The 138971-nt window shown below is 47.5% G+C and overlaps 3 protein-coding genes, 1 long non-coding RNA gene and 1 other non-coding gene across 11 annotated transcripts in view; 2 read left to right on the top strand and 3 right to left on the bottom strand.

Annotated features, from left to right (window-relative positions):
* Positions 1–18353: 18353 nt before the first annotated feature.
* On the bottom strand, positions 18354–89628 carry RPP40 (ribonuclease P/MRP subunit p40). Of its 3 annotated transcripts, XR_450301.2 has the most exons (11): positions 89569–89628; positions 78429–78509; positions 29413–31570; positions 27027–27171; positions 25664–25732; positions 24227–24322; positions 22821–22946; positions 20546–20744; positions 20284–20418; positions 19804–20005; positions 19065–19163 (listed from the first exon to the last, which is right to left on the bottom strand). XR_450301.2 is itself a non-coding variant. In XM_057554786.1 (10 exons), exons 3-10 carry the CDS (start codon positions 29593–29595, stop codon positions 18965–18967), a joined length of 1152 nt encoding a protein of 383 aa, XP_057410769.1. In that variant the 5' UTR covers positions 29596–29708; positions 31368–31570; positions 78429–78509; the 3' UTR covers positions 18354–18964. The 3 variants fall into 3 exon arrangements, 2 of the variants coding, with proteins under 2 accessions (XP_057410769.1, XP_028020281.2); XM_057554786.1 differs by lacking the exons at positions 19804–20005; positions 89569–89628 and having other exon boundaries at positions 18354–19163; positions 29413–29708; positions 31368–31570; XM_028164480.2 differs by lacking the exons at positions 19804–20005; positions 78429–78509; positions 89569–89628 and having other exon boundaries at positions 18354–19163; positions 29413–31271.
* On the bottom strand, positions 40590–40662 carry TRNAA-UGC (transfer RNA alanine (anticodon UGC)). Its single transcript has one exon. It is a non-coding gene; the product is annotated as a tRNA-Ala (tRNA).
* Positions 87464–94672, top strand: PPP1R3G (protein phosphatase 1 regulatory subunit 3G). Its single transcript, XM_057554787.1, has 2 exons — positions 87464–90690; positions 93387–94672. The coding sequence occupies exon 1, from the start codon at positions 88324–88326 to the stop codon at positions 89392–89394; it is 1071 nt and encodes a 356-aa protein (XP_057410770.1). The 5' UTR covers positions 87464–88323; the 3' UTR covers positions 89395–90690; positions 93387–94672.
* Positions 94673–108796: 14124 nt separating this feature from the next.
* The window catches only part of LYRM4 (LYR motif containing 4), a 120836-nt gene continuing 90661 nt past the window's right edge, over positions 108797–138971 (bottom strand). For both annotated transcript variants that reach the window (XM_057554789.1, XM_057554788.1), the window contains one exon: positions 108797–109257. Coding sequence is in view for 1 of the 2 variants with exons in the window: in XM_057554788.1 (XP_057410771.1) it covers positions 109189–109257 (69 nt within the window). In the remaining variant the exon portion in view is untranslated. The remainder of the gene's footprint in view (positions 109258–138971) is intronic.
* Positions 136103–138971, top strand: part of LOC103004206 (uncharacterized) — a 13291-nt gene continuing 10422 nt past the window's right edge. For all 4 annotated transcript variants that reach the window (XR_009009499.1, XR_003622586.2, XR_009009500.1 and 1 more), the window contains exon 1: positions 136103–136653. This is a non-coding gene — a long non-coding RNA (uncharacterized LOC103004206). The remainder of the gene's footprint in view (positions 136654–138971) is intronic.

The following is a 138971-nucleotide window of genomic DNA, read 5'->3' as shown; positions in this document are numbered from 1 at the left end:
CAAAAAAGACTAACACAAAAGGAAAAGATCAATAAAAATTTCTTTTTTCCCCCAGTTTGATTGAGATATGATTGAGATGTAACATTGTATAAGCTTACGGTACACAATGTAATGATTTGATATATGCATATGTTGCGAAATGATCACCACATTAAGTTTAGTTAACATTCGTCACCACACAGTTACATTTTTTTTTCTTGTGATGAGAATTTTAAAGATCTAGTCTCTTAGCAACTTTCAAATATGCAATTTAGTGTTTTTAACTATAGTCACCATGCTACACATTACATCCCCAGGAGTTATTTATTTTATACTGGAAACATGCACCTTTTGAATCCCCTTTACCCCTTTCTCCTCCCCCCACACTACCCACCTCCCTCACCTCTAGCAACCACCAATCTGTTCCTTGTAGCTATGAGCTTGGCTTTGATGTTTTGGTTTTTTTTTAGATTCCAAGTATAAGAGAGATCATACAGTATTTGTCTTTCTCTGTCTGACATATTTCACTTAGCATGCCCTCAGGGTCCATCCATGTTGTTACAAATGGCAGGGTTTCCTTCTTTTTTATGACTGAATGATATTCTGTTTTATGTGTGTTTGTTTATGATATCTTTACCCATTAATTCACTGATGGACACTTAGGTTGTTTCCATGTCTTGGCTATTGTAAATAATGCTGCAATGAACATGGGGGTGCAGATATCTTTTTCAGTTAGTGTTTTTATTTCCTTAAGATAAATACTGAGAAGTAGAATTGCTAGATGATATGGTAGTTCTATTTAAATTTTTTGAGGAACCTCCATACTGTTTTCCGTAGTGGCTGCATCAATTTACATTCCCACCAACAGTTTACAAGGTTTCTCTTTTCTCCACACACTCACCAGCACTTGTTATCTCTTGTCTTTTGATAATAGCCATTCTAACAGGTGTGAGGTGATAGTTCGTTGTGGTTTTAATTTGCATTTCCTGACAATGAGTGATGTTGAGCACCCTTTCCCCTGTACCTGTTGGAATCTGTATGTTTTCTTTGAAAAAAAAATGTCTATTCAGATTCTCTGCCCATTTATTTTTTATTTTTTTATAAATTTATTTATTTATTTATTTGTTTTTTGGCTGTGTTGGGTCTTTGTTGCTGCGCTCAGGGTCTCCCTAGTTGCGGCGAGTGGGGGCTACTCTTCGTTGCAGTGCGTGAGCTTCTCATTGCGGTGGCTTCTCTTGTTGCAGAGCACCAGCTCTAGGCACGCAGGCTTCAGTAGTTGTAGTACGCAGGCTCAGTAGTTGCGGCGCATGGGCTCATTGCTCCATGGCGTGTGGGATCTTCCTGGACCAGGGCTCAAACCCGTGTCCCCCGCATTGGCAGGCAGATTCTCAACCACTGCGCCACCAGGGAAGCCCTCTGCCCATTTTTTAATTGAATTATTTGTTCTTTTGCTGTTGAGTTGTTTGAGTTCCTTATATATATATTTTTAATTAATTTATTTATTTTTGGCTGCATTGGGTCTTCATTGCTGCCTGCAGGCTTTCTCTGGTTGCGGTGAGTGGGGGCTACTCTTTGTTGCGGTGCGTGGGCTTCTCTTTGTGGTGGCTTCTCTTGTTGCGGAGCACGGGCTCTAGGCACGCGGGCTTCAGTAGTTGTGGCACATGGGCTCAGTAGTTGTGGCTCACGGGCTCTAGAGCACAGGCTCAGTAGTTGTGGCGCACAGGCTTAGTTGCTCCACGGCATGTGGGTTCTAGTTCCCTGACCAGGGCTCGAACCCGTGTCCCCTGCATTGGCAGGCAGATTCTTAACCACTGTGCCACCAGGGAAGTCCTCCTTATATATTTTGGATATTAATCCCTTATCAGATGTGTGTTTTGCAAATATTTTCTCCCATTTCATTGGTTGATCATTTCTTTTGCTGTGCAGAAGCTTTCCAATTGTAAAATTAGGCATTCTTTTCATCCATAAGAGTGAAAAGGTAATTCAGAGGAAGAAGCATATTCATAATATATATAAAACAGACAAAGGACTGGTATCCAGGATATGTAAAGGATTCCTGCAAATTAATAAGAAAAAGGCTGATAACCCAATTGAAAAAAGGGCATAAGAGACAAACAGCTGGAAATGGATGGTGGTGATGGTTACACCGTAATATGAATATACTAATACCACTGAACTGTACACTTAACAATGACAAATTTGATGTTATATATATCTTACCACAATAAAGTAAAATAGTCAAGTTAATTAAAGAAAGAAAAGAGCAGGGACTTCACCAAAAAAGAAAGAAATACAAATGGCCAAGAAATATACAAAAAATGCTCAACCTCACAAGTCATCAGACAAATTTAAACCACAGCAAGAAATCAATGCACACTTACCAGAATGGCTAAAATTAAAAAGACCGTTAATGCCAAGTGTTGGGGAGAATCTGGAGTAACTGAAACACTCATCCACTGCTGGTGGGAATGTAAAATAGCACAACCACTTTGGAAAACTCTTGGGCAGTATCCACTAAAGCCGGGCATACCCTCCTACCTAGAAACCCACTTCTGGGCATAGACCCAAATGGAATGTGTACATACTGCCACCAGTGATGTGTACTAGGACATCTACAGCAGCGCTCTTTCCAATAGCCTCGCATGTCCATCAACAGGAGAATGGTGGATGCATACATCATAATATATCTATAAAAGGGATCCTTACAGTAATGAAAATGGATCAACAACAGCTCTGCATAGCTGATGAATGTCACCAACATAATGTTGAGCAAAAGAACCCAGATTCCAAAGAGTGCACACCGCATGGTTCCATTTACACGACGTTGCAACCAGGCAAAACGGGCTTCCCCGGTGGCGCAGTGGTTGAGAGTCTGCCTGCCAATGCAGGGGACACGGGTTCGAGCCCTGGTCTGGGAGGATCCCACATGCCGCGGAGCAACTGGGCCCGTGAGCCACAACTACTGAGCCTGCACGTCTGGAGCCTGTGCTCTGCAGCAAGAGAGGCCGCGACAGTGAGAGGCCCGCGCGCCGCGATGAAGAGTAGCCCCCGCTTGCCGCAACTACAGGAAGCCCTCGCACAGAAACGAAGACCCAACATAGTAATCAATCAATCAATAAATCTTTAAAAAAAAAAAAAAAAACCCAGGCAAAACGAACCTATGGTGCTAGGAGTCAGTATAGCGGTTACCTTAGCGCTCGGAGGTGGGTGCCTGCGGGGAGGGGCTGTGGTAATACTCCGTCTCTTGACCTGGGGGCCAGTGATCCAGATGTGCTCACTTCGTGACAAGACATCAGGCTGTACTCTGCATATCTGTGGCTTTTCTGTATTGTACATTACACTTCCACTTTTTTTTAAGATTATTGTAAAAATCTACTCCTGTCGTGCTTCTCACTGATTATATTTAAAACAAACCCTCCTAATTATCATCCTCACTTGCTCTGCAGGCACCATATAAAACAATAAAATGGGGCTTCCCTGGTGGCGCAGTGGTTGAGAATCTGCCTGCCAATGCAGGGGACACGGGTTCAAGCCCTGGTCTGGGAAGATCCCACATGCCGCGGAGCAGCTGGGCCCGTGAGCCACAATTACTGAGCCTGCGCGTCTGGAGCCTGTGCTCCGCAACAAGAGAGGCCACGATAGTGAGAGGCCCGTGCACCGCGATGAAGAGTGGCCCCCACTTGCCGCAGCTACAGAAAGCCCTCGCACAGAAACGAAGACCCAACACAGCCATAAATAAATTTAAAAAAAAAAACAAAAAAAAACAATAAAATGCTCTCAGTAGACTGGTTTCCAGGTAATATTTATACACACACCTTTCAAAGATATATGCTTTCTTCGTGGCTTTAAAACAAACCAAGAGCGCTATGGATTCTGGAATAAATGGATAGAGGGGAAGGGTTAGTCTCCAAATCAACAAATTGAACAGTGGGTAAAATTGGGAAATACCAAGCAGAGAAAGGGGGGAAATGGTTATATTTTCTTTTAAATCTTTACTTTAACTCATGGAATGAAGGTCTTCATCCAGTTAAAGAGATAGCTGTGAAGCTTGCTAGAGATGATAGGAAAGACCCTTTTTATTGTGGGAGGGTTCCTTTGGTAGAGCCAGAACTGACCCCATACGGACCCCAGTTCTGAGTTTACCCCTAAGGCCAGCCCTGGGCAGGACAAGGGCAGAATTCAGGCCAGGAGGCGGAGACGTCTGCCTTCGCTGGGCCAGTTGGCCTGGTGAGATGCTCTGTTCTATTCTGCTCTGTTCTATGTGGCAACTACTTCTTATCAGGGTCTATGCTAAGCCTTGGGGATCCGCAAATAAATTAGATACGGCTCCTATTCTCAAGGGCAGGAAGCTACAGCAACAGATTAGGATACAAGGTGATGATATGAACGACCGCTATGGACAGTGCTTCAAATAGCCCTCCATTTCCTCATCTGTGACCTGGGGGCAAAGACGGTACCCACCTCACAGGGCTGTAAGGATGAAATGAGACCAGCCAGTCAGCCAGGTGCCCAGCACTCAGGAACTGCTCAGTACACGACTCTGCTGCCTGACTGTAACCACGATGGCTGGACCATGGTTCCGATGGTGACCAGAGCGCCCAGGATGCGATGGAGGCATCAAGACCCAGTCTGGGAATTCACGGATGCTCTCCTGGAGGAGATCTTAAAGGATGAATAGCTTAAAAGGATATGACAGAAAAGGAGAAGAGCAGTCGCGACAGACAAGAGAGTCCCAGGACTGAGACAGCGCAGCGGGAGCGGGCAGCCCCTAGGGTCCCAGGAAGGGCCGGAGTGTGGAGCTTGGAGCTGAGGAGAAGGGACCTGCGGTGGGGTCTTGGAGGGCCTTGGTACCAAGTTAATGAGCTAGAGTTTCATCCTGTAAGTGACAGGGAAACACGGATGGGATTTTTAAAAATACCTTTGGGGACTTGCCTGGCGGTCCAGTGGTTAAGACTCCGCACTTCCACTGCAGGGGGCCTGGGTTCGATCCTTGGTCGGGGAACTAAGATCCCACCAGCCATGCTGTGCAGCCAAAAAAAAAATTCATTAAAAAAAGATACCTTTGAAGTGAAGTCAGCAGGACTCGGTGTTCGGCTGGGGTTGAAGGAAGGAGGAGTCAGTGATGGCTGCTGAGCCGCTAGCTCGCAGGAGGGGAGTGCAGGGCTCGTGAGGAAACCAGGTGCGGTGGGAGGGGGCACCTGGGAAGGGTTGAGTCTGAGGTGCCTGTGGAATAATCTAGCAGATGTCCAGCCAGCAGTTAGACGCGCCATTGGAGGCTCAGGGAGACTGCAGGGATGTGAGCGTGCGGGTCAGCCAGCAGGTGAGAGAGGCGCTCAGGGAACAAAGGTGGAGGGGGCAGTGACGGTCACCTGGAGCCCAGGCCCGGGGGCCGCAGAGGAAGAGGAGCCACGACGGGGCCTCAGAAGAGCGATGGGTCCATCCGGGAGCCGCAGAGCGCAGTGCCCAGGGCCGGACAGGTAAGGACCATAAAGGGCCTTGTGTTGGTCTGCGGGGGCCACCACGGCAGGTCCACAGACTGGGCGACACAAACAACAGAGTCGTTTTCTCTCAGTGTCCTGGAGGCTGAGGCCCAAGGTCAGGGTTTTGCAGGGCTGTTTTCCGCTGAGGCCTCTCTCCTGGGCTGCAGACGGCCATCTCCTCCCTGCGTCCTCACGTGGTCGTCCTCTGTGTGTGTCTGTGTCCTCATCTCTCCTTACAAGGACTCCACTCATATACGACTGGGGCCCAGCCCCATGACTTCATTTTATCTTAATCACCTCCTTAAAGGCTGTGTCTTCAAATACACGCGTGTTGTGAGGTGCGAGCGTTAGGACTTCAACATAGGAATTTATTTGGGGGTGCGGGGTGCAGTTCAGCCCGTAACAGGCTACTGGACTGGCAATTAGGAAGTAGCTCAGGGGCTCAACACGCACCCGGGAGGGGTTGGGGAGGAGCCCGGCTGCAGAGACGGGAGGTAAGTGGGCAGCCTGGGGGATGGAGCACCAGGGTCAAGGCTGTGGGGAGATGGCGCACAGTAAAGCCCGAAGGGAAACGTGGCCGGAGGGAGGGAGGGAGGGAGGGAGCGAAAGGTCAGGGCCACAGGGTCACCGTGGGTGCAGCAGGTGGGCTGGGTGGGAGCGCTCCAGCGGATAGACTCAGGCTCCGAGACAAGGGCCCAGAGGCCCCCAGAAACGCAGACCCTGGTCACCCTCACTCCCGCCTCTCATGTGACCAAGAGAAAGGCTGGTGCTGGGAGGAGCGCCACAGGACTCCGTCACTGATTTAACAGAACAGAAATTTTGATTTTGTGCCTGAAAAGATTATCCTCTCCTTAGCCTCAAGATCTTTCCTAAATTAAAAAAAAAGTTTTCTTTCCGCGTATATGACATTGCCAGAGTCATTAGATTCACTGAGAAGAAAGTAGAAGGGTGGCGGCCGGGGGCTGGGGGAGGAGGGTGTGTGTGGTTTAATGGGGACAGAATTCCAGTTCCAGAAGAACTTTCCAGAAGAATTTTCTTCTGGAATTTCCAGAAGAAAAAAGTTCTGGACATGGATGGTGGTGACATGTGCACAGCAGTGTGAATGTACCTACTGCCACTGAACTGTGCACCTGAAATTGGTTAAGATGGAAAGTTTTATGTTGCATATTTTACCACAGTGTAAATAAATAAATATTTTAAAAAGACTTCTATAGAGTTTGTTTTCCTCCTTGACACGCATGTTTGAATATCGGGGACAAAATGTCTCCAGCACTCTTGATTAGCAAAATGTTTCTTAAAATGCACGTGGCCGGGACTTGGTGGAGCTCAGCCTAGGAGGCGAGAGTAACCTGGCCGTCCTGAAGCCTGCAGGGAGGGTGGAGGAGTTTGCAGTCAGGGAAGCAGTTCTTTCCAACAAAAAATTCAATTCAGCTGCCGTTTATTGGGCACCTGTTATTGCCAGGCGTGGAAGGAGGGAGGAGGCTTGTTTGTATTATTTGCACTTCTCGTGCTTTGCTTTTTCACAAATGGTACCTTGGCCCCTGGGGGACAGCTGAGTGTCTGGGAGGCTCCACTTTGGGGTGCTGCCCTGATCTCTGATACAGTCAGGCCCTTCTCCCCCATATCCTCACCTCAGAGGTCCCAGTGCCCTTCAAGCCTGAAGACAAAAGACACGAACCTACTGGCGGCAGCCGCTGGAATTCCAGAAAGCTCTGAATGAAAACAGCAGTTGCAAAATGGAATGGCTTTGCACACTGCAGCTGATTCTTCACCGGTGGTCTTGGGTTTGGGCAGGAAAACTCAGAAATCTGCTGCTCAAGGATCCAAAGGGAGCATCAGGAAACTACGGGGAAGCTCTGCCCCACCCCCTGAAGCCTCGGGCCCTACTTGGCTGTGACCGAGGAGGCTCAGGCCCCAGCGCAGCGAAAGCAGTGGCTCGGGCAGCTCTGGCTTCAGCTGAGCTTGGCTGACCGGCATCCTGGGCCGGACGGGTGCTCTTGGCTCTGGGGTCCCGGGGAGTCGAGGCTTCCTCTCAGGCACACCAGAAACGTCTGCGTTATTTCTCAGGCAGGTCAGCAGACTGCTGTGAGTGCCAGGTCTCCGATGGAGTGGATTTTGGATGCAAATCAAATATTTAAATGGATGTTTTCCCTCTCTGGCTGGGCCCTCACAGCTGGTCCTGTGCCTTGTTTTTACATAAAATTCAGCCTCCTTTAAATATGCATTTCTTTCCTCCCGAAAGTGCCTGAGGCAGGAAGGTAGCTGCTTTGAAAGGCCCCGGAGAAAGTGGGGAGCAGCCCCCGACCCCGAGGCTGAAAGCGAGCTCCTGCGGGAACAATTCTTGTCCCACCGGCTTCGCTTGGGTCTACGCTGTTGGTCACACAGGCCGTGGGTTCAGGCCAAGTGGCAACTTGCTGTCTGCCGTCTTCTAGGGAAGAAGGAGGCGGACAAATCAATCCCCTTCCGCCCCTTCGTTAGTTTCCTAGGCTAAAGGACAGCAAGGAGGTGACCACGACCTTCCCCAAGTGCTGGGAAGTCTCCATCGTGGTGAAAATAGACACTCTGCTTCCTCTTGAAACACAGCATCTTGTGAAAGAAATTTCTACCCATAAACCTACCTCAGATATTTTAGGTATTTCAAGTGGCTCCTCTTCCGCCCTCTGCTTTACCTACAGGGGGTCGAGAAACGTGAAGCTGCTCTCTCCACAACCTGTCCTGGCATCTGGGCCTGCACCGTGCGTGTCTGTTCCGGCCAGTTGCTGCCAACACCATGGACAAGTGGCCGATGGCAGTGTATCCCCGGCAGGTGTGGATTCGCCCACTTCCCTCCCACGAACCCCAGGAGCCCGATGGCCAAAGCCCGGCTCGGAAAGAGCAGGTGGGACTCTCGCCTTCTGGGATGGTGTCCAAGAAGGGCCAGTGGTCCCCTCGCTCCCGCCATCCCGGCTGCTCCCCTATTGCCCTGCTGAGGACTGGAGACCCCTCCCACGATGGGCCTGGCCAGACGACCCTTCGAGGGGCTTGGATCCAGGAGCTCTGACCCCCAACATGCTCCCTTCTCCCCCATCCTCCTGCCCATTGTGCTTCCCTCGGCAGTGGCGCTGTCCTGTGGCCACTGGGTCTCTGCTTCATTTATTGCCAGGGAAGCGTCCCCCCCGTTTTTTTTTTCTTACACCATCACACAGGAGTATCGACTACCCGGCGTGCAGGATGTTCACTATCAGCTAAGGACGGAGCCCTGTGTTCGGCCGCTGTCAGGGTTCTGTCTCCCTGACCCTGAGGCAGGCTCCTGGGAGTCAGGAAGGCAGCACCATATGCCTCCCGTCCCGGTGAGGGAAAGGGCCTGGGGCCTGCGGCCTGGGGATGACAGGCAACGAGAAGCTCTGTCAATGCACAGACTTGCTGAACAGGGACCCCATTCCTGTCCCTACGCATGGGGTCGCTGGGAACCAAGTGAGCGATGCCCGCAGGTAAACCACTGTGATTTTAATCTCCCTCACTGCAGGCATGGGTCAGAATTTGGTCCTTAGATATCACACGTGGACCCGCACGACGTACAGAAGAAAAGTCCAGGACACGCAGCAGCCCCAAAGCCAAGCCTCTCCAGGCTGGGAGAATTCCAGGCTCAGCGGGTTCGCCCTTTAAAACCTGAGGGGCTGTGGGAGGAAGGACAGCTGTTGTTCAGGGGGTACAGAGTTTCCGTTTTGCAAGATGAAGACCTCCTGGAGCTGTGCTGCCCAGCAATGTGAACGTAGCTAACGTAACTGAACTGTACACTTAACCACGGTTAAGAAGGTAGATTTTATGCTGTGTTTTTTTGCCACAATTTTAAATTATTTTTTAAAAAATCCCAGGGGCTGCAGCCCAACGTGTAGACTCGGGGCTGACAGTCACTGCTGCATCTTTCTGTCCTTGTCGGGGGACCACAGTTCAGAGTTGGCCCCTCTTAGAAATCCATGGCCTGCCGGCTCTGCATCCGGGTTTTGGAATCACATCCCGGTCTTCTGACCGAGAGCAAGTGAACCACGCAGGAGGAGCATTTAAGAATGACCTCTACCTCTCTCCCTGAAACCACTGCTCACCAAGTGACCACCAGGTGCCTCCCCCTCGGCCCCTCTTAGGACTGACGCCCACAGCTTTGCCGGCCCCCAAGCCTCAGGGTCCTTCCCCACTACGGTAGTCTGCGTGGCCCAAACCAAGCACCACCAGACGGAGTGGCTTCATCCACAGAATTTACGTGCTCACGGTTCTGGAGGCTGGACGTCCAAGATCAAGATGTCACAGGGCTGGTTTCTGCGAGGTCTCCCTCCTTGGCTTGTAGACGGCCGTCTCCTGTGTCCTCACAGGGTCCTCCCTCTGTGTATGTCAGTCCTAATTTTCCTTTTTAACGAGGACACCAGTTACACTGGCTTTAGGTCCCACCCACGTGACATCATTTTACCTTAATCACCTCTTTAAAGGCCTAATCTCCAAGCATATTCACCTTCTGAGGTGCGGGGTGGTGGTAGTGGAGTTGGCGAGTTAGGACTTAAGCATGTGAATTTTGGGAGACACCATTCAGCCCCTAACGACCACCTCCCTCCAGCGACCTCCTGACACCCCCGACCGTGGCTTCCTTTTCATTGACCTGAACCCCACGGGGCACCTCTGAACTTTAGGAAGATTCCAGAGGCAACCTGATGGGATTTTGGGGTGTCCAGTCCTGACCAACCCAGGGCGCCCAGATGAAGGGCACTTACGCAGCACTTCCCTTCCAAATAAAGTTTCAAAAGGCACCGATAATTCTTCTGTTCAGAAGTCTTAGAGGGCCAGGAGTTTCCATCTGGGATGATGAAAGAGTTCGCGGATCAGTGCTGGTGGTCACACAACAGTGCCCGTGTACGTAATGCCACTGAGCTGGACGCCTATCGCTAGTTAAGCTGGTACATTTTATGCTGCGTGTATTTTATATGTAGTTGTTCTTTTTTCAAAATTTTTTGGCCGCACTGCACGGCATGTGGGATCTTAGTTCCCTGACCAGGGATCGAACCCTTGCCCCCTGCAGTGGAGTGCAGAGTCTTAACCACTGGACCGCCAGAGAAGTCCCCTTTTATATGTAGTTTTTAAAAACAGTGTTAGAGATGCAGAAGGGTTAAGACCAGGCCCACTAGTCTAACACATCAGCAAGAAATTAGCTAGAGGCTACAGACTTTTGCTGCCGTGAACTTCCTCAACTTAATTGCAATTCACTTTTAAAAAATCTTTCCTCCTCCCTGCAAGCCTTCAAGCACCCTGTGTTGTCGATTCCTCAGCTCCCCAGTGTGTGTTCAGCACCAGAGGGGGGATGGGGAGGAGCAAGGAGCACGGCTTTGGGGTCCAGCAGACGCTCTAACCAGATCTGCTGAGAACCAGGTGTGTGACCTGGGCCAGGTGACGGCACCTCCTCACCTGTAAAGCAGAGACAGTAACACCTATTGCTAGGGTTTTGTGATTATTACACAAGCTATCAAGTGTGCTAATAAGTTAATTCTCACTAGACTACAGCACCTTGAAAGCAGGGAATATTAAATTAATAACTGAATTAGCCAACTACTGATCAGTTTAACAGCCTAAACATCACTGCTCAAAATTTCAAAACTTGTATGCGAAGGGCTGTAAACGCAACATGAAATGCTAATTGGTGAGCTTTGCTAGTAGCCTGAGGGGGAAAGAAGGATGCTTTTCAGGCAACAACAACAACAACAACAAAATAGTATCCCATCATGCCTGTAGTCTGTTACTGATGACCCCCACCCCAGTGAACCCCAGCTCTCAAGATCCGTGTCCTTGTGAAGTTTCCCACATTGACTCAGGGCTTGGCCATGAGACCAGCTTTGGCCCATGGGCCCGTTAGCAAGTGAAGTTTTCGTAAGCACTTTCACAATGGGGCTTGTCTTCTTGGAATGTTCCTTCTAAAAGCCCAGTCACCTTGCTGTGAGGAAACCCAAGCAGCCACACGAGAGGTCCATGTAGGAGAGAACTGAGGTGTCCAGCTAACAGCACCAGTTGGCCTCCAGCACTGACGGCCGGCCATGGGAGTGAGCCCATGTTGGACCTTCCAGCCAACTCACCTTCAGGGGAGACAAGACCTCCTGGTCAACTGGCAGTGTCATGAGAAATAATAAATTACTGTTGTTATAAGCCACTAGGTTTGGGGGAGATTTGTGACCTCACAATGGATAACTGAAGCAGTTCCTTTGTGTCCTCCCAATCACAAACAAACATGAATAAGGGAATTTGTTTAAAATCTCCAGCTACACAAACGTAATTTGCAATTTTGATTTCACTGCTTACTTAGCTATGTGGCCTAGGGAAGATTTCTCTAGCCTTATCAGCAAAATGTGAGTAACACCTGCCGTAAGAGTCTTTAGTGGGCCAGACATAGAAAACAAACTATGGTTACCAAAGGGGAAAGGGGGGAGGGATAAATTAGGAGTTTGGGATTAACATATACACACTACTATATATAAAATAGGTAACCAGCAAGGACCTACTGTACAGCAAAGGGAACTATATTCAATTTTTTGTAATAACCGACAAGGGGAAAGAATCTGAAAAATAAGATATATATGTATAACTGAATCACTGTGCTGTACACCTGAAACTAACACAACATTGTAAATCCACTATACTTCACTTAAAAAAAAAAAAGTCTTTAGCAGGCATTTGCTGATGGAACGCATACAGAATGCTTAGCCTGCCTGAACACACAATCAGTGCTTAGTGAATGTCAGCTATTATTATGAAATCAAATATACTGGCTGGTATTTTTATTCTGAGAACTTCAGAATGGATTCAAAATGAAACAGGGGCAAAGTTTACCAGCTGAGACACAGAGGCAAGTTGGGGAAGCTCAGTAGGTGTTATATGCCCACAACTTTCCCTCAGGAACAAAGACATTGAGCCCTGTTAGAGGCTAAAAGAAACATCAAGAAAAATTCTGGCTGCTTGTGAAGCCGAAAGACTGCCCTACATTCTCAAGCCTCCCAGTCTTATCTGGGTCCCTCACCCGGAAGACTGTCAGACAGTTTGGCCTAAAAGCCCAGAGACTCACTAAGATTTACAGAACGTGATACCTGGAGGCTGGCAATTGTTATCTGAAATAAGACCCAGATGTGAGCACTTCACCAGTAAAAGGAAAGGGGTCCAACTTACCTCATTAGTTGAGGGAAACAAAGAAAGTCTCCAGGAATAGTACCTTTTTCTGTGCCTGTTGTTTTCTCAGAAAGAGCTCACAGCTGCTAAGAGTGATAGCTCTGATTTCCAGACCCCGAATTTCTGACCATTTATACCTTCTCACTGAGGCCGTACCTGCTAACGGCGCTCGGGTGATGGTGACGGATTTCGACAGCTTCTCGCACTCAGCCGGCTGATACAGATACTTAAAGAGAAAGAAGGAAATCCAGTCCCACCCCAAGTCCAACCACTTTTCCCCATGAGTCTTCCCCGTCCTAAACTAAGGAGAGTCACTCCATTGCAGTAATGCACGAACCGCTGTTCACAAATGGGGCACGGGCTATATTTACGAAAACGGTTGTTTCTATAAAGCAGTGCATTCTCCTGAGAAAAGTTTTCCTTTCATCATCGGAGGAAAATGGCTCGTAGCAAGATCTTTCCAAAGACAGCTGGTGTCCTGCCGGGCAGTGGCTTCACGAACTGGTCAGTTGGGGCCCAGCAGGTGAGGGGGTGAAGGAGAGTAGCCCCAAGCCCAGGAAGTCCCCTGCAGGCTTTCCTCCCCGGAAGGTCCCGGCTGACCTTCAGGATGCTCATCCAGCTGCATCAGCTGTCAGAGTTACCATGTCAGCTTGAGTCAAGAGCTGGGCCAGGCAGAGACAGCTGTCCTCCTGAAGTGTCTCTTCCTCAAAAGGAGAAATCCTGTCATCAATCCGTTCTGCTCTCACAGCCCCCATTGTTGCCGAGTCCAAGATACGGAGAGACGACCTGCTGAGGCGAGAAAGAGCGACTTCATCTGGAAAGCCAGCAGACTGAGAAGGTGGTGGTCATGTGCCCCAAAGATCCACCTTGCCTGAGTTAGAACGCAGGCTCCTTTTATACTAAAAGGGGACGGAGCAAAGCCAAGCATTTCCTGGCTCCCATCAGCCTCCAGAGGGGAGGTGTTCACTTCTTCCTCCCTGCAGTCCTTCACAGGTGGGCCTGGTCAGGATGTTTCCTGGGAGCTAAACAAAGGTATGTTAGCTTAATGCTCACGACCTGGGAGGCAGGGTTCCCAGAGATGGGCCACTATGCATAGTCTAAGCTTATAGGCAGCAACCCCTTTGGTGATTAACTTGTAGCAAAAGCAACAGAATACAAAGGTTAAAGAAACAGACCCAATATGGAGTCAGATTTGTTCTTCCCTGTTCAGCACCAGGAACCACTGAGTGGAAACCAGGGGCTCGACAAACATGACAACAGACCAAAGTCGCTCGCGACGGAGCGTGACATGCCAACTTGACTGCCTCGTGGGGTAACCAGACGTTATGGCTACACGTTATTCCTGGGCGTGTGTGGGAAGGGGTTTCTGGACGAGATTGGCATTTGAATCAGCAGACTCGGTAAGGCAGATTCACCTCCTCAGTGTGGGTGGGCCTCATCCAATCCTTGAGGGCCTGAACAGAACAAAAAGGTCGAGAAAGGAACAATTCTACTCTCTCTGCCTGACTGCTGACCTAGGACATGGGTATTCTGCCCTTGGATGCGACTCACACCACTGGCTCTCCTGGTCCCCAGGGCTTCCGACTTGGACGGAACTACACCAGCGGTTCTCCTGGGTCTACGGCTCACAGACGGCAGCTGTTGCAGGACTTCTTCTCCTCCGCCATTGCATGAGCCAATTCATCATGATAAATGCAGATGGTCCCCCCGGGGTTCGACTTAGGATTTTTCAACTTTACGATGGTGTGAAAGTGACACACATTCAGTAGAAACCTTGATCTTTGAATGTTGACCTTTCCCAGGGCTAGCGATGTGCACACGGTAAGATACTCTCCTGTGATGCTGGGCTGCTCCCGGGCAGCCATGCCACCACCAGGATGAACAACTGATACCCTGACAACCATTCTCTACCCAGACACTCCGTTTCACTTTCAGTGCAGTATTTAATAATTTACATGAGCTATTCAACACTGTATTATACAATAGGCTTTGTGTTAGATAATTTTGCCTGACTGTAGGCTAATGTCAGTGTCCTGAGCATGTTTAAGGTAGGCTAGGCTAAGCTATGATGTTTGGCAGGTTAGGTGTATTAAATGCATTTTCGACTTAAAATAATTTCAAATTGTAATGGGTTTATCAGGATGTAACACTATCATAAGTCAAGGAAGATCTGTATTTACAATATATATTAATATATATATACACAATATATTTAATATACAACATAATTATCTTCATTATATATAATATGCAAATATTTATATAATAAATACTATATATGACTGTGTATTCATATATTTCGTATTGCTATAAATACTATGTGTGTGTGTGTATATATATATATCCCATTAGTTCTGTCTCTGGAGAATCCAGGGAGCTTTGTGGTGAAAATGGCACATGGGTTTAGAGGCAACATACCAGAAGGAGGAAAAAAACTCCAATCTTGGGCAACAGGAAAACAAGACAAATATTTCTTCAATCATAAGAGATGAAAATAATCATCTTCGATCTCTGGTCATTTCTTTAGAAATGTGTGGGTCACAGTTGGCTTCCTGCCAAATAATTTAGTCTGATTTATTAAGATGAATATAGCAGTAACTTTGCACCCAAGGAATAAAATTTTCCCCTAATCTGGATTCTGAAGAATATGCTTGCAGTGGTCTTTCTGGTCCCCAAGTCCTGGTAAATTACACAAAAAGAATTTGAGCACGATCTTAGCTCCTTAAAAGGGAGGGTTCTGGCATAGCTTTTTTGGTCGGTTGCTGTGTTACCGTTTCCCCTGATTCAAACTTAAGAAAACTGCCTTGGTAATTTGTAGGTCTTTCTTTTTTTCCAGAAACCTCTTGACACTTGTTCCCTAAAGATCTACAAGTCTGTTTTCCTATTCACATAAATTCCTCAACTCAGTCTTCTACAACCCCTTTGTATACCAGATTTTTATTTTTTAATTTTATATAGAAAATTGTTGAACATGGTATTAACCGGCAGATATAGTTTGAAAAAAAACTAGTCAACCCCGGATTACTCCAAAGGATTAACAGCAATAAATCTTATTTCCAACGTCAATTGGCACCTCCTCAATTAAGTCCCTTATTACGAAACTTCCTCGCAGTTGGCAGGCACCCTTACAGATCACAAGGGGGACACACTGAAAAACACCTCCTGACTTCCTACTTGGGCTGGGTTTACATCATGTTGAGGGAGAAAGAATGGGGCAGCTGGAGGCTTTTGGTGCTGTGTTGTCAAGTTCCAAGACAGCCCTGGAGGCTACTCTAGGTCCTTTGCAGTTCTACAAAAATTTTAGAATCAGCTTGTCAATTTATGTACACACACAGAAAGTAGCCTGCTGGGACTATATTGAATCTACATTGAATCTGTATTTTGGAATGACATTTTTTTTTTAATTTTATTTTATCGTCCTTTTATTTTTGGCTGTGTTGGGTCTTTGTTGCTGCGTGTAGGCTTTCTCTAGTTGTGGCGAGCGAGGGCTACTCTTCTTTGTGGTGTGCAGGCTTCTCACCGCAGTGGCTTCTCTTGTTGCAGAGCACGGGCTCTAGGTGCATGGGCTTCAGTAGTTGTGGCACACGGGCTCATTAGTTGTGGCTCGTGAGCTCTAGAGCACAGGCTCATTAGTTGTGGCTCGCGAGCTCTAGAGCACAGGCTCATTAGTTGTGGCTCGCGGGCTCTAGAGCTCAGGCTCAGTAGTTGTGGTGCAATGGGCTTAGTTGCTGTGTGGCATGTGGGATCTTCCTGGACCAGGGCTCGAACCTGTGTCCCCTGCATTGGCAGGCAGATTCTTAACCCCTGCGCCACCAGGGAAGTCCTGGAATGACATCTTAACAACACTGAGTCTTCTGACCCATGAACAAAGTATATACCCCAAGTTATTTAGGTCTTAATCGATCATAGCAATATTTGTTTTCAGTGTCTTTCACATTTTTTGTCATTTATTCCTAACTACCTAGTATTTTTATGCTATTGTAAATGATTTTTAATTTCACTAATTGTTCATATATAGAAATATAATTGATTTTTGTACATTGCTTTGTATCCTGCAACCTTGATAAACTCACTTATTAGTTCTAATATCTTGTTTACAGATTCCACTGAATTTTCTACATAGATGATCATGTCATCTGTGAAAAAAGGACCATTTTATTTTTTTCTTTCCAGTCTGGATGTTCTGTTTCTTGCCTGACTGCAGTCTAGAATCTCCAGTACAATGATCAGAGACATCCCCGATTTCTTCCTGATGTTAGGGGAAAAGGATTCAGCCCTTCAGAATTAAGTCTGATGTTAGCTGTAGGGCTTTTGCAGATGTCTTTTAATCAGATTGGGGAAGTCCCCTTTATTCCCAGTTTGCCAGAGTTCTTAACAGGACTAGATCGTGGATTTTGTCAAATACTTTCCTAGTATTGATTGAAATAATTATGTGAATGTTAAATCAACCCTGCATTCCCAGGATAAATCCCATGGCCATATTACCTTTTTATTATATCATAGGTTTCAATTTACTAAAACTTTTGCTTAGTTTTTGCACCTACGTTCATGAGCAATGTTTGTTTTGTAGTGTTTTCTTTCCTTGCAATGTGTTTGCCCAGCCAGGATACCTCCGTAATTTTGCTACCAGGGTAATGCTGACCCCATAGAATGAGGGGCAGTATTTGTGAAGAATTGCTATTATTTCTTCAAATGTTTGGTAAAACTCACCACTGAAGCCATCCCATTGGGGTTATAGAAAGGTTTTACCTGTTTCTTCTTGAGTGAGCTCTGGCAATTTGTGTCTTTCAAGGAATTTGTCAATTTCACCTGTTCTTGAATTTATTGGTATAAAGGTGTTCCTATTATTTTAACATCTGTGGGATCTTCAGTGATGTTACCTCTCCCATTCCTTATATTGGTAATTGGTCTCTTTTTTCCCTCACCAGTCTGGCTGGAGATTTATCAATTTTATTGATTTTCCCAAAGAACAAGCTTTTGGATTAATTTTTCTCTATTTTATTTCACTGGTTACCACTTTGATCTTTATTATTCCTTTTCTTCTGCTGACTTTGGATTTAATTTGCTCTTCTTTTACTGTTTCTTAAAGTGGAAACTGAGGTCACTGATTTGAGACCTGTTTTCCTTTCTAATACAGGCATTTAAAGCTACAAGTTTCCCTCTAAGTACTGCTTTAGCAAGAACCCACAAACTCTAGTTTTTTAAAAAAATTCATTTCAAATTACTTTCTAATTTCTCTTTAGATTTGTTCTTTGACTTGTGAGTTATTTTGTTTCCAAATACTTGGGGATTTTCAAGGATCTTTCTGTTACTTATTTCTAATTTAATTCCATGTGGCCAAATAAATTATTTAGCTTTTGAGAATTCTTATTCTGCAGCTCATTGAAACATTAAAAAAAATGGTTCTTGATAGGTATTCCAGAAATTTAAGTAGTTTTCAGTTGGTCCTTATCAGCCATATTGCTGGGGGAAAAAAAATTCTTTCAACTTTTTTTTTTACTTTTATTTTTTGGCCATGCTGTGTGGCATGTGGGATCTTAGTTCCCCGACTAGGGATAGAACCCACGCCCCGCTGCGGTGGAAGCACGAGTCCTAACCACTATACTGCCAGGGAAGTCACTTTTTTTTTTTAATTGAAGTATAGTTGATTTATGATGTCATGTCAGTTTCAGGTGTACAGCAGAGTGATTCAGTTTTACATATATATATACACACACACACATGTTTTTCAGATTCTTTTCGCTTATAGGTTACTGCAAAATTCAACTTGTTCTTTATGAATGTACAGTCTCCAAATATCCCTCCTGACCCAGAAGCAGGAGAGTGAGCACACACCCAGGAACCAGCTGATCTGAGATCAAGTCGTGAATCCACAAGCAGGTGACTTCAGTAGCTTATGTACACTCTGTTCCCTCACAGGACTGATGTGAGAGTTAAATGAGGTAATAGATGAACAGCACTAATGCAGGAACTGGCTCTGGTAAGTATGATGTTAAGGATTTCTTGTTATTATGATGTGAAAAACTCACAATCACAGCACACATCTTACCCAGTGGTCCCACAACCCCCGGTCCCTGGCCATCGTGGCCCAGGTTACCACGCAGCAGCCCACACCCTGGGCTCACAGTGACAGGGAGAAATCAACTATGAGCTTCCACCGGACGGCAAGCCTGTCACAGGACGGGCCCGAGTCCAGAGCAGATGCTAACGGATGCTGATCTGAGAAATGTCATCATCACCCAAGTCTGAGTGAACACACAGTCCTTATACTGCGGAGAAATACGGAAAACGAGCATAAACATAAACAAACGTGACTTTAAACTCTGTGCTCGTTACGGTGGACAGTCATCATTTGCCCCAACAGCCAACTGAAGCCAATAGTCCCGATTGCTAAAAACCACAAAGTTGTACAGGTGTTCTCCTCCTTTTCGGAAACCGTGTTCATTTTCTCTCCAGGAAACAGGGCTGTCTGCAAAGCCTTGAACGGACAACGTCACCCACGGGGCCAACTTTGGTTCATCAAAGTAGCGACTGAAAAAGACAGACACTTCTTAACAAACAGGAAGAGTTAGGAACGGTCCCATTTATTTTTTTTACTTATTCAGGATAAGTGGTATTTCTGATGCTCCCATGAAGCTTTGACCTTAGCTTTCATTTATAAAAATTAGGAGACAGAAATTAAACTCCTGGTGCTATACTGTGAATTCAGTAAAGGTTCACCAACATGCAGCGCACAGAACAAACTTCAGCCGTTCCTACCCTTATTGTGGAAGAGCATATAAGATTTAAAGAACAAAAAAATCCCCAAGAAGTGGGTAAGAATCGTTTCCCTCCCTGGAACAGTGCTGCTTTCGGAGGCTCTGTAAACTGAAACACTGCAGAATAATTTATCGAATTTCTGTTTTAAAATCCATCAAATTTTTTAAACTTCAACCTTCTTACTGAGGAAAATAAAAGTACGAAGCTAATAAATGTGAAAGAGGATGTTGGATTTAAAAAGGAAAACCCTCAACACTTAAATCTTAGACATTTTTCAAGTGAAGACTCAGAAGGCATGATGCTCACTTTATATTCTTTTCAATACGGGATTTGAGCTTCCTCACATTGTATTTACATAACACCTCCCAGAATGAAAATCCAATGCTACTTTATAGAACCCGTGGCATGTTACCGGTGCCCAGTGATTCATGGATATTAGAGCCAGGGCAGATCTTGGATATGATTTGGATTCAGAGGTGGTCAGCTCCTCTTCCCACCCATTTCAAAGTGAAGCATTTTGCAGAAATCCAGTATTTAAAACAGATCATAATGTGTTCCATAGCGTACTGCCGTTTTCTTAAGTGATACTGTAACTTCAACTGCACCGAAATGGTCTGGGGAAGCAGAACAAGAAAAATGAGCAGTTTGTTCTCAAGAAGCACGTAAAGCTCTGCTCTCTTCTTTCCAAAAGGACAAGGACGTGGCAATACCACCAGGGATAATTACATCACGTAAGATGATAACGTTACCGCACGTGAGCCCAAGCAAGGGAAAAGGGGGACACGTTGTGAGAGGACCCCGGAATCTGGGTCATTAGCGCTGCCCCTGAAACGCTACAGAGGCGGAGACAAGCAAAACATAAATGGCAAAAAAGGCTGTTCTTTTTTCTCACCACAGCTGTTCCAACAGGAGACGTATCTTCTCTGGAAGGATGAAACCAGTGATTGTACACAAGTAAGCTTTCGCCACCACTGTGCTTGGCTGAGGACAGCAGTAGGTTGATATGAAATTATCAGGCTCATTATTTCTGTAACCAAAAAAGAGAAAGAAAACGCATTTATATCCACTACACGATCACTTTCAAAGTACTGAACCCCTGTTGAAAACGAGAAGCCAGCCCGAGCCCTCCGGGACCCGGGAGCCCTCATACGCACAGCGCGGCGTTGCTGAAGACGGCACCCAGCCACTCGAAGAGCTCCTGGGCGCTGCAGGCCGCCTCCGGCTGGCCCCTGAGCTCGCCGCTCTGCAGCACTGGGCACTGCACGTCTGTCATCGTGCTCAGCACTATTTTTGGCTGATGCTCCTGAATCCGGTAACTGGAAAAGTATGACATCATCGCTGATCCTTCTGCACCTTCAAACACACCAAATAAGGCCACTTGAATAGTGTAAACAAGTGCAGTGCATCCCTGAATCCACCCCATTCCCACTTGAGGATTTCAGGAAGCAGGCAGGATGAAGTAAGGCCAGAGGAGGTTGTACAAAGCTTTATTCAAATTAAAATCATTTAAGTTGCCTTCGCCTCCTTGTGCCAAAGTTCTGTCAACATTCATCTTCTGTCACACTTTTTCTGGAAAATCATAAGGCTTTCAGATTCAAGCCATACTAGTCTCAACATCTGCTCTACTAAGAAACTTTTGACTTAATAAAACCCAAAGCATTACTTATGTTTAAATAAAATTAGTGAACTCTACAGAGAAAGGAGCACATTTGCACACTCTCGAAGAAGGAAACAGAAGAGGAGCTGAAGACAGAATCTCAGTCCAGCTTGTCTTTAAAACCCAGTAAGATCCAGTGTATCCTGAAGGATTTTCCAATAGCCCTGGAAGACCGAAATAGTGGCCCTCTTGGAGCAGAGGGCAGGATTGCTTACTGCCCAGTGTATTAGAAATAATGTCTCCCTCCACCTCCTCCCTCCCTCCAAGGCAAAGGTCAGCAGGCTCACTGCCCAACATAAAGGATGTGAATTCCTTAGGCTCCAGGTTCCCCTCCTGTACTGCAACCCCCTGCTTGCACCAGCATCACCTGCCCACCATGCATCACCCTGCAGGAACCAGGCCTTGGTGAACTGGTGCAAAGGCCGATGCTCTGGCCACTGCTACTGCTGGGAATCATTAGGTTCTCTGTCTCTGACCAGGGGTCTCGTGTCTCCTGCCAGAGCCCACGAGAACGTGCTGGCTAACTTCTTAGCTTGCTAAGAGGGTAAAATCTCAGGCGTTTCACAGGTCTTGACAAGCCCTTAAAATACTTCGGAGTCTTAGGAACACAGTGGTCTCCAGAACCCACTGCATAGGAGGCCCTCAGTAAAGACTTCATACGACTGAGATGTCAGCCTCTCTGCCCTCTGTGTCTGCACCACACACAGAAGAAGCACCCAAGTATTACAGGCTTAGGCCTCACACAGGCAACCCCGTAGCACCCAGTGACCACGAACTTCCCAGGAGGAGTAGACAGATGGACCTATTTCCAAAATGGACCTATGGGCTTCCCTCCTCTCCAAGAGAGAACTACACCATTGTAATTGTGATTTGATTCATTATAATCTTGTTTTGGGCCAAAGATACACTTCTAAAAGGAGCAAGATACATGGCAGTTGTAAGCCGATTAAAATGTTTGGTGAACATGAAACTCTGAACTAAATGTATTGTTCTAATCAATTAAAAGATACAACAAATTTAATCTGACATTTAATGATATGCCTGATTACTACCCAGCAACAACGAATAAGCAGTTTGTGTCTATCAGTATAACTGGTGTTATTTTAAAACATTCCAGCCAAGGCTGTTGGAGGGAAGCTGGAGGAGGGAAAGGGAGAAATGGACAAAGGTTAGTTGCCCTGAGACCACCCTCAGGAGCTCTTGATTGACACACAACCCAAGGAGATGGAGATGGACAGCTGCATGCCTAGATGATCCCGGACCATGGCTCTCAGGGATGCCAGAGGGGCCAAAGCAGTTTCCTTAACAATGTTTACAGGTTTCCCCCGATCCCAAAGTACAGTGTTCCTACAAAACCTTGCATTAAGTGGAAATGGCATAAAGCGAAGAAGTAATTACCTTAAGACACATCTTGCTAACATGCATGAAATAAACACCCAAAGACACAGTTCAAAGCTCTGCCGGCTAGAGGCTAAGACGCTGAGTGCAATTCTGGGGGAGGGAGCTGGGGTGCCACTCTCGCTGCTGGGGTGCACACTGCCTCTATAGCAGCTCACTGCAAAGCACACGCTCAACACTATTTTCACTTTCTGCTTTTGTAAAAGTAAAGGAGCATAACGTGAACTTTCGAAAAGTGGGGGACACCTGTATCCATCTACGTACACAACATCCCTGACCACTGGGATGAATCACCATTCCATCCCCACTACTCCCCTTTAATTAACCATTAGATTTCAAAACCACTCCATCGTTACACATTATATTTTTCATACCTGTTTGATGCCACGCCAAAAGAAAATCAAATTTCAATGGTTTCTTTTCTTTGAAAGCCCAAGATATTCTTTCATACTTCTTAGAGTCCAGTTTAGAGGATAAATCCATTAAATCAATGGAAACAACTTAAAAAAATGGAGAGGAATAAACAGTTCATTCATATACACACAACTTGCACCGTGTAAAACATGCTAGATTAAAAACATCAGGAGTTTAAGAAATTTTATGGACAAAAAAAGTTATTTTGTATTTCTTGCCCTCCCTTTGGGTTACCAAACCAAAACTCTGCCTCTGATGGGCATTTCTGGCATTGAGAGATAATTACAACAGGCGTTTTATTTTTTATTTATTTTTAAAATTTATTTATTTTTATTTTTATTTATTTCTGCCTGTGTTGGGTCTTCGTTGCTGCGCATGGGCTTTCTCTAGTTGCAGTGAGTGGGGGCTACTCTTCGTTGTGGTGCACGGGCTTCACATTGCGGTGGCTTCTCTTGTCGCGGAGCACGGGCTCTAGGCGCGCGGGCTCAGTAGTTGTGGCTCACGGGCTCTAGAGCACAGGCTCAGTAGTCGTGGCGCACGGGCTTAGTTGCTCCGCGGCATGTGGGATCTTCCCAGACCAGGGCTCGAACCTGTGTCACCTGCATTGGCAGGCGGACTCTTAACCACTGCACCACCAGGGAAGTCCCACAACAGGTGTTTTAAATTCATATTTTTCCTAGTCAAAGACCAAGGGCAGAGATCAACTCTAACCTAGCTGTGGAGGTGGCAGCCATAACTACTGATGTTCAAGCCAGACCATCAGCAGAACTACACCTCTTCACTCATGGGTGAATTTCTACTAGTCATCACAAAACTTGGGAAAATTAAAGGAAATTCTTTATTAAGAACAAGTTGGAACAGATGCAAACTGGTATATACAGACTGGATAAACAACAAGGTCCTACTGTATAGCACAAAGAACTATATTCAATATCCTGTGATAAACCATAATAGAAAAGAATATGAAAAAGAATGTATATATATGTATAACTAAGTCACTTTGCTGTACAGCAGTAATTAACACATTGTAAATCAACTCTACTTCAATTTAAAAAAAAAAGAACAAGCGGGTTCACCACTTTGAATTTGTGACCCAAAACATATGTATCTAATGGACCATGTCCAAGTCTGTGATCTTTTCAAGATGCAGCCGACAGCTGAAGACAAACAGATGCACAGCAGTATCTATCTCATCCTATCTGATGCCCACCCGAGAGCCCCCGGTGTAAGGAGTTTTAAAGACAGAAAAAGCCACACTTTTTCTGAACAAAGAGAATAGAGGCAATTCAAACATTTAATTTCAAGTTGCTACAGGAAGACTACTCCCTTGTTAGAAACTGATGGAGTGAGCATACATAATACTTACTAAACTTCATGGTTTTCCTGCCACAATACTGAGATGGACGACCTTGAAGTCCAGTTTCTTCATAAGTGTCTTTATCCAGTGATAAAATTAGTTTCCCTGTAAGTCAAATAATTCCCATAAAAGAGATGTTAAAAATACAATGTGTTCTCTAAGAGAAAGCAAGACAAATTGAGCAGTTAAATACCAGTGCACACAAGGATCTTATTTATAATACAAGGATATTGTTTATTCATACATGTATCTTATTTATAATACAAGGGTATTATTTATAATTATACGTACAAAGACATCATTTATTATAATGAAACTAGAAACTATCTAAATTTTTATTAAAAGAAGAGTAAACAAATTATGGTACATTTCTTCTTTGGAATATTTTCAAGACATTAAAAATAGTAAATTAAAACTGTATGTACTAGGCTTCCCTGGTGGTGCAGTGGTTAAGAATCCACCTGCCAAAGCAGGAGACACAGGTTTGAGCCCTGGTCCAAGAAGATCTCACATGCCGTGGAGCAACTAAGCCTGTGCGCCACAACTACTGATCCTGCGCTCTAGAGCCCGCGAGCCACAACTACTGAAGCCTGCGCACCTAGAGCCTGTGCTCTGCAGCAAGAGAAGTCACCGCCATGAGAAGCCCGCGCACTGCAACGAAGAGTAGCCCCCGCTCGCCACAACTAGAGAAAGCCCGCACACAACAATGAAGACCCAACACAGCCAAAAATAAATAAAATAAAAAACCAACAAAAAACCCCAAAAACCTGTATGTACTAATAGGGAAAGATGTCTAAGATATACAGCCTGGGAAAAAAGCAAACTGAGAAACAATGGAGTATGACATAATATATGTTTTTTTAAAAAAAAGAACCTGTATGTGTGTTTATAAACTCATAGAAAATGCCTAGAAGAATGAACACCTACCTGCTAACAAGAGTGCCTGCTGAGGGACTTCCCTGGCGGCGTAGTGGTTAAGAATCCGCCTGCCAATGCAGGGGACACGGGTTTGAGCCCTGGTCCAGGAAGATCCCACATGCCGCGGAGCAACTCAGCCCGTGCGCTACAACTACTGAGCCTGCGCTCTAGAGCCCGCGAGCCACAACTACTGAAGCCCATGCGCCTAGAGCCCATGCTCCGCAACAAGAGAAGCCACCGCGATGAGAAGCCCACACACCGTAATGAAGAGTAGCCCCCACTCGCCGCAACTAGAGAAAGCCCGCGCGCAGCAACGAAGACCCAACGGCAGCCAAAAATAAATAACTAAATAAAATTGATTCTTTAAAAAAAAAAAAGAATGCCTGCTGAGAACGGTAGTGAGTTTGGAGGGACGGGGATGAAAGGGGGGACTTTCACTTTACACACATCCAAATGACTTGACTCTTTCTTTTTTACTGTTTGTGTTTCCTCCAAAATTAAAAAAGAAGAAAAAATGAGTGTGGTTACCGTTTGGTAGCAGGGCCACAGTGTTATCCTCGTCAATATTTGTGTTGTACGTTAGTGCGTAGCACGCACCTGTAAGAGAAAACCCAGAGGAGAAATTAAGACAAGAAAAAAAAATCACACCTGCAAAGAGTTAGTGGATTATTTTCACAGGATAACAATCTTCCGGGTCACTGCTCCAGCTCACTCAGCTCACTCAGCCAAGCTGGAGGACACGCAAAGCCAAGCACAGCTAGTTCACGCCCCTGCCTAGGGCCTGTCTGTGCAAGCTGGCTACCAACGAGCAGAAAATGGACTCAGGATGGAGCGCATACCTCTGGGGACGCTGGCAGAGGGGCACAAAGTGGAAGAGCAGGTGAGCATACACACCTGAGAGGCAGAGTTCCAGGTGAAGGCTCAAAATGTGGCACAAACTTGTGTGAAGTCAAGAAAGCAACTCAATCTCTCTGAGCCTCAATTTGCTCACCTGTAAAATGGGGGTTGCAGGCCTATTTCACAGTGTTGTTGCCAGGGATAAGTCGGGTCAGTTATGTAAAAGTCCATGGCCAGTGTCCACACTGTTAACAAAATAGCCTCAGACTTTTTTTTTTTTTTTTTTTGACCACACCACACAGCTTGTGGGATCCTAGCTGCCCGAGCAGGGATCAAACCTGGGTCCTCAGCAGTGAAAGCGAGGAATCCTAACCATCGGACTGCCAGGGAATCCCCCAGCATCAAGCTTCAGCACTGAAGAAAGGAATCACGTCCATGAGACCAAAGACAAGATGTCAGTGGCCCTTGTGCAGTGATGTATATAGTGAGGGTGGATCCCTAAAGACACGCTGAAATAGTTTCAAACAAGTGGCTCCTAGGAAATAACTGGAACGAGCCAACCCACCCAGCAGACACAGATGGGAGTGAGGCGCGCAGGCGAGGCTGAGAGCCACCAAGTCTAAGGAGAAGACGCTGCACCCCAACCGGCACCTGACTGTGGGCGCAGCAGCTGTGCTTGCATCAGGAGACCGCCCTCTCCAGAGAGCTGCCACGGGGACTGCGGGGAGAACAGCGGTCTGTCTCTGCAGCCACACGCCCAATGGCAGCGCATCTGAACACAGCGGTCGAAAGACTTTCCTCTCCATTAACCCTCATATGCCACACCCCACACAACACCTGTGGACCAGGGCAATCAGAAACCACCGCCTAATGAGGGCACACAGAGTCGGCTGAGCTACTGAGGGACGACGGAGGGAGGGATGCACACACCTGACCACACAGACGACCTCCAGCAGTCCTATTCAGAACAAGAGAAGGACCCGGGTATTGCTATGTGATCTCCCTGGACTTCCTCATCTCACCGCGTTCATACACACTACACGGCTTTTCTTACCTTTCTTGACAAAAGTATTGATGAATTCGTGTGCGATTAACTCATGAAGAGGTAAATCCTTCACAAAGTAATAGGGTCCAGAGTCCATGACCAGGTCTTTCAGTTCTTTTGATAGTATCCCACATTCAGGAATCAGAAATGAAACCTATTGGAATGTGTAATATAAACAAGTCTTATTTTCATGTAGATCAACACCCAGGTTTTTAGGGACAATACAACATCATGAAGGCTACTAACCATTCCTCCACAGCTTTCAAAAAAACTCCGAAATTCATTCACCAATCTCAGATTCGGCGATGGGGAGCAACATATATACACTATTGATACTATGTATAAAATAGATGACTAAAGAGAACCTACTGTATAGCACAGGGAACTCTACTCAATGCTCTGTGGTGACCTAAATGGGAAGGAAATGCAAAAAAGAGGGGATATATGTAAACGTATAGCTGATTCACTTTGCTGTACAGTAGAAACTAACACGATATTGTAAAGCAACTATGCTCCAATAAAATTTTTTAAAATAAAAATAAAAATAGAAAAAAACAAAACAAAAAGAACTTATTAATCTCAGGAAAAGAGAAATTTGACAATTCAAGTTTTCCATTTCTGTATTCAAGCTTACAGTACAGGAAAGTTGAATGAGCAAAACCATTTTCATGGGAAGCTCTTGCTTGCGGGTTTTTCTTAAAATAATTTTTTTAGTTTATTTTATTTATTTATTTATTTATTTTTGGCTGCGTTGGGTCTTCCTTGCTGCGTGCGGGCTTTCTCTAGTTGCGGTGAGCAGGGGCTACTCTTTGTTGCCGTGCGTCGCTTCTCATTGCAGTGGCTTCTCATTGCAGTGGCTTCTCTTGTTGCGGAGCACGGGCTCTAGGCACGCGGGCTCAGTAGTCGTGGCTCACAGGCTCCAGAGTGCAGGCTCAGCAGTTGCGGCTCACGGGCTTAGTTGCTTTGTGGCATGTGGGACCTTGCCGGACCAGGGCTTGAACCCGTGTCCCCTGCATTGGCAGGTGGATTCTTAACCACTGTACCACCAGGGAAGCCCTTGCTTGTGTTTTATCTTTTGGAAATGAGCAATATATTTTATGGCCCGCTCCTATAACTACATTAATTTTTAGGGAAATATAGTACAATTGAATATCCCTAGATCTGTGTATCCTAGTACCAGGCTGGAATCAAAGGAACTGTCCCTTAGGGCATAAGGAATTTAGGGACATCAATTATTAAGAGGTTACATGGAAGCAGAAGTCTGCTGGATGTTTACACTTTCCAGATAGAAAAACTCTACAGATGGGACGGGAGAGATAAGGTACACATCCCCAACTGCTGTCTGTGATGAGCTTTCCATCCAAAGCAGAGAGAATCAACCTGACAGGTTTCAAACGTCGGCCAGGTGCTCCGCACCTTGAAAAACCACTCTCCTAAAGCTGGGACACCAGTTTGTCCCTGAAGGACCAGGGTCACCAGTTGTGTCTGAGAAACTAGCCAGTCAGGCCTGAGTTGAGATTAGGCTGGTCGATTTAAAGTGTAAAAAGCTTAAAGCATTTTCATTTTAAGGTTTATTCTGAAGCCCTCTCCACTTAAATGGGTTGGTGAAGCCCGCTCAGCAGACACTACCTGGGAATTAGGGATGTTCTCTTCTACTCTCAGCAGATCCTGGATAAACTGATAATTAACCTCACCGATGCTTCAACCACCACATTCGCGAAAAAGGCACCCGTGAGGGTGACATTTTCACGAAGCAACAGCGAAAATCGCTCTGAAGTTGTGCATGCGAACAGGGAAGCCTCGGCGAATTTCTGCAAAAGCTGCCGAAATGGGGCACTCTGGCTGTACAACGCAGAAGGCAGCAGGCAAAGGGGGAGGTTTCTCAGGTATCAAACTAGCGCCCATAAGCGGTTCAGAAGGGCAAGCTGCTTCCCGGACAGACTCGGCACGAGGCTCTGCAAAGACCCGCGGGCGCGCGGCGGGGGAAGGAAGCCGGGGTGGGGAAGGGGCGGGTCCGTCCCGGGCAGCGCGGCACACCCGCCAGTTCCTCGTCCCGGCCCCGCCCCTCCCGGGACGCAACCCACCCGCGGCGGGGCTGGGCCGGAGTAAGTGGCCAGCTGCTCGGCGAACTCTGTCAGGCGCACGCCACCCTACACCTCCCTCCGACGGCGGAACACCGCCCCGCGCCGGTGCATCCTGGGACTTGTAGTCCTGAGGCGGGGCAAACCACAGGCCTGGAGAGGCTAGAGACTACAATTCCCAGCATGCCTGGCGAGGCCCCCCCCCGCCCCTCCGCGAGCCGAGGGCGGGCCCCCTGGAGCAGAGCGCGGCTCTCCCCAAGCCTCCACCGCCCGCGGAATGGTGCGCGGTCCGCGGGCCCGGGGTGTGGACTCACCCTGTAGTTGTGATAGTGCGTCTCCACGAGGTGCCGGTGGCGCGACTTGTCGTGGCCGAAGTTGGACTTTTCGCAGACCAGCAAGTGCCGGGGCACCTCTCGCAGCCGACACAGCATGGCCATGGTCCTCTCCACGCAGGCCCTGCCGGGGTTCGACTCGCCCCGCCCCTTCCCCGCGGGCATGCGCAGTGCAGGCAGGCCGCACGTGTTGAGGCGGTCCCGGGTAGGGGCGGGGCTCGTGCTGGGGGCGGGCCTAGGCTTCTGGGGAGCCCACCCAGAAGCTCGCTGATGGGTACCTGAAAGGTACCCTACCTGAAATTAGTTCTCTTGCCAGAATCCTTCCTCTAGGCCCCAGGTTGCTCCTTCCCAAATTGTTAAGGAAGTTTGTGTCTAAAGGTAATACATAATACCTTTAATAGGACTCCTTAAGACTCTTTCAGAACCACTTTTAAGATGCTTTTAAAAATATCCTTTTGGAACCGATTTTAATAATTTCTTGCTATTGGAGGTTATAGTGATAATGCATTTTTCCATCTAAGTTTTCTGATCAACTCCAAGTGCTGTACTACTACATGCTTCTCAAACTGGAGTATGCACAGCCCCAGTTCTATGCAGAGAGGACGCAAAACAGCAGAATATTTGTAGTACAACCTCATGGAGCATCAGTTTTACTATAAGATTTGGAAGAATAGAAGTTAAGTAATTTGGAAGGTATTTACAAATCTAAAACTAAGACAGACTGGAAAGTCCTCTGCCATTAATGTCAGTATCCTGTGCCTTAGATGTCAGATTATCTCTGTGAATACTCCAAGGAAAACCTATTTTCCATTATTTTAAATAAGAAAAATGATAAGGACTAGCAAGTGAATCGAAAAACTACCAATTTCCTAAATCACAATACGGCACCTAGATATAACGTACAAATATTGTATTAGAATGTAAAATGCTTAAAGCATTGCTTCTTGGTCACCACACAATTCAACAGCAGTGGCCTCTCTTAGACCAGCAACATCAAATATGTACATATCCTTGGTTGGTACTCCAAAGCTTTGCAAAGTGACTAGCGTGATTCTGACCGTCTACCAATTATGTGTGAGAGCAACATGAAGCTTTTCTAGCATGCCGTTTAGGTTAAAATATTGTATTAAGTTTTGAAGGCTCAGTGTAAATTCTATACGTATGAACTTCAGCTGGAAAATGTATGGCGAGATAAGTAGCTGCTGTGCATTTTGGGTGTTGAGAACTCAGGGGTGTTCTTCCAGGGGAGCATGACGAGGATATGATCTGCGGGGTGTCCTGTGTTATGAAATAGAAGGCCAAAATCCTATTTATTTCAAAGATGAAAGCTGCAACTTCAAGTCAGTTTGGGGCTGAGGAGTCCTTTCTGCCCTACCAACATCTCTCCTCAGACCCAAGGTGGGGAGATACGGTGTCAAGTCCAAGGAGGAAGCAGAGGGGTGCAAGCAGGAAGCTTCCAAAGCTCAACCACTGTGTCCCAGCTGCTTCTCGGTGTGGGTCCATTCCCCCTTTCCAGAGATAAGACAGCAAAGGAAGGAAGATGGGGCCCCCAGAGGGTGGAGCCCAATGTCTTCAAATCTGTCCACAACATTGACCCCCAGAGTTTAGATTTGGAGGGAACAGATTAAAGACAAACTTCTTATTTGCAATCTGGCCTTGGGCCCTAGTGGTCAGACTCTGGTTGCCTCTTTCCTCCTGTCGGGTGGGGCACTGAGTGCATTTAAGCACCAATCACAGGCATACATGACGACAAGAATTTCTGTATAACTCAAGAGATCCAACTTTAAACAAGGGGAAAAGGAAACCAGCACCTATTGGGTGCCTACTGTTTGCCAAGTCACTTGTGATGAACATATCACTGAATCCTGGCATCCTGTCTGCAGTGGGCATATGTATTGGTTAGCTACTGCTGCATAACAAAGCACCCCAATACTCACCTAGCTCAGGCCGGGCTCAGCTAGACAATTCTTCTGGTCTCATCTGGGCTCCTTCATGCATGTGTGGTCAGCTGCAGGTTGATTAGGGGGCTCTGCTTCTGGGGAGGAGCTGGCTGTCGACTGGGCACCTTGGTTCTACTCCCTGAAGTATCTCATCCTCCAGCAGGCTAACATGGGCTTGTTGTCATGGAGACGGCAGGGTTCTGAAAGAAAAAGCAGAAGTGTCTAAGACCTTTTAAGCCGAGGTCCCAAGCTGGCCCGCTGGCATGCCCACTGCATTCTAGTGGCCAGCCCTGATGCAAGGTTTGGAGGAACAGATTCCACCTCTCAGTGGGAGCAGCTGTAAAGTCACATTTCAAAGGGCTTGGATACAGGGAGGGATGAAGAATCACTGCCATTTGTGCACTCAGTATAAAGATGCCTTTTCTCGAAAATGAGGTTTATATAGCTGTTCCAAGTCCAGTAACTTGTCCAAAGCCCCACAGCTACTGAGTGGCTGGGCTGAGACTGGGAATCAAGTCCACCTGTCTTCAGAGCCCACCCACTGCCACTTCAGGACCCACTACTGATGCAGCCTCCCTAGTCATTTGAGGTTCTGGAGGAGGACACTTATGCAGTAGGAACAGACTGTGCAGAGATTTCAGTGTCTAGTACTCTTCACCTTTGGGAATAATCCCCTTGAGAGAGTGCTGAAGTGTCTTGGAAAGACTTGGAATAACTTGGGGAAATGGCCAAGGGCTGAGTTGAGGAAATCAGGTCCCAGCAATATCATTTTCATTACTAATCACAGGAGAAATTTGAAAAATACATAATGCACTCCACATGTTGGCAAATTCTTCTCATCTTTTTTTGGTACTTGTAGGCTATTTATGATTTTCAGCGCAGACTAAATCAAACTACCATGTCTGAAACCACCTCTGACTCTGAAAGCAAGTGACACAAAAATAGATCTGCTAAGAAGACATTTCCTCCTGCTGCTGAGTAAGAAGTAGTTCTTTGCTTTTAACAGGGCAAAGCTGTTTTCGGAGACCCCGTAGCACACACGGAAGTCACTTGCAGCTAATGCATCGATAGCCCTGAGTCAGTGGTTCTCACCCCTGGCTGCACAGGACCATCACCTGGGGGGCTTTTAAAATTCCTTAAATCCGAGTGCCACAGACCAATTAAATCAGAATCCCTAGAGTGAGACCCGGGCATCAGTATTTTTTATGGCTCTCCAGGTGATTACAGGGCCTGGTCAAGGCTGAAGACCATCACTTTAAACTCACATCTTTGGGTGAACTTGTTCCAAATAGTTTATCAAGTAAAAGCGTGTGCTGCTGGGTCGTGGCCTTTCAGCCTCACCTGCACTGCCTACTTACCATCCGTGGCATCCCTTCCACTAGTTTTACTCCTGATTCAACCCAGTTCTGCAGGTTCTGAGTGCACGCTGTGCACGGGGCACTGTGCTAAGAGTCGTGGTCCTGGTGAGCTTCTCTGGAAAAAGTATTGCATCATAAAAAATAAAAATCACGCCACCTACCAAATGGAGGCAAAAACTGGAAGACTCTAAGGGGTCACCTGAGGGTTAGGACGTGAATACTTTGGAATATTAAAATCCATCTGATGAGACCATCGGTGAATGTGTCCCGCTTCAAAACAAGACAAAACCCTGCTGTTATTCTGAGATACTGAGTTAGGATTTTTGTGTAAATATGTAGCATTTAAATTTCTATTGGCGTGTAACATGCATACAGAGATATATGCAGGAATCATGCACGGGCACCTCGATGGGTCACTACAGAGTGAACACACGTGTAGCCAGGAGCAAAACCAGCTTCGCTCCGGCCTCCCCGACACACCCCACCATCGCTTCTCCCTCCCGCCTCCACGAAGAAACCAACACCTCACCGGCTAACACTGTAGACCAATTTCCGTTTTTCATAAAAGCATTTTGTTACAGAAAATTCTAAGCATTTACAGAATAGCAAAATGCTATAAGAGACCTGTCGGGGCTTCCCTGGTGGCGCAGTGGTTGAGAATCTGCCTGCCAATGCAGGGGACACGGGTTCGAGCCCTGGTCTGGGAATATCCCACACGCCGCAGAGCAAGTAGGCCCGTGAGCCACAACTACTGAGCCTGCGCGTCTGGAGCCTGTGCTCCGCAACAAGAGAGGCCACAATAGTGAGAGGCCCGCGCACCGCAATGAAGAGTGGCCCCCACTTGCTGCAACTAGAGAAAGCCCTCGCACAGAAACGAAGACCCAACACAGCCATAAAATAAAAATAAATAAATAAATAAATAAGCAAATATTGTTAAGAAAAATATATTAAAAAAAAAAGAGACCTGTCACCCAGCTTCAGTGACTACTAATTATCTGCCATTTCTGTTTCATCAATACCTCAAGCTACTACCCACTCTTCACTTTTTTTTCAATTGTTTTTCATGAGATAAGAGGTACATACATTGAAAGGCACAGACATTAACTGTGAGCAATAAATGCACCCATGTATACGTCACCCCTTTCAAGAACAGAATATTTTCATCACCTCCAGAAAATTCCCTCAAGTTCCTTCCCAGGCAATTTTTTTCTTCCCTGCAAGCAAACGCTCTTGTGATTTTTTTCACCACAGGCTCATTTTGCCTGTCATCCTACAATAATGTGTCACGGCCAGCTTGTCTCACTCAGCAGTGTGTTTATGAGATTCATCCACAATGTGTGCCCCTGTAGTTTGCTCCTTTATATTCTGAGTTGTATTCTCCTGTATAAACATATCACAGTTTGTTGATACATTTTTCTACGTGTGGATATTTGGGTTATTTGCTGGTTTTGGATACTATGGCTCGAGGGTCTATGAGCATGCTTGTACAAATACTTTTTGTATTCCATTTAATTCCTTTACTAGCATTTAAGCAACACCTCTTTGCATTGTTTTAGTGGTCGTTCCAGGGGTTACAGTATGCATCTTTCACCTATTACAATCCACTTAGAACTAATAGTGTACTATTTTCATACGTGGACAGTATAAAAACCTCTCCACAGAGCAGTTCCATTTACCTCTCTGTATCCTTTGTGCTACTATTGACATACATCTTACATCTACACGTTATAAACCCCACAATACAATGCTATAATTTTTGCTTTGAATACTCATAGGTCTTTTAAAGAAAATAAGAGCAAAAAGTTACTAATAAATATTTGGAGGAAATATTTGAGGCAAATACACTGTGTCTCCTTTAAGTTTCCCTCAGAAAGTTTGCATTCAGGACCACATCTTGCCTACAGTAATTATTACTGGGGTATCCTGGTGATGACTGGATCCTCTGGGTAATAATCCAATGCTATCATTATTTATTTTGTTGCTCACATTGTTCCAGCTTGAGCCATTGGGCGCTCTTCCAGGTCAGCTTTTTTTGACATTTCCATCCTTTTTTTTAAAAAGCACTTTCTTAGTTGCTGGCATTATTAAGATGCTCCAGGCTCATCTTGTATCTTCCACCTCAGCGCCAGAATTAGCCTTTTCTCCAAGAAAACCTGACTCTTTTTATTGGAAAATGGTACAGTAGTCCCCCACTTAGCTGTGGTTTCGCTTTCAGCAGTTTCAGTTACCCATGGCCAACCACGGTCCAAAAATATTAAGTGAAAAATTCCAGGAATAAAAAATTCATGTTTTAAACTGGGCACCATTCTGGGTAATGTGATGAAATCTCTCCTGTCCCGCTCTGTTCCGCCTGGGTTCCCCCGCCATGGACATCGGCTGCTCCTGACATCCAACCATCCACATCATCACGGCTGAGAATCCAGGATGACAGGAAGCAGACGATCCTTCTTCTGACATGTGGTCAGAAGGTCAGTAGTAGCCTAACGCTATGTCACAATGCCTACGTCATTCACCTCACTTCATCTCATCACACAGACACAAGGAGAAGGGTGAGTACAGTACGATAAGATATATTGAGAGAGAGACCACATCCACCTAACTTTTTTACAGTATATTGTTATAATTGTTCTATTTTATTATTGGTTATTGCTGTTAATCTCTTACCATGCCTAACTTATACATTAAACTTTATCATAGGTGTGTAGGTATAGGAAAAAAATCGTAATATATATATAGGGTTCAGGACTCTCTGTGGTTTCAGGTCAGCGAAGGGCTGCCGTGCAGTGGTGCAGATTGCGCAGTGCAAGCCCTACAGGCAGGCTTCACAATCCACGTGATCTTTCCTGTGTGTTCTCTTCTCCAACCAACTACACAAACTATGCAGATTTCACATTAAATAATAGAAAAAAATGGGAAATAACTGCACTAGCACAGTGCCTACTAGATGAAAGACAGTAAAGAAACGGTAGTTTCTTTTCCTTCTTTGTTTTTCTGCGGTGGGTTAGAAAGGCACAGTTTCCCTAGAGAATGTTGACTGAGACATCGCTCCAGCACAAGGAACCAGGGCTAAGGAGCAGCTACTGGCAGCTATATTCGTGAGGTGCCTGAGCTGATTTATATATATTTTTTAAGTTATTTATTTATTTATTTATTTATTTTTGGCTGTGTTGGGTCTTCATTGCGGTCTGCAGGCTTCTCATTGCAGTGGCTTCTCGTTGCAGAGCACGGGCTCTAGGCACGTGGGCTTCAGTAGTTGTGGCACTCGGGCTCAGTAGTTGTGGCTCACGGGCTCTAGAGCGCAGGCTCAGTAGCTGTGGCGCACGGGCTTAGTTGCTCCACGGCATGTGGGGTCTTCCTGGACCAGGGCTCGAACCCGTGTCCCCTGAGGCGGATTCTTAACCACAGCACCACCAGGGAAGCCCTGATTTATTATTATCACGATTACGTTTTGACAGATCTACTCAGTACTTCGTGTGTGTGAAGCCCTTAGTAGCAGATCTGGCTACAACAGTGGTGGGCTGCACCATGTAGCTGAATTCGTAGACAAGTGTTTGGAGTGACTTGTCAGGGGCTGGTATGTAAATCAGTGCCAAGCGTATGTAAGTAGGTCTCCAGTCCCAGATTCTGCCTCGTGAGAACACAGTCCACACCACAATAATCATGTGCTTCCCACACTCACCACTCTGAGCATGTGAGGGCACTTGCCTGTCGAGACGTTCACATCAGCAGAGCAAACACCGTTCTTGGGGGGCGGGGCACACTCGGGGTCTCCACGTGGCCCAGGTTCCGAAACGGAGTGCGGTGACAAGGCTGCTGTCCCCGGAACTCAGAGCGTTAACACAGGTGGTAAAGAAGTGAGAAACGGAGGAACCTGCTGTTTCCTCACAGCCTCAGGCCCGGCGATCTCCAGTCCGGACAGGGTGGAGAAACGGGATTCGCCCTAGATGAGGATCTGCAGGAAGATTTCAAAGCAGCCGTTCGAGCCCTAGAGAGGGGGCCACGTGGGCGAGGCTTCATCTGCAGCGTTGCCAGGACAGCCCTGTGCAGACGTTAGTGATCTGACGGAAGGAAGTGAGAAGTGTTCCTTCTGACACCATGTCAGGGCCCCTGCTCTAGAATCTGTGATCGTTCTGTCCAGAATAAATGTCCTTTCGGCCACCAGCACAGCAGCTTGGGCTTCCCCTGGGGCTAAGTGTAAGCCCTGAATCCAGTGAGTTACAGCTCAGAGGGACCAGGCCCAATGAGCTCCCCACTGATGGTCACGTGACATAAATAATGCCGTACTTAGCAATCCTGGAGGAAGGTAACCATCATGTCAAAAAAGCATGTGCATCTTCTAAGTTGTCATGATATTTTGGCAAGCAGCCTTACAGAAATGTGTCTGTGAATATTCCCCCTGATAGTAAGAAGTCACATTTCCAGGTCCTTCCTGATGCTGAGTGTTGTGAGTTTTTTCATCTCTGCCAATCTGATCCTTTAATATGTATGCTTTTATATTTATTTCTTATTAGTGATGTTTAAAATCTTTTCATATTTTAATTAGAGTTTTAAATTTCTTTTTTAAAACTGCCTATTCTTGATATTTTTGTATTAGAGTATTGATTGTTCCATTACTAATTTGTCCATCACATACATTGTGTATATCGGAAATATTTGGTCATGGTGCTTGACAATTAATAATCATTAAACAATTTTTATCACAAAGCATAAATCGTGGCATTTTCTTAAACAAGTGGACATTTTTTTTTTCATGGTTAGCCTGAAAATGTGTGCAAAATAGTTCTACCTGATACTTGTTTTTTAGAACCTGTTCCTTAAGCTGTAGGAAGATCACTGCACCTTACAGTAAACCACCAGAAATGCTTGTGGTTCCTATTTTTCAGCAACAGAGTGAGGCTTGGGCTCCTGAAGCTTGGAGGGAGGACACAGCTGAACGCAGCCCCTTCCCAGGGAGGCAGGCAGAGCAGCTGGGGTCGCGCGAGTCCCCGTGAGTCCCCGCCTGCCGCTGGATGGCAAAGGGGCAGCACTCAGCAGACCTGTCACGTGCACTTAGCATCAAGGAGCAAAATTAAGAATGCATCACTCTGGTAATTTCATTAGCCATAATATTCAAGCTGGAAATATATTTGCTTTAAGTACTCTAGAAAGCAGTATGTCAACAATTCCTGTCCCCTCTGATGGAGGGAAAATAAACTCCCAGATTCTGAGACACCCACCAGAGAGGGTGGCCCAGGTGGCTGAGTAGGAAGACCTTGAGCTCACCTCCTCCCACAGACACATCAAAATTACAACTACTTACAGAGCAACCATCTATGAGAATGAGCTGAAGACCAGTAGAAAAGATTTCCCACGACTAAAGACATAAAGAAAGAACCATGGTGAGATGGATAGGAAGAGATGCAATATAGTCAGACACATGCCCCAGTTTGGTGACCCACAAATGGGAAAATAATCAGAATTGCAGAGGTTGTCCCCAAGGAGAAAGGGGTCCAAGCTCCATATCAGGCTTCCCAGCCTGGGGTTCCTGCTCGGGGAAGATGAGCCCCCAGAGCATCTGATTTTGATAACCAGTGGGGCTTATGTTCAGGAGAGCCAAAAAGGGCTGTAGCAAACAGAGACTCCCCTCTTAAAGGGCCTGTGCAAAATCGCACACACTCCAAGTCCCAGTGCAGAGGCAGCAATCTGAAAGGAGCCTGGGTCAGACCCACTTGCTGATCTTGGAGAGCCTCCCCGAGAGGCAGGGGTCAACGGGGACTCCCCTGGGGAGTGAAATGTAGGGTGGTTAGAATGTGTTTGAACTGCAAAAAACACAAATGTGTGGAGTCTAAACATGCTACTAAACAACCAGTGGGTCATTAAAGAAATCAAAAAATACCTGGAGACAAATAAAAATGGAAATACAATGATCCAAAATGTATGTGATGCAGCAAAAGCAGTTCTAAGAAGGGAGTTTATATCATTACAAGCCTACCTCTAGAAACAAGAAAAATGTGCTATGACCAACTTTCCCGTGCAGAGGCAATCATGCATCTGTTTTTGTAAAATAGAGATTACACTCTATGCTTTTATACACCCCTTTTTAAATAACCAGTGTTACTGCAATCACTTCAGAATTCTTTGAAACAATTTCAATGGCTATATAATATTAAATCAAGAGAACATGTCATATCATAGGAAACAAACTTATGGTTACCAAAGGGGAGAAGGAGAAGGGAGGGACAAATTAGGAGTATGGGATTAACAGTTACAAACTACTATGCATAAAATAAACAACAAGGATTTACTGTAGAGCACAGGGAACTATACCCAATATCTTGTAATAACCTATAATGGAATATAATCTGCAAAAAAAAAATCACTCTGCTGTACACCTGAAACTAACACAATATTGTAAATCAACTGTATTTCAAGAAAAAAATATAAAAACATGTTACACTTTATTTCCCCCTATTCACTGGACATTTAGGTCACTTTCCAATTAAATTTATATTTATTTACACAATTATTTGATGAACATTTGTTTGACTCACCAGACTGCAAACTCTTGTGTTTGTTTCTGTCACTATTATATTCTTATCCTGTAGCAGTACCTGAACTATACCAGGGAGACTACAGAATCTGGTGAACGAATGTGCCTATGCTTTGACTCTTGGTTCAAATCACCCTCAACCACAAAACATTCCTGATCTACCTCAATTGTACATCATGGTCTCTCTTCTGAAATTTCCTTGTGGTTCTTTTTCTGGAACTCCCTTGCAGGAAAAAGAGGGAAATGCTGTTTCATGAGCACTGTTATGTGCTGGGCACCGTGCTGGTCATATTCAAGGAGAAAGTCCATGCCCCCAAAGGGTAGCACCTCAGCCTAGAGGGCATGCTGAAAAACCCACCACGAGGGGCTTCCCTGGTGGCGCAGTGGTTAAGAATCCTCCTGCCAATGCAGGAGACATGGGTTTGAGCCCTGGTCCTGGAAGATCCCACATGCTGCGGAGTAACTAAGCCCGTGCGCCACAACTACTGAGCCTGCGCTCTAGGGCCCACAAGCCACAACTACTGGGCCCTCACACCACAACTACTGAGCCCGTGTGCCACAACTACTGAAGCCCGTGTGCCTAGAGCCCGTGCTCTGCAACACTAGAAGCCACGACGATGAGAAGCCCGCGCACCGCAATGAAGAGTGGCCCCCGCTCGCTGCAACTAGAGAAAGCCCGTGCACAGCAACGAAGACCCAACACAGCCAAAAATAAAAACAAATAAATTAATTTAAAAAAACAAACAAAACCCACCATGAAATCTTCAATCAAGGAACCTTCCAGAAATCTCTGGTGGCCTCACCAAGCAGTCTGACTCTGGACAAAGCTCAGGTTCACCTCGCCTGAGATCTGTGCCTGGGGATGGTCTGAGAGGACAGAGGCCAAGCACACGGGGCTCAGGGGATTGGCTGTGGTGGCTGATCCCTGGGCAGGGAGATGTGAGCTGGCATCTCAGTAGTGGATGCACTAAAGCGAGCGCCAACAGTCTGACTTTATCGAAGGGGCGGTTAGAAGAACTTTGTGACAGCATCTGCAAAGAGAGGGAAAATGTGAAGGAGGAATGCACGAATGTTAAGTCATTAGCCCATTTGGAGAAAGGGAGAAGAAAGCGGGATTCTGGGACTTTCTTGCCTTGTTAACACACTGTGCTTATTCTCAGAGAGACCTGCCCAGAATAAAAGCATCACTCCCCAGCCCTCAAACTGCAAGCCAGAGAGAGAGGTGTGAATCATCACACACTCAGATCAACACAGGCCTTCATTTCCTTCCCCCTTAAATGACATACATTTCTTTTTTTTTTTGGCCGTGCCATGTGGCTCGTGGGATCTTAGTTCCCCGGCCAGGGATCCAACCTGGGCCCACGGCAGTGCAAGCACCGAGTCCTAACCACTGGACTGCCAGGGAATTCCCAAATGGCACTTTTAAAACTAGTGAATTTCCCAGATATTTAACCTCACACATGGGAGACACAAGGTTTCAACACTAAGAGTTAATCGAAAATAATGCAAGATTTTACTTCCCTTCACATCGTAAATTTTGAGTAGCTCTATTTTTTTGGTGCAATAATGCACACCTTTAAGCAGCTGAGCAAGTATTTAATTACATTTTACTAATTATTTTAGGAAAATGATAAAGAACTTCCTAAGGATGAGTGTGTGAAAGACTTAGGCGGGAGAGGAAAGGTGGTGGCTGGAGGTTGCAACGTCCACCAGATTTGATTTTAGAGATAGGGTAACTTTCAAAATTTAAGCAATTTACACGACAGACTTCTATATGGATGAAGAATGATTCTGGAGTATACACGAAACGCAGAAGACATCTACCTAATGGAGATGAAGTAGATACAACAAAGGTTAGTACAAAATTTGCTCTCTATACATTTCCCTTTCTGAATGCTGTCACCCACCACCCCTGCACTGTCCTAACCTTGGCTCCTTCAAGGCACCGAGGCCGGGATCAATTATGATAAGAGGGACCGATAAATAAACACAAGAACTCCACCCCAAACACACCCCACACTCCCACCTCCATTTGCTCACACTGTTACCTCCCTTCTGTTCAAGTCCAAGTCCTCCCCATCCTGCTAGACGTCCCTTAAAGGCGACGTCTACAAACTCTGCAAGAACACATGAAGCCTAAAGCACAATCCTATGTGATCTGTAAGAACCTTTTTTCATACAGATCTTAAAAACACATGAGCATCATGAAAACTGCAAATCACATGACATTGAAATTAATACGGATGTCAGAAGAGTAATTGGGACAATGGTGATTTTGTACGGGTGACCCAAGAACAGATGCTCTATGAAATCAGGAGAAATCTGTTCCTTTTCCTCCCTTTGAAGCCCAAGAGTGGGTCAGATCCTCCAGGAAAGACCTACACTTGCTGATAACCCCGACATTTACAATATGGATGAGAGATGACTCTTATGTAGCTTTCACTAAAAAATTTAGCTAGTTTTCCTCTGAAAACCACCATTCTTAGAAAGCACAAATTTCTCAAGTGTCGAGGGACCAAAAGATGTACAATTACTTGCCAATCAATGTTTCCTATTCCAATCAAGAAGTCCTTTCTCCCAACCAATGTTCCACCTATAAAAATAGTTGTTGACTTTAATAGCCATGCCAGCCTCTGCACTGCCTTAAGAGGTCAGAAGAATGCAAAGAAATGAGAGAAGAAAGGGCAGATGCTTTCTAGCCATCAGGTAGGGCTGGCACTTTGAGAGCTGAAGGGTTTTCAATACCCAGCACACAACAGAGGAGCTGTGGGTAAAACTGAAGTTGTCAACTGGTCACCTTCTTTCACTCTCCATTTGTGGGTCTTCTCATCATTAGTGCTTTGCAGCTACCTCCCTCCAGCCTGCCTCTAGCTGTGTTGATCTTGGAGAGCAGTGCATCTTCAGGGGGGATCAGAACTATGAGACCTGCCAGGCAGTATCCCTGCCACTTGGGTGCTGACATGGCCATCCCCAGCGTGTACGCTGAGCACTCGTTTCTCAAGGTGCTCAGGTGAAAATCTCTCCAGACCATCAGGAAAATTGAAGACTTTACCCTCTCTAAAGATTCACAGTGGATATTTGCATTTTCTGAACCAGTTTGACCCTGGGATCTATTTATCATGTGGCATTTATTAGTAACCAAGCACCTTCTGTCCTGCAGGGCATCTGAAATCTTCTCAGTTAATGTCTATGTTCCGGGCAACCCAGGAAGGCAGGTGGAGAGTGCTGTGTGCCTCTGCTGGACCCCAGCAGCCCAGAACTTACCTCGTCCACCCTACCTTTCCAGGTGAACGGTGTACTGTTTTCACCATGCACACAGCTCACTGCTAAATGCACTCCTGACATGTACATTCTGCTCTGTCAGGGCCAGGTCTCTGAAGGTCCCTGCTACCCCGTCCTTCCTCAGCCAGCTCACTTCCACCCACCCATCCACTCAATCCTCACTTCCTTTAGGAAGCCTCACCTTCCCTCCACTCCCAGCAACCTCCCAAATGCCCAGGCTGGGTTCAGGGCCCAGCCTCTACACTTATCTGCACCATTCACCAACTAAAAGTAAAGAGACGCTTCTTTATTACTTGCTGGGTGCTGGGCACGTAATAAATACTTGCGAATGAATCTCCAACTAATTACTGCTCCTGGAGTACAAGCAGTATATTTTATCAGCTTTCTAGCTCTAGCACCATCCAAGCACATAGTAGCTGCCCAATAAATACATTTGTTTATCAAATATTTATTATCCAAATTTACATACCCAGCTCCTAATATTCCCTCAGGAGTCAAAATATTAACGACTTGGATAAATTAATTTGTACAAAATAGAAAAGGATTGGCCAGGGCAAAGGGGCTCTTCCAATTTAACAAGTGACTTTTGAATAGACAGCTCCGGCCGAAGGCATCACTCCACGTCCGCTCTCCAGCTCGTAAGGAGAGGAGAGGAGCGGGGAGGCTGCCCTGAGCCGCCGCCCTCCTGTGAGGTCTGGATCGGGCTCCTCCTTGCGCTGTGACTCCTGGGGTGCTAGTGCACCCCAGGCCTGCAGGGCACTGTCCCCCGAGCTCAACAGGGCTCCACCACGCTCAGCTATTCCAGCACTCTGGACAGCTCCATTTTTCTTTCAGGTTTTCAGGTGGAATTTGTGCTCGGGACCCCGCCCTGCTTGTGCAGAGAAGGACTCAGGGGACTGCAGACAAGGTAATTCACAAGGGACTCTGCAAAGTGCTGCCCACCATGGCTGGTTGTCTCATCTCTGCCACGACCGAACTGTCCACTCGAGAGACACGGTGTCACCAGCCAGAGGCCACAGCCCTGAGCCCAGGAGGCTGTGGAGCCCGAGGTTTAGGGCACAAGCTCACAGGCCGGGGAAGGACTGCAGCTGTGGGGGGGTCGGCTGAGGGCGGGGCGTCATGGGGATGGGGCAGCCCTCCAGCTGGGGTGTCCTGTAGCCCAGGAGCGGACGAGTGGTCATCACTTCACTACGCTCAAGCCCATCAGTGCGTCCTGGACCGAGTCCCACGTGTAGCCCAGGAGCGGACAGGTGGTCATCACTTCACTACGCTCAAGCCCATCAGTGCGTCCCGGACCGAGTCCCACGTGTAGCCCAGGAGCGGACAGGTGGTCATCGCTTCACTACACTCAAGCCCATCAGTGCGTCCTGGACCGAGTCCCACGTGTAGCCCAGGAGCGGACAGGTGGTCATCGCTTCACTACGCTCAAGCCCATCAGTGCATCCTGGAACGAGTCCCACGTGTAGCCCAGGAGCGGACAGGTGGTCATCACTTCACTACGCTCAAGCCCATCAGTGTGTCCTGGACCAAGTCCCATGTGTAGCCCAGGCACAGCACTGACTCAGTCTGCCGGGTACTTGTAGTCGGGGGGTGTCTCCCTCAATGTTGTTTGTCTGAGAATGTCTATCTTCCCTTTACTTTTGAAGGACAATTTCACTGGATACAGAATTCTAAGTTGGTGAGTTTTTTCTATTTTGTTTGCATGATTCGTGAGACAGATGGAATTTTACCTTGTCCCACTAGAGGTAAGGTCTTTATTTCCTCTGCTTTCTTCAAGATTTTCTTTGTCCTTGCTTTTTCTGCAGTTAGAATATGTCCTAGTGTAGATATTTTTGGTATTTGCCCGCATAGTGTTCTCTGAGTTTCCTGGATCTGTGGTTTGGTGTTTATCATTAATTTGGGGAAATTCTCAGCCATTATTACTTCAAATATTTCCTCTGTTCCTTTCTCTCTTCTCCTTCTGGTATTCCCATTATGTGTATGTTACACCTTTTGTAATTCTCCCACAGTTCATGGATATTCTGTTCTGTCTCTTTCATGCTTTTTGTAATAGGGAAGGACAAATCTGACTCCATATTAGACCTGTTTCTTTTACTTTATCCTTTGTGGTTCTATTGCTTTTGCTACAAGTTAATCACTAAAGGGATGTAGCCTATAACTTAAAGTATACAGAATGGCCCATTTCCTGGAACCTGGCCTCCCATGCCTGACCGTTAAGCTAAAATACCTTTGTTTAGCTCACAGGAAACATCCTGACCAGGCCCACCTGTGAATGCCTGCAAGAAAGAAGAAAGTCCCCATCCGCTGGCTTTCCAAATAAAGCCACTATTCCTTGTCCCAACACCTCGTCTCTTGATTGATTGGCCTTTCGTGTGGTGAGTAGTGCAAGCTTGGACTTGGTAACATTTTTTCCTCTTTGATTTTCAGTTTGGGACTTTTCTGTTGATGTATCTTCAGGCTCACTGATTCTTTCCTCTGCCACGTCTATGTTATAATGAACCCATCAAAGGCATTCTTCATTTCTGTTACATTGTTCTTGATTTCTAGCATTTCCTTTTGATTCTTAGAGTTTCCATCTCTCTGCTTACATTACCCACCTGTTCTCACAAGTGTCCACTATCTCCATTAGAACCCTTAGCTTATTAATCATAGTTATTTTAATTCCTGGTCCAATAATGCCAAAATTTCCACCATATCTGAGTCTGGTTCTGATGCTTCTCTGTCTCTTCAAGCTGCGTTTTTTGCTGTATAGTACACTTTGCAACTTTTTGTTGAAAGATAGACATGATGTCCTGGGTAAAAGTAAATACACTTTTAGTGAGAGGCTTTGTTTGTATGGCTAGAAGTTAAGCTGTGTTTGCTCTTTGCTGTAGTAGTAGGTGTTAGGGGCTAAAGTTTCCTCTGTGTCCTTGTTTTTGTCTCCCCTATCATCTCTGGGGTTTCCTAGAGTCTTTTTCTTAAATATGGTTTGCAGTTCTTTCCACTGTAATCTCCTGTGATTCTACAGGAGCCCTTGGATGGGGTGGTGAGGTGTCTATTAGACCTCACCATTCAGTGAGCCTGTGCCTAGGGCTGTGACCTGCATGAGTGCTTCTCAGCCTACCATTCCACTCCTGTGTCCCCACTCAGGGGACACAGGAGGGTAGAGGAGGCTGCAGTTGGGCATTTCCAGTCCCCAGGACTCTGAGGCTCTGGTAATTCCCAAGGTGGTTGGGCTCTGGTGAAAGTTTCCTTGAGGAAGGGCTTATGATATGGCTTATATTAAAAAAAAGAGGTACAAATGAACCTATTTACAAAACATGAGTCACAGATGTAGAAAACAAACTTATGGTTACTGGGGGAGAAGTGGGGGTGGAGGAGGGATAAATTGGGAGACTAGGATTGACACATACACACCACTGTATATAAAATAGATAACTAGGGGCTTCCCTGGTGGCGCAGTGGTTAAGAATCCGCCTGCCAATGCAGGGGACACAGTTTCGAGCCCTGGTCCGGGAAGATCCCACATGCCGCAGAGCAACTAAGCCCGTGCGCCACAAATACTGAGCCTGCACTCTAGAGCCCGTGAGCCACAACTACTGAAGCCCGTGAGCCACAACTACTGAAGCCCGCGAGCCACAACTACTGAAGCCCATGAGCCACAACTACTGAGCCTGCACTCTAGAGCCCGCGAGCCTCAACTACTGAAGCCTGCACGCCTAGAGCTCATGCTCCGCAACAAGAGAAGCCACCGCAATGAGAAGCCCACGCACCGCAACGAAAAGTAGCCCCCGCTTGCCGCAACTAGAGAAAGCCCGCGCGCAGCAACGAAGACACAGTGCAGCCAAAAATAAATAAATAAATAAATAAATAAAATAAAATAAAATAAAATAGATAACTAATAAGGACCTACTGTATAGCACAGGGAAGTCTTCTCAATATTCTGTGATGATTTATATGAGAAAAGAATCTAATAAAGAGTGGATAGGGACTTGCCTGGCGGTCCAGTGGTTAAGACTCCTCACTTCCACTGCAGGGGGCACAGGTTTGATCCCTGGTCGGGGAACTAAGATCCTGCATGCCACGTGGCACGGCCAAAAAAATGAATGAATGAATTAATTAATTAAAAAAAGAGTGGATATATGTATAACTGATACACTTGGCGGTAGAGCAGAAACTAACGCAACATTGTAAATCAACTATACTCCAATAAAAATTTTTAAAAAAAAGAACAGAATTCTCTGGGCTTATTTCCAAAGGGCTACCCCTCCCCTCCCCTGTGGAAATGTGGAAAGCAGGAGAGAGTTTTTCTTTAATGCTCAGCCTGAACAGCCAGAGGGGCTCCTGGAGGTGGGCTCACAAACGTGTGGGGTGCCTTAGGTAAGACTGGCCTCTCTTAATTTTTAATTTTCAAGTTTGTGCGCACTGAGCCTCCAGCAACTTGCCAATTAACATTTTCCTTCTCCAGTACTGGCTCTGGTGCTAGCTTCTGCGCTGAGCTATGATTCCTGGCAGTCCCCTGTCCCCAGTTTTGGAGGTAGCGGTTTGCCTTGGACTTCAGTTCTCTGAGGAATCCAAGAAAAGTTATTGATTTTCAGTTTGTTCCACTTTTTTCCTGTTGTGAGACAAGAGGGACAGGTCAGGCTGGAAACCAGGTCTCATTTAGTTTTTTCCCAAGTTTTTTTTTTTTTCTATGACAAATGCTGCTGCATCCTTACATATGTCTTTTTTTTTTTTAAAGGGAACGCTATTTATTTATTTATTTTTGGCTGTGTTGGGTCTTCGTTTCCGTGCAAGGGCTTTCTCTAGTTGCGGCGAGCGGGGGCCACTCTTCATCGCGGTGCGTGGGCCTCTCACTGTCGCGGCCTCTCCTGCTGCGGAGCACAAGCTCCAGACGCGCAGGCTCAGTAGTTGTGGCCCACAGTCCCAGTTGCTCCACGGCATGTGGGATCTTCCCAGACCAGGGCTCGAACCCGTGTCCCTCGCACCAGCAGGCAGACTCTCAACCACTGCGCCACCAGGGAAGCCCCTTTACGTATGTCTTTTGAGGCACGTGGGCCTGCAGTTCTATTACACCAGGAGTGAAATACCTGGTCCTAGGATATGCTGATTTTCAGATCTACCACACAGTGCCAAGCACAGTAGACTCCCCCAGCTGTCACTGAGAGCCCCCTGCTCCCCATCCTCACCAACACTTGCTGCGGCCAATCTTTCTAATCTCAGCTGTTCTAGAGGGTGTGTATAAAATCTCACTGTGATTTTAGTTTGAATTTACATGATTTTTAAGGAAGTTGAAGACCATTTGGATAGCTTCTTTTGTAAATTACATGGTCAGGTCTTCTACACATTTTTCTATTAAATTGTGCCTTCTACTTATTGATTTATAGGAGTTCATTACATATTGTGGACGTGAGCCCTTTGTCAGTTTTGTGTTGCCTCTATCTACTCCCACTTGGTGATTGCCTCTTCACTCTCTTGATATCTTTTAATAAACAAATTCTTAATTTGAGCATAGTCCAAATTATCAGTCTAGGGGACTTCCCTGGTGGTCTAGTGGTTAAGACTCCGCACTCCCAATGCAGGGAGCCCAGGTTCCAACCTTGGTTGGGGAACTAGATCCTGCATGCATGCCACAGTTAAGAGTCCGCACGCTGCAACGAAGATCCTGCGTGCCGCAACGAAGACCCAGTGCAGCCAAAATAAATAAATAAATATTAAAAAACCAAAACAAACAAACAAAAAAACAAATTATCAATCTCTTCCCATATAGCTGCTGGGTTTGTTTTTTTTTTTTGTGATCTGTTTAAGAATTCTTTCCCTACCTCTAGATCATAAAAAAAATTGATCTTAAGAAAGTTTATTTTTTAACATTCACATTTAAAGCTACATTCTTTCCAGGGACTTCCCTGGCGGTCCAGTGGTTAAGATGCCATACTTCCAATGCAGGGGGCGCAGGTTTGATCCCTGGTTGGGGAACTAAGATCCCACAAGCTGCATGTCGTGGCCAAACAAAACAAAACAAAACAGCTACATTCTTTCTGGAATTAATTTTTTTTTTTTTGGAATTAATTTTTGTGGATGATATAAGATCGATTTCAAGACTTGCCTTTCTACGTGTGGCTATCCAAATGACCCAGCACCTTTATTTTGTTTTAATGTATTTTTATCACTAATCTACAGTACTTCCTTTGTCATATATCATATAGCCACATGTGTGGGTTGGTTTGGGGGCTCTGGTCTTTTCCACAGGTCTATTTTTTATTCTTGTTTCATTATTACTGCCCTAATTCCTGTAGTTTTGTATTGCATTTTGCATCTATGGAGTAGTTTCTCTTATTTAGTTGTTCTTCTTTAACAATGTCTTGGCTTTTTTTGGCCCTTTGCAGCTCATAGAGATTTTAGAATCAGACTGTCAACTTCTGTTTTTAAAACATTGCTGGGATTTTCATTTATTTAGTATTAATTTTTAACTGAATTTTATTTTCACAATGGTCCTTTCCTCTGTTTCTGATTTTTACTATTATAATTATGACATTTAGTAGGTGATGACAGCAGGATTACAAACTATCAGAAAGCAGGGACAGTATTTTGTATAATCTTTTAAGTGTTAAACATGTCCTACAAAAAGAAAGTCCTTTCAGATAACATTTATAACTGGTCATTACAATAGATTTGTTAGGCTAACCATCCAATCAAGATTGGTGGGTCAATCTGGCATTTTACAGGAATCTCCAAATCCTGGGAGGGACAGATGGAGCTCTTGATTTTTTCCACTGAAACAATGATAGCAGGGTTCTCAAACTCCCAGAAGCCTATGGACATGTTCTCAATGGGCCCAGGTTCCTCAAAAATATTTTTAAATGTCTTATTTTAGATGATAATCTAAGAAAATTGAGATATGTATATTCTGGATCTTTTAGGTGACCTTTATTTTTATAACCAAGTCGTGTAATTTCTATGCCCAAAATTATAACAAGGAAATCCAGAAATCCATATGTAAATTTTTTGATGTGTCCATATCAAGAGCCACAGATTCACCAAAATCCTGTAAACCTCACTTCACCTGGCTGACCTGAGATAACTACTGGATGGGGGCTTCAAGTCTCGCAGTGTTTTCTGTATCAGTGAGCTGCCGAATCACCTACCAGACTTTAATAGTGATTGATATTATCATTATTTTAAATACGAGGATAGATTACCGCAATATAAGAGTAAAATATGGCTTCCGGTCTCACAAATGTACAAATATGACAAATATTTTAGTTTCTTCATAATAAATGTGTTTCCTGAGACCACCACAACTGTTCTACCAGAGCAGGCGTGAAGCAGCCCACACACTGCACTCGGCCTGTGAGCCCATCAGGGTTCAAGGTTGAGCTGGACATAGGAGTGGCCTCCAGGAGACTCTGCCTGCTGGTTCACTTCCGGGGGGACAGGGGGTGAGACGCCTCTTCTCCCCATGAAGCTGCCCTGTGGCCCAATAGCCCGGGTGCCCACCCTCACTGTGGGGATCACGACCCGTCTACACTGGGAGCAGTTGGGGTGGGAGTGGGGAGGGGCTGTATCTACTCATTACACGGAGAAGCGTCAGGGGCCAAGGATGGGGGAGACTGGATGAGGAAGCAGAGCAAGCAAACTGGGTCACACACAGAAGCAGAGTTGGCGACAGCTCAGAGGTGTGAATCTGCCCACTTTAAACGAAGCGATGCCGGTGAGTGCAATGTCCGGGCACAGGCCGAGGTTTGACTTTGGGCTCAGAACCCTTTGGTTTGGGGAGTGACCAGGCCGTCACCTGATGGCCCCAGTCCAGGGTCGATGCTCCGGGTAACAGGGTCTCCCCAGGAATCTAGGCCTTTCCCAGTTCTAGGGGATGAGAGGGCTGAGAGCAATGGCAGGAAAGAGCCCCATTCAAGGGCTGTGCTTTGGGGGTTTTCATGGAGCTGTTTTAAAGGAGCTGTTTTAAAGGAACTGCTTTGTGAGCAGTGATGCAGCTGGGACAGAAGTACTGATAAATCAGAGCTGGAAATAGGGCAGGGCCTTCCATGCTGGCCTGGAGCTGAGTAACTCAGGGGATGCTGGCTGAGGCAACGAGTCTTTTGTGATGGAAACTGGTGGCTCCTCTGGCTGTAGGGCCTGAGGTCTCATCATAATCACTGGGCTTACGAAAGCTTCATATCAATCCAATGGTTAAAATAACTTCTGCTAATTATTTGTTGAGAAGGAAAAGGAAGAAGCCTCAATGGGCAAGACCATTAATTATTAATACTATTATTGTGGCATTATTCTGACTCATTTGTTTAAAGTTGGAGTTAAATTGCTGTTTTCAGTGTTTGAATTGCTGATTTGGTTGCCTAAGGTCTTTCATTCATTCTTTTTTTTTTTTTTTTTTTTTGCTTCTCTCTAGTTGTGGCTTGCGGGCTTAGTTACCCCATGGCATGTGGGTTCCTAGTTCCCTGACCAGGGATCGAACCCTCGTCCCCTGCATTGGAAGGCAGATTCTTAACCACTGCGCCACCAGGGAAGTCCCTCACATATATATATTTAAAGCAACAACTCATTTATTTAGATTAAGGAAAACAAATGAAAATAAGCAGAATGTTGTATACCCACTTATTCAGTGTTCAGTGATATCAGACGTCCTTAACGTTCAACCATAAGTAATTCTGATAAAGGACCCACTGGCGGTGCATTTAGATGTTGCATAAATGAGATCCGTCTGTTAATCCCTGAACGCTTCACCCAAACATTTAGAGCAGCTCAAAATAAACAAGCCAAGTAGGCAAGTCTTCTCAAAACTGGGGAGGTGATGTGCTCCAGAGACCTGGATCGCAGAGGGCTTTGAAAGGACCCTCCTTGGAATCCTCCACCTAACCTTCCAGGTGTCAGCGCTGCCTCTGTGGACTCAGAGAGGAGCATCGCGTGCCCACAGGCCTTCTGAGGAAGCAGCCGTGCCTTCCCGCCACTCCGGCTCACGGGGCAGGTGCTGGGCCCAAGGGCAGCTAACTTATAGGACGACCTCCGTCTTAGGAGGTGGACTGGGGCGAGGTCTCTGCCCGGCAGGAAGGAGAGTAACTCTCTGAAGCAATCGCATCCTTTCTCTGTGGGGACCTGAATGTGAGACCTAACGGGACCCTCAGCACTTGCCAGTCTGCAGGAGCATAAAGGAGGCGAGGAGAAGAGGGGCAGCAGGGACAGGTCAGGACAGCCCATGACCAAGCAGAGGCTGCAGGAGCCACGTGCCCACAACAGCAGCTCCTGAAGCAGCAGATGCCCCCTCCCCGGGAGACAGCCAGTCGCCGAGCCCCGGAGCGGCTGTCCGAGGCCAGACCCGGCTGTGCACAGACAGCCTTCCTTCCTGGCCCCAACTGCCTCTTCCCCTTCCTGCTTCCTCAGCTCACCTGGAAAAGCCTAATTAACACAGGTGTGTGTTGAGCCCTCTCTGGCTTCAATATTCCAGAATTATACTGAGCACAGTAAAAACTCGCTAACTCAGACTGATTGCTCCAAACTTCTACTTATTCCATTTGGATTAAGCTGAAGTTTATTTTGCTCAGCAGAATTTTATTACAGAGAACTGAAATTGAAAAGAGAGGGCAGAGCAATTATTTTAAATATTTCAGAGAACAAGCCATTAATTTAATATGTTAATTTCAAACTATTTTATCTGTTTATTAAAAATGTATGACCTGGGAACTTCAATTAGGTAGAATGAATAGATATTGTTAACCTTTATGCTTTTCTTTTCAGTGAATATGTACTGATCCTCCCTATGGGCCAGGCTCTGTGCTAAGAACCAGAGCACAGAAGCATGGAATCAATCAAGTACGGCATGGTAGTGTGTGTTACTTTTAAAAATAAAGTGAAAGTACAGCTCAATATCAAAGAAACAAACACCCCAATCCAAAAATGGGCAGAAGACCTAAATAGACATTTCTCCAAAGAAGACATACAGACGGCCACGAAGCACATGAAAAGATGCTCAACATTACTAATTATTAGAGAAATGCAAATCAAAACTACGATGAGGTATCACCTCACTCCTGTTAGAATGGGCACCATCAGAAAATCTACAAACAACAAATGCTGGAGAGGGTGTGGAGAAAAGGGAACCCTCTTGCACTGTTGGTGGGAATGTAAATTGATACAGCCACTATGGAGAACAATATGGAGGTTCCTTAAAAAACTAAAAATAGAATTACCATATGACCCAGCAATCCCACTACTGGGCATATACCCAGAGAAAACCGTAATTCAAAAAGACACATGCACCCGAATGTTCATTGCAGCACTATTTACAATAGCCAGGTCATGGAAGCAACCTAAATGCCCATCAACAGACGAATGGATAAAGAAGTTGTGGTACATATATACAATGGAATATTACTCAGCCATAAAAAGGAACGAAACTGAGTCATTTGTTGAGACGTGGATGGATCTAGAGACTGTCATACAGAGTGAAGTAAGTCAGAAAGAGAAAAACAAATATCGTATATTAATGCATGTATGTGGAACCTAGAAAAATGGTACAGATGAGCCAGTTTGCAGGGCAGAAGTTGAGACACAGATGTAGAGAATGGACATATGGACACCAAAGGGGGAAAACTGCGGTGAGGTGGGGATGGTGGTGTGCTGAATTGGGTGATTGGGATTGACATGTATACACTGATGTGTATAAAATTGATGCCTAATAAGAACCTGCAGTAAAAAAAACAAAACAACTAATACTAAACTTCCATTGGGTTATTTGTATGGAAATATGTTAATATAAATGTTTCAGACATTACATGAAATTTCTAAAAATCTTATATTTTTATTTGTATGGAAATATGTATGGAAATATGTTAATATAAATGTTTCAGACATTACATGAAATTTCTAAAAATCTTATATGTTCTGGTATAATGTTATAAGTAATAATCCTAGTTATTACTTTAAAATGTATATCTCAGAAATAACTAATTTTCTTGTCAACTGCATTATTATGAACTTTCATCAAATCTTTAACCGTGGTCATTTTTAAGTCTTTTGTCATTTACAGACAGTTCTGGGTGTACTCTGATGATTTTGCAAATATGTTCCTATAAAAGGGTTTCATCTTCAAGAAATTCATGGAAAAGACTCTGACAAGTACAGGTTTCTGGTAACTGACTGTACTGCTGAACTGAATGAATAAGCATTTTCAGAACTCTAATGAAAAACTGATGAACTCATAAAAGTGCTAACAAAAGATCAAGATGAAAAAAAAAATTAATTACATGGGACTGAGTGAACTGATGAGGATGAGTATAATTTTTGTGACTTTCTGTCTGAATTAAAAAAAAAAAAATCCCACAAGGACTCAGAGGCAAAGAATATACAAATCAATTTTCACTGCAAAGTAAAGGAGCTGTTACAGTGGAGGATTACTGGACTGAATGTCAATATTATGACATAGTATGAGTGTGTTTCATGTTTGGTAATTGCAATCATTGTTGCTTTTGTTGTGGTCATCCATGTACAATGCTTGGTGTCAGTCTATTTATCTCTTGTAAAAATAAAATACAGTGTGTGTGTGTGAAAAAAAAAAAAAGAAAATAAAAGAAAAAATATCTTTGATTGTTGGTTTTGGCCGCCCATCTCTCTCACACACACAAACACACACACACACACACACAGAGGTATATAAAGGGCCTTGCCCCGCAGCAGCTTAGACACTGGTGGGGGAGACAGTCAAACACCCACGTGACCACCCTGCTGAGATGATGCTGAGACAGAGGGGGACGTGGTGTGTTAACAAGCCCGGAGGAGGAGCGTCTCCAGGGTGGGATCCAGAGAGAGCCCCTGGGGATGACTGGAGCTGAGCCTCCAGGGTGAGCCTAGGTGGCCTCGTGGAGAGGAGGAGAGGGCACCAGGCCATCACAAAGAGTTCAGTGGGCCTGGAGCCCATGTGGCAGGAACAGTGAGAAGCACGGTCGGCTCTCAGTACCGCAGTCGCGTTCCGGGAACTTGCTGCCAACCCTGGAGGGTGAAGGCTGAACTGCTGCTCCTGGGAAGTGTGGGGTCTGGTTCCTGGGAGCCTCTGGTCACATTCTGTCAACCAAAACCTGGTTTGTGTTCTCCAGGCTAGTGTGCCAGGTCTTCAAACAACAAGCCTGGGTGGCATGGACCGCCTGCTCTTCCACAGGCCCTTCGCCTGGACGACAGCAGGTATTTCCATCCGCAGGTGTAACGTTTCTGCCAGCTCACCTGGAAACAAGAGTCAGCCACCGCAGCTCAGAACGGTGTGGTACCCAGATGCCCACAGCCATGGCCCCGTGGCCATGAATGTCTTCCACGACGCTTCCCTGGCCATGAATGTCTTCCACGACGCTTCCCTGGCCATGAATGTCTTCCACGACGCTTCCCTGGCCATGAATGTCTTCCACGACGCTTCCCTGGCCATGAATGTCTTCCACGACGCTTCCCTGGCCATGAATGTCTTCGGCTTTCCTCACGATGATGCTCACGATGATTTTTTTTAATCAGTTGTCACCTCATGAATCCACAGACTTAGCCGCCTTTCCATCTTTTCCATCACTTCATCATGCACTGCCTTTAGTGCTTTCTGGAGGAGCGTCATTACAGGAATTCTCTCTTCCTCTTTGTGGGTGTGCTGTTGACTCATCAGCCCTGACCTCACAGCCAACAGCACTGCAGCTCACGCCTGAACGAAGCTCATCTCACACACGCATTTTCCCCACAAGGCAGGTCACAGCCTTCCTGCTCTTAGGGACACTGGACAGGACTTCAGCACTAGGCCTGGGGGCTATTTAAACAGCAAAATCACCCACAAAAAGCACAAAAATACAAAACACATGGCACTGGCTAGACAGTAGAAAGGACAGTTGTTTACAGTATGAGCTGTAAGGTCTGAGGAGCTGACCCGAGGGCCATTCTGGTCTGCAGGTCCTGGCGTGGGGCTGGGCGGGGGGGGGTGAGGGAGGGATTGAGGGTTGAGGACCACCCCCCAGGCTCCTGGGATGGGCAAGAGAGCACGCAGGGCAGGGGGCGGGAGCTCTGGCCTTGGAGCAGAGACGTTTAACGCAAATCCAATGCACCACTCACTGCCGTGTTGCCTTACATCTCTCCCTAACTTCTCTGTGTGTCACTTTTTTCACCTCTCGTGTATAGCTTCTATGTAATGGGAAAATAACACCGCTCAGAGTTGCTTTGAGGTTGAAATGAGTGCTGGTGCTTTTCACTTAAATAAGGAAAATAGGCGAAGTGGCAGCATTTGGGGTGGGAGGAGGAGGAATCCCGCTGGACACGGTAGGTGGACGTGCCTGTGGGCACCCGTGTACCACATCCAGTTGGCAGGTGACATGACCCTGAAGGCAGAGATGTCAGCTGGCAGTTATTAGCAGGTAGGCGGCTGCTACAGCCATGAAGACTGGGTAGCTCCAGCATCAGAGGTCCAACCAACACTTAAGAAGAGGGCCCGGGGCTTCCCTGGTGGCGCAGTGGTTGAGAATCTGCCTGCCAATGCAGGGGACATGGGTTCAAGCCCTGGTCTGGGAAGTTCCCACATGCCGCGGAGCAACTAGGCCCGTGAGCCACAACTACTGAGCCTGCGCGTCTGGAGCTTGTGCTCCGCAACAAGAGAGGCCGCGACAGTGAGAGGCCTGCGCACTGCGATGAAGAGTGGCCCCCGCTTGCCGCAACTAGAGAAAGCCCTTGCACAGAAGGAAGACCCAACACAGCCATAAATAAATAAACAAATAAATAAATAATTAAAAAAAAAAAAAAAGAAGAGGGCCCGACGGAGACGGGGAAAGAGCAGCAGAAGGAGAAGGAGAACCAGGGGAGGCGGGACAGTGGGAGGCGGGACAGCGGGAGGAGGGACAGTGGGAGGAGGGACAGTGGGAGTCGGGTCGGTGGGAGGAGGGACGGCGGGAGAAGGGACGGCGGGACAGTGGGGGGCTGGACGGTGGGGGGCGGGACGGTGGGGGGCGGGACAGTGGGAGGAGGGACAGTGGGAGGAGGGACAGTGGGAGGCGGGACAGTGGGAGGCTGGACAGCGGGAGGCAGGAGAGATGAGCTCAAGCAGAAAGGGGGCTGAGTCAGGGTTCTGAGCAGCACAGAGCTTTCGAGCTGGAAGGGACCCGTGAGGTCTTTTAGTTGAATCCCCTAACCTATCCTGATGAAGAAATCGAGATCCAGAGAGGTGAAGTGAGTTGCTTGAGGCCACACTGTGATTTTGTAGCAGGAGACCCTAATTCCTAAGGAATAATAAAATACTTTTCTTTAACAAATATTCTGAATTCAAAATTGTTCCTGTCGGGCTTCCTTGATGGCGCAGTGGTTAAGCATCCGCCTGCCAATGCAGAGGACACGGGTTCGAGCCCTGGTCCAGGAAGATCCCACATGCCGCGGAGCAACCAAGCCCGTGCACCACAAATACTGTGCCTGCGCTCTAGAGCCCGCGAGCCACAACTACTGAGCCCGCACACCACAACTACTGAAGCCCACGCTCCTAGAGCCCGTGCTCCGCAACAAGAGAAGCCACCGCAATGAGAGGCCCGTGCACCACAATGAAGAGTAACCCCCGCTCACTGCAACTAGAGAAAGCCCGCGTGCAGCAATGAAGACCCAACACAGCCAAAAAAAAAAAAAAAATTGTTCCTGTTAAGTCACACTGTACTTTTTCCCAATTTGACAAAATTAGTGAGATGTTATTGACATGAGAACAGCCATTAACCTCTCCACGTACTAAGGGGCTGTATAGTCAACCACACTGTGCCTCTTACATCTATTTCCAGTGTACATTTAACAAGTCATGCTCTAAAAAGTTTTTAAAAAATTAGGAGTCATAACTCGTGTTAAAAATCAGACAACAGATCCAAAATGGAGTTACTTATGCTAAGCCCCATGTCATCAAACAGAGACTTAATCACAGTTTCCCCCTCTTCCAGAAATGGAATTTCGACCAATCAGGAATCGCCTGGCCAGCACCACTTAGGTCATCTGCCTGATGGACCCCTGTCATCCCCTAAAGGAGAGTAAGCTTACAATAACCAATCCTGCTTTTGGCCTGGTATAACTTCCTTGTTCCTGCTCCCTTCTGCCTTTAAAATCTCATCGTGTGCAGCTCCTCAGAGCTCCTTTCTACCTGCTGGATTGGATGATGCCCAATCCATGAATCATGGAAAGAAGCCAATAAAATCTTTAAGATTTACTCAGTTGAGTTGTTTTTTAACACTCGAACTGTGTATTTTAATATACGTAAATGATACCTCAATAAAACATAGGTTTAAGACAGAGCAAATGAAAAGTTTAGCTGTTTAGGGGGCTTCCCTGGTGGCGCAGTGGTTGAGAATCTGCCTGCCAATGCAGGGGACACGGGTTCGAGCCCTGGTCTGGGAAGATCCCACATGCCGCGGAGCAACTGGGCCCGTGAGCCACAATTACTGAGCCTGCGCGTCTGGAGCCTGTGCTCCGTAACAAGAGAGGCCGCAACAGTGAGAGGCCCGCGCACCGCGATGAAGAGTGGCCCCCGCTCGCCACAACTAGAAAAAGCCCTCGCACAGAAACGAAGACCCAACACAGCCAAAAATTAAAAAAAAAAAAAAAAAGTTTAGCTGTTTAAACAAAAAAGTAATGATTTTCTAAGTTATTTTGTATACAGAGACCCAAGGGATAGAAATACTGAATATTGGGAACTTGATCCTTCTTGCAGCTTTGAGGAAACCACTTATGCCTCATTCTGGCTTGCTTTCCCTCACCATGAAGCAGGAATCTCATCTTGCTCATAGTTTATAACACACATGAAATTCCTGAATAAAAGTATTAAATACTTGATTACTACTGTCTGGTGAATATTATCTAACCACATTTATAAATAACAGTATTTTTACAGTCAAGTTGGAATAACAAATTATAGCCCATTTGAAAGTATATACAGGACTTCCCTGGTAGCACAGTGGTTGAGAATCTGCCTGCCAATGCAGGGGACACGGGTTCGAGCCCTGGTCTGGGAAGATCCCACATGCCGCGGAGCAGCTGGGCCCGTGAGCCACAATTACTGAGCCTGCGCGTCTGGAGCCTGTGCTCCGCAACAAGAGAGGCCGCGACAGTGAGAGGCCCGCGCACCGCGATGAAGAGTGGCCCCCACTTGCCACAACTAGAGAAAGCCCTCGCACAGAAATGAAGACCCCACAGAGCCATAAAAAATAAAAATAAAATGTATATACAAATTTATGCATATATCACTATATACCAGCAGGGAGAAAAAGCCACAATTATCAATGAACAAAGAGAGAAAATCTCTTTCATAGAACATTATTTTGATCGATCAAAATAATAAAAAAATTTTGCAACTGATCTTTTTTCACTTAATTGTTTAATGTCATTTGGGCTCTGCCTAACTCATATAAAATTGAACGTGATGTAAATAGTAGGAAACTATAACAACTGCTGGCTTTTGTCTACAGAATAAAGAGAACCAAATGATGAAATTGTCCTGAAGATAAGCCATGTCATTTATTCAAAAGTCACTTGGCTTCAGGAATCCAGGAGTTGCCGTGACAGAGCTTTGCATTTCTAGAGTCCACAACGCTACGAGTCAGGGCTCCTCAGTCTCAGCACTACTGAGACTTGGGGCATCTGGATCATTCTTTGCTGTGGGGCTGTCCTGTGCATTGTATGATGTTCGCAGCACCCCTGGCCTCTACTCACTAGAAGCCAGTGGCACTCCCTACCCCAACTGGTGACAACCAAAAGCATCTCCAGACATTGCCAAATGGTCCCTAGTGAGGACCACTCCCACGACAGCATTTCTGGGCTAGGGTGGGCCCACTTTTACACGTACTGGGGACACAGGTCCATAGACAGCAGTGAGTCTGTGCACAAACTGGCATTTCCCAGCAGGTGGGCAGATGCAGCAGCCCCTCAGCGCTTGGACCGCGCTCCCCTTCCCCAGGCAGAAGCAGGGGCACAGGTGGGGCTGCTTGCTTGGCACCTGGCAGGAGCTGCGGTCATGGGCAAGTCTTGTCTGTTCAAGGCACTGTCCCTCCTCCCAGGACCCTTGACTCGCCTCCCCATGCCCTGCAGCTGGAACAGCTTTTTGTTTGTCCCCCAGTTCCTCAAACTAATTATATAAAAAGTTTTCTCTATGATTAGTTAATATTATAAACATGTTGACATTTTGCTAAACAAACAAAAACCTGATAAAAGATAGCCTATCTTTGAGTTTTCTATTTTCATATGTACGGAACTTGAAAATTAGACTGAATGCATAGAGAAACAAAGAAAGTGACATCACCGAGCTGGAAGGGGTCTTAGGGCTGAGCTTCCAACACAATCGCACACATCTCGAAGTCTCGGTAGCTGCACTTGGCGATTGGTGCCGTACTGGAAGCGCAGACGTGCAGAATCTCTGTCACCACGGCAAGCTGCCAGATGCACTGTCTCAGAGAATACCTAGGCCACGGGCCTTATTTCGTAGCTGAGCCACTGGGTCCTAGAGGATGTAGAAAATAATCTACTTAAACAGAAGCTGTGAGCTCGGGGCAGAACCAGCACTGGAGACCAGACCAGTGAAATTCACTCCTGTGCCCTTTCCCGTGTGCCGCCTCACGGTAGGTCCAGACCTGGAATGCCTCATGAGGTTTTGGTCTTGTGGCTTAAAAACTGGGGTCAGTGGGGAAAACAATCGCAAATAGTTAAGAGGATGGACCAACGCTGAAGTTTTACTCCAGTTCAATAACCACAGGCCTGTCTGCCTGCCATGTACTAGGAACCCTGTCCCAGTGGGGGACACAGACTGAAAACCACTCAGCATCAGTACCAAGTAGTCAGAACATAGGTATAGGTAAGCCCAGGGCCCTGCCTGGGATGGGAGGGGCGGGGAAGAGTGGTTAGGATGGAGGTGGCATCAGAGCAGAGAAGGCGGGAAGGTGCTCAGGATGGAGGGAGCTGCGTGCCTAAGACACGGAGGACCAGACAGGATGGTGGTCTGGGCTGTTTCCGTGACAGTGCCCAAATCTACATCTCAGGACAGACTGCTGCTTCTGCCCGCTGGCCACACACCCCACCCCTCCACGGAAGTCCCACCTCAAGGCAGCCCTCCCTGCACAGACGCCCCCTCTCATCCCACGGCTCCCACTCAATCTGCTTCTCATCTTCTGTACCCGCCTTGCTCAGTGGCACTCCCGTCCACACAGGCTAACACTTCTGGAGCCTAAGAACCAGACTGACTCCTCTCTCTCTCATGCTGAAGATCCGACCTGTCACTAAATTCTATTCCTTTTCTTTGAAAGCTCTAGAATCAAAAGGGTAGTGGCAGTAATGCCCCTCAGGCAACGGAGGGTATCCCCCACCCCCACCCCGCACAGGGAAGTTGCTGGCTATAATGCCCTGTGGGTCAATGGTGGCCTCTGTGTTTTGGGATAAACACCCCAAGGGCATTCCCTTCCTTTTCATATACAAAAAGGAAAGAGGGAATCTGATAAATGTGATGCCCAAGGGCAGGTGGGTTCATCAAACTCTCCTTTAAGGCCTTAGAGCCTATGTAGTCCTATTCTTCCCATAAAATTAGGTCAGGGTCGTTATTCTTTAGTAAAACATACAGAGGTTTGGCCATAAAGAGAAATTTGGAATCCAATTAGAGCAATAACCAACTAGCCCAAGAAAACCTCACAGTTGGCACTTAGTTTTGGGTTTTGGGAAACTTAGGACATTATGAAGTCTATCTGGACCTTGGTTTAGCTCTTGCTCTGATATCAGATGCCCTAAATATGGAATCTGGTTTTGGGCAAACTGCAGTTTTCCTTGTCGATGTTATGTCCCTTTAAGGCTAAAAGCTTTAGCAAGTGGATGTAGTCACCCTTTGAGGAGGCTTGAGGAGAGCAAAGAAGCAAATCATTCCACATACTGCAACAAAGCAGAACCTCTGGGGAACTCTGTATCATCCAGATCAGCCTTTAGGATTTGCAAAAAATAAGAAGGGCTCTCAGTAAGATCCTGAGGGAGGGCTTCCCTGGTGGCGCAGCGGTTGAGAATCCACCTGCCAATGCAGGGCACACGGGTTCGAGCCCTGGTCTGGGAAGATCCCACATGCCACGGAGCGGCTGGGCCCGTGAACCACAATTACTGAGCCTGCGCGTCTGGAGCCTGTGCTCCGCAACAAGAGAGGCCGCGACAGTGAGAGGCCCGCGCACCGCGATGAAGAGTGGCCCCCGCTTGCCACAACTAGAGGAAGCCCTCGCACAGAAACAAAGACCCAACACACCCAAAAATAAATAATTAATTAAAAAAAAAAAAAAAAAAAAGATCCTGAGGGATTACTGTCCAGGTGAGTTGTTTTTCTTCCCAAGTGAAGGCAAAAAAGTGTTGGCTAGCTTCATCAACTGGGATACTAAAGAAGGCACTGCATAAACCAATTACAGTAAAGAATGGCTTCCGGTGGGAATGGATGTTAGTCATGTGTGAGGGTTAGGGACCTCAGGGTGTCAATAACAATGTTGTTTATTGTCCTGAGGGCCTTGACAAGCCTCCACCCTCGGCCCTTAGGTTTTCTCACCAGTCAAATGAGAAAGTTACAGGGACTAGTAGAGGGGACACAGAGGCCTTGAGCCTTGTAGTCTTCCATTATGGGCTTTATGACTTGACGGGCTTCTTTACTTACAGGTATTGAGTAATTCCAGGAAGAAGTTTTGAGGGATCTATTTGAATCTTGATGGGAGGTGCGCTGTGAATTTTGTCAATATCAGTTTGAGATTTTGCCCACAAGGAGGGTGGTAGCTGATTCAAAGGGGACGAACGATCAGTGTTTCCAGAATCAGCTCTAGCACCAACAGAGATGGAGCAAATAAAAGATGTCAAAGGGTCATTTAATTTACCTGGTTGGCTGCTTTGATGACTGCCGTCAAGTTCTAGAGTCATTTCCCCCTTTTGGAGAAAGAAATTCTGCCATGATACTTCTCTAAGAAATCTCAGGCTCATAAATGGGTAGGGGCAGAGGAACTAAGTAGAAGGCGTGTCTACCTCTCAAAGGGCCTAAACAAAAGGGAATAGGTTCAGAGACAGGAACCTTGTGAGGGGCATTACAGATCCCCACTATTGGAATGGTTTTCGCACTCTGAGGCAGGGGCTGTTTTGTAGCAGTGGGGTTGAGCACTCTGGCTCCAGTGTCAGTTAGGACTGGAAGAGATTCAACCCCAACCTGGAGAACTGTTTCTCCAAGCCAATTAAGAAGGAGGATTGGGAAGAGCCCCTGTAGTTCCTTGGGTCATTCAGAATCAGGAGGACGTTGGAAAGGCACGTTAGAAGGCTGAAGGCGCCTGAAGCACTTAAATTTGTAACAATCTCTTTCCCAATGTCCTGGCTCTTTGCAATAACAGCAGAAACTAGGAGGGTTTTAGTTTTGTTTAGGGGCCTTCGTTTGCTTCAGGTGAAGATTAAGACTTTTGGCGGCCTTCCTTTGAGGTGACTCATCCAGTGTGAGAGAGCTGGTTTGCCAGATTTACTAAAGCTGCAGTGGAGAGTTTCCCACTCCATCCTGGTGCTTTTTACTAGAAGGGAAAGGTCCTGTTTCAGCCCTTTAAGAAACAGAGTTAAAAGCTACCCAGGTGGAATCAACATCTAAAGAAGACCAGAATTTTCTTTTACAATAATCTGAAGTTGATTGTAATAGTCATGAACAGGTTCATCAGATTTTTGTGTGCAAGCCTGAATTTTGTTCCAATCAACAGTCTTTGGAAAAGTCCTAGGAATGGCCTGATAAAGTCACCGAGTGATTGCCTGAGTCTGATTATATAAGTAAATGGCCAGGTCTCCCAGCTGTAATTCTAGAGACATTTCAGGACTCTACCAATTAGTGGCAAACTGAATGCTTCACTGACAAGCATATGAACTAGTTGAGATAAGCCAGAGAATCCAGGTTGATAGGTTTGAATGACTGTATGAAATCCCTCAGCAAATGTGTGAGGATCTTTGGTTACTTTAGGAATATCTTTGACTGTGGCTCACAGCTCAGCTTTAGTCCAGGGAGTATAAGAAATTAAGGGTTTCAGGGCTTCCCTGGTGGCGCAGCGGTTGAGAATCTGCCTGCCAATGCAGGGGACACGGGTTCAAGCCCTGGTCTGGGAAGATCCCACATGCCGCGGAGCAACTAGGCCCGTGAGCCACAATTACTGAGCCTGCGTATCTGGAGCCTGTGCTCCGCAACAAAGAGAGACCGCGATAGTGAGAGGCCCGCGCACCGCGATGAAGAGTGGCCCCCGCTCGCCGCAACTGGAGGACGCCCTCGCACAGAAACGAAGACCCAACACAGCCAAAAATAAATTAAATAAATAAATTTAAAAAAAAAAGAAATTAAGGGTTTCAAAGAAATAAACACTTGTTGCTCCAGGCAGCGACTCCCATTGAGTATCTCTCAAGATAGGAGACAACTACAGAAACACCACCTACATTCAATAAAGATTCAACCTATACCATTTGTTGGGAATGCCCAGACATGGTAACTCTCTCTGTAATTCATTACAGTTTAGTGTACACGCATTCACACTCATGCAGTAACTCTTAAGAGTTCCTGTTATTTGAGTATGGGCAAAAAAACCTTTAATATTCTCTGTGCCTAAGTTTCTTCAACAGTAAAATGAGTATTAAAAATCCTGCTTTATTGAGAAAAAAAAAAAAAGAAATTAAGGGTTTAGCCTCGGAATTCTCAAAAGGCTGAATTTTTTTTTTTTAATTAATTAATTAATTTATTTATTTATGGCTGTGTTGGGTCTTCGTTTCTGTGTGAGGGCTTTCTCCAGTTGTGGCAAGTGGGGGCCATTCTTCATCGCAGTGTGCGGGCCTCTCACTATCGTGGCCTCTCTTGTTGCGGAGCACAGGCTCCAGACACGCAGGCTCAGTAATTGTGGCTTGCGGGCCCAGCTGCTCCGCGGCATGTGGGATCTTCCGGGACCAGGGCTCGAACCCGTGTCCCCTGCATTGGCAGGCGGATTCTCAACCACTGCGCCACCAGGGAAGCCCCCAAGGCTGAATTTTAAAGGGACAGGGACAGAAGCAAGAAAAACTACAATCCTGCAGCCTGTGGACCAAAAACCACAGTTACAGAAAGACAGAGAAGATGAAAAGGCAGAGGGCTATGTACCAGATGAAGGAACAAGAAAAAACCCCAGAAAAACAACTAAATGAAGTGGAGATAGGCAACCTTCCAGAAAAAGAATTCAGAATAATGATAGTGAAGATGATCCAGGACCTCGGAATAAGAATGGAGGCAAAGATTGAGAAGATGCAAGAAATGATTAACAAAGACCTAGAAGAATTAAAGAACAAACAAACAGAGATGACCAATACAATAACTGAAATGAAAACTACACTAGAAGGAATCAATAGCAGAATAACTGAGGCAGAAGAACGGATAAGTGACCTGGAAGACAGAATGGTGGAATTCACTGCTGCGGAACAGACTAAAGAAAAAAGAATGAAAAGAAATGAAGACAGCCTAAGAGACCTCTGGGACAACATTAAACGCAACAACATTCGCATTATAGGGGTCCCAGAAGGAGAAGAGAGAGAGAAAGGACCAGAGAAAATATTTGAAGAGATTATAGTCGAAAACTTCCCTAATATGGGAAAGGAAATAGCCACCCAAGTCCAGGAAGCGCAGAGAGTCCCATACAGAATAAACCCAAGGAGAAACACGCCGAGACACATAGTAATCAAAGTGGCAAAAATTAAAGACAAAGAAAAATTACTGAAAGCAGCAAGGGAAAAACGACAAATAACATACAAGGGAACTCCCATAAGGTTAACAGCTGATTTCTCAGCAGAAACTCTGCAAGCCAGAAGGGAGTGGCATGATATACTTAAAGTGATGAAAGGGAAGAACCTACAACCAAGATTACTCTACCCAGCAAGGATCTCATTTAGATTTGATGGAGAAATCAAAAGCTTTACAGACAAGCAAAAGCTAAGAGAATTCAGCACCACCAAACCAGCTTTACAACAAATGCTAAAGGAACTTCTCTAAGTGGGAAACACAAGAGAAGAAAAGGACCTACAAAAACAAACCCAAAACAATTAAGAAAATGGTCATAGGAACATACATATCGATAATTACCTTAAACGTGAATGGATTAAATGCCCCAACCAAAAGACATAGACTGGCTGAATGGATACAAAAACAAGACCCATATATATGCTGTCTACAAGAGACCCACTTCAGACCCAGGGACACATACAGACTGAAAGTGAGGGGATGGAAAAAGATATTCCATGCAAATGGAATTCAAAAGAAAGCTGGAGTAGCTATACTCATATCAGATAAAATAGACTTTAAAATAAAGAATGTTACAAGAGACAAGGAAGGACACTACATAATGATCCAGGGATCAATCCAAGAAGAAGATATAACAATTATAAATATATATGCACCCAACATAGGAGCACCTCAATACATAAGGCAACTGCTAACAGCTATAAAAGAGGAAATCGACAGTAACACAATAATAGTGGGGGACTTTAACACCTCACTTACACCAATGGACAGATCATCCAAAATGAAAATAAATAAGGAAACAGAAGCTTTAAATGACACAATAGACCAGATAGATTTAATTGATATATATAGGACATTCCATCCAAAAACAGCAGATTACACGTTCTTCTCAAGTGCGCACGGAACATTCTCCAGGATAGATCACATCTTGGGTCACAAATCAAGCCTCAGTAAATTTAAAAAAATTGAAATCATATCAAGCATCTTTTCTGACCACAATGCTATGAGATTAGAAATGAATTACAGGGAAAAAAACGTAAAAAACACAAACACATGGAGGCTAAACAATACGTTACTAAATAACCAAGAGATCACTGAAGAAATCAAACAGGAAATCAAAAAATACCTAGAGACAAATGACAATGAAAACACGACGACCCAAAACCTATGGGATGCAGCAAAAGCAGTTCTAAGAGGGAAGTTTATAGCTATACAAGCCTACCTAAAGAAACAAGAAAAATCTCAAGTAAACAATCTAACCTTACACCTAAAGAAACTAGAGAAAGAAGAACAAACAAAACCCAAAGTTAGCAGAAGGAAAGAAATCATAAAGATCAGAGCAGAAATAAATGAAATAGAAACAAAGAAAACAATAGCAAAGATCAATAAAACTAAAAGTTGGTTCTTTGAGAAGATAAACAAAATTGATAAGCCATTAGCCAGACTCATCAAGAAAAAGAGGGACAGGACTCAAATCAATAAAATCAGAAATGAAAAAGGAGAAGTTACAACAGACACCGCAGAAATACAAAACATCCTAAGAGACTACTACAAGCAACTTTATGCCAATAAAATGGACAACCTGGAAGAAATGGACAAATTCTTAGAAAGGTATAACCTTCCAAGACTGAATCAGGAAGAAACAGCAAATATGAACAGACCAATCACAAGTAATGAAATTGAAACTGTGATTAAAAATCTTCCAACAAACAAAAGTCCAGGACCAGATGGCTTCACAGGTGAATTCTATCAAACATTTAGAGAAGAGCTAACACCCATCCTTCTCAAACTCTTCCAAAAAATTGCAGAGGAAGGAACACTCCCAAACTCATTCTATGAGGCCACCATCACCCTGATACCAAAACCAGACAAAGACACTACAAAAAAAGAAAATTACAGACCAATATCACTGATGAATATAGATGCAAAAATCCTCAACAAAATACTAGCAAACAGAATCCAACAACACATTAAAAGGATCATACACCACGATCAAGTGGGATTTATCCCAGGGATGCAAGGATTCTTCAATATACGCAAATCAATCAATGTGATACACCATATTAACAAATTGAAGAATAAAAGCCATATGATCATCTCAATAGATGCAGAAAAAGCTTTTGACAAAATTCAACACCCATTTATGATAAAAACTCTCCAGAAAGTGGGCATAGAGGGAACCTACCTCAACATAATAAAGGCCATATATGACAAACCCACAGCAAACATCATTCTCAATGGTGAAAAACTGAAAGCATTTCCTCTAAGATCAGGAACGAGACAAGGATGTCCACTCTCACCACTATTATTCAACATAGTTCTGGAAGTCCTAGCCACGGCAATCAGAGAAGACAAAGAAATAAAAGGAATACAAATTGGAAAAGAAGAAGTAAAACTGTCACTGTTTGCGGATGACATGATACTATACATAGAGAATCCTAAAACTGCCACCAGAAAACTGCTAGAGCTAATTAATGAATATGGTAAAGTTGCAGGTTACAAAATTAATGCACAGAAATCTCTTGCATTCCTATACACTAATGATGAAAAATCTGAAAGAGAAATTATGGAAACACTCCCATTTACCATTGCAACAAAAAGAATAAAATACCTAGGAATAAACCTACCTAGGGATACAAAAGACCTGTATGCAGAAAACTATAAGACACTGATGAAAGAAATTAAAGATGATACCAACAGATGGAGAGATATACCATGTTCTTGGATTGGAAGAATCAACATTGTGAAAATGAGTATACTACCCAAAGCAATCTACAGATTCAATGCAATCCCTATCAAATTACCAATGGCATTTTTTACAGAGCTAGAACAAATCATCTTAAAATTTGTATGGAGACACAAAAGACCCCGAATAGCCAAAGCAGTCTTGAGGCAAAAAAATGGAGCTGGAGGAATCAGACTCCCTGACTTCAGACTATACTACAAAGCTACAGTAATCAAGACAATATGGTACTGGCACAAAAACAGAAACATAGATCAATGGAACAAGATAGAAAGCCCAGAGATTAACCCACGCACCTATGGTCAACTAATCTATGACAAAGGAGGCAAAGATATACAATGGAGAAAAGACAGTCTCTTCAATAAGTGGTGCTGGGAAAACTGGACAGCTACATGTAAAAGAATGAAATTAGAATACTCCCTAACACCATACACAAAAATAAACTCAAAATGGATTAGAGACCTAAATATAAGACTGGACACTATAAAACTCTTAGAGGAAAACCTAGGAAGAACACTCTTTGACATAAATCACAGCAAGATCTTTTTTGATCCACCTCCTAGAGTAATGGAAATAAAAACAAAAATAAACAAGTGGGACCTAATGAAACTTCAAAGCTTTTGCACAGCAAAGGAAACCATAAACAAGACAAAAAGACAACCCTCAGAATGGGAGAAAATATTTGCAAATGAATCAACGGACAAAGGATTAATCTCCAAAATATATAAACAGCTCATTCAGCTCAATATCAAAGAAACAAACACCCCAATCCAAAAATGGGCAGAAGACCTAAATAGACATTTCTCCAAAGAAGACATACAGACGGCCACGAAGCACATGAAAAGATGCTCAACATCACTAATTATTAGAGAAATGCAAATCAAAACTACAATGAGGTATCACCTCACTCCTGTTAGAATGGGCATCATCAGAAAATCTACAAACAACAAGTGCTGGAGAGGGTGTGGAGAAAAGGGAACCCTCTTGCACTGTTGGTGGGAATGTAAATTGATACAGCCACTATGGAGAACAGTATGGAGGTTCCTTAAAAAACTAAAAATAGAATTACCATATGACCCAGCAATCCCACTACTGGGCATATACCCAGAGAAAACCGTAATTCAAAAAGACACATGCACCCGAATGTTCATTGCAGCACTATTTACAATAGCCAGGTCATGGAAGCAACCTAAATGCCCATCAACAGATGAATGGATAAAGAAGTTGTGGTACATATATACAATGGAATATTCCTCAGCCTTAAAAAGGAACGAAATTGAGTCATTTGTTGAGACGTGGATGGATCTAGAGACTGTCATACAGAGTGAAGTAAGTCAGAAAGAGAAAAACAAATATCGTATATTAATGCATGTATGTGGAACCTAGAAAAATGGTACAGATGAGCCGCTTTGCAGGGCAGAAGTTGAGACACAGATGTAGAGAATGGACATATGGACACCAAGGGGGGAAAACTGCGGTGAGGTGGGGATGGTTGTGTGCTGAATTGGGCGATTGGGATCAACATGTATACACTGATGTGTATAAAACTGATGCCTAATAAGAACCTGCAGTATAAAAAAACAAACAAAACAACTAATACTAAACTTTCATTGGGTTATTTGTATGGAAATATGTTAATATAAATGTTTCAGACATTACATGAAATTTCTAAAAATGTTATATTTGTATTTGTATGGAAATATGTATGGAAATATGTTAATATAAATGTTTCAGACATTACATGAAATTTCTAAAAATCTTATATTTGTATTTGTATGGAAATATGTATGGAAATATGTTAATATAAATGTTTCAGACATTACAGGAAACTTCTAAAAATCTTATATGTTCTGGTATAATGTTATAAGTAATAATCCTAGTTATTACTTTAAAATGTATATCTCAGAAATAACTAATTTTCTTGTCAACTGCATTATTATGAACTTTCATCAAATCTTTAACCATGGTCATTTTTAAGTCTTTTGTCATTTACAGACAGTTCTGGGTGTACTCTGATGATTTTGCAAATATGTTCCTATAAAAGGGTTTCATCTTCAAGAAATTCATGGAAAAGACTCTGACAAGTACAGGTTTCTGGTAACTGTACTGCTGAACTGAATGAATAAGCATTTTCAGAACTCTAATGAAAAACTGATGAACTCATAAAAGTGCTAACAAAAGATCAAGATGAAAAAAAAAATTAATTACATGGGACTGAGTGAACTGATGAGGATCAGTATAATTTTTGTGACTTTCTGTCTGAATTAAAAAAAAAAAATCCCACAAGGACTCAGAGGCAAAGAATATACAAATCAATTTTCACTGCAAAGTAAAGGAGCTGTTACAGTGGAGGATTACTGGACTGAATATCAATATTATGACATAGTATGAGTGTGTTTCATGTTTGGTAATTGCAATCATTGTTGCTTTTGTTGTGGTCATCCATGTACAATGCTTGGTGTCAAAAAAAAAAAAAAAAAAAAAAAAAAAAAAAAAAAAAAGGGACAGGTTCTGACCAGTTTAGAGGAAAAGGGAGTGGAAAGAATTTCAGAGAAAAAGGGAAGTTGGGCAAGAGAATGAGTCTGGGGGGAGCTGAGGGTGTAGAGGAGGGGCAGGCGGCAGAGAAGGGCAGAAGGAAGACGGTGCTGGGGGCCAAGGCTGAGACAAAGAAGCCGAGAAAGAGCCTGAGCTCCAGGAGCCACTTTAATTGTCTGTTTGCCTCAGTCAATCTTAACAGCTTATTTTGCGGAGAGGCAATTTTAGGCTCCTAACAACATTTGGAAGCCTCAAAATACCAATAAAAGTAGGTGTTCCCTTCAGTTCTGGAAATTTTAAAACTGTGGTTGTCCAATTCAGTTTTAAGAAAAGAAAGTTTGGGGATTTCAAAAGTTCCGCATAATGGCTGCTGATATTCTAAATTGCCTTTGGTCAGGTAAGTCCATTTAGTTAGAAAAGTGAATGAGGAAGGACCACGATTTTAAAACATAATATCAGACAGATATTAGGAGGCTGTTAGTAGCAGGGAGGAGCATCCCGAAAATATTTAAATAACTGGGATCCCGTTCCTCAGAGGTGATTTTTGGTTTGTTTGGCGGGAGGAGTAAGTGACTTTTTTTTTTTGGCCGTGTGGCTTGCGGGATCTCAGTTCCCCGACCAGGGGTTGAACCCAGGCTCTCAGCAGTGAAAGCGCCAAATCCTAACCACTAGACCACCAGGGAACTCCCAAGACTAATTTTCAAACAGCCAGAACAGCTCAGACAGCCCACAGGCCTAATACCAGCCGGTTCTAAGGGGCCAGTCTGGTCCCAGAGGAGCCTGGGCAAAGGCACCTCAGCCTGGTTCCCTAGAACAGACCACGTTCCATGGATCCACCCAAAAGGCAAGCCTATGCCAGTTGGAACAGTAAGTGCCAAATGAGTACTTGCACACAGAACAAGGCCTTGACCAGAAAGGACCAGACTTTAACATACATCCTGAATAAAACCTGGAGAGCTTCAAAACACAAAGCAGCTGGGACCCAGGAGAAAGATGTACCTTCAAAATCCAGGGTCGGTGAGAAAAGCAGTGACAATGAGCTCAAGGTGGGCACCGCACCTGTTTGCTCAGCAGCCCAGGAGCTGTCAGGGGTCTTCTCTGGTTCCCGGATGGGTCAACAAAATGTTGACCTAAAGTGAAAAGACCGCCAGCTATTCCCCAGCAAAGACGGGTTTATTCGGGATCAGCAGAGAATTGCAACTCCAGGTTTCAACCGTGGCTGCCACGTGCAAACCCCTGTGAGGTGAGGGAAGGAGCCGCTTTTATAGAGGGTAGAGGATGGTGGGCGGGCTTAGTAAACAGATCCCCTGTTTCTTATTGGCTGAGTCTTGGCCAGAAAGAAGGGGAATCTTTCTTCTTTCCCCCTTGGGCTCTGCTGTCCACGCAGGGGTGAGACCTCCCCCTGATGGTCTCCCGACTCTATTTAACTGAGGTTTCCATTCATTAATTTTTACCGTATGGATACCCCATATTTTGTTTATCCATTGGGCAGCTGGTGGCCATTAGGGTTGTTTCCACTTTTTGGCTACTATGAATAATGCTGCTTGAACATTGCTGTGCAGGTTTTTGTGTAGACACGAGGTTCCCTTCTCCTGGGTATCCTGTCATCTCTCAATAAGACTAATGAATAAACTAATACATTTACAGTTTTTCCTGCTATCAGGCTTATCCTCGCAATCCACTTTCCATCCTAATACTAGAGTTTTTAAGCATGTAAATCTTTTAAGTGTGTAAATCAGATCTTGCTGAACCTGTATTTAAAACCTTTCAACAACTTTCCACTGCACTGAAAAAAAAGTTCAAACACCTCCACGTGGCCTACCTCTCAGCCGCCCAGGGTGGGCCAGGGTGGTGGCAAATGCCCATCCGTTTCCCCAACTCGATTTTAGGTAAAGTGAGGCTAGAGGCTGCGGGGCCACTAGCACGAGCAGTTGTCATCGGGGCTTTCTTGTCCCCGAGCGCTTAGATGGGAGGGCCCAGGGTGCCCCACTTGCAGACCCCTCTCCTCTCCTGGGGTCCTGCCTGAAAACTCCAGCCCCAAGATCCCAGCCTGTTAGAGCTGAAAGGAGCCTTGGGGAGAGTCCAGTCTGGTGATCTCCCAGCTGTGCTCTGCGGAGGCCCATGGGAGAGGGGTCAGCTGGGGACAGAGGGCGCGAAGCTGAGCGGACAGGGCTCTGCAGGATGTGTTTCCTGCTAGTTTTTGTTTGAATAAAACCACTGAAAGAAAAAAGGAATTTGAGAACAAACTGATTGAACCCAACCCTCTTCATTGACAGATGAGGAAACCAAGGCAAAAGCAAGCCCAGCTCTTCTCCCAGCCAGAGTGGGCAAGCTGCTCCCACCCGTGGGGGGCCGGTGTGTCCCAGTGTCCCCGCTTCCTGAGAAGGACGCCTGGAGCCCTGCCAGACAGTCGGCACACTTCGGAACTCAGAGGCAGGAAAGGGAGCAGTTAAAGACAGACGGACAAATGCTCGAGAGAAAGTAAGACGCAAGTTTTCCATCCGAGGTGCGAGCAGACGAGGGCTGCCTGGGGGCAGAGGGACAGAAGAGGAATCTCTCACTAAGGACTTGCCCGCCGGGCAGCACAGGCAGGAAGCGCTGCCTCCAGAGACGTCAGCGCAGAGGATGAGCAGAGGCCTGGTCACGTGGCCAGGCTCGGAAAGGGCGTTGGGGGAGGGGCCGCAGAAATGAACATCGCGGAGCAGGAACAGAAAGGCGGTGCGTGGGGGTCAGCCGAGGCGGGGCTCTGCAGCCTGCGGCGGGGCGGGCGTCCTCCTCCCTCCCCCGCCCCAGCCCGAGAGCAGCAGCTGTTGCGATCCAGCTGCCGTTTTTCAAACCAATTAAGGAGCCCTGTTTCTGCCCCCCGGGAGGGAGTGTGTCTGTCTCTCCTGAGTCAGCAGCTCGGACCGGGACCTCTGGGGACAAGCTCTCAAGGCCCTAATCGTGCCCTCAGAGTTAAAAATAAAAAGTACCAAGCCACTACTCTTGACTTTGCACTGCTGCAGGGGGCGGAGGTCGGGGGTGTCTCTTGCCACAGAGGTTTTCCATCCGAGGCGCCAGAGAGCGGTAGCCCGCCAGCAGCACGTTTTTCTTCCCGTTCGCGCTGGCTCCTGCTCCAGGTCCCCGTCCTGAAGTCATCCATCAGCTGTCCCACTTGCCAGAAGTAAGTGACACTGGGCGTGACATTATTGCTTTCCAAAACAAAGAAGCCCAGATCTCTCTGGCTGAGAAAAGTTGCAGAGCCCTGGTTCCCCTTCTTAAACCTGAAACAGTCACTCGGATAAGACAGTTGAGGGGAGGGAAAGCTGTGGAATAAAGCAGAGACCGTGAGCCAAACCACCCCTTCTGACTGGTCTGCAATGCGGAGACCAAACCGCTGTCTGTTAACTGTTTACTTTTCCTCCAGTTTGTGTGGCATTGTGTAGACGCTCCCTCAGAAAACAGACCCACTTTACCTCCGAGCCTGAGATCAGAGCAGGGCGGTTGGGAAGGGAGATGAAATCAGAGCATCTGCTCGCTCGCGTTGGGGGCCACACCCAGACTTCTCTCTCTCCCAAAACATGGAAGCCAGGGATGCTTTCTCTGCTTTTCTATAAAAATCGGACAGCAGCAAAATCGTCCCTGGATGTAGCTTATGAAAACACACATCGCAATTCAAGGTAACCCATATAAACGTGGGACCTCAACATGGCCCAGGCCCGGCATGGTGTCACCTTCCAGGAAATAACAGCCTGACATAAAAGTAGGATTGAAAGCAGTGCAAATCTGGAGAGAAATTTAAAGAGGAAACATTTTTTTCCCTTAAAACCCAGGAAGACATCTATAAAAGATTATATTTCTTCTTTTTTTTTTTGGTCGTGCCTGCACGGGGGATCTTAGTTCCCGGACCAGGGATGGAGCCCGTGCCCCGTGCCGTGGGAGCACAGAGTCCTAACCACTGGACCGCCGGGAAGTCCCAGGAAGTTACATTTCTTCATCTCCCTCTTGCCCCTCAACCCCACAGCCTTCATCACAGCCCCCAGAGACCTGACCTCTGCCTTGCTCAACCACCCGATAGCCAGCCCACAGGGTCCATCCCCCCCGCCCCACCTCCTCTCCTCTCTGTCTGTTTACTCCATCAACACAGCCTTTCTGGATTCTGTAAGTTTCTAACGTTCTTTTCTTAGAACCTGGATTCTGCGCAAAGTTGACCCTAGGGACCAGGAAGTGATCTAACCAGGAGGTGGGACGTGGCAGGAGCGGGAGGAAAGGTCCAGAGGTGAACACAGACGACTGTGCTTTTCCCTAGCCCCATCTTTGTGGGCCTCTGCTGGGAAGGCAAGTGTATTACTGTGCTTCCCAGAGGTGCTGCCTCAGCCCTAAGCCCCCCTCCGTCCCTCCCCCTCCCGTGGATCAGGATACACTCCTCCCCAACCAGCCTGCTGCAGACACTCCCTGGGGATTCCCAGCATCTCTCTTTGCAAACCAGGAGCAATGACACTGGTTTAAGGACTTAATTCCTCCCTCCTCTGGGTCACTGTGTCCAGCAAGAGGAAGGAAAGGTCACTCATTTTGTTATTTCTTTCACAGGGGCCTTTGGCCACTAAACAACCCAGGTGGCTACAACCAGAGCCAACGTGGCGGCAGCTCCAAACCCTGAAGGTCTGAGAAGGCGGGAAGTGTCCCTGGCTTGTTGTCATGGAAACCACAATAGAGGCGCTTGCCTCCTGACCAACCCAGGTGCTTCCCCGTGTGCCCCACCTCCCATGGTATGGCATGCCCCCTCCTCTCAAGAGCTGTGATAATAAAACATCTTTTCAATTGTCATTGTCTCTTGATCTGTTGGCCTTAGTATAACCCAAATTTTCTATTAATACACTATTTTTAAAAACAGTTGGGGAGGGCTTCCCTGGTGGCGCAGTGGTTGAGAATCTGCCTGCCAATACAGGGGACACGGGTTCGAGCCCTGGTCTGGGAGGATCCCACATGCCGCGGAGCAACTAGGCCCGTGAGCCACAGCTACTGAGCCTGCGCGTCTGGAGCCTGTGCTCCGCAACAAGAGAGGCCGCGATAGTGAGAGGCCCGCGCACCGCGATGAAGAGTGGCCCCCGCTTGCCGCAACTAGAGAAAGCCCTCGCACAGAAACGAAGACCCAGGGCTTCCCTGGTGGCGCAGTGGTTGAGAATCTGCCTGCTAATGCAGGGGACACGGGTTCGAGCCCTGGTCTGGGAAGATCCCACATGCCACGGAGCAGCTGGGCCCGTGAGCCACAATTGCTGAGCCTGCGCGTCTGGAGCCTGTGCCCCGCGACGGGAGGGGCCGCGATAGAGAAAGGCCCGCGCACCGCGATGAAGAGCGGTCCCCGCACCGCGATGAAGAGTGGCCCCCACTTGCCGCAACTGGAGAAAGCCCTCGCACGAACCGAAGACCCAACACAGCCAAAAATAAATAAATAAATAAATAAATAAATAAATAAGAAAATCCTTTAAAAAAAAAAAAAAAAAAAAAAGAAACGAAGACCCAACACAGCCATAAATAAATAAATAAATAAATAAACAAATAAATTAAAAAAAACAAACAGTTGGGGAGCCTCTCATTCCCCACTACCAACCCCAAGAGGGTGAGGCTCAGCTCCTCAGAGCAGGAGCCCCATGTGCACCCTGGTGCCTGGATCCGACCTCCACTGGACTTGCTCCAGGAAGGTGGAAGTGGTTTCTTCCTTTCCTTCCTCAGCCTTGCTGAACTTCGACAGTGACAGTTCATCCCATCAGGTCTGTGATGAAATCCAAGGTTGGGGGAGTTCCCTGGTGGCCTAGTGGTTAGGATTGCGGGCTTTCACCGCCGTGGCCCAAGTTCAATCCTTGGTCTGGGAACTGAGATCCTGCAAGCAGTGCGGCGCAGCCCCTTGCCCCCTTGCCCCCCTGCCCCCCTGCCCACCCCACACACACAAAGAAGAGAGAAATCCAAGGTTGATTTAATTCTTGGTTCTCAACTCTCCAGCACTGACCTGACCAAATCACTTCTGATTTTCCAGACTTGGCTCTAGTATCGTCCTGGTGGAGGGGACATGTTAGCAACCGGTCCAGCCTGAATACAAACAGAGTAGCCTTTCCTCCTTATTGACGACAGTCATGAATCCTTTTATAAACTGCTGCTATTCCGTAACCTGCTTTATCCTCTCTCCCGAACAGCCAGGGAAGTGAGAGTTCCCACCGCCAAAGTGGAGGTCCTGGTGGCACCAAGTCGGTGACTAGTCTCTAAAGCTGGACCCCATGCTCTGACACAGACAATGCGCTTCTCTGCTTCAGTAACCATCCTCCTCCCGCCATTTCAGTTGGTGAGGTCTAACCACAGCTCAGCGTGCTGGTTGTCTATTGCTATGTGATGAAGCACCTCAAAATTCTGTAGCTTGGATCAAAAGCAGGATCTCAGAGAGAGATCTGCACACCCATGTTCACAGCAGCATTATTCACAGTAGCCAAAAGGTGGAAGCAGCCCTAGTGTCCATCAGTGGATGAATGGATATACAAACTTTGGCATAAACACACAATGGAATATTATTCAGCCTTTAAAAGGAAGGAAATTCTTTTCTTTTAATTTATTTTATTTTTGGCTGTGTGGGTCTTCATTGCTGCGTGCAGGCTTTTCTCTAGTTGTAGAGAGCGGGGGCTACTCTTTGTTGCAGTGTGCGGGCTTCTCATTGCAGTGGCTTCTCTTGCATGCAGAGCACGGGCTCTAGGCACGTGGGCTTCAGTAGTTGCAGCACGCAGGCTCAGTAGTTGTGGCTCGCGGGCTCTAGAGTGCAGGCTCAGTAGTTGTGGCGCATGGGCTTAGTTGCTGCATGGCATGTGCAATCTTCCCGGACCAGGGCTTCAACCCATGTCCCCTGCATTAGCAGGCGGATTCTTAACCACTGTGCCACCAGGGAAGCCCAAGGAAGGAAATTCTGACATGAGCTACAGCATGGATGAACCTTGAAGATATTATGCTGAGTGAAATAAGCCAGTCATAGTATGACTGCACTTATATGAAGTACCTAGAGTCATCAAATTCATAGATGCAGGAAGTAGGATGGTGGTTGTCAGCGGCTGGGTTGCAGGGGGAATGAGGAATTATTGTTTAATGAGTGAAGAGTTTCAGTTTGGGAAGATGAAAAGAGTTCTAGTGGTGATGGTTGCACAACAATGAGAATGTACTTAACGCCACTGAAGTGCACACTTAAAAAAGGTTAGGACGGTAAATTTAATGTCTTATTATCACAACTTTTTTTAAACAAAAAAATTTCGACACATCTATATAATGTTATAAACCATTGCTACCGCAATAAAAAATTCTTAAACAAAAAAATAGTAATAAAATTAAAAAGGAAAAAACTGGTGGTTGAAAACCACACTCTGTGACCACTTCTCATAGTCGTTAAGTTTGGTCAACTTCAGCTCTTATCACAGTAGCATTCCCTATCCTCCACCCCCCGGGAAAGCAGCTGAGCACAGTTTCTGAGAACAGGTTGCATGCAGCTTGCAGGAGCTGGCGTAGGCAAGAAGGACCCTGTGCTCTAGTAACAGGGATCTGTGCTCTAATAACAGGGATCTGTGCTCTAGTAACAGGGATCTGTGCTCTAATAACAGGGATCTGTGCTCTAGTAACAGGGATCTGTGCTCTGGTCACTGATTGCTGCTCTGATCACAGAGGTGCAGACACAGAGACGGGCCGCACTGCTGCAGCCTTCACTGCTGTTGCTACAAACCCTGCAGCCTCCAGCTGAAACAACTTCCAGAGAATTTAAAGAACTGGTGCTTGTTTTTACATTCTGTTTTTTTTCCCCTTTGGGAGTCAGACATTAAAGGACTAAAACATTCAAAAGACACCACATATACAGAGCAACCTAGAAAGTCCCAGCACATACCTTAGGAAGGGTGCAGGCTCAGAAAAGCCCTGAGAAGACCTTAAGTTTATTCCTCTTGTTCATCTCCAGCACAGAGATGCCCTACAACGATAATTAAAAAAAACTTTTTTTAACCATTTTAAAAATTGAAGTATAGTTAATTTACAATGCTGTGTTAGTTTCAAGGGTACAGCAGAGTGACTCAGATATATATATGTATATATATATCTCCTTTTTCAGATTCTTTTCCAGTATAGGTTATTACAAGATATTGAATATAGTTCCCTGTGCTCTACAGTAGATCCTTGTTGTTCATCTATTTTATATACAGTGGCCCACACACCATTCTGTAACATCATACATTGGCTGTTTGGAAAATACTGATTTACTGAGAAATGCAGATCTTCCAAACATCACCACCTTTCATCAGCCACTATCAAAAATCACATTTGTGGGCGTCCCTGGTGGCGCAGTGGTTAAGAATCCGCCTGCCAATGCAGGGGACACGGGTTCGAGCCCTGGTCCAGGAAGATCCCACATGCTGCGGAGCAATTAAGCCCGTGCGCCGCAACTACTGAGCCTGAGCCCTAGAGCCCGTGAGCCACAACTACTGAGCCCACATGCCACAACTACTGAAGCCCACGTGCCTAGAGCCCATGCTCCGCAACAAGAGAAGCCGCCGCTATGAGAAGCCCGCGCGCCGCAATGAAGAGTAGCCCCCGCTCGCCGCAACTAGAGAAAGCCCGCGTGCAGCAACGAAGACCCAATACAGCCAAAAATGAATAAATAAAACAAATAAATAAATAAAAAATCACATTTGTTTCCCTGCTGATCTCATCAGAGAAGCCTGCAAGTGCTGGGAAGCTGTCAATCCCGTGGTAGATGCAAATATTTCAAATTACAACTTTTCCTTCAAAGTTCAGATTTCAGAATTGGCAACACATTCTTTCTGTTGTTTTCCTTGAAGTCAGAGACTCGCTTCAGTGATTTTTAAGAAAATGTCTTCTACGTGCCCAAATGTGAATGTCCGTGGTTTATCCGTCATTCTTTTAAGAAAAAATGGTGTTTCATGAAAAAAAGCAGCTGGTTCAACTCACAACAATTTCCCAAGTGCTCTTCCTCTGGGCAGTCGTCACATGTCAGTAGTAGAAGTGCTTTGTGCGTATTTTCCATTTCGTCACATAGAATATTAAAAGTCAGGTACTAGTGTTGAGATTTAATAAAATTTATAATTTTTACTGGTTTATCTAGGATATTCTTAAATGATGCTGGCGCGGTTTTACCCACCACTGCTTTTGTGCAGTGCAGATGTCTGCGAAGTGCAAAAGGCAGGTAATGTCTTAATATTGCTGTGAAAATATTTTGACATCACATGCCCTGCTCCAGACGCTCAGTGACACTGCTGCCCAGCCCGGCAGCAACTGAGAGCCTGGCACATGCTTGAACCTAAAGGGGGGGCTCAAGGCCTCCCCAGTCTCCCCCCCACCTCCCCTGTCCATCCTCTGTCCCAATCTTGGGATCAAAGAGGTCCATGGGGGGAGACCCAGGGGCTCTAGCTGTCGAGCTCCAAGTTCTCTCGCTCTCGATGACACACCCACTTGTCTTCATTCAGTGGTTCTGGGGACTCCTCTACCTTAGGCTCCAGTGCAGTTACCTCTCCTTTATTATTGTTCCAATTCCCCAAGGTCCACTATGATGGCTGAGGAATTTCAATCATCATAATAATGGAATCATAATCATTAAATATTAATATATAGTATGAAGGTTTAAAATTTGTATGAACTAATATGTTAATGCTTGGCTATGGGCATATGGCAGGAATACTCTAACTTTCACACATTTAATCCAAGAACCCGACATTGTCACAGTGTAAGGATACACCCTAGGTTTTATTTTTCCCTTTGAAAAGGATCCCAGGTCTCCACACTCCGATCTGTTTTAGGCTTGGGCTCATACATTTTGACCCTGGGCCTTCGGTCTTCTGCTATTGACAAGCAGGTGTTTGCCCTACAGTGGTGTCGTCTGTTGGCCCTGACACAGTGGGAGGTCCAAGTTGGGCTCCTGGACGTCAGAGTCAGGAGGGAGCAGAGGAAAGGTAAACATGTGGCAGTTCCTGCAGCAGAAACACGAGGCCAGGCGACACTGCTGGAGACGGGCACATAGGGTCATACATGCTGTCCAGCCAGCGCCTCCCGACCTCTCACCCCGCACGGTGCTCAGTCCGCTGTTTACTGTCCTGACTTCACAGGACAGTGACCATCGATCGCCGAGGAGTGCAAACTTAGGAGTACAACAGTGTGATCACCCAGAGGAAAATGCACGTCAAGACACCTGCTGGCGTCTCCCCATGTCACAGGTACAGATGTGGTGTGACCTCTGGGCTTCGCTCTTGGGTGCTGCAGCCCTTTCCAGGCATATGCCCAGGGCCATGTCTGCAACTGTCCATCTCGAGAGTTTAGGCCTCACATTATGTAACCACATTGGAAATGGGATCTCGGGACCGAGAGAAGATGGGGGATGGGAGGGTAGGGAAAAGAAATCAACTCAACCAACATGTCTAATGAGTAACTACTACATGCAAAGATTTATATTCCATAGCAGGTATCTTTATCAGGGATGCTGTATATTTCACGTACTTGTGTGTTGTTTGTCTCCGATCCCAACATTAAAATGTGATGGGACTTGCCTGGTGGTGCAGTGGTTAAGAATTCGCCTGCCAATGCAGGGGACATAGGTTCGAGCCCTGGTCCGGGGAGATCCCACATGCCACAGAGCAACTAAGCCCGTGCGCCACAACTACTGAGCCTGTGCTCTAGACCCCGCGAGCCACAACTACTGACCCCACGCGCCACAACTACTGAAGCCCGTGCACCTAGAGTTGTGCTCCACAACAAGAGAAGCCACTGCAATGAGAAGCCCGCACACCGCAACAAAGAGTAGTTTCGGCTCACGGCAACTAGAGAAAAGCCCGTGTGCAGCAACAATGACCCAACGCAGACAAAAATAAATAAATAAAATAAATAAATTTATAAAACGTGAGCTCCCGGGAGGCAGAGCCTCGCATTTTGTTGACTGTTGTGTCCCCGGCACTGAGAAGTGTCTGGCACAGAGCAGGCATGCAATAAATATATGGTGAATTAATGAATGAAGACATTGTGCTAGCAGGTAGTAACGGAAAACAATTACCGTGCATCAGCACGGTGGGCTCTGCGCAAAGCATTTTGCAAGGGTTTTCCTCTTTCCTCTGCCTGGGCAGTCACGTGGTCCCATTTTACAGATGAGGAGACTGCAGCTCAGAGAGGTCACATAACTTGCAGAAATGGTGGTGCTGAGGTTTGAACTCAGCTATTCTGTCTCTTGGGTCTTTAGGTCGGACCAAGCCTCCCATCCTACACTCCGGGAAAGTAACAAAGACCAATTAGACACAGTCCCTGTTCTGCAAGCAGAGATATGCTAATTGGAGATAAAATTTGGAAACAAGTCAGAACCAGCCAAGGCAGTAAGTGGTAAGAAGCATCCCAGCGAAGCAGGCAATAGTGCTATGGGTTTGCAGAAGCGAATGGGGCAGATAGGAAAAGATATTAACTAATAGGATTATTGTTGAGTGATGGGATTATGAACGGTTATACTTTGTTTCCTACTTTATCTGTATTGCCTAATTTTCCCATAGTGAATAAGTATTGCTTTTGTAATAAGAAAAAAAAATATTTATCTTTAGAAATTTTTCCCTTAAAAATTTAAAAATACACATTCTAAGGCAAGTCTCCAAGGCAAGCTTCCTCCCTGTCATTTCCTTTGCCCTCCCACAAAGCATGCTGTATTACTAGTTTTTAAAATAACTTTTCAGGGCTTCCCTGGTGGTTGAGAATCCGCCTGCCAATGCAGGGGACACGGGTTTGAGCCCTGGTCCGGGAAGATCCCACATGCCGCGGAGCAACTAAGCCCATGCGCCACAACTACTGAGCCTGTGCTCTAGAGCCCGCGAGCCACAACTGCTGAAGCCCACACGCTTGGAGCCCGTGCTCCGCAACAAGAGAAGCCACCGCAATGAGAAGCCCGTGCAGAGCAACGAAGAGTAGCCCCCGCTCGCTGCAACTAAAGCCCGCGTGCAGCAACGAAGACACAATGCAGCCAAAAATAAATAAATAAATAAATAAAAATAACTTTTCAAATATACTCTGTGCATGTACAGGCATATGCTATATATACTTAAACAATTTTTTTTTCAAGACCACATTAAATTAAATCTTAAGCCGGGAGTTCCCTGGTGGTCTAATGGTTAGGATTCTGTGCTATCACTGCTGTGGCCCAGGTTCAATCCCTCCTCAGGGAACTGAGATCCTGCAAGCCACGCAGTGCAGCCAAAACAAAACAAAAACCTTAACCCAAGGAGTCAGGATGGGCTGCTGAGGAAGAAAACATCTCTCAGCTTTTGCTTCACCTACCACCAAGAAACAGGGCCAGGACTCAGGTGAGGTAAGATGGGCACCTGCTTTGGGCACAAAATTTAAGAGGCACCAAAAAACTCAGCAATCAGGATAAATAATATTTTAATTCAATATTTAAAAAATCCAAATTAATGCAAAAAAATCCATGAGAAACAAAACATTGAATTTGTATTTTTGGTTTTTTTTTTTGTCTGTGCCGTGTGTCTTATGGAATCTTAGTTCCCTGACCAGGGATTGAACCCCGGGCCCTTGGCAGTGAGAGTGTGGAGTCCTAACCACTGGACCGCCAGGGAAGTCCCCGAAATTTTAAATAAAAACAGAACTAGGGAAAAAAAAAAAAAAAAGGGCAGATCCCGGTTATATGGAGGCTGAAACATATAATTGTGGACAGGGGAGAAGGGAGGCTTCTTTAAGAAAAAGATGACAAAATTACAAGTAAAAATTAGGTAAGAATATGAACATTTAGAACGAGGAAATAAATAACAACAAAGTATAAATTATTAAAAACCTAACCTATACCACAAACATCACAAAATCCAGAAAACATAATTTTTTAATTGCCTAAAATGCTTCTACCATATGTTTTCCCCCTATATTTTTGTAGGAACATTTTGGAAAATCCCCTTCAAGTTTCCTTCATATATCAGCTGTAAAAGTTGTATTATAGGTTCGTGCCCCCAAACACAGGACTCTGATCAACTTTTTAATTTTTTTTAGATTTTTTTTTATGTGGACCATTTTTAAAGTTTTTATTGAATTTGTTACAATATTGCTTCTGTTTGATGTTTTGGTTTTTTGGCTGCAAGGCATGCGGGATCTTAGCTCCCCGACCAGGGATGGAACCCGCACCCCCTGCATTGGAAGTCGAAGTCTCAACCACTGGACCTCCAGGGAAGTCCCCAGGGCTCTGATCAATTCTATTTCACATGATAACCATCAAAAAGTATTCCTTTCCCCACGAGCCTCCCCAGAGCATCTCATAACACGGCAGCTGGTTTCTTCAGTGCCAGCAAGAGACCTAATCACAGAAGTGACACCCCATCACTGTTGCGTAGGAAGGCATCTCTAGGCCCTGCCCAGGCTAAAGGACAGGGGATCACACTCAACACTGGAGGCCATCAGAACAGGTCACCACAAAATGTGCCACTTTGGCATAAGGGTTATTTTGAGCTGAAGAAAATCAAGAAACAACGTTGAGAAAATCAAGAAAAAAACCCTCTCTGCCCTCCCCGAATCTGGCTAAAATCTGGACATAATTTCCATTTGCGAAGCTGTCTCCCTCCCTCATACCAGGAAGAGGAGGAGAACTCAAGACTCATTGATTCTAGGCTCTTATCAGCCCAGAGACAGCACCAGAGGAATCTACACAACAAACCTTACTAGACAACCCTTATCTTCCATGAGTTTCTCTCATATATTTATCTTCCTGGGTTTGCCACTCCTAAAACTATAAACCCCCTTTCCTTGTCTTGTCTCTTCTCTACATATATATGGTTGTTTGTTAAGACGGTATTGTCGATGAAAAAAACTATGTTGAGGAAAAAAACTGATAGTTGATCTAATAAAGAAATGGAAAATTTTATTCAGGCCAACCTGACGATTTTAATGGGGGAGACAGTCTTTCAGAAAGCTCTGAGGACTGTCAAAGCACAGTTATGTAAGTTTTTGAGACAAAGGGTTATAAGATGTATTATTTACAGTTTATACAATCCAGATCTGCATATACAAAGCAAGTAGTGGGTCATCCTGACTCTGTAAGATTAAGAAGGAATGGTATCTCCTAAGGAGGTCTGGTTAACGCAGAGGCGAAATACACTCTAAGGGGTAGTGAGAAGGCCCAAATGAGCAGAGAAAAAAAATGGATGTTTAAATTTTTCTTATCTTGCCATAAAATATGTATTTTACTTCATTGCATGACTATGCGAACACATCAGAAGGGGCCCGAGAACACTTACGCTTCCGTAGTTTCACCATAAATCTGCCTCTGAGCAGAAGTCATCATTACTAACTGGGCTGTTCCAGAAAAACGTCCCAAAGGAGGCAAAAATTTGGAAATTGCCTTAAAGACCAGGCAAGTTCAGTAAGTGGAGGTGGCAGGACACTCCAGGCAACGAGGAGAGCACCAGTACTTTCAAGGGAAGAGCGTCCTCGAGAGTGCTGGTTTTTATATGATGGTGAGGATGGTGATGGTGACATTTGTGGTTCTGCTGTGGAATGCTTTGCTCAAACCAAAGCTTGGCGAAGCCCAGTGTGTAAACCAGGTAGAACTGCCCTTTCTCAGGCAGGCCTGGGGCCCTGCTGCCTCGGCTCACATCAGCCCAGGGGGTTCCTAGGGGAGCTTTGCAGAAAATGTCATCTGAAGGGGACTAGACAGGAGGGTGTGAAAGCGGACGGAGTCACATGATGTTGGGTGAGGGGTCTGGAGCTGTGCACAGTGGTATCACAGCAGGCTACGAGATTCCTCCATCAGGGTTGCGCACAAGACATCTGCAGGACACAAAGAATTCCATGAAAAGCGAGTTTCCCTCCCACCTCTCGCCCCCAGTCCCTTGGTACGGCTCCCCAGAGCCATTCCTCTGTCGACAAGATCTTTCCAGAAATACGCCAGGCACACACAGAGATGTGTTCTGTATATATCAGTTTTTGTCCACATAAATATCCTATCCTATGTTTTTTTGCCCCTTAATTTTTTTTCCCCCCCACCAAACAAATCAGCCAGGTTTGTTCTTTTGGGGGAAGTTGGTGGGAAGGAGAAAACGCAGAACAGGAAAGTTCAGAGAAACTTCCACGTGACTGGAGGGCAAGCAGACAGGGAGGAAACGGCCAAGCTCCGGGGTTACACCTGGAGCCGGATCCCGCTCTTTCCACTACGAGTTGAGAGCACATCCCTTGACCTCTGTGAGGCTCCATTTACTCTTTCTTCCAAAATTATGATAATAATGCCGTCCTGTTAGGACACCGGTCTGCAAGCGGCAGAAAGCCCAGTCACGCTGATCGAACCAGAAGGTTGTATTTATTTATTTATTTTTGAAACCTCACATGGTAGGAGGTCCAAAGACCAAGCTCCTTGGTTCTCAGTGACGGAGGGGCCGTGCCACCCCCCAAGCTGGGGTGTTTGCAAACAGGGGTACAGATTTCTCCATTGTCACGATTCCTGGGGCTGCTAGTGGCATTTTGAGGGTAGGGCTCATGGATGTTAAGGATCTCAGACTGTTTGCAGCCGACGGTCACAACAAAGAACTGTCCTGCTCATAATGCCAGTAGCCTTCACACTGAGAAACCCGAGTGCCTCAAGGACCCTGTGTTTCCCACGCTCAGGAATCGCGTCACCTCTGACGGTTGGCAAGGTGGTCTCCACTGTCGTGGGCGCTATAGCACCGTCGCACCTCCTCTTGGCAAAAGGATGGAAGCTTTGTCTCAGACGTCCCCCTCGCGTCTTACTGGCTGGGTCACTTGCTCATTCCTGAACCCCTCCTAGGGTCAGATGAGACAGGAGCTCTTCTGGAGGAGGGGGCTGGCCGCCTCGGGGAGGGGTGGGACACTTGTGAGCAAGGTGGGTACCAGCCCCAGGCCGGCTACAATAGTCAGAGGCTGCCTTAGGATCCTGGAAGGAGGCGCCGCCTGTGGCCACTCTTGCGCATTCCCCTCCCCTTCCCCCAGGGCCTCTGTAGGGCTGAAAGGTGCCCCCCTGCAGTCTTACTGCTGCCCCCAATCTCCTCCCTCACAGAGGCTCCCTGGCCTCCCTGACCAGGTCGGATCCCACCTTCTTAGCATCTGCTGCAGGGGCTGACTCTCTATGTACCCGTGTGGCTTTCTGGTTAACCTTGGTCTCCCCCATATACGGAGAGCGCCCCGAGGGTGGGACCTCCGACGTTCCCACCATACAGAGTGGGACAGGGCTGCGACCACGGCCCGAGGGCCCTGCGAGCGGGGCCTCCTTAAGGAGGTCCGTCTCCCTCCTGTTCCCGCCCTGGCGCAGCTCCAGCCGCAACGAGGTCGGAGCCCAAGAGGGTCACCACAGCCTCACAGTCTCTGTGAAGTCCTATTTCATCTTTAAGATAGTTGGCAAAATTTGTACTTCACTCCGTAATACGTCAATGTTTACGTTAATGTAAAAACAGTGATCTTCTTTCCCAAATCTTTTTTTCCCCCCCCCCACACCTCCCGGCTTACCTCCGCAGGGAAAGCGCGGAGTCCTAACCACTGGACCGCCAGGGAGTTCCCACCTTCTTCCCCAAATCTTGATGTTGTTCCAACAGGTAGACAAGCCAGGTGAATGTGGGGCCTCTTGTAAGTCCCCAAGTTGAGATGCCGTCACGGGCGGGCCCGAAAGATCCCAGCAAGGGGACCCGGCATCAGCACGTTTTTGCTAGAAATACTTTGGGGCCCATCCCGGGCCTACTGACTCCGAAGCCCTAGGGTAGGGCCCAGCCGTGAGCTCGCACCCCCCCACCCCCGCCAGATGACCCTGACGCGCGCCAGAGTTTGAGAAGCCCCCACTTAGAGGCAGGTGGAGTCAGCCCTAGAAACGAAGCAAAGCAAAACCAACAGCGAGAAAACACTTCGGCCAGTCTCCTCCCCTCCCCCCGGCCCCCCCCCCCGCCCGGGTTCGCGTCCCTGGAAGGCGGGCGGCGAGCGGCGGCCCCCGCTCCGAGCGGCCGGGGCTGTGGCGCGCGTCCCGAGGGCCCCTCTGCTCAGGCCCGAGCTCGGAGCGCGGCGGGCGGGACGAGGGGAGGAGCGGGGACGTGCCCCCGGGCCCCGCGGGAATGGCCTCCGGTCGCTCTCGGCTGGCGGCGGCCCCCCTCCCCCCCCGGCCCCGGCCCCGGCCCCGCGCTTCCCCGCACCGCCTCCGCCCCACAACTGGTCGGAGGGCCCCCCAGCGCTGGGCCGGGCCCGCTTCCGAGCGCCCAGAACTTGGGGAGGAAGAAAGAGACCGTCCCCGCAGGCGAGTTTTCCGCAGTTGTGCGCCTGCCCCGGGGACCTCCTGGGCCGATGCGACCGCCGGGAGGAGACCGCCGTGCGACCCTCCAGAGGGCAGGCCCGTCGGGACCCGCGGGGCCAACTTTGCGGACTGGAGGACGACGGAAGCTGAGCGCGAGTTCACCCAGAGCTCCGGAGGCAGGGCGGGCGCGGGCCCGCTGGGCGGGAGGGGGTGAAAGGGAGCCCCGACTTCCGCGCCGTCCCCCGTCTCCGCGGAGCCCTCGGACCCCGCCCGCCCGGGCCCAGCGGCCGCGCCTCCGGGCGCCGGGCCCTCCCCCGCCGCGGGCAGGCGCGACACCGAGCGGCCGCGCCCGGCCCCGGCCCGGCCCGCACCCTCCTCCCGCTCCGCGCTGGGCACGCCGGCTAAAACCCGGAGCCTCCCGACTGGGACTGCCTTCTCCGCTCGGGCCGGGGCGGGCGCTGCGCTCTCCTTCCACCACCCCAGGCGTCAGGTCTCCAGAGAACAAGTCCCGGGGCCAGACGGCGTCATGGAGCCCCCGGGGGCGCTGCTGCTAAGTTTGGAGGCGCCGGGACCTGCGCCTTTTGAAGACCCCCCGCCTGCCGAGGAGCCGCCCGCCCCGGGGGTCCTCTGCGCCGAGGGTGGCGGGGACGGCGGCGGCACGTCGGCGGCCCCGAGCTCCGACGCCGAGTCCCCGTGCCCGCAGGAAGAGGCTGCCCCCCGGGAGCCGGAGGAGCCGCTGGAAAGCCGCCGCCGCTGCCGCTGCCGCGCGCGCTCCTGCTCTCTGCCCGCCGACCCGACCCTGCAGGCGGCCAAGTTCCTGCAGCGGCGGCAGCCGCCTGCCCCGGGGCCGGGCGCGGACGGCGGCGAGAGGGCCGAGGACGCGCCGCACGGCCCGGGCTGCTGCGCCAAGTGCAAGAAGCGGGTGCAGTTCGCGGACGCGCTGGGGCTGAGCCTGGCCAGCGTGAAGCACTTCAGCGAGGCCGAGGAGCCGCAGGTGCCGCCCGCCGTGCTCTCCCGCCTGCGCAGCCTCCCGGCGCGCGCCGAGGACCTGGAGCAGCTCCCGGGCCTGCTGGCCGCGGCGGCGGCGGCGGCCGCGCCCCTCCGCGCACCGCCTCCCCGGCTGCGGCCTCTCTTCGAGCTCCCCGGGCCGAGCGCCGCAGCCGAGCGCCTGCGGCGACAGCGCGTGTGCCTGGAGCGCGTGCAGTGCTCGGCACCCTGGGGCGCGGAGGTGACCGGCTCCGGCCGGGTGCTGGGCTGCCCGGGGCCGCGCGTCGTGGCCGTGCGCTACACCTTCACCGAGTGGCGCTCCTTCCTGGACGTGCCGGCCGAGCTGCGGCCCGAGCCAGGGAAGCCGCCGCTGCCAGAGGCGCCGTCGGGGGAGCCGGGGGAGGCCGAGGAGGAGCCGAGCGCCGAGCGCTTTCACTTCGCGCTGTGCCTGCCGCCGGGCCTGCAGCCCAAGGAGGGGGAGAACGCGGACGCTCCGGGCGCCGCCGTCCACTTCGCCGTCCGCTACCGCTGCGCCCAGGGCGAGTACTGGGACAACAACGCGGGGGCCAACTACACGCTGCGCTACGTGCGCCCTGCCGACGCGCGCTGAGCCCGCAGTCCTCGGCAGCGACGCGGGAAGGGGCCGGCGGCGCGCGGAGACCGGGCAGCCGCGACGCTTTGCGGAGCGCCATCCTCCTGGAGAGAGGGAGCCGCTCCCCGCAAGCTCGCACCCCAGACAGATCCCGCCAGCGAGCACGGAGCCCTACCCAGCGAAGCGCCCTACCTTCCCGGCCGCTTCCCCGTCGCTTTGGCCTCTGGAGTTCTCGCCGCGCGTCGAATGGGAAGAAATCCTCAAGATTCCGAGCAGTGGCTTTCTCCACGAAAAAGACTCCTGACTCCTGAGCGAGGCTGCAAAACCTTGGGATTTGTTTTTAACTGTGGACGTTCCCTCGGGTCTCAGGGAGCCGTCGAAGCATCCCGCCGCCTCGCGCCGAGGGACGGCGTGAACTGCGGGCCCGCGGGAGCCCGCGGCCTGTTTCTCGAGAAAACCAGGTGGGGCCTTGGCCGGGCAGTCCTTTTCTCTTACGTGGGATCTGGGAAATGTTGGCTGAGACTCGTGCGCTTGCGTACAAATGTCCTTTTGAAAAGTAAAGGCCACGTGCACGTCTGTTACTTGGTATTTCAGCTCCCGGCGGTTTGGGAGACCTTGGCAGCCGGGCCATCTTCTTCGGCGGATGATGCTGCACTTTAAAATAGTCAAACAACAATATTTTCAAATTTCCCTTCTTCCATCCCTCCTGTCTGATGTGGAAAGGCCCAGGTTTCCCATAATGGGCTAGAGTGTTCTTAGACGTGTTTTGGAGAAGTCGTTCTTTCCCCGGGCAAAATAAGATGCTTGGTGAGTTGAAATGCCGGAGTAATCGGCAGGCCTTGGCGGTGAGCTGTCGGAGGCGGTCTTTGGCCTCCAGCCTCCGGCCGCGATGTGTAGGCAAAGCACATCGTAGCTGCTAGACTCCTGGGCCATTAGCAGTCAGAGAAGCCGGTGGCTGGACTCCAAGCCGGGGAGATGAGGGACGGAAAGGTGGCTTTCTGTCCCTCTTGGAGCCAGAGCAGGGAGTGGTGGCTTGAATGATGAAGCATGCCCAGCAAGAAAATCCTGCTCTGAATCCGGTGGGCACCAGCCTGGCTGGCTGGCCTTCTTCATTCACTGCTGATGGCTGTGGATGCCAAGATCAGGGCTGGCGGGCCTCCTGAGGACTGGATTTCTTCATACCTTGGTCCTGCCTTGGTAACTTGTCTTTCTCTGGTTTTCACATGTTCGAGCACATGGCTAGTACAATCAGTTGGATTTGTGATGCTGATCTTTAAGGAGGGATTGTTTCACTCTTGCTTCCCAAGAACCCGGGTAGGTATCCTACAGCCCATGGGCCAAATTCAGCCTGAAGCCTGTTCTTGTAGGGCCTGAGAGCTAAGAATGTTTTTTACATTTTTAAATATTTGGAAAAATTCAAAAGAAGAATACTATTTTCGTGACACATGAGAATTGTATGAAATTCAAATTTCAGTGTCCATAAATAAAGTTTTATAGGGACACAGCCATGCACGTTCATTCACATACTATCCATGATTGCTTTCCTGCTACAAGAGTAGAGTTGAGCAGATGCAACAGAGACCATATGGCAAAGTCTAAAATATTTACTACCTGGCCCTTTGTAGAAAGTCTGCCACCCCCTGCTCTAGAGAAGTAGTATTTTTTTTAAACTCTATGTTGAGAGTCATACTTAATAAAGCAGTTAAACTTTTAGTAAAATCTGTCACTTGAAGTAAACCTCCTTTGGGTAAAGATAAAACTGGTTACATTACTCTCAGGAATCTTGGTTGGTTACAGTAAACACTAAGACACCAAATGTGCAATTATTACTGTACTGGGGAGGAGAATCTACCTGCTTCTTACTTCTAAGAAATAACAAAGTAAAGGCAGCTAAAATATAGCACCCATCTGAATTAACATCAAGCTACAAAAAACTGCCAGATATTTCGATGCCTCAAAATGGGATGTCTCAAGCTATAGGAATATCTACATTTAACTCTGGTTTGTAGACATCCTTTTTGACTATGGCAGTGTTTGCCAGGGGTAACTAATCATGGAAAAAAAATTTAAGTACCAATTTATTAGTGGAAAGCCATCAAGTTAATGAATTACAATCTACTCTTGGAGTAAAGCAGACTAAAAAATGGTCACGTGGGTGAAGCAATACCTAATTCACATGTGCTTATAAAAAATCAATAACAATAAGCATTTATTAGAATTACATAACTTATTTTTCTGCTACTAAATACAAATGCAATCAAGCCTTTTCATTCTATGTCTGGTATTGGGCCTGGTATATCACTTCCTTTTTAAAAGCACATTACTGCATAATAACAACACCTACATACATTTTATATTTTTCGTATGTATTTATGAATACATTTTAGTTGAAAAGTATTGATAGTGTATATGGCCTATAACACAGTCTGAAATGCTAGTTTATATGGTAGTAATGCACTCTTTTGAATTGTTTTAGATTACTTAAAATTAAATTAGGAACACAATATAATGATCAAAATAGAGAGCCTCTTGTCTGGTATCTTTTAAAATGGTAACCCATTAAATCTAGAATAAAATACATAAGAAATGGATTTTTAAGAGGTATTTACAGCAAAAATTTTATTCTTATAAAAACCATTACTGATTTTCAAAAGTATATTTTGGAATTCAAACAATTTTAAGAGTAATTATTTAACAATATAAGAACTTCAAACGTGGCTGTTGGGAAAGAAAATCTAGTTTTGTTCTCCCATAAATCTTGGAGAAAAGCTCTTCTAAGGTTCAGAAATTTGTAAAATATTTTCAATAGCCCAGTTTTTCTGCATGTGGTTATAGCCTTTCAAACTCCTAGAACTGGCAGTCTTCTAAATGTCAGTTTTATTTTATGAAGTGCCAACTTTTTATTGTAGACTTCACTTTGTGAAGAAATGTAAGGACGTTAAAATAGGTCTTTTTGTTTGTTTGTTTCTGAAAAGTTTCAAAGGAAGAGGCAGTACTGAGGAAGTCTTTACGACTGTATTTCCTGAATGGAATGAACACACACACACTTATCTCCAAAGCAAAATTCCCACAATGCAGCTTGGCTTTTTGTGGTCATATTTATCACAACTGGATAAGTGAGGGTCATTCTACTTGAAAATGTGATAGCTTCAACATCTCACCCAGCTCTAGTGATCAAAAACTAAGTTCTGCTTAGCTCAGCTAATGATCCTGACCTCCACCAGACAGACTCCAGTTTCTTCTCTATAAGCAAGGGGGTCCATGGATCACTGGGTCAGGGGATGTTGAATGAAGTGTGTGTTCCAATCTAAACAACAGTGTCAGAAGAGAAGTCCCTGGCGGTCCAGTGGTTAGGACTCTGCACTTTCACTGCTGAGGGCAAGGGTTCAATCCCTGGTGCGGGAACTAAGATCCTGCAAGCTGCGTGGTGTGGCAAAAAAACAAACAAACAAACAAAAAAACACGTGTCAGAAGCAGTGGCTGGAAATGTGGCCTTCTGTACGGAACAAATGTCCCCTGATAAGCCCCAGGTTTATGAAGCAAGGTGACCAGTCGCTTCCAAGACCTAACTGGGGAGGCCGGGACCCCGCTCCAGGGTGTGGGCACTGGAGCCTGGGAGCTGGTCGAGCGCTGGGGCCACCAAGTGTCTCCGTCCAGGCAGCAGGGCCACAGCTCAGGCAGCTTTCCTGCGGCACCAGGGAGTGGGCATTTGTCATCCAGAGCCTGGGCTGTAGGGATGGGAACCTTCTGACAGGTGCGCAGTGCGTCTTCCACCTGGCCGTGCCCTCACCTGCCGGGCCCTCCTGCCCTGAGCGGGGCAGGGCTTCCCCGGTGATGCGGTGGGTTTTGAGCCACGCAGAACCTGCTCATTTCATTTTTGGAGATTTGCGTTGGACTCTTGCTATATCATTTTACGAGTTGTCCGTATTTCTGCTTTCTGGTACAACAGGTTTTGCACATTTTAGTATGCTAAGTTTTCTCATTCCCCGACTCATTTGCTTGTTTCTTAGGAGCATGTGGCTTGGAGCACTTGGGGAATTGTGGTCTGTGTCGTGTGTACTGTGTCAGGAGTGCAAGGAACAGCCTTCAGGAGGAAATGGCAGGCTTTGCCTTCGTGTGACATGGAACTGACAGACGTGCCTTTTCGGCTCATGCAGTGGACACGGGTTTATAGGTTCAAAGAGGGCACCGTGGCATGTGGTAACTTAACAGGCAGCCCTGGCAAACAGTGAGCTGTTTGCTGTCCAGCTTTGCCCGGTCAGTCCCCGTGATGCCAGGCCTGGACGGTCTTCAGGATGGGGGTTGTGTTTTGTACAGTCACAGCGGCAAGAGGCTGGGAGCAGGGCAGAAACCGACAACCTGGGCCCAGGCCAGTGACCCCAGCTGTCCTCCTACAGGGCCATCCTGGCCTTATTGTCAATAAGCGGGCCGGTGCCTGGAAACCCCCGGAAGAGGCTGACCCTGGCTTCTCCTCAGGACTAGTGATGGACACTTTCCACTAGGTGACCTGCTGTGTTTCCTTGTTCCCCTTTGGACTCCCTCCCCTGATCGGGGAGATTTTCAGGACGAAGCCCTAAATGGTCCTTTAACCCTCCAAGGGCTGGTTGCTAGAGAGCTAACACTATAACTTTAGGTTCATTAGGACCTAAACGCCTTTAAATCTTTTTGGGAGATGTTGTATTTGCATCTTGTAGAGTTTAGTTCTTTGGCTTTGCCCTCTGTGAACAGACACATTTTGGCAAGGAAAGAAGTGAGTGACATTTGGGCTGAATGGAGATTTTTTGAGATGGCGAAGATCAAGGGCTTGCTTTTAAGATGGGCTAGTGAGGTGTGCGTGGTGGATCTATCAGAAGAGTAGAAGTCTATTTAGGTCATGAGTTCAGAGCCAGTTCAGCCCGGAAAATCTTTAGATACACAAACACCTCTGGTAAAGCAAAGACATTTTAGAGACACTTACAGACTTAAAGAAATTAGAGCAGTGTCATTACTCATCCCATTCATATTGTTGGCACTGCTCAGGTTCTCTGAAACTTGTTAGCTCAAGTCACTGCCCCAGGAGAACCAACAGCATCCTAAAGTATCCCAAAATGGGAAACTTGGTCTGAAAATCTGAATTGAATAAAGATTGAAAGCGGGTGGGTTTCGTGAACTAAGCTTGGAACATTTAATCTCCAAGTTGAAAAATTCATGAGCACATCCCACAGAAGGCCTTTCTACAAAGAGCTACATGTGTTCTGTTGAGGAAGCACCCAGTCCAAAAGACAAGAAGTTTATGGTTATGGGAAACTCATGGTCTTTATAGGGGCCCCTGGCAGGGCTCTCTAGAGTGTCTGTGGGTCCAGTGCCTCTCTGGACAGCTTTGGGTGAAGAACCCCTGTAATCAGGAGGCTGTTCTGGGGCAGCTGAAGCAGGATCTTGCATACCCTAAGTAGGTGGAAGAGGTTACTATTTCTCGGAGGGAGTTCGGTTTTGTCTCATTTTTACATTATATAAAAGGAAATGTGCGTTTATATTCAGAACCACTTTAAATGGCCTAGAGAATTCCATTTGTATGTCCCTTTCAGTCTGGTTAAGAAGTTGTGTTTTTATGCACAGACTTAAGGCATGTTGTTTATAAAATTATATTTTTCAGCCAGAAAATCCCAAAGCCTGTGTGTTACCCATGTCACAATGAAGTGCCGACCCTGAAATTAGGTCTATTTGTTGTATTAGGATTGTAAATATAAATCTAATTCAGTCTAAAGGTCCCTGGGATATCTAAAAATTGATATTGTGTGGATAAGTACAGATATAAATGGATACTAAATTGCAGGCAAGTCCTTAACAATGAAATACACAATATGTTCTTTTGGGAAAAAAAATAGTCCACGTTTAGAAAAATCTGTGAGTCCCCTGCTTAGCTCCCATCCTCCCCGCCCCCCGACCCCCAAATCTGAACTCGAGGTTGCTTTTACCAGATCCTGAGTGATTTTGGACTTTGCTGTTGACCAGATAGTCATTAAAATGAATTTCTCTGTTGGTGTCATTGCCCTGAAACACTAGTTTTTCTGGCCGAGGAAACACCTTCAAAACGGCTGTAAGGTTTTGAGTTCTGAAGCTGGGGGCTGCCCTGCCCTGCATGGCCCACCAGGATGGAGCCAGGAGAAGGTGCAGGGGAGGAAGCGCTGCTTTGGGCCTGGGCCTGCCTGTGGCAGCCTCCCCTGCCCCAAGGCCCTGGCCTGGGCCGAGTGGGCTGAAGGCTGCCGTGAAGGCCAAGGCGTAGCATCTTGGGCCTTTGCTTTCGACTCTGCCACATCCAGGTGGCTCAGGAGACCTCACCAGATGAACTTGTTAGAGCCAAGGGTTTCTGAAGCCATCGGCACCATCCTCTGTAGGTACAGGCATGAGGGGCCCTGGCAGACACCTGTGACATGTTACCTGTATGTGACAGCGGAGGCTGGGCATTGTCTGGCAGCAAGTTCCAGCTTCTGTGAAGGCGCTCCCTTTGTGAGCGATGGTCTGACTTTCGCAGGTGAGCCCAGAGCCCGGTGTGGTTGAGGTCCACGGCCATTGCAATGTCACCAAACACCCACGTCACTCCTCCAGGGTCTGAAAGTGCAATGTAGCTCACCCTGGTATGTCTGGGATCCCCGAGCTTTCTCAGGGGACTGCCTGTGACAGCTCTGACTCGACAGGGGCTCCCAGCCCTGTGCGGGGTAGGGGCGGATCTCAGGGTCCAAGATGACCATGGCTGTTGGGGGCACAGAGTCTGCCCTCGCGAGCTGGAACCAGGGGGCCCGAGTGGTCCTTTATCAGCCACGCAGCAGTGGCAAGAGTGGGCACTCTTCCAGACAGGATATTTTAATGTGATTATATGGAATTTTGTACAGTTCCTTCTAACAATGTGAGAGAAAATAACCTCATTACCCTGCCTTTTGAGATCTGCCCGAGCAATGTGCCCCGTGGAATGTCTGGGGTGAGTAACAGATTTCTGTGAATGTGATTTTTGATACTGTTTATTTAAACTGAGAACTACTGTAGTCCAAACTCAGCCCTTGTGTTTCTCCTCGGTTTTTAAAAGGATGATTATATTTTTGTGGTTTGAAAATGTCTTTTCAATTCTAAGGATTTTTTGGGAAATTTTCTGTTTGCTGCTCTGCTGTATGGTGATATTTCTGTATGTGTTGCACCTAAAAAAATGCTGAACCCAAAGTCCTGATTTGAATAAAGAATGTAAAGCAATTTGGGACTTTGAAAGCTGTCATTGAGTCTACGGACGTATCTGGTGGTCACAACTGGGACGGGGGCGGGGGGGGCGAGGTGGCCACCGGCACCTAGTGGGCAGAGGCTGGGGATGCTGCCAGCATCCTACAATGCACAGGACGGCCCCCAGCAAAGGGGTCCTGAAATCTCAGTGCTGAGGCTGGAGAACCCTGAGCTGATAGTACTGTCCCAGCTTTGATTTCCTGGTTTTGATAATGTACTAAGGTTACAGAAGATACTATCACTGTGGAAAGCTATGTGAAGTATATAGGGGAATTCTCTGCTTTTTCTGCAAATTCTTGTGAGCTTCAAACCATTTCAAATAAAAAGTTAATAACAACAACGTCCAATTAAACTTTTTTAAAAAAAAGAAAACCTGCCATTGGCGAAGCGTGTACAGCGTCGTGAGGCGCCGTGCTAGTGGGGAAGCACGCTTAGCCACCGGGGAGGTGGCCTCACGTGGGACAGATGCACCTGCTCCAGGTGAGCCAGGCTGGCAGCGGACACAGCTCGGCCCTGGCTGGCCGTGTGCTCTCAAATATGTCCCTTCCCTCGTGAGCAGGAGTTTTCACGTCTGCCAAATGGGGGCAGTAATTCTTGCCGCACCACACAGCTGTGAGCATGAAGGGAAGTTATTCGTGGAGTGCCAAGCACACACCTTGTTCTCAGCACCTTCCTCTTTCTCTCTGGCCTCTGCCGGCTGGTTTCTACTGGCTCCGTTATGAGGATGGAAACCGTCTGACTTCATCTGAACAGGGGAAGAGTGAATGAATCTTCTAATTTGGGGAACAAATTGTAGGGGCTCCCACTGTGCGAACCTGACAGACTGTTCTTGGTACCTGGGCAGACAGCCAGTTGTTTCTGCTGTTCACAGGATGGGATGTATATTACATGTATATTACACAGATATATGTACAATGTACATATGTTCATCTGACTTCTATCTTTGCATTTCCTTGCAAAGGCTTCTTCAGAGATTATCCGCCCTATGTTAAGCAGCTACGTTTGGGGGCCTCCTGTTTGTTGACTGCTGTCTGACATTGTTGAACACCCATTCTTTGTGGCCTATTTCGGTTCTGTGACCGCCCACTCCTGACTCACCCCCTTTCCCTCAAGCTGCTCCTTGTCAGTCTCTGTTGGGGCTGATTCTCCTGTCTGTCACCCTGTCCTCCAAAAATTTTTCAACATTCTGTTCTCTTATAAAGAGGCTACGAATTCCATGGGGTGTGTGTGTGTGGGAACTGTGTCTAATTCTTTTTGTGCCCCCGGCAGTGGCCAGCATGCCCTGAGTCAGCTTGTCGGAATCCATTCACTGTCTCTGCAAGTGTCGATGGGGCACTGCCCATGCGGCAGGCACAGCCGTGGCCCTGGGACATGTGGGGATTAAGACACGCGGGGCGTGGCTGTCACGGAGCTCACGTTCGGGATGGTTGGAGCTTTGCATGGACGACTCCCGAGCTGCATCTATGCTCACATTTCCACCTTCCTTTCCTCTCCAAGCCCCAGCGGGCTAGCTCCACACACGTAAGGAAATGCCATCTCCCCCCATAAATCTGACACTTGGCATCCCTGGGGTGGGTGCTGTGTTAGGGGAGGGCTGGGAGGCCACGTGGCCCTGCCTGTTTCTCTCAGGTGGGTCTTCCTTGTGCTGGAGGGCGCGGGTGGTCTTTGGACAAAGGCTGCTGCCTTCTACCGCAGGGAGCTGCTTCTCAGCCTAGAGCCTGGTCTGTCCATCCACCCCTTTACATCAAACCCGTTTCACGAGCAAATATGTCCAGACGTCCAGGGAGTGAGACTGTCACGTTGAAAACCTGTTTGGCGGCATCTACTGAAGCCGACCATACACATAACCCCCTGATCAGAAACTCCACACTCGTACATCAGTGTGTACATGTGGGCACCAAGAGACACGTGCAGGAGGTTTACAGCAGTGTTGTTTGTAACAGTCAAAAGCAGGAAACAACACGTGCTACAGTCCTGACCAGCCACCTGGAGATCTTCACGCAGCACCTGAAACGGCGTGGACGGCACAGAGGAGAGAGACCCAGGTCCACACACCCCACGTCACAGCTCCCTGAGATCCAGAGCCCGCTAGTGCAGTGGCGGGCAAACCCACCGTGTCCTAGCTCGGCACTTATGTCTCCCTCTTGCTGCGGGGAATGGCTGATTGAGATTTGGTTAGATCCCCCCAGGATGTGGTGCTGTTTGCCGGGAAGATTTCACCCAGTCCTAACAGCCGTCAGTCAGGGATGGACGCTGATTCCTCCCGCCCGCCCCTCACTGCTGCCCACGGGGACCTGCTCCACGGATCTGGGTTGTGTGAGCTCATCCGTCACCCATCCTCCTGAGGGTGGGAGGGAGGCCACAACTAGGGCGTGTGTACTCTCCTGCTGGGAGGGTCTCCTTGGGAAAACGGATTTATTTAACCCATGCTGACTCTCACACTCGGCAGTTTTGTTCCCTGTGGCCCACACCAGTAAGAAAGACGACATTCTGTCTCTACTGACCTTGTTTTCCTTGTTTCTTAGATGGTGCTTGGGTTGGGAGGCTGGGTGCTATTTATTGGGTACATCAGAGACTTCAACACAACTCTAGGAGATGGGCATTACTCCTATTTTATAGCTGGAGAAACTGAGCTCGGAGGGGTTGGATAATGTGCCCAGTGAGTAAGAGGCTGGGCTTGTACATACAGACGATGGACTATTCCTCAGCCATAAAAAAGAATGAAATGATGCCGTTTGCAGCAACATGGATGGACCTAGAGATGATCGTACTAAGTCAGAGAAAGACAAATATCATATCACTTACATGTGGAATCTAAAAAAATGATACAAATGAACTTATTTACAAAAAGAAACAGACTCACAGACTTAGAAAACAAACCAAAGGTTACCAAAGGGGAAAGGTGGGGGGGAGGATAAATTAGGAGTTTGGGATTGACATGTACACACTACTATATATAAAATAGATCATCAACAAGGACCTACTGTGTACTACAGGGAATTCTACTCAATACTCTGTAATAACCTATATGGGAAAAGAATCTGGAAAAGAATAGATATATGTATATGCATAACTGAATCACTTTGCTGCACACCTGAAACTAACACAACACTGTACATTAACTATACTCCAATATAAAACAAAAATTAAATAAAGAAAAAGAGAGAGGCTGAGCTTGGATTTGAACCCAGGACTGTCTAACCCAGACCCGCTGTTGCTGCAACAGACACAGACACAGAAGAGACTGCGTCTCTGCAGTTCAGCCACAGGAAAGGGAGGAGAGTTTCCCTGGCTCCTCCTTTCCTCCTTGGGCCTCTCAGGGGTGCAGCCCTAGACAGCTAGACTCTTCATATCTGGACAAGAGGTCAACCTCCCTCTCCTTCCTACCTCGGTCCTGTCATCGAGTTCCTGTTCCCTGCTTCTTCTGGGGGACTGACACGGGGACCAAGTTCCCTTTTTACTGGGGAAATTACCTACTAGAAAATGTGAACTAACTTCTTGCAGGGCCCATATTTCAATAAAACACAGCATTAGTCAGTGTTCCAAACTGCAAGTTACAGAAACGAACTCAAGCCAGCTTGAGCAAGTGGGGCGTTGGTGTGCTGGGTCCTGGGCTCTCCTGTGGCATCTAAAGGTGGCTGGGGGCCTTCCCTGGTGGCGCAGTGGTTAAGAATCCACCTGCTAATGCAGGGGACTCGGGTTCGAGCCCTGGTCCGGGAAGATCCCACATGCCGCGAAGCAATTAGGCCCGTGCACCACAACTACTGAGCCTGTGCTCTAGAGTCCTCGAGCCACAACTACTGAGCCCATGTGCCACGACTACTGAGCCCGCGTGCCTAGAGCCCATGCTCCGCAACAAGAGAAGCCACTGCGGTGAGAAGCCCGCGCACCGCAACGAAGAGTAGCCCCCGCTTGCTGAAACTAGAGAAAGCCTGCACACAGCAACAAAGACCCAACGCAGCCATAAATAAATAAATGACTGACTGACTGACTGAATGAATGAATGCAGCTGGGCCTCTCCGGGCCTGGAGGCCCATGTGACACTCCTGGAATCTGGAGGGTCTCTGCCTCACTGTCCCTGCTCTGTGTGCTGCCGTCTTCTCTCCCTGCAGACTGGATTTCTCCTTGCCTCTGTCTCCAGGAGAGATCGAAGTCTGCTCTGTCCCTCCCGAGTCTGTCACTTGAGTTCCAGCACACAGCTCAGGCAGAAACAGAACTCTCACTCCCAGTGCTGAGTTTCTAAGGGAAAAAGTTGGGTCCCCGCTGGGTCAGGGGTCCATCCCTGTTGCATCCGCTGTGGCCGGAAGCGGGGGAAGGACCACGATGCAGAATGGTTGTCAGGAGCCCCCGATTCCTGTTGTGAGGGGGCAGGGAGGGCCCACGTGACACAGCGGATCCCCCAAAGTGTCTCCACTGCAAACAAAACGCACACACGATGATGTGAAATGTCGACGTGCAGCCGTGCAGCGTGTGCGCGTGGACGTGCGTTTGCCTTAAGGGGCTGCAGCGCTGCCCTGAATCTCAGCATCTCAGCGAGGGGCAGGCACCCTGCCAGCGTCTCAGGATTGAAGCACCTGAGTCCCTTCACTCCCTTCTTTCTTCTGTGTCTCCAGTCTCCCATCAAGCCTGTCACTCGGATTCATTATTTCCTCTGTATCCCGTCCACACCACCACTGTCCGCAGCCAGGCTGTAGCCCCTTCAAATCTACGTTATGGCATCAGTTTCCCGGCCAGCTCTTCACTCACGGGCGTTCTCTGCATCACTGTCCGGTGAATCTGCCGCAGACACCCTTCCCTGCTGAAATGCTCCCTCTCCCACTGAGTAAGACTCAGACTGCTCAGCCCAGAACCTGTGGCTCAGAAGGAAGCAATTTCTCCTTTTGTATCTCACCCCCTCCCCGCTTCCAGCACTACCTGATCTCTGACTCTGCCAGGTAACTTACCCCCTTAGCCGTTTACACACGTCTTCAGTACGGTGCCAAATGTACTGTAATTAAGGGAAGACTCCACATCTGGTCCATCTCTACATCCCCTAGGGCGTCTGACACAGTTTCTAAATGAACGATAAAGCGGCTACCAGTTACCGCTGGCTTACTCGGTAGCAAACACAGTAGGAGAACTTCACGTGCATTATGTGTTTACAATCCTGACAGCAACCCTGTAAGTCCAGGATGTGACCAGCTCCATTTCATAGATGAGGAAACAGAAGTTTAGAGATGCTGTCAGGAAGAGGCAGAGCTGGAGGATGAAGGAAGGAACGACTTTCTGGGGTGTCTGTCGCTTGGCCGACCTTGAGGCCTTGTCCTTACTTTCTCCACAGGAAGCCGATGAGGAACCAGGATTTGCCCTCTGTCCCCGTGAACACTCACCGGTGTGCTGCCTCCCTTTTTCTTTCTTTCCTTTTTTTGGCCGCGCCATGCGGCTTGTGGGATCTCAGTTCCCTGGCCAGGGATTGAACCTGGGCCCTGCAGTGAAAGCACAGAGCCCTAACCACTGGACCGCCAGGGGAGTCCCCCTGCCCCCTAACTGATACGCTCTCCACCCTCCTGCACCGCCTCTTCACTCTCCCCTGAGGCTTATCCCAGCCCCAGGATCTCTGAGCTCTCTCTGGCCCGTGCTGCTCTCTTGCTCTTGCGGCCTGGCCAGCATTTGGTCGTTTTCTGGTTGTTCTCCACGTGTTGGGCTCCCCAGCAATGAAGTCAGATTCTCGGGGGCAGGGACCCCTGGCCCACATATGCCTCCTCCCCAAACTGCTTGCTCTGCCTTGAGTACATTCAGAACTTTCTTCTTAACCCTGTGCCTGTTGGGAAGACATGTGAGGGAACAGTTACTGCTGGGTGAGCAAGAGCTAGACGTCCCCTTTCTTTTTCAGCTGGGTCCAAATTCTGCTTTAGGGATCGCAGAAGACAGGGAGGAAAAGTTTTTCGTTCAGAAGAAGCTGGAAACACACTTGTTGGGTCAGACACTGGACTGGTGGCTGGTGAGGGTTCCGAGGGGCCGAGGCCCCCCCCACCCCCCCGGCCCATCCATGAGTTCCCTGTGCCTTTGCTGAGGGCCAGCTGGCTTCACTGCCCAGCTAATCCCAAATTCATATTCTTATGGGCCATGGGCTGGGCTGAATGTTCTGGCCAACCCCAGACAGCACCAAAGTTCCTCATGAAGCTGGGGACGGATCCTGAAGATTTCTTGCTGAATTGTGCCAAAAACTAGCACTCAGGGACTTCCCTGGCGGTCCAGTGGTTGGGACTCAGCGCTTTCACTGCCGGGGCCTGGGTTCAATCCCTGGTCAGGGAACTAAGATCCCGCAAGTCCAGCAGTGTGGCCAAAGGAAAAACAAAAACCAAACCAAACCAAACGCCTAGCTTTCAGATGGTCTCGAGGATGGTTTCTTTCCTTTTGATTAATTGCAAGCTTTTAGAGCTAGAAAGGTCATTAGGGGTCTGGCCAGTGCTGACCCCCTTGAACACAGATGCAATAGCATCCGCGGGTCTCGGGCTGTCCTGCCCAGTGGCTTTTTTTTTTTTTCCTCCCATCACACCATATTCCTGTCTTCCAGTTTTTTTTTTAAAGAATTGTTTTATTTATTTTTGCAGTCTGAGTCACTGATATATCGTTTCACCTCTTTGGACCAGCTTCTGTTTCTAGAGTCCCATTAGGAAGTGTAAGGCTGTGTTTTTAAAGTGAAAATACATGTTAAAATTTGGCAAATTAATAATCCTAAATATGTTACCTGTTTGAAGTGTGAGTGGAAGAGTCTATGTGGCAAATCTTGACAAGACTCTTAGCATTAATATTGGAGTCCTTCATCATATATCCTATATGTGCTTCGTATACCACACATATGCACCTAAATGAAATACTCCTTTAAAAACTCAGAACCAGTTATACTGTTATTGAACTGTCTCTGTATTCAAGACAGATGAAGTCACATGAATTCACTTAGTAACTGATGGGAAGTTCTACTGAAATATTTTAACAATGTTTCACTGACATTTAGGTGATACCTTCTGTAACTTTCTGGCTGATGAGAGGGAAGCGTTTCTATTTCGTACCACTGAACTTCCTATGAAAGCTCATCACTTTAGTAGGAAAAGGATGCACGTCATTTACAGGAAGCCGTTTTCCTGCCGAGCCTGGACCCCTGGAAGTCCAGCTCCTCTGGAAGGGGCATCCAGCATGTCCAATGGCTGACATGGCCCTTGGGTCAGCACGGGGATGTTGAGTCTGAGAACAAGCTCAATTCCATCTCCACTGGTGTCAACGCTTGCTCGTGGTCTAATTTCAAGACAATGAGACACCGACTTTCTTTGCTGTTGCTCTTATGGTGTCAGTGGTCCCTCCAGGTAGAGACACACACAGATTCATCTCAGGGTTCTCCTCTGGGTTCTCTCTTGAGGGTCTTTGGACTTCAAGTTTTGCCCTTGAGCAAAAGCAAGAGCATCTATCTTACTCCCCAAACAGATTTCAGCACGAGAAGCCGTTTTCATGAAAGGTTCCCTGAAGGACTAATAAGGGCTGCAGACAGACTGAAAAGGGAAAATCCTATTTGTTCTCAGGGGTGAGGTGAACCATTGTCCATAGAGATTCTGGGCAAATGGTTGGCGAAAAGCCTGCTTTCTCCACCAAGTTCCAGCTTTGTGCCAGATCCTCTTGTAACAGAGCAAACACGAGACGCGCTCCGGGGATGCACGGAGCACAAGTCCTTGTAGGCTGTTCCCTTTGTTGGTAAGAACGAGCATCAGCAGAGCGTCCTGCCTTTGTCTGCCGACCTCACTAGCTGTGTCCGTGCCCATGACCCAGATGGCGTGGCTGCTTCCCGTGGCTTCTGAGTCACGCAGTGACCACCGTCATGAGGCCACTGCACAATTTAACAGGCAGAACTTTTAAAATGTTCTCCAACCATCCCCGGGGTTGTCTGCAATCAAGATTTGGTCATCTGGGTTCTGACCATATTTATCAAGGCACTTTGTGTCCAGGAGACACCGTCCCAAGCTCAGAGAACATTACCCTTGGTGTAGGAAATGCTTTCTCCTTCTGCTTTCTAAGTGCTTGTCATTTCTTCAGCTGTTGCTACAAGTGTAGCCTGGCCTCAATCCCTGAGCTATCCTTTCATCTAGAAAGCGGGCAACAGTTTGCATGAAGTCCCTCATAAAAAAGCAGCCCCTCTGTTCTAAAATGTACTTGTGTACTTTCTGTATACTTGTTGAGGTTTTACTGTGCCTTTTAGTTTCATTCTTGGAAGCACATTCTCAGAATATGTCGACCAACTTTCCTCGGCCCTTTGTTTTTTTAATCTCGTGTCACCTTTTGCTAAATATGGAAAAATTTCCCCTACCCCTCCTGTTCCCGATGATGATATATATCTATAGGCTTTACCTATAGAAGGAGAATATTTGTTCTTCAGAGAGCTAAGGGGAAAGTCTCTTTATAAGGGTCTTTCAAACTGCTTTATTCCAGTGGATTTAAAAAAAAATAAAGCGAATCTACAGAAATGATATTTTCAACATTTGGAGGTAAAAGACACATTTGTAGACGTTAGTCTTTGTTTGAACTTGAAGTTGACTGGACCTAGCAGGAGGAGAAAGCGTCAGACAGTGTCCCCTCCTGTTCTGTCTCAGGTGGTGGCCTACGTCTGCTCAGCCATCCTGACCCCAAACCTGGGGCTCCTCCTGGATGCCCGTTACGCCCCTGTACACCTCACATCCACTCAGTCGGTAGTCCTGTTGACTCTATTTTCTTTTCTTTCTTTTTTTGGTCCTGTTTTGTTCTTAATGTACCCCCCAGTGGGGTCCAGTAGTTAGCAAGCCCTTTTGTCTGTAAGACACGTGACACCTGTGCCCTGAAGATACTCGTGGAAATGGCCCTGCACAGGAAACCCACAGTTTTGGCTGAGGTTGCCTGCCTACTCTTCAAAGTTTGCTCTGTGGCCCTGAGTAAGTAATAAATTAAGGTTTTATACTAGTTCTCTGTATTAGTTTGTCACTGCTTCATCACAAACCACCCCAAAGCTCAGTGCCTTAGACAACAGTTGATTATTTATCACAGAGCTAAGGGGTGGCTAAAGCCAACTGACCTAAGCTAGACTGGCCTGGGGGGCTCTGCAGGGTGTCTCTGCGCCACGTGTCCCCTGCTCCCCTGGGAGGAGCAGCCTGGCCAAGGCAAGTTCTTCTCAGGGTGATGCTGTTTCCAACATCACCGGCCTAGGTGAAGCCACCACCATCTCTTGCCTGGATTACAAGTGTTCAATCTGACCCCCTCATTTCTCCAGCCAAAAGTTGGTCTCCCTGCATCCCCCCCAATCTATTCCCGCTATAGCAATGTGACCTTTTAAAAATACAGACAAGATCCTGCTTAAAAACCCCACTAGCTTCTTGCAGTCCTCGGGTCCCCGCCTCCCGACCCAGCCTCGCCACCAGCCATCCTGGGCTTCCTTTAGTTCCTTGGGTTGCACTGTGTTTCCTGATTCAGGGCTTCGCATGAACTGCCCCTCCCGCTTGGAGAGCTCCTCTCCCTGCCCTCTGCCCAGCCCACCCACCTCTCGTTTCATCTGAAGGCCCCCTTCCTGGGGAGGCCTCCCCTGACCCTCACCGTCCCCTCCTGCAGCACCTGTTTCCCCATCTGTCGCACTCGGCAGACCCGCCGTTTTCTCCTGTAACCCTCTTGCGAGGCTGCAGGCTCTGGAGGCAGGGCCGGGGCTTGGTCGCTGGTGTGCCCCCGGCTCCTGGCACCGGCTGGCTCCCAGCCAACACTGAACAGATGAGGAGATGAGCGACGGGTAGTGGGGGGAGGGCTGGGCCTGCGTGTTACCGACTGCAGATGCTGCTCAGGGTCTCAGCTTTCACACCTGGGCTCGGGGGTTGAGCTCGGTGAGCTCCAGTGTCTGCTGGTCCGAGGTCTGTCATCTCTGTGGCTCCTTCCCGCCTGTCGCCTTTGCTCCTGGATGTTGGGTGGCACACTTGCTGTGCCCAGGGACTTGAGATGTTGCGTGAGGCTGGGGATGGAGGGAGGGAGGTGACAGCTGCTTGGTGGCAGCAGGGAGAGGTAAAGCGAGCTACGCCAGCTCCATCTGGAGAACGAAAGCCATGTGCTTGGTCTCCCAGCATCGAAGCGTTACAGCCAGACCAAGCACGTGTTACCTCTGAAGGTCTAGAAAGCAGCACACTTGGTTCCTGTCCCAGGAGAAGTTGGCTTATACTGTGGTATGTCTCACTTCCTCAGCGCTGACACTGGAAAGCGTCCTCAGCCGGAATCCCGGCTTTAGGACAGTCACACGTTCCGGAGGCTGGAGGCGGGCCGCGACGGAGGGTTCACCCTCCCATCGGAGTCCTCACCGCGAGGCCTCAGCTGGGGCCTCGTCGAGCAAATGGAGGGCTTTACACAAGCGGCCCTCCCCACAGGGACATCACCTTGGGTCCTCTGAACCGGGGGGCACCCAGTGCGAGGTGCTGCCTGCCGTACCCGCACCGGCAAGTTGAGGGATCCCTTTGTGGCTTCTGTCACAGAATTCTCCTTCATGCCTTTCCAAATTCCAAATGCAGAGTTAATTTTATCTGAGTTGCAAAAGTTAGCTCTGTTCATTAAGGCTTGGGGCATGTTCAGACCCATCCGTGCGCTTTAATTAACAAAAGAGCCACCCGCTGTTGAAGGCCTGCAGGACAGAGCTCCGTTTGCTTGCTCCACTGCCTCTGTGACTGAGACCTGGGGGGAAGTCTCCTGTGGAGCTGCTATCCTGCTGGCAATTCCAGCAGAATTGCTGGAATTGCTGGGGAGAGGTTCAACTCTGGACTTGGGTTTCCAAGTAGTAGCTGCTTTAATCGATTAAGTGTAAATCAGAGGTGACTTCCGTTGGCTGGCACGGTGGTCGGACGTAGCTGTTTCTGAGCGACCACACGCCTGCCTGGTGCAGAGGGGAAGGGGCCCCAGAGCCACACCCCCGGCTGAGATGCTGCCCCGTGACAGCCAGCGGAGGCGGGCACACTCCCATTCCCTTCACTGTCTCCCTTCATCCTCACACCTCGGCCCTAAGATGTGCAAGGATCTGGGTTTATAGGGGTAACAGATCTGGGACCAGCCAAGGGTTGGTCTCACAGGCACACGAGACTTTATCCATGGGTCAAAGCATCCAGAAATCACACGTTAAATTGCCAAACAGAATGACTACACGTTTAACCTACTTGGAAGGCACCATCACCACAATATCTACGATCCACAGATAAGGTGGGCAGTCACGGTCTTTAACACAGGAGTGAGGATGTGGACCCAGACCACTCGCGCTCGGCTCACATGACTGTGAGAATTAAAATGACGCAGGGAGCGGTTCAGTGGCAGGTCGGTGATAGTCAAAGCTATTTTAGGACCTGTAACTATTTACATGAGCCTGTTCCAAACCCAAACACGTGAGTCATGAATTCACTCAGTACTGTTTATGGAGGTAAGCCAAGAAATCTCCCAGTGTCCAGGTCCCTCATAAAATTCCCAGAAGTCAAGTAAATTATTTACTACCTTATTTCCCTGTTTTTAACTGATGTGTTTCCAAGGATAAATGCATACAAATACTGTTTTTACCTGTAACATCCTCAAAGGGCAGAGTTTCCCGAACTGGCTCAACGTTAAAAAGACCAGGAGAGCTTTCAAGTGTATTGATAAATCATTGTGCCTCACCTCTCACTTGTCAAGTCAGAGTATGAAGCACTGAGAAATTCCTTTTTAAAAACTCTCCGTCTCTCCAGGTGATTCTGACTCAGTAAGTGAGCTCTGGGATGCATGTCTCAAACCTCGGTGTACACTGGAGTCTCCTGGGGTGTGTCAGACGGAAGATTCTGATTCAGAAGGTTTGGGTGGGGCTTGGGATCCTGCGTTTCCAGCAAGCTCCCCGGTGGGGCTGACGTCGCCGATCCCGAGACCACACTTCGAGCAGCAGGTTGTACGTACCTGTCCCCAGGTGTGCACCCACACACAGGCCACCGCCGCTGTTGCACTGGGCCCAGGTCTGAATTGCAGGGTGCACCCTTTACCGTTTCAGCTCTGCCCTACTCCCCGCTGCCCCCAAATCTCTACTGGTGCTTGGACTTGCCCTTGCAAAGGGGGGGACTCAGCTCAGGGCTGGACCCTCCCTGTTGGTCTCCCCACTGACCCGGCAACCAGCAGGGAACAAAAGGGCATTAATCGTGATGGGTGCGTCTGGTATAGAAGGCCTAGGGACCTTCTCTTTATTGTCAAGGACCAAGAAACAAACTCTGGGAATGCTGTGTACAAGTGCCGAGGAGCTACAAGGAGGGGTGGGCTGGAGGAGACACGGTGAGGCACTACTTTCTCCTGAGGAGCTCCAGCTCTTCATTCTGACACTTGAACCAAGGACAGACAGCCACCCCTTGTCACCCCTTGTCACTCAGGCTGCAGGAGAACGGGAGCCTCGCTCAGTTCATCAGTTCCTAGAGGGCAGGCAGAGCGAGAAGCCATTTAAAGCTGATGCGAGAGGCCACGTGTGGTCTGCTGGGAGTGCCCTTGCCAAGCAGGATGGATGCTGAAAGTGGTCCACGGCTGCCGGTGGCGGCTGGTCCCGGCTCCCTAGGTCCTGGGCTTCTCTGGATTCTCAATGATGAGCTTGTCAGTCGAATATATTTGGCCAATGTGTACCTGGAGGCAAAGAGAAGACACAGACCGAGAACCATGGGCTCCGTTAGGCGTGAAACTCAGAAGTGCGTTTGTACATTTAGGTGCAGATGTGCACCGTCACGGGACGTCGTTCTGGAAACGGCACTGTGGGGCGGAGTGCAGTCACCAGCTTCGCTTCTGCTAACTCCCGGCACTGTCCCACCCCACGTCCCGCACTGTGGAAACAGTGGGAGATCCCCACTCTTTCCTTCTCGCCCTTGGGATGGCCTGGCAGCGGGCCGTCCTGAGCCGGGGGAGGCCCAGCCAGACCTGTGCACAGCAGATCCTCACCCAACAGGATCTCTGGCCTTTGGGACCATTTCTTCCGCAAGGATGGACTTTCACCACCAGGCACCAGTGAGCTCTGTCCACGCTGGGGCAGAAGCAGCACAGCTGTACCCCTGCTCTGCCACTCACCTGTCACGCCGCCCACCTCCTGCCTCTGGTCTCAGCACCCTCATCTGTGGGATGAGGGCTACAGGGCTGCTCCCAGCTGATCTTCACATCCTTTGCTGCTCCAACAGCCTTTGGACCCTCAACACGGTTGGCACCTACGTGGTACGAGAGCCCTGGGGGCAGCTGGGGAACCTGCCAGGGGACGTCACTGCAGACACAGAGGCGAGGACGCCTGTGCTGCAGCGGTGCGAGGTGTAACGGGCTTCCTGTCACCTCCTGAGGGGCCGGCTCTCTGCCTCCCAACGTGTCTTACAGCCGGCAGCAGCCGTGAGGGAGGCTGTGAGGCCCGCTGTCCCCACTTTGCAGCCTGCCTGGACCACCTGGGTGGTCTGTGCCCAGGGCCTGTGTGAGGTCATGTGCTCATTCAGGTCTGTCTGGGAGCCCCTCCAAGGCAGGGCAGGTGACCCAGGCACGCTGTGGCCCTGGGTCCTGCAGTCCTGAGACCACTGATGAGGGGACGAGACAAGGAAGCCGAGAGCAGAGGGCTCTGCAGCAGAGACGATGTACGGGCATTTGTTGAATGAAAGCCCCGGCAAGCCCTGGAGGAGGTGTGAAGGGCAGCCCAGCCCCGGCTGGGCCACAGATGAATGGCAGGCCCCTCCCGTACTGGGACTGTGCTCGGGTGAGGCTGGAGACCCGTCCCTGCCCTCAGGAAGCTCAGAGTCCAGGAGGGAGACAGACAAGGAGGGAGGCAACTGTAACCCGATGGCTGGAACATCAGCAGCCGTCTAGCACTATGAGGTAAGTGGGATACGGGGCCACACACGGAAGATGAGAGGCAGGAGGGAGGTGCCTGGGTCCTTGATGACCATGGAGCCATCACACCAGCCAACTTACTAGCTTAATGCCAACTTTTCTTTTACATGAGAGAAAAATAAACCGCCAACATTTTTAAAGCTACTGTTATTTGGGTTTCTTCTTATATACAACTACACCAAACCCTAACTGATGTGAATGTATATCGTGACTTTTAAGTGTAGACTATATGACTATTGATAAAAAGGTCACTGCAGACAAGAAGGTGTGCTGTGCCCTAGGATAAGTGGAAACAATGTCCCTATCACCTGGGAAGGCACCATTAACAGATAGTCTGTGAATTTCTAAAGTTTAAAGAAAACCACACTGGGACTTATAAAAATCTTCTTTTGTCCCACAATATTTGCTTTAGAGTATGTGGCTATTAACATTTTAGCATTTTTTCTGTCTAGTCTTTTAATTCACTTATACATTTAAAATGTATGTGTGTATATATAAACAGAATATTTAAATTTGGAATCGTAACTTGCTTTTCAAAACTTAACTTTATATCCTTATGTCATTAAATAGTCTTTGAAAGGATATCTTTAGTAACTGATAAAGTTGCATTGTAAAGATGCACGGTAATTTATGTAATCATTCTCATATGATGAACACTTGCAGAGTTTCTGCTTAGTCCTGGGGATTACCATTCTCATGTATAAACCTTTTATAGCATTTCTGATTTTCTTTTCTTATAAAAGGTTTCTAGAAGTGGAATTATTGGGTAAACAGGTATGAATATTTTTATGGTTCTTGATGGATCTTGCAAAACAGCTTCCCAAAAGTGTGCATTTGCTCGACAACTGACACCCCCTTTGGTGGACTGTTTGAAGGTTCGGCAGTGTGTCCATCGCGTCCCAGAACAAACACGTGTCTTCCCACCCAACTCGCTGCGGACACCATGAGCGCCCACGGCCACCCTCTCCATGGCTCTCCTGTGCGGCCCTCCTAACAGAGGCCCCCCCAGCACAGTCAACGCAGCATTTGTTTCTCACAGTCGGCAATCTAAAGGGTGGAACCTTTCGGGGGTAGGTGCACTCACAAGAAACGCAGTTGTATGAGGTGGCCTGGTCCCAGTCAGCTCCACGAAAAGCTCCAGAGAAAGCTGCACTGGGGCAATCCAAAGAGCTCAAGTTTTAGGAAACTTTTAAGTCAAAACAAACCTTCAAATGTAGAGTCCACTTTGACCGAAGTATGAATTAGATTTTAAAAATTCCACTCAGAAACAACACTTTTATGGCCTTTGGGGGAAAAAACTGAAACAGATCTTAATGGTGTTAAGAGAGTGCAAAGATTAACATGTTTCTGTCTATCCAGGCCCCTGGTCCGCTATGCACAGTCCTCGGACGGCCAGCACCCTCTTGTGGATCACGAGCTTCTCACTGACGCCAGGAGACCTTGGTCTCCCCATCTGCCTGTCCCTCAGGCTCATGTGGACCCACACCCACCACGCAGAAGCCCACCCACCCTCTGAGTCGACTGCTGAAGCTTCCCTGGGTCCCCTCTGCAGAAGGGGCTCGCTCTCTCTCCTGGGAACACTTATTGCAATGTCTGCGCCACCCAGGGGGCACTCACGTGGCCTTGTCCTATCACCACTGTGTGCCTGTGTCAGCTCCTCGGCATGAAGTGTGGCTGAGGAGGAGGAGGAGGAAGCAGGGGCTCGAGCTCTGTTTGGCTCGGCTGCCTTCCCAGCAGAGTCCGGGACAGCGCCAGGCACGCAGGCCTGCTCAGTAAGGACACGGTAACTAACAACACCGGGGTCTGGTATCCCTGGTTGTAAGGCTCTACGTGTCCACTAGCTCTAAAATCTGGTCAGTAAGTGGTTATGACGTGCTTTGGTGGAAGAGCTACTAGTGGAAATACAGAATTGATAAAGGCAAGTCAATAAAAATAGCGATAGGGCCATTTATTGTAACAAGAATGTTCACTCACCATTAAGCAAAATCACATGATTTAAATTTGGCCCAGCAGGGGGTTTAAAGCTATAATCCAGGGCTATAAGGGATTAACCCAGAGCAGTAACAGAAGGGGTAAGGGAAATAGTCAGTTCCCACAGGGAGTAAATATTAAAGTTATCTCCACAAGGGCTGTCAAGATGAGGCAATAAACGGTGTAACAGTTCCGTCACACTTATTTGGGCTGTAAGATGTGTCAGCTCACATGGGGGGGGGGCCTGCAGTGCTAATGACGGAGCAACTGGCTCCAGCTGCAGGTGAGGGGACGTGGTCGGCGCAGGCGAGCAAGTGCAACCACAGCTGCAATCTACAGCCCCTCCAGGACCACGAGCTGACTTCCACCCCACGTCAGACTGTTACCACGCACAAACGGGTCATTAGAGCCAGTCACACTTTTACTCTATACACTTTGGGAGATGGCATTAGACTTCACTAGAAAAACACACAAGTGACTCAACCGCAAGTAGATGGGATGACTGGCTGGCCCTGAAACACGCATGAGCTCTGGGACTCACCAGACAACCTGCTGGGGAGGAAGTGGCAGGATCCAGGAAATGAAACGTAGTCCAGGGTTTCAGGTCCTCACTGCTTACTCCTCTGACGCCAGGAGCATCGCCCGTGCAACACATCTCAACCTGGCTTAGACTCGGGGCGGCGCAGCTCAGTGTGGGTGGTGGGGAGGCTGCCTGGGCCGTCTGATGCTCACTGCCTATGTCACGGGGCTGCTGTGAGAATCACACGGGCTGGACTTGAAGAAGAGGTATCGACTGTCCCAGACACTTCCTAGGCCCAAATCTATCAGATGCCTTCATGCTCTTGGGAGGATTAAATAAGAACAGCATGCGGGGGACTTCCCCGGTGGCGCAGTGGTTAAGAATCTGCCTGCCAATGCAGGGGACACGGGTTCGAGCCCTGGTCTGGGAAGATCCCACACGCCGCGGAGCAACTAAGCCACGACTACTGAGCCTGCGCTCTAGAGCCCATGAGCCACAACTACTGAGCCCGTGTGCCACAACTACTGAAGCCCGCGCTCTGCAACAAGAGAAGCCACCACAATGAGAAGGCTGCGCACCGCAACGAAGAGTAGCCCCCGCTCACCGCAACTAGAGAAAGCCCGCGCCCAGCAACGAAGACCCAACGCAGCCAAAAAAAAAAAAAAGTATTTGATTCTTTTGCTCTCACAACAAACTTATTAGGACGATATAACACTATCACCATCGATTTAAAGGCTTTTATAGGCAAACTCTACCTTTGGTGTTTAATTTCTGTACTTGGAAGGCCTGTAATTGCTCAAATGGACATGCCCTTCCATTTCGCAGTGGATTGCAGTGAAAATATAATGAGAAAAGACAGCAGCAACCGTCACACACAAAAAACCAACATGCCTAGATATAACCTTAATAAGAAATGTGTGTGATTTTTAGAGAGAAGACTACACAACTTAGAAATATAAAATAAGTTTGAATAAAATGACACACCATGTTCACGGAGAGACTAAATCAATACAAAAATGTCAATCTTTTGCCAAATTATATTTAACACAATGATAATAAAAATCCCAACAGGATTTTTTTTTGAATTACTTGAGAAAATGAAATGTTTATCTGACTGAATATGAAGTCAAGGATAAAAAAGAACATTTTGAAAAGGAAGACACTGAAGCATTTTGGGGATTCAGTGAAAAGAGAGAAATGAACAGGAGAGAGTTAGAAAACAGACCCTGTTTTCCAGAAGTAGTATTTTATTCACAAGATCATACTCACGGGGGTTTGGGGCTTACTGAAGCGGCTGCAGCAGCTGGAACATTTCTCTGAAGTCTCCTCGTGATCTTCATGTAACTGGTGTATTCTGCTCTGCACTGTGTTTATGCTCATTTCAATATAAAAAGGTTTCCCACGTTGTCAAGTAGCTCAGGCTCTTCACGGAGATGCGCTGTACCTGTCCTGTGCCTCTGAGTGCCTCCTGACACACCCAGCTTGCGAGGCATGTTTTAACGGTATTACACCTTCCTAGGGGAGCTACACTTGATCGGGGCTTTGGAAGCCTCCCCCCGCAATCTTTAAGCCACCAAGATAATGAATCTTTGTCAGCCTGCAGGTTCTGCCGACTGCCTGCCTGTGCCGTGAAGGAGCAGGGCCGTCCGTCTGTGGCCCCTACACCCCCCTCTGTTTCATAACAACGTCAGACAGCTTTCCACGCTGCCTGCAATTCACACAGTAATTCTCTCCAGTGAGATTCCAGCGCGGAGAGTCACTGTCACAGCCTTAGTCAAGTCACTTGCCCTAGCAAACATTTTTCAAATAAACCATTTTTATCATACTTCATGCTTCCTAATAATTTTTAAAGAGCAAAATGAAAGAGATTCCTGAACTTGTATATAATTTTCCCCAGTCTTTTCTGTTTAGCAACAAGAGCTATTATAAAACCAAAACTTAAGAATATAGGTTGCATGGTCTTCCTCTAGAAATGCTCCTGAGGAACCTGTTTTCTTTGTAGGATTCAGTAGCCAGAGCTGTTTTTCAAAAGGTTTACATATAGTAACATAACTTTGCTGCTTGTAATTTTGCTATGGTCTTGTGCAGTGGGAGAACACCTGAAGCACTCAAACTAGATGTGCGAAAATTCAGACGACAGCTAAAAAGGAGGTCAGTTCAAAGAAGCCAGGGAAGAGTCTCTCCGCGCTCCCCCCAACCCCCTTCCACCCTGCTCTGTGAGCCTTGAAGTTCAGATACCGGCTATTCCTGTTGTGGAGGGCGGTGGTGAGGGGCTGACCTCTCATTTCCTCTGTGACGCTCCTCGCAGAGTGATGAACAAATTCATATCTCTTCCCTGAATCCCATGTTCCGTTTAATAGTGACTGTGTTTCGCCCTTGCTTGTAGGGACAAGAGAGAACCCAGGGGCAAGCGTGTGCACTCTCACTGGCGTGGCCACACGTCCGGTTCACACAGAGGGTCCCAGCCTGATTGCTAGTGGGGTCTCTCTCACCTCAAGGGGCCCAGTTTGGATGACGAATTACATGGTCGCCCTAACTCTTATCCACTGTTGTCAGATTTCTGGGCCATTCTGTTGTTTTTCTGCACGTCGGATGTTCAGCTACAAGAAAAAAGCAGGCTATAATGTGATGGCTTCTTTCTTTCGTTTTCCAGGCCATGAGAGTAAAGGAAATCAGACCATTTTAACGGGTCTCAGAGAGCGGCGGCCGTAAAGGAGCCTGAAGTGGAGGGCAGCCGGCAGGGGTCCCTCTGCAGGAACAGACGCGCACGTAAGGCGGCGGGTCCCAACAAGGGCGAGGCCCAGAACCACGGGGCCTGCTTCCCAGGACACACGCGGCCTGGGCCGCTCTGGAGTTCCTCAGGAGGGATGTGGGGTGAGGGTTCAGTCATCTCTCCTTTGCTGCTGGTCGGCTCCCCTGAGTGAGCAGGGGCGCTGATCTAAGGCGGTTCATCATTATTATTCTAAAATTACGGTCAGATTTTTTTCCCCAGTGAGTGAATACGACCCCCAAAACCAAACAAAACCCAGGGTTGATATTTCCCCGTCAGGTGCACTTTGGGCCCAGCCCTGCCAGAAGGTGGAGCAGAGGCTGGGAGACCAGGTCGGGGAGGGAGCGTCCCCGCAGCCCAGGGTCGCTCGAAACGCCACACTGTCAGCGAGGGCCGGGGCTGTGTCCTCCGGCCCCTCCGCACCCGCTCTCTGCAGGTGCCGGGCACTGCTCAGGGTGAAGCAGGAGACGGGTGCTGGCCGTCCCCCTCCACACTCACACTCGCTGGCCACGAGGGGACACCAGAGACAGTCTGCTGGCCAGTGGCCTGCAGTCCCCCGGCGTGGGTGGGGAAGCTCTGCAGGCAAAAGCTGCAGGTCAGCACCAGCAACTTGGGCACCAGCCCTTCTTGGAAGCAGGGAGAGCCCAGGGCCCGAGCGTCATGTCAGAGTGAAAGTGGCACTTCCCCGGGACGGCGACATCGAGAGCCCCGGCAAACTGCCAGAGACAAGTCCGTCAGAGGTCACGCTGCTGCCTGGCTCGGTGCCCCTCAGCCCTGCACGCGGGCCTCAGGCCACCACAGCCAGCGGCCAGGCCAGGACCCTCACGCGCGAAGTGCGGGGCAAACAACAGAAACAAACAAATGAGGAATCACAGTCTGTGCGTCCTCCTGCAACCTGCTTTTCAAGCTCAGCATCTTTCCGTGTCAGGACGCACAGACCTCCTTCTTTCTTTCGAACAGCTGCCTTGTCTTCCTTTGCTCCCAGCCCCGCCGGGACCTGCTGGGTAATATGCAGGGACACTGGAACAGACAGACGGTCAGCAACGCCCTCACGTTCCCAGGGCGTGGGAGCTTCCTTAAACAACACTGGGGCTGACATACCCCAGCACATCTGATTAACTGGGCTCCCTTCTGTCTTCCTCACTCCGAAGGTAGGTTGAAAGAGCACCCCAGTGGACACCGAGAGACAAACACTGTCACGAACCAAAGCGCCCGGCAGAGCCGCAGAGGCAGCAGTGGGCCCGGATGCTGAGAGGCTATGCCAGGCCGGGCCCCAACCCGGCACACACGCCCCTGTCCACCCCCAGCCCTGAGAAGCCCACGAGCTCCTGGGAGCCCCTGAGGAGCTGGTCCCGGAAGGTGGGAGGGAGTTGGGACAAGGGCGGCCAACAGTGCCGGGCAGTGAAGTCGTGCCCCTGCTCCACGTGACTCAGCCCTATGTCTCCTAATCCTGACCCCTGGAGAGCCGCCGTCTTCCACAGGCCCTAACTTGGCAGGGTCTAGGAGACACTTAAGTGTATGTGAAAGGACACCTGGCGATTCTCAGAGATGCCTGGAGGAAGGGGACCCCTCGAAGCACAGGGTCCCTGCTGGCCGGGGTACAGGGCAAGGCTGACGTTCAGCTGGTAAGAACCACACTTGTGAAAACGCTGAACTGCTTCCACACTCGGCACCTGACTGCTGCTCCGACCCTCCCTCTGCACCCTGTCTCCCTCTTCCAGGAGGCCTGGGCCTCGCGCTGGGGTCCCCATCTGGCTTGGTGGACTGCTTTCCAGCTCCAGCTTGGCCAGTTTTCATTCAGATGGGCCAATGCCTATGCTGCCCTGGTGGGTAAACATCTGACCATCAGCTCTGGGGCGGGGACTCTGGGCTGTAGGTTTGGGCTGTTACTGAAAAGGGATGCAGAGTTTTCAGCGACAGGCTACTGACCGTGAGGCCCACATCTGCTTTCCTTCCAGTATTCTGCAGAGGGGATGTGAAGACAGCTGGACAGAATGGCCAAATTTCGGGCCATCAGGAAGTTATTCTGGATGAGAGAGAAAGGGAAGGCCAGAGCCAGAGCCTGAAATGATGCCACGGGTCTGATGGGACAGTAAGCTGGGCCTTCCCTTTCGGTGCCAGCCCAGGGCGGCGGCCCCTTGGTATCCTCAGTGCTCACAGGGTCCAGGAGAGGGCGGGGGGCTTTCTCTTAACAATCTCACCTCCCAGGCCCTTGCAGGACATGAGGACTCACTGTACACAGACTTAGCTCTGTCCCTGGAGCCCGGCTACTGAACACGCTCTCCAATTAGACACCCAGGAAGCAAAGAATTGATACCAGAGGGACCCTACTGACCCCCAAACGGAAGCATCAACTTCAACGTCAGGGCCGTGGGCTGCTGTGCCCACTACTGGCCTCCACTACGTCACTGACAGTACAGACCTCGGAGACCTACTGCGAGGTGCATGCTGTCCTGGTGGATGAAGTAACGGGTCCCCGAATAACCTGCTGTGCGCAGCGGCATCAAGAAGCCAACTGCCAGTTTGACTCTGTGACAGGGGAAAGAACCAGGCCTTTGAATCACAAGCTGCAGACGCCCGGCCAGCACGCAGCAGTGGGCAGGCCATGCGGCTCTCCTCCCCTGGGCCTGCTTTCACTTGCCCCAGAGCAGGTCAGGCTGCAGCAGCGGGCGACACGGTGCATAGGCCAGATTGCCCGGGCGAGCCTGCACAGGACCACCTCCGCCTACCTCCTTCCGTGCCCCCCGGCTCCCCGGGGAGGAGGAAAAGCCCAGAGGGGCTTCTCGCCACTGCGGCAGCCTCCTCCCGCCACCTCAGGGAGATGGCCTCGGTGCACACGGCTTTTCGCTGAAGCATGCACACTGTCTCTTTAAATGTGCTCACCTTTAACTGCGAACGGCAAAGTGCGAGGAAATGAATATTCCTGCCCCAACTTTTTGCCAGGGCTGATTTAAGAGCCTGGGAGGGCTTCTCTGATGGCGCAGTGGTTAAGAGTCTGCCTGCCCAATGCAGGGGACACAGGTTCGAGCCCTGGTCTGGGAAGATCCCACATGCCGCGGAGCAGCTAAGCCCGTGAGCCACAACTACTGAGCCTGCGCGTCCGGAGCCTGTGCTCCGCAACGGGAGAGACCGCGACAGTAAGAGGCCCGCGCACCGCGATGAGGAGTGGCCCCCACTCGCTAAAACTAGAGAAAGCCCTCGCACAGAAACGAAGACCCAACACAGCCAAAAATAAATAAATAAATAAATTAAAAAAAAAAAAAAAAAAAAAAGAGCCTGGGACTGTTCTGTTCTGTTAAGGCACCTGCAATCCAGCAGATGGGCCTTCTTCACTGCCACTGCTTTAGAGAAATCGGACTACAGTCATTTTACTAGGAATAGGACAGCTTCACACTTCTGTGTGTGACACAGTAATAGCTAAACTCTCTCTAGCAGTTGACAGTTTACACGGTTGTACGCACTCTTATCGGCTCACCTGATTCTTACAAGGTGTGTAGAGCAGGTGGGTGTCGTCCTCATGTCTCTTTTACAGTTAAAGAGATGAGGGTCTAAGAGGTAAAGTTACTTTACCCAACATCACAGGGTTAATACGTAGTACTCTGACTTGAAGCAAATCTCTAAATTCTAATCCTTTCAATCTCAGCTAATTCTATGAATACATGGTGGTTTATAAACCCAGCATGAAAAGAAATAATAATTAAAAAAAAATCAACCATAATCCCACCACCCCAAATCAACTTTATTTTTATTTCTGCGTACCAATTTTGTCACGTTTACATTTGAAAAGCTGAAAGACACTGTTCACAAATGATCATGTGCACGTACAGTCTGTGTTCCTAACCTAGAACCCTCATGCCACACACGCGTCCCCACGTGTCCACGCAGCCTGCACAACTGTAAACGGCCAACAGTGTGTTTCCATAGCTCTAGGTTCGGTCTCATTTCCAGTAGCTCAGCTGAAAACACGATCAATTCCAGGGTAGGGTTCGTTTACCCGCCCGCCCCTTTTCAAGCTTTTGGAGAAAAGTGTTTTTCCTGGAAGATATATTACTTTAATGAGTTCATGTGTTTTTTGCCTTTTTTCTCTTTTCCACTTGTTCCTCCCCCCCTTTACTTATGCATCCAATTGGACTAAAAGTATGACGTCAGAAATGTCCACCTCTCACAGATGGGCCGAGATAACGACCCCACTGAGTAACCAGCACGACCGCGCGAAGGAGCAGCTGGTGACTTTGTCCTGAGATCAGCGTCCCTGCCTAGGAAGCGCCCCCTGCCCCGCGTCCCAGCCCGGCTCCGCCAGCAGGCTCACAGCCTGCTCTGCAGGCGCTGCTCAAGCCCAGCGAGGCCCGGCGAGGTCCAGCGAGGCTCTGCCACAGGCACACAGGAGCAGACCTGGGATGCGGCCTCAGGGCTCTGGGGAACCCTGCGGTGGGCGTGGCCTTCTGCAGTCCCAGCCCTGCTCCCAGCCCCACCCACACGGCGCCGCCTTTATTCGGGATGGGTTTACGCGTCTGTCTCGACACGAGGCGGAGAGCTCCTGGAAACCAGGGGCTGTGTCCTCTTCGTGCCCTGGCACCTAGCACCTAGCAGTGTGGAGTCAGCTTCCTTGCCACCCTCCAGTGACAGCCTGGAGGCCGGTCCTCATCACGACTCCCGGGAGATACCTTTTGCGACCCCGCCGACGCGGCGGGCAGAGCCAGGGTGAGAAGGAGACGGGGCCTTGCCCCGCCCATTCCACCCCACTCAGTCGCTAGAATCATCCCTCTCTGGTCACATGTGGCTTTCCTGCTCGCTCACACTGAATCCTCATCCCCGCCTCGTGCCTAGGAGGGTGCCTCGCTCAATCCCTGCTGAACAGCGAATGATCCCAGGAGAAGGAGGTGCCTGCCCAAGGCGCAGGCCCTGCAGAAGGGAAGCGGGAGGCCAGCACCCTGGGAGGTGGCGCTGGCTAGGTTCCTGGCTCTCACCACAGAACCAGCTGAGTCTGCATTCTCTCTACTGAGAATATGGAGGGAGGGACTCGGGGCACCTGGAGACCCCAATACGCCCCGCTCCCCTCCACCCCCGGCCCCGCCTCCCCGCCCCTGAGACAGTCATGAGTCTTGAAGGCAGGTGGGGCAGCTGGGGTGTCACAGGGTGAGTTTGTGAGAACCTCCCCCCGAAAAGGACCTGCAGGGGACCATGCAGGGCCTGGAGGCCAGCACTGGGGACTCTGGTAGGGGTGTGGCCAGACGAGAGCCACCTGGCTGACACTGGCCCCTTGTCAGTGAGCTCTGTCAGTCAAGGAGGGGCTGGAGAACAAGGCTGACGCTCCCTGCTCCCGAGCTGGGGTTGCATTAGGGGACCTGGGACGTGAAGACAGGCAACTGCTGCCACCACTATGGCACTGGCCCCTGGGAGGAGGGACCACTTCCCTCTTGTCACGTATGGAACTGCAGCCATGCGGGGTAGGCTAACGACCAGACCTGAAGCCCAGGGAGATGACAAAGGAAAACAACAGAACACCCAAGGGAATCCAGGAGCCAGACGGACGAAATCTGACCCAAATGGCCGCCTGTAACATAAAGCTGCTGGGAGAGGCGAAGTTCGAGCACTGGACTCAGGAAGAAACAACTGGTAAGAATGGACTTGTTTATGAAATTTACACATGTAGGGAGATAGGATGTCTTGATGGAAAAACCAGGTATCCTTTTTCAAATAACAGTAAAAAATGTATGCTTCTAATTATCAGCATCAGGCTACAGAAGACAATCATCAACAACATGGAAAAGTAGAATAGAATTCCCAAACTAATAAAAGAGGGGAAAAAGGCATGAATAGCTACTTGATAAAACCAACACAAATAAAGAAGTGAAGAAGAGAAAACAAGTCATGATAAATAACAGAATGAGATGAAAGGAACAAAATCAACTCCATCAGCCGTTACATGAAATGTGAAAGGACTAGCTGGGATTGGTAACAAAACAAGACAAAACTCCTAAAACACAAGCAATAAAGACTGAAATCGAGGGATGAATTAAGATACAATAGGCATACTCTGGGGAAAAAAATTACCACTTTATATTAACAGTAGACAAGGTAGAGATGAGTCTAAAAAGCACTAAATTGAATAATGAGCAACATTTACAAAAAAGATGTAGCAGCAGTTTACAAGATGTAAACTTGTATGCTCTAAATAAAGACAGTAGCTGAGCATATAAAGCCAAAACTATTAGAAATGAAAGGAGAAATTCATAAAAATAAGATTCTAGTGGGGAACTCTGATATTCTTCTTCCAAAACAGAGCAAAGCCAGTACATTCAAGCACTTGGCCAAAGAAAATCTTAAAAGAGTTTTCATTTCTCAGGTTAATTTACTTTTTATTGGATTTTTGATTTAGCTGCCAGAGAGGTGCCCGTAACTTTCTCTTAAAGCATATCCTTAATATGTAGTCATTAAAAACGACATTGTACTTTGAGAAGATAAACAAAATGGATAAACCGTTAGCCAGACTCATCAAGAAAAAAAAGGGAAAAGACTCAAATCAACAGAATTAGAAATGAAAAAGGAGAAGTAACAAATGACACTGCAGAAATACAAAGGATCATGAGAGATTACTACAAGCAACTATATGCCAATAGAATGGACAACCTGGAAGAAATGGATAAATTCTTAGAAAAGCACAACCTTCTGAGACTGAACCAGAAAGAAACAGAAAACATAAACACACCAATCACAAGCACTGAAATTGAAAGTGTGATTAAAAATCTTCCAACAAACAAAAGCCCTGGACCAGATGGCTTCACAGGCGAATTCTAACAAATGTTTAGAGAAGAGCTAACACCTATCCTTCTCAAACTCTTCCAAAACATAGCAGAGGGAGGAACACTCCTGAACTCATTCTACGAGGCCACCATCACCCTGTGATACCAAAACCAGATAAAGATGTCACAAAGAAAGAAAACTACAAGCCAATATCACTGATGAACATAGATGCAAAAATCCTCAACAAAATACTAGCAAACAGAATCCAACAGCACATTAAAAGGATCATATACCATGATCAAGTGGGGCTTATCCCAGGAATGCAAGGATTCTTCAATATACGCAAATCAATCAACGTGATGCACCATATTAACAAACTGAAGGAGAAAAACCATATGATCATCTCAATAGATGCAGAAAAAGCTTTTGACAAAATTCAACACCCATTTATGATAAAAATCCTCCAGAAAGTAGGCACAGAGGGAACTTACCTCAACATAGTAAAGGCCATATATGACAAACCCACAGCCAACATCATTCCAATGGTGAAAAACAAACCATTTCCACTAAGATCAGGAACAAAACAAGGTTGCCCATTATCACCACTATTATTCAACATAGTTTTGGAAGTTTTAGCCACAGCAATCAGAGAAGAAAACGAAATAAAAGGAATCCAAATCGGAAAAGAAGTAAAACTGTCACTGTTTGCAAATGACATGATACTATACATAGAGAATCCTAAAGATGCTACCAGAAAGCTACGAGAGCTAATCTATGAATCTGGTAAAGCAGCAGGATACAAAATTAATGCACAGAAATCTCTTGCATTGCTATACACTACTAGTGAAAAACCTGAAAGAGAAATTAAGGAAACACTCCCATTTACCACTGCAACAAAAGAATAAAATACCTAGGAATAAACCTACCCAAGGGGCTTCCCTGGTGGCACAGTGAAGAATCCACCTGCCAATGCAGGGAACATGGGTTCGAGCCCTGGTCCGGGAAGATCCCACATGCTGCGGAGCAACTAAGCCCGTGCACCACAACTACTGAGCCTGTGCTCTAGAGCCCTTGCTCAGCAACAAGAGACACCACCACAATGAGAAGCCCGTGTACCGCAACGAAGAGTAGCCCCTACTCACCGCAAGTAGAGAAAGCCCACATGCAGCAATGAAGAACCAACGCAGCCAGAAATAAATAAATAAATAATAAATAAATTTACATATATTAAAAATAACCTACCTAAGGAGACAAAAGACCTGTATGCAGAAAACTATAAGACACTGATGAAAGAAATTAAAGACGATACAAACAGATGGAGAGATATACCATGTTCTTGGATTGGAAGAATCAACATTGTGAAAATGACTCTACTACCCAAAGCAATCTACAGATGCAATGCAGTCCCTATCAAACTACCAATGGCATTTTTCACAGAACTAGAACAAAAAATTTCACAATTTGTATGGAAACACAAAAGACCCCGAATATCCAAAGCAATCTTGAGAAAGAAAAAAGGAGCTGGAGCAATCAGGCTCCCTGACTTCAGACTATACTACAAAGCTACAGTAATCAAGACAGTATGGAACTGGCACAAAAAAAGAAATATAGATCAATGGAACAGGATAGAAAGCCCAGAGATAAACCCACGCACATATGGTCACCTTATCTTTGATAAAGGAGGCAAGAGTATATAATGGAGAGAAGAGAGCCTCTTCAATTAGTGGTGCTGGGAAAACTGGACAGCTACATGTAAAAGAATGAAATTAGAACACTCCCTAACACCATACACAAAAATAAACTCAAAATGGATTAAAGACCTAAATGTAAGACCAGACACTATCAAACTCTTAGAGGAAAACATAGGCAGAACACTCTATGACATAAGTCACAGCAAGATCCTTTTTGACCCACCTCCTAGAGAAAGGGAAATGAAAACAAAAATAAATAAATGAGACCTAATGAAACTTAAAGGCTTTTGCACAGCAAAGGAAACCATAAACAAGACGAAAACACAACTCTCAGAATGGGAGAAAATATTTGCAAATGAAGCAACTGACAAAGGATTAATCTCCAAAATATACAAGAAGCTCATGCAGCTCAATATCAAAAAAACAAACAACCCAATCCAAAAATGGGCAGAAGACTTAAATAGACATTTCTCCAAAGAAGATCTACAGATTGCCAACAAACACATGAAAGGATGCTCAACATCACTAATCATTAGAGAAATGTAAATCAAAACTACAATGAGGTATCACCTCACACCGGTCAGAATGGCCATCATCAAAGACTCTACGAACAATAAATGCTGGAGAGGGTGTGGAGAAAAGGGAACCCTCTTGCACTGTTGGTGGGAATGTAAATTGATACAGCCACTATGGAGAACAGTATGGAGGTTCCTTAAAAAGCTAAAAATAGAATTACCATATGACCGAGCAATCCCACTACTGGGCATATACCCTGAGAAAACCATAATTCAAAAAGCAACATGTACCACAATGTTCACTGCAGCACTATTTACAATAGCCAGGACATGGAAGCAACCCAAGTATTCATCGACAGATGAACTCAGCCATAAAAAGAAACGAAATGGAGTTATTTGTAGTGAGGTGGATGGACCTAGAGGCTGTCATACAGAGTGAAGTCAGTCAGAAAGAGAAAAACAAATACTGTATGCTTACACATATACATGGAATCTAAAAAAAAAAAAGGTTCTAACGAACCTAGGGGCAGGACAGGAATAAAGACGCAGATGTAGAGAATGGACTTGAGGACACGGGGAGGGGAAAGGGTATGCTGGGATGAAGTGAGAGAGCGTCATGGACATATATACACTACCAAATTTAAAATAGATAGCTAGTGGGAAGCAGCCGCATAGCACAGGGAGATCAGCTCCGTGCTTTGTGACCATCTAGAGTGGTGGGATAGGGAGGGTGGGAGGGAGACGCAAGAGGGAGGGGATATGGGGATATATGTATACGTATAGCTGATTCACTTTGTTATACAGCAGAAACTAACACAACATTGTAAAGCAATGATACTCCAATAAAGATGTTAAAAAAAATCAATAAATCAAAAAAAAGTCTTAATTGTGCAGTATAAGTTCACAACATCTCAGATGTATTTGTACTCTTAAAAAATATATATCTTTTTCAGAATTCTGCAATGTCAACTTCTCATAACCAATTCTTATTAAACTCTAAACTAGTAGTCCAGGTTTTCCAGGTTTTAATTCAGTTTTATTTATTTTCTTTGGTATGTATTAAACTTAAAAGACAACTTAAACACTCCTGCAGTAATGTTCTAAGATGTTTTTGAGGGTAATTTAAAATTTTCCATAGTATTAAAAATAGAAAATTGAAAATGTGTTATTGTGATAAGAGGTACTATTAAAGCACAACAGAAGTGGTTTAATTGGCGTGTACATTTCCACTTTAAAAATGACTGTTATAAAAAAAAATGACATTGTAGAAGAATATTTAATGACCTGGAAAATATAATTTGGGTGGAAAAGAAAAAGCAGGATGCAAATCATAATTGAGAGGCAATCATCACATGCCTTGGCTTCATAACTCTGTCCCGAACTTATACCTTTTTCTTCATGCAGCCCTGGGTCCCCAGCTGACAGATCAGGATTCATCAGCAGATCGGAAATTCTGACCTGGCTTAACCCCAAGCAAGTTTCTATGACTGTACCCAGCTCTCGTGGCTTTGGGACACCCCCCAGAGTGAGGAGAGAAGGCATTTCTGCATCCCATCGCCTCTCTGGGGTTAAGGTTGAGGGTCACCTGCTTTACCTGCTGAGCAATGCATCTTTCGGAAAGTCACATTTACTGGGCAGGTAGCAGGCTGAGCGGCTTCATTACTTAGTTTCTCACTTAGTTTTTACAAATACCCTATCACTACATGATACATACATCTTATGGATGAGTAAAAAGAATCAGAGAAATTTAGTGACCTGCCTACATTTTCACAACTGGTACATGAATTATGGAGCTGGATTAATCCAATCCAGGTCTTCTGACTCCAGAACCTATGACCTTTTCAAAATATATCTCTCTCTATATATTCATAACCATACTTTGCTACTTTATCAGAGCTAAGTAAGCCTATCAAGAGTCAGGGAACGGAAGGGAGGAGACGGCCAGCTCCTGGGCTGGAGATGAACCTAGAAAGGTCATTGGTGAGGGGAATCTGGGTGAGACCAAAATCTATCATCTTTTTACTATAACACACCTCCTCTGAAAAAGTGTTTCTCTCCTTTCTACTGAATATTTTAAGTAGAAGCCCCATGTTATTCAAACAGAAGAGTCCTCCGGTCACTTAGGCCGGGCTGCAAGAGGCTCAGACAGATGGAGAGAGTTTAACCTGGGGATCTGCTGCAGGAGCTCACCTCGGCCACAGTCGTTTCCAGAAAAGGACGTTCAGGGTGTTAACTGATCAAAGCTGAGCAGGGAAAACTACAGGCCATCTGCCCCGGGTCCCATGGAGAGCCTCACTTTGTGAAGTTCCATGGGGAGCAACAAGCCACCAGCCAGTGTTTTTGAGGCTGTTGAGATTTTGCCAGAAAAGGAAGCTGGCTGAGCAGGGGGACCGGAGCTTCCTGCCCACACAGAGCCCACCTGCACCTGTGCCAAGGCCACTGCCACCCCAGCGTGGGGAGCGGAGTCTGGCGAAGGAAACAGCTTTTTCCTTCCCGACAAGGGCAGGGAGGCAGCCCCTCCCCTCCCCGAGGGGTCAGCGGGCCCTGCTCCTGGGCCTCCTGCCCCAGGTTTCCTGGCGGGGCTGTGCACGTGTGGAGGACCCACAGGCACCTGTCCCCAGGCTGTGCTGGCTCCACAGCCCTGGAGGGCCGGCAGGTGGGGACAGAGGCCCTCTTCCCTCCCGTTAAGACGACAATCAGGTCAGGGCGAAATGGCCTTTTTGTTCTCAGGTATTCCACAGTTTTATTCTCTGAAATAAGAGATAACACTGGTGTGACTCTGCTGTGTGACAGGAGCTGAGGAGACACAGCTCTTCCCCAGAACAGAGAACAGACCAGCCCAAAGGCAAACAGCTCTCAGCACCGCCGCCACCCAGGAAGGAGGCCTGAAACCCAGCCTCTGAGGAGGCTTCTGAATCCTGGCTGCCCTCCGGCTGGCATCCCGGGGGCAGCTTCAGAACATGCTGATGCTCGGTCACACCTCAGAGACTATGGTTTACTTGGTCTGGGGTGTGGCCTTCGGGTCACACTCTGCACACAGTTGTGGTGAAAGACACAACACAAACTTTCCACTTAAACCACTTTAGAGCATCCAGTCCAGTGGCATTAGTGACAGTCACATGCTGCAACAAGCATCAGCACCACCTCGTCCCAGGACCTTGTCATCACCCGGAGAGGAGACGCCGGGCCATCAGCAAGCCACCCCCATTCTCCCTCCCCCAGCGCCTGGCAAGCACGGATCTGCTCCACGTCTCTCTGGGTTTCCCTGTCTTGGATTATTTCCTAGAAATGGGACCATACAGCATGTGGCTTTGTGGCAGGCTTCTCTCACTTGGTACAATGTTTTCAAGGCTTAGCTAGGTTACAGCATGATCCGTACTTCACTGATTTTAAGGCTGAATTCCATTGCATGGATATATCATATTTTGTCTATCCATTCTTCAGCTGAAGGACATTTGGGCTGTTTGCACCTTTGGTTATTGTGAATAGTGCTGCTATGAACATTTGCGTCCAAGTTTTTGGAGTGGAATTGCTGGGGGATGAGGTAATTTTATGTTTAACTTATTTAGAAACTGCCGAACTGTTTCCACACGTCAGAATTTTGTAAACCTCCCCAGGTGAGTCTAACACCCAGCCAAGCCTAAGTACCCAGTCAAGATCCAACTCTCAATTTTTATACAAGATAAGTGACAAAATAAAGATGCAACCAGCAAAATTCGGACATAAGTACTTAGTCCTTCAGCAAATGGATTACAAGGAAAAACAAGAGTGAGGTGGGAAAAAAAGATATGGGCCAAACCACAGATTAAAAGAAATTTAAGAGACATATCATCCAGAATCTTATTTGGATTCCAAGCCAAACACACAGACACACAAAGTTAAAAAAATTATATATGTGAGATAATTTGAAAATTTAAACACTGTATATTTGATGATATTGAGAAATTATTGTTAATTTGTTCATTATAAAAATGGTATTGTAATTATGTTTTAAAAAAAGAATCTATCTTTTCAAATAGGTACTAAAATAGTTTCATAAAAATATAAATTTTCTCAGATAATGTGGGCGGGCATGGGTGGGCATATAGATAGAATGCCATTGGCCGTGAGTATGTAATCACGAAAGGAAGATGAGGCTCATTATACTGTTCTCTCTCCTTTTCTATTTTTTCATATTTTTCCATAATAAAAAGTTAAGCAATAAACTGGTATAGGTATCATGAAAATCAGTACGGAGGTTCCAAGAAATTAAAAACAGAACTATCATATGATCTAGCATTCCCATTTCTGGGTATATATACCCAAAGGAAATGAAACCAGTATCTTGAAGAGATCTCTGCATCCCCATGTTCAATGCAGCATTACTCTTGATAGCCAAGATACAGAAACAACTTACGCGTCTGTCAACAGACGAATGGATAAAGAAAACGTTATGTATATATACATGCACGCGTGTGCACGCAAACACAGACACACACACACGAATATTATTCACCCATATAAAGAAGAAAATCCCTCCACTTGTGAAAACATGCATGAACCTGTAGGACATCGGGCTAAGTGAAATGAGACAGACACAAAAGACAAATACTGCATGATCTCACGTATATGTAGAAATAAAAAGAAAAAATGTCAAACTCACAGTAATGAAGAGTACTAGAGTGAATGCTGTTTACCAGATGGAGGAGGGGAGGTGGATATTCCTCAAAGGGTACAAACTTTGACTTATCAGATAAGAAAGTTCTGGAGACCCAGGGGTCCCCATCTAATGGTGACTACAGTTCATACCCATGTACTGTATATGTGAAATGTGCTAAGAAAGTAAATCTCAAGTATTCTCAACACACATACAAAAGGTGACTGTAAGGGGATAGATGCTTTAATCAGCTCAACTGTGATAAGCATTTCACAGTGTGTATGTGTATCAAAACGTCATGTCATACACTTAAATAGACACACTTTTTATTTCAAATCATACCTCAATAAGGCTAGAAGGGAAAAAAGTTACAAAACAAACAAGAAGTCCAGCCATTGCAAACTAACATTGACAGAAGATGTAAGCAAACGTCTATTTGTTTCAGAAACCTCATCTCTGCTCACTCCCCTCCTCTGCTGGCTAACTGCCCTCCCTGGGACTTGGACCAGAGTGCACATTCCCACCAGATGTGCTTTCATGGTAATGGAATTAGCTCCCTAGGCGGGGTTCACGCGGGATGCCGAGGGCCTTGTCTCCTTCAAACACAACGGTTTTCTTTGAAGTTTTCCTGCTGCATCCATTCAACAAGCCTTCCCGGCTCTAGAATTTGAAACAAACCCAATATGGTTTTTTATGGTGGTAAAATACACACAACTTAAAATTTGTCATTTTAGCCATTTTAAAGCGTACAGTTCTGTGGCATTAAGTACATTCACATTGTTGTGCAGCCATCACCACCATCCACCTTAATGTTTTCATCCTCCCAGACTGAAACTCTGTCTCCATTAACACTAACTTCCCCCTCCCCCAGTCCCGGGTAACCACCATTCTACTTTCTGTCTCTATGAATCTGACATTCTAGGGACCTGTTCATATACGTGGAGTCATACTGTATTTGCCCCTTTGTGACTGGCTCACTTTACTGAGCATAATGTCTTCAAGGGTCATCCATGTTGTGACCTGTGTCAGAATTTCCTTCCTTTTCAAGGGTGAATAATATTCCATTGCATGTATATACTGCATTTTGTGTATCCAGTCATCTGTCAATGGACACTTGAGTTGCTTCTACCATTTGGCTATTGTGAATAATGCAATGAACACTGTATACAAATATCTGTTTGAGTTCCTGCTTTCAATTCTTTTGGGCATACACCCAGAAGTGGATCATACAGCAATTCTATTCAATACTTTTTAAACCAAGTCAAGATTCTAAATAATAACCTGTCCAGTTTCCTCTGCCTTTTAGAATGGGCTGGGCTGGGAGTGGAAAAGTGGGCAGGCAGCATAATCTACAGTTCAGATCCTGGGCTTTGTCCTCAGACAAACCTGGTTTACAACCTCACTCTGCCATTCATCAGCTCTGAAACCTTGGGTATGCTACTTAAACTTGAATCCTGTTTCCTCACCTATAGCATGGGATAATACCAATCTTATATAACTTAGATAGTGTTGATGATGTGTTAGTACAGTGCTTGGCACACAGCATTCCATGAACGGCTTCTCTTAACTAGAGCACTTCCGTCTCCATAGCCCCGGGTGGTGGCTAGGGAAGGGCACCTGCACCGAGGCGAGGCCCACAGGTTCTGATCACAGCCTCTTCTCATGGCGCGCTGAGCTGCCCTAGGAGTTGACAGCGCAGGAAGACTGTGAGACTTTCTTCATTTCTTACTGAGCAGAGCTGCACATAGAAAGAACTCTGCTCTCTTCCTGGGGCCTCTTCTTCTTAACGGCCTTATGGAGACATAGTTTACATACCGTAAAACCTATCCATTTAAAGTGTACAAATTCAATGGTTTCATACTTGTGTGCCTATCATCACAATCAATTTTCATCACCCCCAAAGGAAGCGCTGTACCTATGAATGGTTACCCACCCCGAACTGCCCATCCTTCCCAGCCTATGGCAACTCTCATCTACTTTCTGTCTCCGTGGCTTTGCCTACTCTGGTCATTTCATAAAAATGGAACCATACAAAATACATCCTTTTGTGTCTGGCTCCTTTTCCTTAATATAGTGTTTTTAAGGGTCATCTACATTGGAGCAGGTATCAGTACTTCATTCCTTATTAGGGCTGAATAATCTTCCATCATATGGATGGACCATGTTTGGTTTATCCATTCATCACTTAATGGCCACTGGGTTGTTTCCACTTTTTGGCTGGCGTGAACAGGGCTGCTGTGAACATTCTTGTACACCTTTTTGTGTGGACATATGTCTTCATTTCTCTTGGGTCTGTACCTAGGGGTGGAATTCTTGGATTGTACAGCTTCTTCTTTTTAAGTCAGTATAGAACTGTTGCTTCCAGAATCTGTCAGGAGGGTACCAGACCAGCAGAAACCAAACTCCTGGGGTTGGCTCCACTCAGAGAGAGCCTTAAAAAGCTGTTGAAGTTTGTAATCTCACTGCGTTGATACCGAGCATCTTCTTTGAGTTCCTTCTTATAAGAACTCCAGTGTCCTTTAAATATTGACTTTGCTACCTGGCTGGCGATATTCCTCTGTATGTCCACCTGTATTTAAAATCACTTTCCCTGGATGATGGACATTTTAATATTCTGCACTTAATGTCCTATTACTCTAATTAAAACTACTTACTTTTTTGTTGACCCACTCTCCAAAAAGACAGAATTCCTGCTTTTTTCTAGATGGCTCCAGTCACAAAGCAGAGGCAGAGTTGATAGGCTCTTCCTTGCAAGTTGCCTGGGAACCACCAATGAAATTATCTTCATCAGAGTATAGTTTGAGGGGGATATAGCGCATGCCTCTTGCAGTTCTGCAAATCCCCATTTCTGGTCTGCTTCTCCTTCCAGCATCAACCTACACAAGAGGCTCTGAGCTCACATGAGCTGCAGAAAAAGTCACGCTTTCTCTCCAGTATCTGACCTCTCCCAAACGTATTACATAGTTGATGTGCTGCCAACTCACTTCTGCCTTTGGTCAAAATGTATTGGGCATTGTAGGGCTCTACAACTCACAAAGAGAAAAACGATTGTGCTGTCTTCCAGGAGTTGAAAAAGGGTTCCAGAAAAGACTAATGGTAGAGAAGGGGCTCTGAGAGACTATTATCAAATTAAGTTTCATGATGACAAAAGAAAAAATTTCTGCCAAAGTTTTATATACAGAAAAATGATACTAAGTAGTTTTCCTTAGTTAAAGAATTTTGAATAAGTAGCCAATAAGGACAATGAGTGTCCTTATGAGTGATTTCCAGAGTATGTCACAAAAAACCTTATATATTATGACTTTTGAGCATTACATAAGGAACCGTAATATATTTCCTGCTCAAAACCCGAGAAAACACAAAGATGCAACAGAAAACAAACTTGGTGACAGAAATGACTTTGGACTTAAGACTGGGGGTAAGAAAGAGAAAAAAGTAAAAGAAAGTGAAGGATTAGGGTTAATAGAAAGGAAAAGTTCTTTCGGATTTTCAATAGAAGCAAGTGCTAGAGATCTTTAAGAAAAGTTAAAAGGTAAAAATGAGCTTAATCCTTTAGACAGAGAAGTTTTGCTCTCCACAAACATGTTAATACTTTTAAAGCCTTAAAAATAAATAGTCTTTCTTAAAATCAGAGGACTTCTAAGTGGTTGCTGTAGATAAATTTAATCCCCACAGAAGCATAATATTAATGTTCATTGAACACCTACTAAGTTCCAGGCTTATGCTGGGCACTTTATACACAGAACTGAATGTCACCCTTGTTAACACTACTAGGAAACAGGTATTAAAGTCTCTGTTGTAGGGGCAAGAAGACAGAGGTCTGGAGAGGGCGGGTAGCCTGTTCTAAATGACAGGGGCTGGTGAGTTGAGAGCTGTGACTCGTCCAGGCTCCTGGCCCAAGGCCCATGGGGAAACAGTCAAAGTTCAAACCATCTCATCAACGCGACTCTATCAACATGGCTAATGCATCACAACTAGAACTTTGATCAACAATACACTCCAAAGTTAGGCAACAGAATATCAAGCTCAATTCACAACATAGGCCACACTGTATTTACAGAAACTACAGCTGGGGTTAAGGGGATGAGGAGTATTATGTAAAAGTAAATGTTTGGTTTTATTATAAAACAGTACCTCTTTACTGGTTTTTGACACTTTTGATGTAATTGTGTTTAATACTATGCAATATATTTAAAAAAAATAAAGTTTAACTAAACTTTGACAAGATTTTAAACATTTGTGGAAGAAGGGGAATTTATAAGCACATAATGAGTATATCCAAACTCACAGGGCTTTAGCCTTGAAGGAGACCCACATGCAGGTTTAGTCAAACTAAGCATTTTACTTAGAGCAGAAGTGTTCCAGGCTGTTACAGGTGTTCATGGGTTTGTGGCTGAGGCCCCTTTCTGGAGCCTGGGTTTAGGCTTAGGAATGGCACGTGGTGCTTCAACTGGCTTTGCACCTGTAAGCATGTGAGGCCTGGCATTTCCTTGCTGGTCATTTCTTAGGTTCTTAGCCAATAAGAGCCTGTTAAAAAAATCTAACAAGTGTACTTAAAAATAGTTAAAATGGTAAACTTTGTTATGTGTATCTTACCAGAGTTTTATTTTGAACTTTGTTTTTTAATCTAGAGTTTTCATGACTGAAAAATCTATACTTTTTTTTTGTTTAATTAATTAATTTATTTTTGGCTGCGTTGGGTCTTCGTTGCCGCATGTGGGCTTTCTCTAGTTGCAGAGAGCGGGGGTTACTCTTCGTTGCGGCGCGCGGGCTTCTCATTGCGGTGGCTTCTCTTGTTGCGGAGCACGGGCTCTGGAGTGCAGGCTCAGTAGTTGTGGCACACGGGCTCTAGAGCACAGGCTCGGTAGTTGTGGTGCACGGGCCTAGCTGTTCCACGGCATGTGGGATCTTCCCGGACCAGGGATTGAACCCGTGTCCCCTGCACTGGCAGGCGGACTCTTAACCACTGCACCACCAGGGAAGCCCCAGAATCCATACTTTATGAAAAGTAACTGAACGTTCGCCACGTTTGTGGAACTGAAAAGAAGATGGCACTGTCTAGGGCACAGGCCCTTCATGGGAAGGGAGGAGATGGGGATATGGGTGGTGCTGTGACCCCGGCTTCACACAGCTTCATATTTTCTATGAAAAGGACGATTCTCACTTCTGTTCTACCTACCACCCCACTCTCCCTTCTGCAGGTTATGTTAAAGTGAAAGACAACCTGCTTTTCAGTTTTTCCCTCTAACTTTGAAACATGATTTCTTCATCCATGACCTCACCTTCCTTTAAGGAGATAATGTCAGTAGACAGCATCTTTTTGGGGCTTACAGCCTTGCCCAGCTGTGAAGAGCCCAGTATGCTTCAGAGACTCTGCCTCTTAATTTCAGTTTTTGGGAACACCTCTGCCTAAAAAGAGCACTGTCACCTGCAGTCGTACTGAGCTTGCCTGCATCATGCTGTGGTGTCCCAAGGTCCGCTGGCACGCCTGTGTCCTTGCCCTACCCCGAATCACCAAGTGGCTGCACTCTGGATATTCTCCATCCAGCCCTTTGTGAAACTTCAAGGAGCTGAGATGCCATATGCATCGTCTCAGAGCAGGTGCGACCTCAGTCATGCCACTGCAGGTCCCGAACGGCTCACGGATGATGCTGAGGGCTCACCTGAGAAGGGTAGGTGACATCTGTTAGTGCTTCAAGACCCAGGGCTGTTCTGAAGATCTTCAGTCTGGTGCTTGGGTTGGTGCACCTCGGTCATGCAGAATACAACAGCTGTTTTGAACTGATGTCAAAAAGTTACCCAGTAATTTTCAGCTATGTCTCATGCAGGTGATGAACTGTCTCCTCTGGGGTAAGGTTTCTCCACCGGGAATCATGTGAGCTCTTGCTGACTTACGGGCAGGTTTCACTGGTGATACTAGTAATTCCTATTTCTCTGATGCAATATGTTGGGGGCTGTGACAGACAGTGAGAGGCAGACAGCCATGACAACAGGATCCTGTTATTCTGAGGACGACTGAGCTCTGAGTCCTCGGCCCGGAGATGCAGGCTGGCCTCTGGCCTCCTGGATATGCAGAGACCCGGCTAAAAGCCAAGTGAAGAAACTGGCTTCATCATCTGTCTGCCCTGTTCTCTCTGTCCCGACAGGATTCTAAAGGTGCCGCTGTTCTCTTCTGCAGTCCTCAGACACACAAGGCATTTTGGTTTTGTGGAGGCAGATGTCACCCTCGGGAAACTCGAGGGCAAGAGGATATGAAGAGGCTCAGGAGAACTAAAAACAGAGCAAGGTTTAACAGCGTAATAAGACGTTCCACCAGCAGATGGCAACAGAGGACTTTGTGAGCTATTCTGGCAGCCGTTCTGAAGTGCGGGAAGGGAGCTTTTAGCGGCTATTGTATAAGTGATTTATGTGTTTGGATTCTGCTCAATGTTATACATGCATTACTGAATAAAACATTCACAGTGTAGTTTCCACCAGCAGCTGAGCTCCAGTTCCCAAGGCCCTGAGTCCTAATTCCCAAGGCTCCAAAGAGCCCCTGACATCAAATTGCTTTCCTCCCAGAAAAGCCGTTTCATACCCCAGAAAAAGAAATGCTTGCGGCGGCGAGGGGCGGTGAGAGAGGTCTGGGGTGACCGCCCCACCGGGACGGCCGACTTCTGTCAGCCTTCCTGGGGGCAACCCGTCCAGGGCGTCCTGTGCTCCCACCGGGTGCCTGCATCTCCTCCATCCTTCGCTGCCTGCTGGGCGGGGCGCGGGGGCAGCCTCGGCTCAGGCCGGGAGGAGCGGCTTATTCGTAAGGAGTGTGTCGAGAACGTAAGAAAGGAGAAATCCTCCCACAGGGTATTAAGTGATGGGGTTTTCCTCCCGCTTTCCCAGAGACCCCGCACCTCCGACGGCTGCCGGGCCGGGCTGAGCGGCTGCCCTCCCTGCTCTCGTGGTTTCCGGACCCAGGCTGCCCGCTGCCTCCGAGGCCTCCGGGGCCGAGGCGCCGTGCGGGGCGTTGCCGGACGCGCCGCGGGAGGAGGGCGCGAGCCGCGGAGCCGCCGGCACGGCCGAGGGGTGGCCGGGCGCGGCGGGGCGGCCCGGGCCGGAAGCGCCCCTCGTGGAGCCCGTGCGGCGGGCAGAGGGCGGAGCCGAGAGACGGGCCGAGCCCGGCGGGCGGCACCACCTGCCGTGTCAGGCGCGGGGCTGGGCCGTCCTGCGGCCTTGCTCGCCGCCCGGCATGCCAGCCGCCGTGCCAGGCAAGCCCTTGCCGCCGCTCCCCAGGCCGCCTCCCCTCTGCCTCTGTCCCGGAACAACGGAGAGGACACCCTCCGAGGGTAAGCGGAGACGGCGTTCTCCTCTCTTTGCAGCAGAGGAAGACGAGGCTCGCAGGGACCAGGAAACGCGCTCAGGTCCCCCCGGCTTCGGTGTGCTGCACCAGGGCGCAGAGTCAGGCTGCCCGCGGCCCCCGGGCTGCGACGGTGAGGGCGCGGCTGAGGCAAAGCCGCGTGGCCCTCGTCGCACACGGGACGTGGCTGCCCCGGAGCAGACAGGAGTAACGCGCCACCCCTCATTCCCCGCGCCCGCTGTGAACCGGCATCGACGTCGGGAAGGCCCGCAGGGTGCCTGTAGCAGACGCGAGCTCCATCTGCACCCGGGCCCTCGTCACCGGTGCTGTATGTGGTCCTCCTGACCGCCCACCCCGCATCGCCAGCCCGGACTTCTCCCCCGGGCCCCCGAGCAGCACGGTGGCTCCCTCCGTGACCGCCAGGCTCCTCCGTCCCTTCCCGGCCCTGCCGCCTCTCCCGCACCCTCCGCCCTCCACCGCACCCTCCACCCTCCACCGCACCCTCCACCCTCCACCGAGCTCGCGGCCTGCACACGACGCCTCCACCAGCAGCACTCCACATACGCTTAAGCTTTTCATTGCTGCAGCCCCTCGGCGGCACACACGCCATGCTGCCCCTTGACTGCTTACATTCTCTCATACGCTCTCCGCGCACGCGGTGCTCCTCACCCATGTTCACACCTGCTTCCCGGTGAGACAGCAAGCTGCTGGGCACCCGCCTGCCGCCAGCCCGTAAGCCCGAAGCATCCTTCCCTGCAAGGCCCCACTGAACAGTGTCCGGGAAGGACCCGAACCGTGTAGAGTACATTCACAAAGTACCTTTATAATGTACTTCCAACTGTAAAGTGTGAGTTTTGGATTTTTTTCAGAGCTTAAGTTTCATTTTTTTAATCATCTAGAACAGCTCCTTTAACAAAATTTTAGTTTTTGACATGATGCTTGCTTGGTACAACAAAACTGTACTTTACACTTGAAATTTTGTATTAATTATTACACTTTTTAAGCTGGCAGGATGACACCATAGTTCAGATAAACGATCAGGGGAGCAATATTTAGCCAACTTAGCTTTCTGTTGGATGTGCAGTCCCTAGTGCTCAGCAACAACTCAGTGAAACTTGATTAATATGCGTGATGTTTTCAGGTTTTCAAAAATATAAGAGAAACAGGAACTCATGGGGTGATATTAAGCAATATTATAAGCATATATAAAACGAGGATAACAAAATGAGGACCTAAAGGAAACCATGCTCACAAAAAAGCCCTCGACTGTGAGCTTTCCTACGAGAGGCCCTGCAGCCCAAGACTCTTATAAAGAGCATCTTACGGCCACCAGCTCATTAGTTCTCAGGGGTTGTGAGGACACAGGTAGCAGGGATGCTGTGTGGTTCATCATTTCAGACACTGAAATGGAGGTGAGGGAAACATGAGATGCTTAACCGAGGTCACACAGCCTGTCACAACAGCTCTCCTAGATGTTGGCTTTCAAAGTCACAGCTCAAACCACTGGTGGATCCTTATGGCTTTTCCGGACATTCTCCAAGTGTTCTTGGTGGGGGCAGGGAGGAAAGAACCAGAAACGGCACAGTAACCCTCAGCTGCCCGATTCACCTAATCTCTTTGGCTACTGAATCTTCTAGGATTAGAAGAAGATGCACTAAAGTCGGTGGGAAAAGTAATCTAAAAATCTTGGCATGTCTTACGGGAAACAAAATAGCCCCAAAGTCTTCCATTGCTGTGATCAGGATATCAAAGGGCTTCTTGTATCTTAAAATACGTCTGGGTGAGTGGTCAGAGCTTCAGATAAGCTCCCCCCTGAGCCATGAGTGGAATAGTGAAACTACGAGATAATCGAAAATTTGGAGCCAATGTTCCCCTAAAGTTAAATATGAATATTTGTAAATGTAAATATCAGATAAATCATACATGTGCATGTACATATGTACGTACGTACGTACACACACACATACACACACACACACACACACACATGGTGTATGAGCCATTTCAAGGATATGCCATCTTACTAGCTCATCACAGTACTAAGTTGGTCACTCCAGTAAGTGATTTCCTACAAGTAAAACATCACTTAAAAATAATGTCAACAACTCTAGGATAAGTATAAAAAAGCCATCCAACCTTCATGCACAGAAGCCTCCCTGAGCCCTTGCTGACTTTCAGACACTCTTCTCTCAGGCGGAGTAGGACAGGGCACTGAGAGGCAGCTCTGTGCTGTGGCCTGTCTGTCCCAACGTGAGCTGTCGGCAAAAGAATCCAAGCACGCACGCTTTGCGGGTGATGTCAGTGGAG

This window comes from Balaenoptera acutorostrata, chromosome 10, assembly GCF_949987535.1.
Source record: "Balaenoptera acutorostrata chromosome 10, mBalAcu1.1, whole genome shotgun sequence".
Taxonomy (NCBI): domain Eukaryota; kingdom Metazoa; phylum Chordata; class Mammalia; order Artiodactyla; family Balaenopteridae; genus Balaenoptera; species Balaenoptera acutorostrata.
Note: the sequence above shows the minus strand (reverse complement) of the source record. Positions and strands in the feature narration are given on the sequence as shown.

Coding starts and splice junctions, on each gene's coding strand:
- RPP40 (XM_057554786.1), bottom strand. CDS start 29,595: ATGCCCGCGGGGAAGGGGCGGGGCGAGTCGAACCCCGGCAGGGCCTGC. Junction 25,733..27,026: donor CAATACTTTTGTCAAGAAAG/GTAAGAAAAGCC, acceptor TTTCTCTTACAG/GTGCGTGCTACGCACTAACG. Junction 22,947..24,226: donor CAGGAAAACCATGAAGTTTA/GTAAGTATTATG, acceptor CATTTTTTTAAG/TTGTTTCCATTGATTTAATG.
- PPP1R3G (XM_057554787.1), top strand. CDS start 88,324: ATGGAGCCCCCGGGGGCGCTGCTGCTAAGTTTGGAGGCGCCGGGACCT.